This window comes from Thunnus thynnus, chromosome 2, assembly GCF_963924715.1.
Source record: "Thunnus thynnus chromosome 2, fThuThy2.1, whole genome shotgun sequence".
Classification (NCBI taxonomy): domain Eukaryota; kingdom Metazoa; phylum Chordata; class Actinopteri; order Scombriformes; family Scombridae; genus Thunnus; species Thunnus thynnus.
In genome coordinates this window covers 27,123,065-27,255,824 of record NC_089518.1, presented here as the reverse complement: position 1 = coordinate 27,255,824, position 132,760 = coordinate 27,123,065, and the positions used below count along the sequence as shown (strand labels likewise).

General features: G+C 41.4%; 1 protein-coding gene across 2 annotated transcripts; it reads right to left on the bottom strand.

The window, feature by feature from the left end:
* Positions 1–25,139: 25,139 nt before the first annotated feature.
* On the bottom strand, positions 25,140–131,079 carry sema6a (sema domain, transmembrane domain (TM), and cytoplasmic domain, (semaphorin) 6A). Of its 2 annotated transcripts, XM_067613560.1 has the most exons (19): positions 129,924–131,079; positions 86,047–86,227; positions 85,030–85,147; positions 74,178–74,238; positions 72,701–72,763; positions 71,943–72,044; positions 65,297–65,387; positions 63,812–63,931; positions 63,201–63,289; positions 60,820–61,037; positions 56,612–56,743; positions 53,740–53,895; positions 49,806–49,979; positions 47,903–48,043; positions 47,733–47,810; positions 43,606–43,664; positions 42,700–42,720; positions 39,341–39,520; positions 25,140–29,597 (listed from the first exon to the last, which is right to left on the bottom strand). In XM_067613560.1, the coding sequence occupies exons 2-19, from the start codon at positions 86,144–86,146 to the stop codon at positions 28,435–28,437; spliced, it is 3,066 nt and encodes a 1,021-aa protein (XP_067469661.1). In that variant the 5' UTR covers positions 86,147–86,227; positions 129,924–131,079; the 3' UTR covers positions 25,140–28,434. The 2 variants fall into 2 exon arrangements, with proteins under 2 accessions (XP_067469661.1, XP_067469667.1); XM_067613566.1 differs by lacking the exon at positions 39,341–39,520.
* Between the last annotated feature and the right edge of the window lie 1,681 nt (positions 131,080–132,760).

Genomic DNA, 132,760 nt, shown 5'->3' with positions numbered 1-132,760 from the left:
AGAAAGAGACTGTAAGACTGTCATGTATGATAAATTGAGACACACTGTATGTAAATGCATTATGTTCGGTGAGATATATTGCCCACAATGTATATTAAAATATAAGATTAACAAAGGGTGACCAGCAAGGTCTGAGCTAATATGAACATTAGTGTGTGTGTGCATGTGTGTGTGTATATTGCATCAAATGGTGGTAGTGGTCTCACAGTAATTCTACATCGCTATCTAGTGTGTGTGCGTTACTATCTCCACCAGCCAGGAAGACACTTAACATCTGGAGAGGGACCCGGGTACGGTGTGATAAAAGCCTCTGAGGGGAGAGAGCAAGAGCGAGTGAACACAGGGTGTGTATGTGTGTCTGCAAATTGCAAAGTGAGGGTTTTGTGTGTGTGGTACATGCATGTGGGGGCAGGGTGAATTTGTACTGAGATTCAGATATAGATACAGAGGCACACAGGAGGAGGGTAAACGGAGAGGACGTGAAAAAAGAAAGGCATCTTGCTACAGTATGAGTGGTTTGCTGGAACCGAACCTGTAACCTCCAGCGCTGTCAGCACATTAAATGGATGAGGGCCAGCAGGCATGTAAATGGATGGACAAGATGAAAGGCAGGGATGGAGTGGGGGGTAATGAAAGAAAAAGAAGAAGAAGAAGGAGAGGAGAAGGTGAGCAGGAGACAGCCAAGAACAGCTGGGAAAAATGGGAGGGATGAAGAGAGAGAGGATGACCCCTAGGGAGCCTCATCTCCCACATCAATTACGGAAGAAGTGTGTGTGTGTGAGGAAGAGAGAGGGAAAAAGCAAGAAAACACTCTTACAGCTGGAAAGCAACTCAACAAATGCACAGGTCATCTCCATCTAACCCCTTTTGTAGAAACATAAATACACAGTAATGAAAGGCTTAAAATTACAGCACAAAGTCACAGTGGATGAAATTTACTATTGTTCGGTAGCAATTTTATGCAGCGGTGGAAGAAGTGCTCATATTAGGAGTAATACCACAATGTACAAATACCTATTTTAAAAAATTCTACTTATGTAAAAGTACAAAAGAATTATTAGCAAAATGTTCGAAAAGTATCAAAGGTAAAGATACTCAGGGGCTCTGGTAGTAGTGGTATGTACTGTACTTCAGTACAATTTTGAAGTACTTGTACTTTAGTTAACTACTTCCATTTTATGACACTCTATAATTCTATAACTCCACTATATATATAACTCTTTTACTCCACTGCATGTATTTAACAACTGTAGTTACTACTTACTTTTAAAAATAAGATTTTACATTAAAAAACTATGACGCACTTATAAAATACAAAATACTCAACATTATGTAAAATAAAATTGTGCAAACTCAATCAGATAACATTAAAATATATATTTTTATATAGTATAATACTGATAGTGTATAATGAGTACTATATTGAGTTACTTCGCAGACTTTTTTGCTGATAATATTTATGTACTTTTTACTTCTGTAACATTTTGAATGCAGTACTTGTGCGTGTAATGGAGCCTTTTTACAGTGTTGTTTTGTTACTTTTACTAAAGTAAAGGACGTGAATTCCTCCTCCACCACTGATTCCTGATGCATTAACATGTAAGCAGCATTTAAATGTTATACCTGTTTGAGGTGGATATAACTTTAAATGGCCCAACAATATATGAATTAGTTAATTTAATTTTAATGTAGAGCAATGTATCATATTTTTTCTTCTAAAATCTTAATTTGCAAAGTAATTTTGTCACCACAGCTGTCAAATAAATGTAGTGTAAATAAAGGGCCACATTTTTCCTCTGGGTAATAGTGTAGTAGAGGTATAAATTATTATAAACTGAAATACTCAGGTAAGCACCTTAGAATTTTACATAAAAAGAGTTTCTACCACTGACCCTATTTTATAAAAGATTTTCAAATTCAGAGTTGCCAAGCTGTTTGTCAAGAAAGTAAAATTATAGACTACAGTTCAAATGCAGTCGGCTGAAATCCATTAAATGGCATGACGCCAAATAACGGTTTTCATTCGGGGTCCGGCTTTTTGCATAAATATCAAGCATTGATGTCATCACTCATGTGGCTCCACTTACTCAGCCCTGACCTGTCATTGGCAACAGGGCTGTTAGCACGGCAATGAACAAGCCTTAATGGTAGACCCATTCAGAAGTAATGTTTAAAGCCCGCAATCACTGCCTGAAATAAAAAGCTTTTTAAATGTGTGTGGGATGGGGGAAGTGTGGGGCAAAATGGGTACGGATGTGTGCGTGTGTGTGTGTCCAAGTAACATGCTTTTGTCCTTGTGTTTATGTGCGTTTCCATTCATTGCACCTTTGCTGATGAACTGTCAGCAGCTCCTCAGCTCCGCCCCGCCCTTGCAGCTTTCACAACGCATACTCTTTGCAGAGGTCAATGCGAAATGCCAAGTGTGACGGATGCTCCCTTCACAAGATGTACGACCCTTGACCCCTCATGTAACAAGGCCAGGTCAGGATGGAACCCAAATAACATTAAAAGTCCATCCACTGTGGGTGTAAATGCTTCTCATTATAGAACAATTGGTTTTTTTGGTCCGATAATCGCAAATGGGGATCAGTACATAGATTTGAGCAATTCATCAAGTCTTCTCCTCTCATGCATATTAAGGAAGAATCAGATGGAGGCTATCACTCCATTCATATTCATGTGGTAAGATTGAGAAATACTGGGGAGGCGGTCATTTGAATTTCAATGACATGTCAGCCGTTTTTAAATTTGAGAATTAAAATTCCAGATGAAACCTTTTCTTATAACCTCATTTGACAATTCATCCACTTCCCAGAGAATACGTTTCCAGCTGTCCACTGAAACCATCAGTGACCTGTCAGAAACACAGCCTGATCCCTCACCTTTTAACCGCTAACTTTGGAATCATTCATCAGTTTGAGGATGATTAGTCTGTATGTGTGTGTGTGTGTGTATGTATGTGTGTGTGTGTGTGTGTGTGTGTGCGTGTGTGTGTGTATGAGAGATAGAGAGAGAGAGAGAGAGAGGGGGCAGAGATGGTCCAATCTGGTGTACAGTATGAATTTCCATCTGGAGTGACAGGAAATCAATGTGGAAGTGCAGCCGTTTGTGCTCCAAACCTGGATGCAGCTGAAGTATAATCACCTCACATCTGACCTTCAGGGCTTCGGAGAACATACACACACACACATGCACACACGCACACACACACACATACACATACAATACTACATATGCACAGGCTGACAAACAGCAGCTGGCACATGTACACACAGAAATACACACATACGCACAGATTATTGAGCTGCTCTCTCGGCCGTTCTTTCTCTCCCACAGCGACATACTATATAAAGCGTTGGTTTAAGTCTCCTTTGGGGGCATTGCATCGACTTGTAAATTAATTCCTTGGAGACCTAACCATAGCATACACGCACAATCCTAGTGGAGGAATGGAATAAAAAATGATAATAACTGACCAGCCCATTACCTACAGATACTCCCTCATGCCCTGCCTCTCACATATTTCTTATATATTCATTATAAACAGCCAGTTTTTTAAATAATATTTAAAGCGGATATAATCAATACTTTTACTTACATGTATGTATGTATGAATATGTCACTCATAGTGATGAACTAACAGAGAATTATCACCCAAATCTGCAGTTCTCAGCTCTATTGAGCACTTCAGTGTCTTTCAGCTCATTGTTTTGGTTTTAAGGCCCACAACGCTACTGTTAACTGTCTAACAGCATTTTGGCCACTGTACACTACCTGCCTAGCACATAAAAAATAAACAAACAAAGTTGGCACCTAGCTAGTGAACTTAGTGGGACATTTAGTAGCTAAACTGCCAGACATTTCCCCCAGAAGTTGATAGAGACCAAACTAGAGCTAAAAGGAGAATGAATGTTGGACTTAAATTCATCAGGTGGATAGAAACACAATTCCAAATTAATGCTAATGTTGCTTTGTATCTGCTGAAGTTCTCCATATCAACTTACAAGGTGATGTCAGTGTTGTGTTCACAGCTTCTTTCTTCTGCCCCCTAGTCAGCAAAAGATAATTTATTGCAAGTTTAAATTAAAGGTGTAATTTTACATGTTGATGATACGTTATGAATGCATATTTTGCGACGTAAAGATCATCAAAAATATCTACTGTTGCCATATTTACCAGTTTTTGTGTGTGTTTTCTTATTTGTACTTTACTTTGGTATTTCAGGTACCTGAATGCAGCATAATGTTAATTTATCTGTCCGACTCATCGTCACTGAACAACACAATCAGTCAGAAAAGCAGAATGTACCAAAGTTAATTTGTCTCTAATAAGACAAGTCATCCCCAGTCAACTGGTTTAAATTTCAAATTTGTCCCCAAATGTTTGAAAAATCTGAACACGCAGTAGAAACACACACTAACCCTGCAGGGCTGACTGATCTCAAACCCTTCAGAGAAGAGATGGCCAGACCAGCAGCTGAGACCTCACTGATTATAGTCCAAAGAGGTAGCAGGGGATCATGTGTGTGTGTGCCTGTGTGTGTGTGCATAGGGGTTACTGATATCCAGCAGCTGTGTCCCATAGCTCTAAGGTTTAAGTGACAGGTTGGTGGCTGAGCTGATAGACAGGAGGAGGAGAGAGATGGAGAGATGTGATAGCAGGGTGGAGGGGTGTGGAGAAGAGAAAAAATGTTAGATGATGCAACACTGATGGGGGAAGATGAGGAGGTAGGAAGAAGAAAACAATGGATACAGATCCCATTTGAAAGTGAAGGACAAGAAAAAGGAGGATAATAAGACAGATACTGACTCTAAATATGTTGGTTGTCTCAGTAGATGCATGTTGATATGTTACTGCATATCTATATGCATTTAAGTTTGGACAATGTGGGTTTTAGAAAGCCAATACCAATATTTCTGAAATATAGTTGATAATTTGTGCAGGTATTTTGTGCCACTCTTCAAGGTCTTTCATTTTCACTTTGTTAACTTGAATTTGATGTTTCTCAAAGAATTTTATTTTTGACAGGATACATTTAATAAAGAAATACCAAAAAGAAAAAGAATAAAGAAGGTGGAAGTGAAAAAGACACATTTTAACCCACGTTACGATAATAAAATGTGTTTTTTTTTGTGGTGGAATTCACCTCTCACCTCTTTTATTCCATGGTAAGAGCAACTTTATTCTTTCTTTGTAGATTTTACTGATGTTTTACAAAATGTAGCTTCAATCAGGACATAATTAGCCACTGGCTTAGAGACTGCAGTGCATGACACTGAATGGAAAATAGACAGTATTTAATAAAATAGGAAGAAATTGATATGTACTACATTGGAATATATGCTGTTCAAAGTGCATCTCTACAGGTTCATTTACAGGTTAATTCAAATCAGAATTATGCTTTCTCTGCTCGTCTTCTATGCATGCATTCCTTTGACAGTAAGTCAGTGCTAGTGTGTGTGTGTGTGTGTGTGTGTGTGTGTCCTGCTGGTTTGTATAGATACAGTATGTGTGTGTTGGCTCAGCTGCACCCAGGCAGACCAGATGGCCCGTGCTTTACCTTCTCCTCGTCACACATCATGTGATTATAGCTCCAGGTAATCCACGCAATTATTATCAACACGGAGTTGTGTGGTCTGAATTAAATATAGAGGCGCAGCATCATGGCAACAACAGCAGGGTGTGTGTGCCCCGCCAAGGACCACACAACGTCAGCCTGGGTAGGGATAAAGGTTAACCTGTGCATGTGATGGAAAATAGCATTAGTTTTATTTTTAGAGCATGCTCAAAGTCTCAAAATGGAAATACATCATATCTCCTCAGACAATCCAGGTGTTCACAGAGACAAATAAATAAATGAAAAGCGTTTACTGCGGGAGATGAGCTTGCCATCTGTTTTGTCTGTAAAACAGACAATTATAACAGCATAAAATTATCAAACCTTTAATAAATAAATATATAAAATCAAAATCCAATAAATCATGTTATTAATGTTGACAATCGCCCACATATGTTGTTTCATCTTTATTTTAATATTTTCAGCTTTTCATCTGTAAAGTTTTCACACATAAATCATTAATAAGGGGTACATTTTTGCTGAAAAAAAAATTATGCTAATCTGTTGAGATAAAGAGGACTACAGCAGGACTACTGAACAGCATGGAACTTTATGGGGTTTATTTTGCATGAGTGTTTCTGAACTCGCTGTTGCCTCACTATTTGACCAATTCACAGAAAAAAAAAGTCTCTCTAGATGGCCCGGTCCTTGTCTGGTCCAGTGTTTGGCTTCGCTCTTTGCCGAGGGCTGTGACAGCTCTGACTGAGGCAACAGCAATTAGCCAGTCTCTCCACAAAGCCTCAGCTGCTAAAGATAAATTAACTGGACGGACATTACGACAAGAAATCAATTTGTTCAGATAGAGGGCATCTCGAAACTGGGCTCAGCCATTTCTCGGTTTTTATGCCACTAAAAGAAATGTGGTGGGAACATGGGCTCTGATTGTGTGATTGACAGTCAGACACAATATTAGCCAATTTCACTTGAGATCCCTTCTTCTTGAGTGGTTGCTTAAAAGCCAATCGTATGCTGGACAACAACAGAAGAAGGGCACCATACTAAACTAACTTGAAACTCAACAAAAGAGGTGAAGCTGTGAGATATGTTTGTCTACTTTTCCATAGCTACTTGTATGATTTGTCAGACAACACATGGTAGAGAATGACAGCTCTCATGGGAAAAGGGGAAATAAATGAAACATTAACCACATTTTAACCCATGACCTTTAATGTTACTGGTGCATACATCAACTTGCCAACAGGACATCCCATTGGTGTTTTCCTTAAATTAAAATTAGCATGATGTAGCTTCTCTTTTACGTAATAACACAGCATTAACTGTTCTTGAAGGCATGGACCTATGCAGTCGTTTCTCCACTAGCTCTGCTTAATGCATGCAAATTTATGCTCTATATGTTTATTTTTACAATATTAGTTCTACTTTTTGTGAATAATATTGGACAATGATAACGTATGACCATGAGTCACTCATCATGATTGGGAAATGGTCAACTCACCACTTTGTAAACTCTCCTCCTGCCGACTCTGCTACCTGGCCAGTCAAGATTTTCAAATGTAAACATTGGAGTAAACATCAAGGAAAAGGCAAAGGCGATAAACACCAGCTATGATCCCGACCACATAGACAAGCAAGACCATCGCTGCATCCAGCTCTGCATCTATCTCAACATCGAAGGAAACACTAAGGTAAATGTGGAAGGATTAAATACCAGCTGTGCTCCCGGCCACATGGATCTTCTCTGCCAAGCATCCTACTAGCCCATGTACAGGTGTTGGATAATAAACTGCATGACCTTTGTGCCCGGATTTGTTTCTAATGGGATATCAGGAACTGTAATGTCCTTTGTTTTACCGAAACTTGGCTAAATCCTGGAATACTGGACAGCGCTATTAAACCAGGTGACTCTTTTTCAGTATACTGATCTGACAGAACAGAGGGCTCTGTGTTCTATGATGAATAATGATTGATGTGATAGTGGGAATATTAAAATGCAGTCCTGTTACTGCTCACCTGATCTGCAGTTATTGTCAAATCAAATGCAAACAGCACTTTCAACCAAGGGAATTTACATCGGTCATTATCACAGCAGTTTACATCCGACCACAGGCAAGTACAGAGACGACCCTGTCAGATCTCTGCAAAGACTTTAACTGCTCACAGACTGGTAATCCTGAAGTTGCACTCATTGTTGCTGGATACTTCAGTCAGGCTAACCTTGAGAAGGTTATGCCTGACTTTCATCAACATATTGACTATGCCACAAGGAGAACAAACAATCTGGATCACTGCTACACACCATTCAAAAACTACAGAGCAGAATCGCTACCCATGTTCAGGAAGAGTGACCACGCGGTCAAAGTATGTCAACAAACTATGACGCATGCCACCAGTGACGCAAGAGGTCAGGAAGTGGTCAGGCCAATCAGAGCCCACCCTGTAGTCTGCACTACATTACGCAGTCTGGAGCACGTCCCAGGAAACCACCACTGTTGTCACCGATGACATCAATGGATTCACTGAGTCTGTGGTGGATTTAATTTGTGAAACAACAGAAGCAACTGTACCCAAAACTACAGTTGAATCTTTCCACAACCAGAAACCATGGATCAATTATAAAGCAGCAACCTACAATGTAAGAAGAACAGTAAAGGAGGCAAAAAGGGACTATGTGAAACTACAATTCCACTAGGGCAATCCGAGAAGCATGTGGCAAGGTCTGAGAACTATGACAGATTACAAGCCCACCCCCTGTGCCCCACCTAAAGTGCTGATGTGTCTCTAGAGAGTGAACAACTTTTATGCTTGCTTTGACATTTTTTTAATAACTAAAAGCAGGAATTATAGCCTGTAGCCTAACTGATTTGATCAGAATATTTTCACGGATTCAGAGAGTAAAAAAACAAAACAAACTATTGAACTATTAACTCATGTAGACTAGTCTAATTGATAATTTAATGAAAGGGCTCTCTCATTTGAATTTAGAGTCTTCTACATTTTATTCCGCTGACAGCAGCAGCTTGTTGCACATATCTCCGTTCTGTTATTAATTATTCATGACAATTTGGCAGCACTCCAAAAGACACAATACATTCAGTGCTGCATTTTTCAATATTACTGTGTCACCAAGTTAGGTCTCCCCAGCATTTTTGACAGACAGCTCTCATTTTTAGTTCGTTCATATTATCTATTACTATCATCTTAACGGGACAAACAGGACAGAATTCGAGATTCGGAACAACTGCTCATAATTCGGGACTATCCCGAATTTTTTGGGATGTCTGGTCACCCTAGTGGTGATATATCCTGCGAAAAGGATATTTACACCAGGCGTGTGTGTGTGTGTGTGTGAGAAGTGACCTTGACCAACCAACGGGCAGTAAGTCACAGCTGTTTGCTGATGGATTGTACACAGCTCTTCATCCCAGCTGATATGAGAGCAGAGGACATGGAGCCAGTTCAGACACAAACATTGACCAGTGACAGACACCACACACACACCCACACACACAGTCGTGTTTTCATCACTTTAAAGGACATTACATTGACTTACATTCATTTCCCGAAGACTTCCCCTAACTATAACTTAACCCTAACCTGCCTTCAAATGATTTACATTATGGGGTCTTGCTTTTTGTCCCCAAACGGGAGGTGAGTCCTCATATGTGACTATGCAAACAGATTCATGTCCCCACAACATGAGTAAAACTTCATACACATGCAACCAGTCAGCAATCACCATATGATGCCAAACAATTCTGATAGTAAATGTATAAGACCTCAATAATCAGTCAACATGATGCTAATGATTCTGCAGCTGATAACCACCATCAATAGATGATAACAAATACTGTATATATGATCATGTGAAATGTGATATTCATAAACATGAATGGCATACCTAAAAAGACCTTTGTCAAAAATCTAATCAAGAGTGTTGATGACAATAAGCGACTCCAAGAAGGCCTCATACTTCATATCTGCTAAAGTTTGGTTGAACACACGATGCTTAATGCAGATTCAGTGTTCAGTCAAGAGCCCTGATCCAACACTGCTGTTTAAAGTTTTTGTTAAATCAGACCTGACATATGGATCAAAATTGGAAACAAAAAAATGAAAAGAGCAATAATTTAAGGAAAATATACAAAAACACTGATATAAATGATCAATGTAAATACTTCTTTTCAAAGAAGTATTAGCAACTAGCGGACAGAGTACAACCCCTGATTCTTTGGCCCTTTGCAAATGGGTTAATAATTACTGTTCTAGTGCTTCTTTGAGTCAACCTTTAACCATTTTATATGAAGCACTTAGCACTGCATCTTTGCGTAAAGGTGTGATAATAATAAGGTAATTATCATTATTTATTGAACGATGAAAACACAGTAATTTATTGTTAAATGGGTCCCTTATAATAATGTCTGTAGCTGCTATCAACTGCTAGCCATCTTCATCTCATATTTCTTAGTGCTTAGTGCTTCTGCAGGATTTTCTAAAAACTATTCCTCTGGGGAGCAGAGAGAGACTGCTTTCAGTGGCCACATCTGTGGTTCAGTAAGATATCGTTTTTTTCATATCAGAACTGCAGTTTAGGAGGACAGCCACCACTACACACAGCTACGTGTGCATGCACACACTGAACACCACAGAGAGGCTGTAAAGTATGAAGATATGGGAGGTGGCTCACTGGCACAGGGGAAATGCTTACACAGGCCTGTGGTTCAAGAAAACTATATACAGTATATATACAGTTTATATCTGTCTGTGGAATACATTTAAGCTACTCATGTGCTGAAAAATCACTTTTTAGGATAAACTATATGTGTCATCTTCATCCATAACTTATATGGAGATAATCTTGTATTCCAACACATTATGTTTTATATATAAATATGTATAATAAATTTGAACAGTGACATGTTACTTCTATCCGCGTACTTGCTGTTAATGGCAGCAAACTGTAATGGAGTGGAAGATATTGTGCATATGTGCATCATATCTACAGTACATCACAATATTGCTGTGCTCTTTTATAGCTATCCCTCTATACCTACAATATTCTCACCTGCTAGTATCATATCTATCTACTTGAGGTCACCCATTTTTTTGCATCTTCTCACCTCAGGAGTCTTCGAGCAAAATAACATCCGATGACCTTTCCGGTCAACTCCGTACATTATAGTGAATTTATTCTTGTGGGCGTGTTTCTGCACAACCTAGGTCCTCAGTCCGAGGCTGACTCTACTCGACTGTGTCAGAGCCAAAGATGTTACACAAGCAGCCGTTCTTCCCACGTACTGTAATATTTTTCTCACTCCTGCTGCTCTTTTAATATACTGAGCTGGTGAACCGCTTGTCTCTTCCATTAGTTCTAGTTCTATTCAAATGTGTTCTGCTAAGGACACATTTGCACTAATGTGAATTAACAAAGAGATCAACTGGCTAGTTAATGACAGTGCATACATCCACAGAACCATGCCAAATCAGACCAGTGATGACATGTATAGCCGCATGTCATCATTCAACCGCTGGCTGTCGAGGTGGTGTCCAGCAAACGACATGGACTTCATGGACAATTAGCAGATTTTCTGAGGAAGACCTGGTCTGATTAGGACAGACGGCATACATCCCACTTTGAATGGAGCTTCTATCATATCTAGAAATATGGCTGACTTTATTAGTAGATCAAAACCATGACAACCCAGAGTTGAGACCAGGAGGCAGCGCTGCATTCCTACATGCTTCTCTGTGCTTCCATTAAAGCAGTTACCCACTCAAAACCACATAGAAACTGTGTCTGCTCCCCGACCACTTAAATCAATTAAATCTAAAGTAAACAGAAGAGGAGTAATTCATAAAAAATTGAAAAAATTAAAACCACCACTGCAATAGTACAAGAAAATCGGAAAATTAAATGTGGACTCTTAAACATCGTATCTCTGTCATCTAAAACTGTATTATTAAATGATCTAATCTCAGATTATCTAATTGATTTATTTTGTCTTACTGAAACCTGGATGTGTCATGAAGAATATGTTGGAAAGCCTAAATGAACCCAGTCATATTAATACTCACATTCCTCAAGACATTTTGAAGTCAAGCCTAATAATCAACCCTAGATCTAAACTTAATTATAACTCATTCGAAAGCCTTGTTCTTAGTCTTTCACACTCAACCTGGAAAACTTTATGGCCAGTTCTATTTGTTATAGTGTACCGTCCTCCTGGCCCGTACTCTGAATTTTTTTCTGAATTAATTTTTTTTTAATTTATTTTTATTTTTTATCAACCTTAGTCCTTAGTACATATAAAGTAATTATAGTAAGTGACCTTAATATTCATGTGGACATCAATAATAATAGCCTTAGCACTGCGTTTATCTCATTATTACACTCAATTGGCTTCTCTCAGAGTGTAAGTAAACCTACTCACTGTCATAAACACACCCTCAACCTTGTTCTGATATATGGCATCGAAATTAAACATTTAATAGTTTTTCCACAAAATCCTATTTTGTCAGGGCGTTACTTAATAACTGAAAACCTTTTACTGAACTACACGCCATTAGACAAAAATGTTTTCCCTAGAAGTTTATCTGATAGTGCTGTAGCTAAATTTAAGGAAGTGATTCCATCAGCATTTGATTCAATGCCATGTCTCAATACAACAGAGGACCCACATGCTAACTTGAGTCCCTCCCATACTGATCATCTTGTCGATAGTGCCGCAAGCTCATTACGAATGACACTCGATTCCATCCCCCCTTTAAAAAAGAAGATAATAAAACATAGCTCCATGGTATAACTCCCAAAACCCGCTCATTAAAGCAAACATTGTGAAAATTTGAAAGGATATGGTGTTCCACCAAACTGGAGGAATCTCGCTTAGTCTAGCAAGATAGTCTTAAAACATATAGGAAGGCCCTCTGCAAGGCCAGACCCGCCTATTACTCATCATTAATAGAGGAGAATAAAAACAGCCCCAGGTTCCTTTTCAGCACTTTGGCCAGGCTGACAGAGTCATAAATCTATTGATCCATGTATTCCTATAGCTCTCAGTAGTAACGACTTCATGAGCTTATTTAATGATAAAATTCTAACTATTAGAAACAAAATTCATCACCTCCTGCCCTGGATAGACACTGATTTATCCCCAAACATAGGAACCTTAGAAACAGCTCTAACACCTGATATATGTTTAGACTGTTTTTCTCCAATTGACCTTCTTGAACTAACTTCAACAATTTCTTCATCTAATCCATCTTAGACCCCATCCCAACTAGGCTACTTAAAGAAGTTTTACCCTTAGTTAGCACTTCTTTACTAGATATAATCAATCTGTCTTGTAACAGACTATGTGCCACAGTCCTTTAAAGTAACTGTTTTTAAACTTCTTAAAAAGCCTACTCTTGATTCAGGCGTTTAGCCAACTATAGACCTATATCTAACCTTCCCTTTTTTCTGTAAAATCCTTGAGAAAACAGTCACTAATCAATTTTGTGATGTTCTACATAACAATAGCTTATTTGAGGATTTTCAGTCAGGATTTAGAGCGCATCATAGCACAGAGACAGCACTGGTGAAAGTTACAAATGACAAACAATGATATAGCTACTCTGGATGGCATTACTCTGGCCTCCAGCATCATTATAAGGAATCTGGGAGTTATCTTTGATCAAAATATCTCCTCCACCTCCACATAAAACAAATTTCAATGACTGCCTTTTCTCATCTATGTAATATTGCAAAAATCAAGTAAATCCTGTCTCAAAAAGATGCAGAAAAACTAGTCCATGCATTTGTTACTTCTAGGCTGGATTATTGCAATTCCTTATTATCAGGCTGCCCTAACGAGTCTCTAAAGACTCTCCAGTTGGTCCAGAATGCAGCTGCACGTGTACTGACAAAAACTGGGAAAAGAGATCATATTTCTCCAATTTTAGCTTTGCTGCAATGGCTCCCTGTAAAATCCAGAATAGAATTTAAAATTCTTCTCCTCACCTACAAAGCCCTCAATGGTCAGGCACCATCCTATCAGAGCTCATAGTACCTTATTACCCCACTAGAACAGTGCGTTCCCAGCCTTACATGTGGCTCCTAGATTCTCCAAAGGTAGAATGGGAGGCAGAGCCGTCGGCTATCAGGCTCATCTCCTGTGGAAACACCTTCTCTTCATCTCATCTCATCTTGCCTTGGACCAGCCCCTAGTTATTCTGCTACAGGCCTAGACAGCTGGGGGACTTCCTATGATACACTGAGCTCCTCTCTCCCCCTCCCCCTCTCCATCTGTACACATTCATGTACCATTAATGCATGTTACTAACTTGGCTTCTTCCCCAGAGTTTTTGTCCTTTCTCATCTCACAGGTTCCTATGGATCATGGTCGTGGACCGCCTGGTTATGGACCATGAGCTTGGATCACCTTTCTAAGCTATGGATCATGGTTCTGCTTGAGGTTTCTTCCTGTTAAAGGGGTTTTTTTCCTTGCCGCTGTTGCCAAGTGCTTGCTCATGGGGGAATATTGGGTCTCCCTTAAATAAAGAGTACAGTCTAGACCTGCTATATGTGAAAAGTGCCCTGAGACGACTTTTGTTGAGATTTGTTGCCATATAAATAAAATTGAATTTAATTTAACCAAAAAAATATGATTATTATTGTAAGGATGCTTTACTTTGCACCGAGTCTGACCTCTGGCTATATTACAGATCTTATGTAGAGTGTTTTAAATTTTCCTCCTCCCCATGCTGGAGACCTTTAGATAATCTTGCTACAGTATCTATCCGTCTCAGTGTCAAGGCTGTCCTTTTCTGGTTTCCATCTCAGACAGAAAAGTGAAAGGCTTATACAGATATAGAGACACAGAGAAATGAATTTCACACCAAGCCTTCCACATTTTTCATCTGATTTTTTGGATGTCTGAATCAGACAATCTCCTCAGGTCAGACAGTATTGTCTTCAAACTTGTTACACTTCTGAAACTGTATTAAGATTACTGCACTCTCATGATACTCAGTGATACCAGCATGATGAAATAGTTTGAATTAGCCTCCACCATTCAGTGTGTCAGGTATAACTGGTAAATGGTAATACATGCCCACAAATCCCTCTGTGATCTCAGTTAGATGTTCTTGTTCTCAGGGTACGGCAGCAAAAAAGGAGAGGTGGGATCACACTCATAGGCAACATGTTTCCTTACTTTTGTGTCTGACAAGCCCAGACAATCCTCTCAGACAACAGTTATCAGCCACCATCAGGCGCCATGTCTTTCCCGTTATGGTCCTGGGTGAATGACTTGCATGTAAGATGGATGGATGATGGATATCTTCATCTTTCTGTAAGATGTTTTCTTTTTTAAATGTGGGTGCAGTGCACCCACAGGTAGTTTTTCATCAATAGAAGTGGAATTAATTTCGGTAAAAATCTCTGTGTGTCTTCTGTGGATATTTCCATCTCTATAACTTTCTGTAATCCAGTGATCAACAGCATAAAAGCTTTATTTTGATTTTTAACCATGATAGCAGCACAGTTTAGTTAGTTTTTTGTGAAATTTGGTACAGATATCTCTTTGGCACACAGAGGATGACTCCTAATGACATTGGTCATCTCCTAACTTTTCATCTATACAGTATAGCTTCCCCTAGCAGGTCAAAATTTTCACATATCCACTAAAATATCTGTACATCTACGAGACAGATTGGCACAAATTTTGATACAGATCAATTTGAGTGACTTGATTTCTCTAGTGTCACCATGACATTAACATTTGTGTTTTTTAGTGAAATGTTTCCACCACTTTTTGATGGATTCCCATGAAATTTGATACAGACATTCATATTCTCCATAAAGTGCATTGTAATAACTTTGGTGAATACCTGACTTTACATATAGTATCACTATCAGGTTGATGCAAAGGGTTAACTGGAATCCAGCCATGGAAACCTACAGGTTGTTGTTGTTATATGAGTAAAAATGGGAGGGTCCACCACTTTGCTAGATGTGTGAGAAGATAACCTTTTTCAACTTGCTTCATGTTGTATTCACACAAAACAATTTCTACCAGTATCAGAATTGTGCAGGAGAAAACATAACCAATCACAGTTCTTCACGTCCCCATGTATCTCCATAAAGTGTATGATTATTTGTACACCTTTTGGGGGGAAGATGTATATGTCCATTTACATTTTCTGTCCTTAACTAGTCTTATCCGAGGAAAATTAATGTTTTGCAGAAACAACTTCATCAGCCGAATATTGTGAGTTGTCTAAACTCTCATATCTTTTACTGCATTTCCATTTGATCCATTAGTTAACTTCTCCTCTCCTGAATGACCGGCACTTAGGGAGAGGAGTAAAAGTAAACATTCATGAATCTCCATGAATTTCTATGACATGATTATTAATTTTCCATGCTTGTGTTAATCTGAAGACTTCTTTCTAAAACTCTTAGGCACAAAAGGGAGGGCAACAGAAGGGCAAGGGCTGCATGGAATAAATATACAATGAAAGATTATATAAAATAAAAATAAATGATGTGACTAAAATAAACCCAGTTGAAGCATAAGAAAGCAGATGCACTCTGAGTGTTCCTGAGTGAAGTACAATGTTAGAGTACATTTCCACAGGGTGGAAAAGCATAACAAGATGACAAACTCTGTTCCTTCAGTCAGAGTAGATGGATGAAACCCCGTCAGCAAATTAACAAGTATGTGGCAGCTTTCACACGTGCATGTTTTCACTCCTGTCCCCTGTCACGGTGGCCTGAGAGGGTGAGAGGGAGGTGAGACTTTTAACATACTACTCTTTTGACCTCCTGCTCTCACGTTTTTGATGACTGCAGGGACACAGACACAAATTCTGGGTCAAGGACCATAGTGGAGTTCTAATAATAAATGTCCTCATGTGAGATTAAATATGTATGTGAGTGAATCAACACAAATACCAATAATACATCAGTTAAAGATATAAGCTGCACTTATATGGCCTGCACTTACATCTTGTGTTTTCCTTAAACCTGCAATAACTGATTTTTTTGTCCGCTTGTGGGCAACAGAAACAAGTTGTGAACACAACATTCATTTATCATCACCTTTTAAGCTGATATGGCAAACTTTTTAGAAAACAGTTGCTAATTTACACGCCCAGCAGTTACAGAGCAACATCATCATTCATTTGGAGTTGTGTTTCTGTCCACCTTGAAGAATGAAAGTCCAATATTCACTGTCTTGTAGCTCTGTTTTTGGTCTCTATCAACTCCTGAGGGAAACATCTGGCACTTTAACTGCTAAATGCTCCACTATGTTCACCGGTAGTCGCTAACTGTGTCTGTTTGCAGTTTGGTGCTGAGCAGATAGTGTACAGTGGCTTTTCAGAGCTTTTTCACTAAAAGGCTGCCTGTTGAGGCCAAAAATGACACTATGAAAGCAGTGAGAGTGAACCAAAACGTAAAGTTGGAGCCAGACAGCTAAACAATGAGCTGAAACTCAGCAGTGTCGGCTGATAATTCTCTCTAGGTTCATACAAGCAACATATGTAACATTACACATTGTTATTTGATGTGTTGTTAGTATAGAAAAATATTGATTATAACCCCTTTAAAAATGGCTGTTGGTTTGGTCTGATGTGATGAGCACACAGCCAATCACATAACTATTCCCACCCTGTTTGATTGACAGAAAAATCATTTGTATGGAAATGCAGCATTATGAAATTATTAGTTAATTAAGCTTCATCTGTTCAGAAAGTCTTAATGAGATCAAGATCTCTTTTACAAGAGAGACCTGCAAACAAGTTACATAATAAACAATATTAGAACAGGATAATTTGGTCACACAAAGCAGTCATCACTTTTATTATTAAAATTTCACTAAAGGTCTCTTAGAGGGATATGTGCCTATAACTTCAGTTTATTTTGTTGTTCATTCCAGTAGTAAGGTGCACAATAATATTAATTATTCATTTTAATTTTAATTATTATTGTGTTATTTAATATTAAACATGTTGAGTGTCCATAAGGAATACCCAAATTCACTAATAGTAGTAGTAGTATTCTGATTACTTTTAGCCTCTGTAATATTACTTTTCCATATTCAATGTTAACAATATCAATGGAAAAAGCCAGAAGTTATGAATTTCAGGAGATGTGTCTTAGGTTTGCAAATAAACACAAATCTTATTTTGTGCCACATTTTATTGAGACATTGAAATCCTGCCTACTGCTCTTTAAATGGCTTCCTGACTTCAAATTGATAGTTTTATAACTGTCGTTTCCACAAAATCAGTTCTGTATTCACTTTCAGTCCTTTTAGCTTACAGCACAGAATGTTTATAGCTTCGGGAGAGAGCTGTTTATACTCAAAAACACTGATTACTCCTTCCTGTGCAAAATTAACAACATATGCAAAGTCCTTAATCAAGTGACATTTCTCTTTTATATCTTTGACACCCCGGTTGTGACTCAGGGCTCCTCACAGGATGACACCATTGATGGGAGCTGTACTCCCATAAATTCTGACTTTTTGGCTCTTCCTAAATTATAACCACATTTGATTGCTAATCACTGCACCAACACTGCTGGAGGAAGTCTACATCACACTAAAGCCTGTTGTAAATACAACTCACACTATGTGTTCCACACTATATTTATTGTACCCATATGGTGTTCTGATCGGACCAGTGGTGGCTCTGAACTGTGACTGTGAAAATAGCATGTTTACAGAAAACGTTGGGATGCCCTAAAAGAAAATAATTGGATGTAGCTGTGTTGTAGTTATTTTTACCCCTCAAAGAGGCTGACAGCATTGAGAAACCAGGTCACAGATTATTGTGGTATAAAGTTGATTGGCGTCTTCCCTCAACGTTTGGAGGGTGTTTTCTCCATGGCCACTGAAACTAAGTTTCTCCACACAAACACAGTTTCACAGGATTATCCTTGCACTCCTGGCAATATCAGCCAGTTACAGCCTTGCGCTGTGTGTGTATGTGTGAATTAATGCATGTGAGTTTGACTTTTCTGTCTTTGTCTTTTTTGGTCTATCTCTCCTTCTTTTATGGTCATTATGCTCTTAGACATCTGGTATATATGTGTGAGTGTGTGCACGACACGTTCATATGTGCATATGACTGTCAGATGAAGAGCAACCTTCCATCCCAAGTCCATGAACTCCCCTCCAACATCACCCATGGGCTTTGTTTTGATCCCCTTGCCAGTCATTCTCCTCAGCCACCTCTTAAGCCCCGTGCATACGTTACTGTGTGTGTGTGTGTGTGTGTGTGTGTGTGTGTGTGTGTGTGTGTGCATGCACAGGCATACGGGGCCACAGGGATGCATGCACAGTGCCCCTATAAGCCTTTTGTGCTCCAAATTTACACCGTCTTGCCCTTATTCCCACTGCCAATTTCTCCCCTGCTCATTTCACAGTGTATGCAGTGCAGGGCTTATAGCGGCAGAACAAGGCTTGGCTCTTTTCCCCGCTCACTCTGCCATCAGAAGTCTCAGAGGTATACTCCTCTTGCTGCTTCTTCACAGCCCAAGGCTTTTTTCAGAGTGTGAGAGACAGTTGCTCTCGCCCTCGTTCCTGTGAATCCTCGCTGAGAATCTTCTGCTGGATTCTTCTCGGTTTCTGAGAAGTTTGAGCTGAATGATGCATGCTGTAGTGCGCTGGAAATCATACAAGAATAAGCTGTTATCATCACAACGTTCTTCCTCGTGCATTGCGTCCCTTCCGTGCATCTTGCATCCTCAGTGAGCCATCATATCATGAGATGCTTTCAAGGAAATTTTAATGGATTTCTAGTTTAAGTTCATGTACAGAACGCAGGTTGCTAATGGAATAGGAATGACACGCATTTTGAATTTTGTATGAATGTGGGCATCATATTTCTCAGAAAGATGCATGCAGGTACACTTATATAATCAGAAAACTATGGCATCACAGTCACACAATGATATTAAATCTGTCTAGTTTTACTCTGTACAGCATATCTGGATAATGTCACAATTTAAATCCCACTCTCTCTTTGAATTTCACATTTGTCTTGGTACCCTGTGGCTGCCAGGCTTCATAACACAACAACAGCAGCGGCATGGAGGCCTATTTCATTGTTTCCACTTTTATGGGTCTCTCCTCTTCACAACAAGGCCACCTAAATGCCTTAAAGGTACATTTAGTACTGCTTAAATGCTTGAGATGTGTTAATTTGCTTCCTACAAGGGTATAATGTCTCCAGTGGGCTTTTATGTATTCGACAAGGCAATAATGTCTGCTCTGCTCTGTATTTTGGCCAACGTCCAGATTACTGCGAGACCTAATCAGCTTAATATGAAGTGGTGCAGATATTGTTCTGCGCACAAGACATAAGGTGCAGCTAGAAAAACTGACCATTAAACCACAAAGATGCTCAGCAAAGCAGAGATTACCACTGTGATGCTTTATGATCTGACATTTTTAAAATCTCTCTGGGTTTAACGGCAAGAGGCAACATGACAAAGGTTTGACTTTCTGTACCATTATAATACTTAACAAAAGTACAAATTCAGTAAAACTAGGCAAATTTAATCCAGTATTTTATTTATTTTCAAGTTTATTGTGAGGCGTAGTCTGTCGGGACCAGTTTACAATACAGCGGCAATAAGCTCTGCATCTCCACCGGAAGATTGTTTTTCCTCTGAGTCCAGGATTAGAGGCATTCATAAAGAAAACTACTGTACACACACACACACACACACACACACCACAACACACTGACTAGGAAATCAGACTCAGACAGTGAGACTGTAGAGTGTCAGGGCTGTAGCCAGGGTCTAAGAAATAATTTTGTTTGAGTCTAAAGGTGCCAGTGTACTCCAACAGAAGTGCTTGTCAGATGGTCTAACGGTTTCAGAACCCCCAACCCTCCACCCCGAGTACCCCCCGCCCTCTACCTTTCTAAGGTCTTGCCCCAGTATGTGGAGGTGAGAAACTTTGTACCTGAGCTCTTTTTTTAATTCTTCACACAGTGAAGTGTTGCTATCACTTTTGATGTGTACAAACGAGTGCAACACTATGAATGCCTTCCAGGAGAGACTGTATGCACCATTATCTCCTTATTTAAATAATTATCTCATCTCACACCTCTCTATGACAGCTAGTTTTTCACTTTGCCTTCAAGTATAGCCATTCAGAACAGCTATTAACAACAAACTTATTCTACGTTCCCCAAAATGCATCTTTCTCTCTCTATCTCTCTATTATTTCTGTCATTTGAATTTTCCATATATTTTTCATTATTCAGTTAATTGTCACATTATATGTTTTATATGTTTAACAAAAAGAACCTAAACTCAAACATTATATAGTATTATTTGACACAATGACCTGAATTGAGGTCTAAATACTACCATCTCTACAATGCCAGGAATAAATTGGAAGAGAAACATTGAGTAATTTATTTATTTATTGGCCTAAAAGTGGTCAAATTAAAAAAAAACAAAAAACAAAAAAAACTTGTAAAGCTTATAAAATATCCACATGACCACATGAGGACATGACCTATCTTAGCCACAGTGCGGCCCTGCACATTGCACCAGCTGAACACCAGACAGTCACACACACATTCATGTGATTGTAAAACAGACACACTGACTCCACTATGAGGCTCACATTCACTTATAACATGACACATTAACGACAAACCAACCAACACTGGAAATGGCCATTAAGGGGCTTATTGACCCCCATTAATGACTCATAGAGAGCCATATTAATTCACAGGGGACACATTACTCAGGGGTGTGTTAATGTGTGTGTGGGAACATGTGTCTGCCTCCCTGTCTGTATTTTGACTTTATTTAAATCTATGCAGGCCTTTTTTTTGACAAGGCAGATAATTATCTCTTCCGTTTGTTTATCTGTCTATCTTTCTGTGCCTTTGTGTTTCTTTCTTTTGTGTCTGTGTAGCTGTTGTAGCTGTAGCAACCATATTTTGGCAGAAGAATGCATAAAAAACCTACGATGTGTGCCATTAAGTGCAGCGGCGGATGCAGACAGTATCAGTGCTGGGATAATGATATCTGGATGGGAAGGCGAGGATTAGCACGCGGCTAAGCTTGTTGTGACCACAGATTGCGGGGCACTCGAAATGAGCACTGCCAGGCCACGGCCAGGGTGGATTAGAGTTGTGTGGGACTGATGGGGGCAGGGGCCGAATAGCTGCATGATTGACTAGATGGTTGACTTAAAGGCTAGCTGGAGGGTTTAATGGTTGACTGGCTAGTGAGTTTGTTGTCGGGATTGTTGGAAGTCTGGCAGGTTTCCCTCTGTAGCTGTTGCTGGCTGCGAAAAGAGCAACCACGCTCTTGGATTGACAGGTCATAGTGTCAGGTGACAAGCCAGTGTGATCTCTGCTGATTTACACTGAAAAGATTTACACTTAGCAGTGTGTGGCATTTCCATAGCGACTGCTAATCAAAGAGAAAGTCATACTAACTTCTAAATGACCACATGCATTAAAGTGTGAATGAATGAAGCTACAAAACCACAGAAACCTCACAGCTTGTTTTCTATTCTTTACTGGAATCTGCTGTGACACAGACTGAACATGCAGGGACAGTTAATACCAAGGAATCCCTCATTGACAGGTTTCAGTATATTGAGTTGTCAGTATATTAGATATACCCGGCTATAACTAATGCAATAAATCCTACCTTCATGAAGGTTTCAATGTTCAGTTTTTGATGAGACTTTTTTTATTAAGGTGTTGATTTACCTTTATGGTTATTCTGGTGGCTGTATTTTGTGGTGCTGTTGATTTGTATGGTATTATACTGAGATATTTTCCTTATTTTTAGTTTGTTCTTATACTTACTTCATGGGGTGAACTGAATATTATAAACAGCTCTCACCTAAAACACCTAATAAACCGGCAAATGAGTGTACATTTTGATGAAGTGATTGTATAATGGAATATTAACATGCTCATGATGGTATATACAAAGATGTATGAAATATAACTAGATAGAAATAAATCACTCTTGTCCAACCACCATCCTAACATTGAACAACACACAATGTTGGACATGTGTACATGCCCGTCAAATTATCCTCAATTATATGAACATCATGCCATGAATAGAATAAACTGTAAATAGCAACAGCAGCAACAACAGCACAACATGTTATGATACTCATACTGTCCAGTATCTACACATCAGATTGTGAACTCCAAGCATAAAAACGAAATACTGTCATCTCACAGCACATCAGTGTGCATAATTTTTTCAATGGCGGTTGCTTTTGTAAAGGTGAATATACAACTGATTGTAGTTTTATCAAAGAAAAAGTTACACAACATAACTTAAAGACAAGTGAGAAACAAATAATTATTCACTAACTAAAGTATGTTGAAGTAAGAGAACCACTCTGTTACATCAGGATTTTAATTTATGTAGGATTACTATTAACATAGATTAGTTTACATGCGTTAGATTATGTGTTTCAAAACTGCAGCCTGATATCTGTCCTGACTATGGCATATTCTTTTCATCTCTGTGTCTATCTAACCCCCTCCCACACCCACAAAGACCTAGACTTCACCTGTTTTGACCCCTTAGATGTCAACCTTTCAGATTATCAAGCCACACTCTGACTAACTCTGTGATAAGACAGGCTCACACTAGTCACCATAAGATATGATTGTGCTCCTGTCATGTTGGAATAGACTTAGTGGTGAAAATCTGAATTTTGATCTCTGAGTGGTACAACAACACACTGCTGCCTCAGTGGAGACTGCACAATGCCGCATTGTGAAGGCACCGACAGGCCTCATTAGCAGCACCACATCCTGGTTATCTGATCTCCATGCACAGTCTGACTTGTACCAATGCTTGTAACTTATGACTCACCTGAGGATCAAAGACAGGGGTGTTAAACTACCTGCCAAAGCCACCATTCTTGGCAAATTGATGCCATTGGTGCAGTTGGTGCTGATAAGTATTAGTCAGTACCGATTCTCTGCTGCTGATGAGATTTGTTTTCATGATCTGTTTTAAACCAGAGATATGAATGTAATAAGGTAATAGGTACTATAATGTGAGACATGGGAGCAGTTTTTATATTTAAATGGGTTTCTCCTTCGCATTAAGTAGTTTAATATCCCTCTCCACCAAGTTCTAATAATATTCTTTCCTCAGTTTCCATTCTCCATTTAACTGCTTACTAAGCAGGCATGTGCTATAACTTGTTTCATTGTTATGTACAGTAAATGATACACACAACCTTCTCCTCTTCCTCAAGTCAGTTAGGATAAGATTAGGTTGAATCTGTACCTTCAGAAACTGACACCAAGAAGAATCTTGGCATTACAGATTTGAAAAACACTGACATACAACAAAATTGTTAGCAAATATGTTCTTCTTTACACATTCAGCAGATACGGAGCAACATTAGGATTAATTTGGACTTGTGTCTCTGACCACCTGGTGTATGTAAGTCCAATATTCACTCTCTTTTTTGGTTCTCGTGTGGTCAAATGTTTATTTAGCCGCCACTATGTTCACAAGCTACTTGCTAGTTGCTAACTTTGTCTCTCTGCCATTCGTTGCAGGGCAGAGTGTGTACAGTTGGTTTATCAGAGCTTTTTCACAGAAAAATGCTGCATCTGGAAACAACGCTGGTGAGAGTGAAGCAAAAAAAAAAAAAAAAAAAAGTTGCAAGCCGGTAAGCCCAAAAGAATGAGCTGAAAGTAAGTAGAACTAAGGTGAACTGCGGGGTCAAGTGAAGATTATCTGTGGGTTCATCACTACAAGCAACACCTTTCACTCAACACGTAGTCACTTCATCGATTATTGTGCATTGTCATCTAAAAATATTGATCAGAGCAGCAAGCGTGAGATGTGTTTTGTCCATGTTTTTATCAGTATTTCAAAAGTCTAGCATTTTCTATCTGCCCTTGAGAAAGAGAATTTACTCCACTTCGATCATTATCGCTCCTTATATGCTGCACTTTATATCAAAACATTTACTTTTCCGCAGTTAGTTCTGAATGCAGCTGCAAAGGATTTTAAATCAAATTAAAAGACCACATCACCCATCACCTTCAGAATATATTTGAAGAGTTTATTGATTTCCTTTATGGAATTAAAATGGATTACCCTGAACCAACACTAAACTCTTAATGCCCTTTTGGACAATTATGTATTGTAGTTTGAAGGGTGATTTTAGAGTGCCTCCTGTACCAGACTGCCAAACAGAAAGCTGCCTCCAATCTAATCATTTAACTGACATAATCAATCATAAAACAAAGCAGGCCTATTCCCTCTATTTATAACCTAGTCTTACTTTTACTTAATAGATGTCTATGAAGTTAAAGAAATCATTTTCTTTTCAGTTTCCATTCTACTCTCAAGAGGAATGGTGAGGTCATAAAAGTACAATATTTTCTTTAGAGCAGATTCTCAATTGAAATAACCTTCAAACACCGGGCTTGGTCTTCCCCAAACAGTGTTGTATAAAATTCAACAACTAAAGAAGATGTTCCTAGTGAAAAGATAACCACCTCAGGCAGAGAAACAAGTGAAAAAGTCAAGGACATATCAGTCTTCATGACAAGAATTTTATTTTCTTTTTTTTTTTTTATTACATTTTGCATTAAATTAAAGAGTTTTTTTCTTTACAACATACATTAAGCTGTGAATCAGATGTTAAGGAAGTGGAGAGAGTAGGGCAAAAAACGTCACAATATCTTACAAGCTTACAAAGTTTAAAAGGTTTTCGAAGTTGAGAAGAGAGATGATTTTGCATCTAATAGCAGTGTATTATAACAAGGGTGAAAGACAAAAAGGCACACACCAAAGAACCTCACTGTCCACAGCAGCCTTCACAGTCAAACCCAATCCAGTCTTTAAAAAGTTCAAACCTCTGTCTGACATCAAAACGCTCCGTGTTACAGAATCTTAAATGCACCCACGGCTAAATTGACTCGTCTACACAGGATGTGGACATATAACCTTCTGAACCGGACAGATTTTCTCTGTATGGACATGACAATTCTCCAAGGCGAGAGCTGACACAACTGAACATTTCTATACAAGAAATGTTAAGTTGTAGATCAGCATTAATCCAAGCCTGAGAAAGTTGCTGGTTCACGCACTCTTCAATACACTGGAGGGTGTAAATAGGGCCTTGGAGCGCCCAGTAACCAGTCTACAATGCAGTGGGGTTCTGGAAGTCTGGAGTAAATACACCCTTTCTTACTTACTAATCTTGGTAAGTCATTGCTGGGATAACTATCTCAACTGACCCCAGACCATGTTTCTGAAGGGGCAACTTCCACCCAGCTCCCACTCGTCCTCGGTCATTTGCAACAGAACCCTGCAAGCGTCTATGTACACGTTAGTCAGGTCACAGATCCTACACATCCTTCTCATGTTAGCTGTGGATTGAGACATAGTTGGCTTTCCTCCATTGAGAAACAGAAAATTGCTTGATATCAAGAAAAATTTTACTTATCTACACATACAACACTAAGGGAGTGCTCTGTTGATTTAAGTGTTGGGAAGGAGGGGGGGGGTGGTGATCAATAAAAATCCTATTGAAAATTTGAAAAAAAAAAAAAAAAGAGGTCGGATTGGTATTAGTCAAATTCTCAGCCACTCTTAAAGGCCTTGAGAATGAGAGTTAGTGAAGCGAAACAAAAAATATCTATAAAACGTCCTCAAACTGTCTTTTCTCTTAGAAAAAGGGGGTTAAATAAGGTACATTTGTTAATATTGTTGTTTTAAAATGTCAACTTTCTTCACAGGAACCAGCCTGTTTATGCAACTGCCTAACAACTGAGTGTTAGGATACACATAAGAAGCCCAGGGCTGTATTAGTACACCGGGTGCTTGTGTGTATCTCATACTGTACGTTTGCTAGTGTTGTCGTTGCATTATCATTGCAGTGCACGGGAAAGATACACGTACATTGGCCTTCTCAAGTAACAAATGTTAATTGTTCAGTTAATCGGTCAATTAACCATCACTCCAAACAAACAGACAGCAAAAATAAAAGTAAAAACAAATACCAGGACTTTTAAATTGTATAAAATAGAAAATCAAAAACACTCACAACGTCTTCATCGACACTGCCAGCACAACATAAAGGGCTGCTTTAAGCGCATTAATGGCACAATCAGAAATGAACCACAAAGATGAGTGTATGTGTGTGTGTGTGTGTGTGTGTGTGTGCATATGTGTGTGTGTGTGCGTGTGTGTGTGTGAGAGAGAGAGAGGGAAAGAGTAAAAGAAGAAAGACTATCCTTCTTCTTCTCCTCCCTCTGGACTGTAAGTGTGTTATGTCTAGGGACCAGAATTACAACAATAACACCTACATTCTTTAATTGCATTTTTATCAAACCAGGGAAATATCATGATGTAAGAAAAATAAAAAATACTACAAGGAGACAAAGTTAACAGCTATTAAAGAAAACATTGTCACTACTTTAGGGTGTAAGGCACAAATTTACATGTGGAAAAAGAAGCAGGCAATACAGATGTTTTTATAGTTTTCTTTCTCGCCTGCTCATCTGTGTGACGCCGCTAGAGAAGACGATACGTTCCGGGATGGAGGCACCGCTTCGTTTGCTCGCGGCGTCACTTACAGCTTCTTTTTTGTATGTGTGTATGCAGATTCCCATACTGTTGCTGCAGCTGCATCTCTTATTTCTTTGCAACATGCAACAGTGAGCTTTGATGGCACAGGTAGGCCAGCAACCAATCAGGACAAATGTTACTGACTCACACAAAACCACAGTGCTGATTGGAGAAGGGAGGGGGGGGGGGGGTGCTCATTGTAGGAGTGAAAGGGTGAGATTCAGGAAGTCTTTTTTATGATTGGTCTAAAACAATGGAAATTCTGGTCCATGAAGGTAAAAGTCCCTGTCTGGCACAGTTTAAATAAATATCTCCTCCTCTTCACAGAGGTCACATATATCTCAAGCTGCAGGTCCCACTGAGCACACAGTAAGACCTAGTGGACCTTTAGTCATTAAGAAAGTTCTACTGGCTCCAGTTTAATGACTTTAAATAAGTTTTTTTTTTCATCACACTTGATTAATTAATATTAAAAGATCTCTCTTCTGTCCTCTCTCTCTCACTGAGCCTAGAAAGTCAGTCTTTTTTTTCAAAAGCACTTAATAAAAATAAATACAACAAGCTATTAGTATTAACAGTCATGTGTTATTCAGTAACCAGTACAGTAGAAGATTCTTCTGGCCCAGGCTTTCAGTCAAACCAAGGCAGGACTTGATTGCTGTAACACTGAGAGGCTTTTCACAGTTTCCCACAGAACTCAGGCCGCTATCTGTCCTTTCAGTCCAAGCTCAGTCTCTGGGTCCAAGTGCTTGCTCGCTCGGATTCCCCAGCCCTCAAGGTACTGTACAACAATGATTCTCCAAACCCCGGTGCTGCCTTCTTATGTGCTTTTACCAGCATGATAAAGTATCAGTTGAAGTCCCGGTGGCCAAAGACACCACAAACAAGAGAGCCACCGTCTTAGATGCTACAGGGCACCGTTGGATGAAATATTCAGGGCATCTTCTTCTGTTTCAGTAGCACGTGTTCCCATGTGTGTTTACACAGGAACTGGGAGCCAGCCAGAGCATGTGCTCGATGACGGCAACAAATGACGACAACCATTTTTATAATATTTACATATTTATATAAAAAGAAAGTGTTTCCTTTAAAAAACTGTATTGCATTTTCCACTGTACTGTACACCAAAACCAACCAAACAAAAAACACTAAAAGGAGATGCAAGTTGTACAGTATTCCCTGTTTTTTTCTCTATTTCAGAAAAAACCCTTTCACTACTGTCCGTTCACATTGGACTGACTAGATAACTAGCTGACTATGTGCAGGAGTCACTGGACTTGACTTTTGTTGAGAGTGAGACTACAGAGGGTTTGGGAGGGACATCAGGCTTGAGATGTTTGATGCCCGTTCGAGGCAGTGAATCGTAGGAGCTCATTCCAGGCTGCCGTGACAGAGATATGCCCTGTGCTGTCATTTGTATGGAGTCTACCCTCTGGGGCGCAGGGGGTGGAGTCTCCACACGGTTGAAGCTGTGATGTCTCGCCAAATGGGAGGAGTTAGATGAGTTGGTGTTGTGCTTCTTGAGGGCAGAGGATCCGGAAGCGGAGGATGCTGATCCTTTCCGGAGCCCGTAGACTGACGAGTGGACCTCCAGGCGTTTGCCCATCTGTGGGACTGCAGGAGGGATGGTGAGGGAGGCCTCTCGCTGGGGCACACGTGGCGGCAGCACCCCATCTGGGTCCACCATGTTGAGGTTGTGACAAGGGCTCTTCACTGTCTTGTACTCCAGGGTGGCCCCCTGGTCGTCCATGACACTGTGACCCATGCTCAGGTCACTGTGGTGGGGCTGCTCCACGTACTCGTGCTGGTAAGACTGCTGGTGCTGCTGGAGATGAGGCTGGAGCTGGTGCTGATGCTGTGGCAGAGGCAGGACTACCACACTGGGGATGTGGCCCGGCGAGGCCCTCAGGGGCAGGTCTGTCGAGATAACAGGGGAGCCCATAGGTGGCATGTCCTTGGTGCAAGCATTGATGAGGTTCTGGTTCCTCTCCCACTCACGGCTGCCCCGGCTAGGCTTGCGACGCGGCTGCATGGGAGTGGACTCAGGCGTTGGCAGAGCAGCGAGGTCCAGGTGGTGCTGGTCCGCTTTGATCAGCATCTTCCCATTTGGTGTGAGTCTCCCGTTGTGCATCAAAGGGGTGAGGATCGCCTCAGGGCGACCATCTTTGGCCTGCGTCTCAAACAGGCCCGTCAGCTTGGTCACACTGTTCATGGATCCCCGGCGGGAGTGGAGGTGGTGGCTGTCCTTTTCCTTGCGGCCTGTCAGGTCCATGTCTCGTCGCCGGTGGTCACAGACACAGTAGACTATGATGCCAGAGAAGATGGCCCCCATGGCAAACGCTAGGATGACAGCGATGGCCAACAGGGTCACAGGAACTAGCTGGTCGCGACCCTTCTGGTAGCTCTCACGGATCACACCTGCAGAGAGATGCAGAGATGACATTCAGACAGGCACACTACAGGAAGTAGAATTGATACTGCTGCTGCTGCTGTGTGTTGTGGGAACTTGTGAGAAAAATAGAGCTGTTGGGAAAGATGCATATTATTAGACTAGCCAAAAAAATAGAAAATAATATTGAATTACAATAATTAAAAGATATTTTCTGGGTAAAAAGATTAAAGGTTTAAATAATTTCATGAAAAACATGCAAATGAAGATGCGTTTATCCCATCATAAGGAACACCTATTCAAATCGGGCACAAATGGTAGCTTGAAGTAGCAACATTCAATATTTCCCGAAAATCCAATCTTAGACTCAAAATGTGTTTCGGAGGGGTGATTATGATTCACATTTTAAATCCCAGATAAAACCTTCAGCTGAAATGAAAAAAGATATGAACGGAGATAAAGGAGCCTGAAATACCCAAACCCTTTCTTCTCATAGATGCAAATGGGAGACTTTTCATAAAGCTTGGATCCAATCTCATGAATCACAGAGAATACATTAAAAAGCCTCTGATTAGGCGCTAAATCCAATGAGCTGTGTCATCAGTGTCTTATGAAAGCGCCACTTTCAAAGACTGGCAAAGACGGGCTGCGATACGGCCAAATAAAAGATAATTCAATAAAAGCAGCTATGAAGTATTCTAGCGGTGGGAGAGTGGGAGCAGCAGGTTGTGTGTAATAAAATGGGGTCAACAGTAATCTGCTCACACATACACACACACGAACACACACACAAACACATGCACCTCCCACACACACATGCACACAAATGATAACCTCCAGCCTGTTGATGAATGTAGACATCTAATGCAGCGCTCTGTTCCTTGGGTTAAACACACCAGTCTGCAGCAGAGAGATTTATAATGCGTTCACACATGACCTGTGGCCAACACAGATCAGTTACCACAGACAGAGGATTAGACAGGTGGGCTCTATCACGTAAAAAGCTCCCACTGTGCACCGTTGGTTTTGTGGGCGATGATAACGTGACTCAGATACACGTGTGAAATGCACTCTTTGTCTTGTATCAAAATATATATTATTCAGTGCCCAGTATATACATGTGGAAACATTTTTGAAATACTCCGTTCTGAGGAAACAAGCAAATCATGGCAATTTTTATTGTATTTTTTTTACAATTTGCTGTTTTCATGGTTTGCCTCACTTTTCTTGCAGCTCATCATAAAAGTGTTTCAATCTGCTCTGCATATTGAAACAGTTTATTTTCTTTTTTTTTTTTTTTTTTTTTTTTTGAAAGAAGATGCCACAAAATGAAGCGTTGCAATATTTCTGTAAAATCCTGAAGGGGCCGGGTAATCGTGTTTAGGCTTTTCAGCTCGGCTGTGTCACCGAGGACGTACTCAGAGAATATCTTCTGTGTCTCCTCAGTGAGACATAACACAGACACAGAGACAGCATGGTAATCTGTTCTCATGGAACTGAAATCCAGACTCTCTTAAACTAACATCCATAATCCTTACTCGCTGCAGTCATACTTCATTAGTCCAAAAACACGTCTTAAAACCTGTTTTCCTGGCCAGAATTAAGCACTGACCGATGCCTCAGTCTCAACATGGATAGAAAAACAGAGATGATACTTTTGCTCAGCTCATTCCTCATTTACTGTAAAAACAAAATGTCACTTTTCTCCTGAATAGAGTGCTGACAACTTGCAGCTTCGCCATATCTCATTTAGTGTTTAACAAGACTTTAAAGCGTCTTTTCGGCCAAAATTGTCTCTTATCAAGGATGTGCCCTGCTGTGTAGATAGTGCAAGAAGTGATGAGTGTTATCTGCAGTGAAACATTAAGGTTTGACATGTGTTATGCTGTGGACTCGTGTGACCAAATGGCCTGCCTGTCTGACAAAACATCTGCTTCCCATCTCATTCAGTAACATCTGACAACAAGAGAGATACTTTTCCTCTCTGCTATCTTTCATTTTGTTGACTTTCTTCTGTCCTCACTTAGATCTTTTTTTTCCCACTTTCTGCTACTTCTCTCCTTTAAAGAAACAATGAATCATTTTTGTGACTTTCTTCTTGTTTCAGAGGGTTTCCTTTCATACTGTTCAGCCTCCATATGCTAAGTCTTCTATTCAGTGGAAACTGGGAAGGCTGTAATTACAACCTTGTGGTCTTTGTGAGTTATCATCCTTTGGCAGAAACGGTGACGGGTGCTGTTTGAGAGCTGCTGGGTTAAACGTTTTTGGCAAACAATATAGCTTCACTTGAGGTGAGAAGCCCTGAAAATCTCCAAAAAAACATTTACGTAAGAAAATGAAAGCACAAGCATAAACAAATACTTTGGCAAATCTCTCTTTTTTCCATAATCCTTGATAAATGTAAATACATTCATCCATCTCTGTCTGCTTTGCTTACATGCTGAAAGAGCAAGTCAAAACTGTTGTGAATTTTCATGACAGTGAATTTATTGCCACTAAAGGTTAACTTTCTTCCACCAGGGATTTGGATTTCACATTGAATAACAAAGCCGGGGGCAGCAGAGCCAAACGGGTTGTCCACTTTGTTGAAGGGGGCGAACTGCGGAGCTGGATCTTTGTCTTCTATTCCGGGTGTGGGAGCCGAGGTTAAAGCGCTATTTAACCTGCACTGCATGGCTCTTCCTGTCTGCATCTTTTCTTGAAAAAAAAAAAAAAAATCTTTTCATTATTTTTCTCATTTTTTCTCCCATTCTATCCATCATTTGTCTTTTGCACTTACACGCGCTTCCGGAGGATACTTAGCCCAAGGCCTTGGGTAAAATAAGAAAGAAAGAAAGAAAAAAGAAAACTTTGAAGACCTCCATCTTTCATGTGAGAAATTGTTTCTCACCCTAAACATCAAAGAGAATGAGAGTAGCCACAGAGGACACTGGAGCTGTCTCTGTCGAATCACAGGACTTCAGGGCTTCAAATCAAGGTGGCTGCGTCGCTCATTGTTAAAGGCCTGTTTGTGATCTTGGCATACTTTTCAAAACTTTCACAACACGACCTTGAAAAGTATCAAAGAGTTGTTCAAACCCACAGATTTTCTGCTTTAGTCTCATCTTGTTGGGGCTCTGACTTTACAGTGACTTATAATCTTCTGGTTTCAACTCTCGCCTCAACTCCAGAATGCAGCGCAAGGCATCCTACAGTTCCACACTTCACTCAGCAGTTGAATTGATTTGAATTTCACACCGCCCTGGGCCTCAACATTCAGATATTGAACACATATCTCAGATACTCAGATATTTCTCACTGTCAAAACAGCCTGGGTCGGCAACACTTGCTTGTAAATCAGAAACATTGTAATCCGGTGTAGCTGGAACTTGTGAATACTCTCTCTGTGTGTCTGGCTGACACACATGCACACTCTTACACTCTTTTAATCTCTTCAGAAGCACCAACTGACTTAAGCCCACAGAGCTTGTCTTTGTGTTGGTGTTGGGAAAACTTCAAAGGCAGTTAAACATCACAGAGGGGTTACGGAGAGGGCGCTAACCTCTGACTGACGGCCGTTACTCACAGACATTATCTGAAAAAAATGATAAAAATCTTAACCGGACTCAACTACACTCACCGACATGTCACTTGTTGAAAGGCAAAACAGTGGACCTTGCCAACTAAAGAAGTAATGAAGTAGAAGGAAAGATGAAGGAGAGGAGCAGCAAATGTTCATTGACTTGTGTTTACTCTGCCTTCATTGCCGCAAGAGCCTTTAAAACTTCCTATTTGCTTTCAAGGACTTGCTTGTTGTCATCTTTTTAAAAGGACATTGCTGTTAAAATGATGACAGTAATTAATTAAGTTCTATTTAATCCCCATTTAGGGTATTATCCCATTAGGTGTTGTGTATGTTTGCGTTTAAGAGGCACTTGCATCAATGGTGTTATTCAGAATTAAAGCATTCATCAGACAATCCTGAGTCAGTGTACTGTATACTAATGAGCCAGTTAAGATATAATTAAACCCCTAATTATATCATTCTGCACCTCAGGTATTAACAGCGACGTACTAACCTATCCACCTCCGTGCATACATAGTGTAGTTTTTAGTACTCACAGGCAATCTGCTCAAATTAAACGTCCCTGGGAACATTTTTCATCAGCTCAATGATTTCTTAAATTGACGCTAGAACTGTTTGTATTAATGGGTGATCGACTTGTTAAGAGGCACTGCCCAGTGTGAATAACACTGCTAAAACAATTAATCCAGTTATTTCTGAATTTCAGAGCTGCCACGTCGACATTCTAGATACAAGGTTTTTACTTGACAGCCATTCCTAAATGTAGATTTGCTTTGAACTCTTGTGTGACTTTTCTTAAACTTATAAATTTGACCGCTCTTAATTAATACTCAATCCTGATGAGTCACTGTTCACCCATTGAAGTGTAGTGCTTTTTTATCGTGCACTGACTGTTGAAAATGTTTGACAGGCCTCTGACCTCTATGGATGACTAAAGTGCTATGTGTGATGTGAATATAGTATGTGCTGTAATTCATCCAGTTATAAATGCAGGTATTGATAATCCTTTAGAAATCTATTAGTATACAACAACAGGCCCTGCATAGTACAAATGAGAACAAAGACTTGGCTTGTGTCTAATTGACGAGTGGCTCATGGACACAACGTGAACATGACCATTTAAATTCAGTTCAAAGTAGAATAATGACAGCTGAATGTGGGTTAGACAAGCTTCAAAAGCACAAAGGGATGAGCTGCCGTGATATGAGATTCAGTCTCACATGGCCAAATGACAAAGCAAAGCTTTTGTGTGAGCCAGTAATAGCGAGAAGTCTTACTGAAAAGCATAACCAAAACACAAAAATGGAGAAGTAAGCAGCAAATGCGTGTAAAAAACAAAAGCAGTCTGAGAGAACAATAAGCTAATCAGTGGAGGAAATTATGGCTTATGGCTTGACGTCAGTCAGGGAAGTGCGTAATGCCGGGAAAACATCCAGTCCACTGTTTCTATTATGATTCACAATGAGCTGCAGATAATTCATCTGCCTCACAAAGGCCTATCAGAATCTTTGACCAGTAGAGAACACTACAACAAAGTCCTGTATTTATAATAATAGTGAAGGTGTAAGAATGACAGGAATATGAGTCGTAAGATTATTTGATTAAAACATGTTCTTCCCTTGAGTGCAGTCTTCTTGCGTTAAAGGGCCACTTCACCAACTTTTAACCTAAATCCTATCATCTTATTTCATAGGATTAAGCAGAATCCTATCCTATCTATTCTATTGTAAGGACATACGAAACTACTAACATTAAATTTATCCAGTGTCCTCTGTGCCTTGCGTGCTCACAAGCTCCTGGAAAACTCAAATGCATAATCTGGTGGTGAGCAGAGTTCATGTTAAACTAGAGCTTCTATTACCTAAAATCTAGTAGCCTCACCTCCAAAGGAAGGTAAAAATCAGACATCAACCAGGAAATCCTTCTTCTTTCTTTTTTTCTCACAAGTGGTAGAAGAATGCTGTTGCTGAAAGTATAATGTCTGATACACACTTTTATTTAACAGAAAGTTACTCCACTATTCTCTTGTTCCTGTCAGTTCTCGTTATTTCTTTCGTTGCCGTTTGCCGAGCCGATATGGGGATAAATCAAGTGTTTCAACCAGTAGTCCATACAAAACCTATATTTTTCCAGATACACTAAGATATAAGCCACAATTCTGCTTAATGGAGTCAAGGACAAACAGCCTTCATAACAATTCTGTGCATTATAAGAAAGTTTGAAACCTGAATTTGACTGTAAACCAAAAAAAAGGCATTTTTCTTCCCACTACTGGACATATTTGACAGTTTGTTGTTTCCATAACTAAAGCTAACATTCAAGATTGACATAGCATCCCCGGTAACGATGCTGAAATGTTTCTTTAACTGGCTTCCAGAAAGTGAGATGAAGTGAAACGCTCTGGCTATGAAGACTTTCTGTCATGGAAAAAAAAAAATAGCGCAGTGTCCCTGTGTGAGAGGGGTCATACTCTCCCTCTATTATACAAGTCTCACCTTGGCATACAGGTGCCAGGGAGCTGCCTACAGCTGAAAATAACCCTTGCAGAGCAGCCAGCAGACGGTTAGTTTTACTGTGACATGGAGGGAAATCATATTTGTCAATAAGCTATGGTGGTTCCCCTCTAACGGCAAAGAAATATCATCAAAATGCTGCGCAGCTTTGGAAGCATGATGTTTAAAACGATAACACATTAAATCCAACTAATCTAGTTTGTATTTATCAAGCATCCTCTTCTGTGAATTGACACTTGTGAATACTAATCCTGTGAATCATAATGAGTATGACATGACAAAACAAAAACATCTCACCAGATTCGCTTGTCGATTTTCAATATTCGTCCCAACATTGTTTCACTCTAAATACAGTTTAAGTCTGAAATGAGTTGAATTAGCTGGGTCAACATGAAATAGAGAGCGCAGACGTTGCAGGGTTAAAACCGTGGTCGAATGTGAGAACAAATGACTCAGAGGGATAGAGAGAAACGCTGTTGCTACTCTGTTCAACTACAATATTCACTGCATCTTGTGTCCTAGGTTATTCCACTTCTTCCTTTTGTGCAATGCTATCTTTCAGCCAGTTTGCCTCCCCGCTCTCTTCCCTTATAACCGTCACTGCTACATTATTGTCCTGTTCTCTTTAATAAATCTTTATCACGTGTGTTCCTTTGCTCTCTTGCCATCTCTCCTCCCTCATTTCCCATGCCTCTTCCCCCACGTCGTCTCTCTCCATCCCTCTTTCCTTCCACCTCTCCCCTTTCCTTCTCCCCTGGATAGCTGCTGTAATGAACCCATAAATTGGAGCAACACAGCAGTGGCTACAGGTCGGGTTGGGGGAGGGTGGATGTAAGGGCGAAGGAGGGCGGGGGGGGGGGTTGAGTCTGACAGAGAGAGAGAGAGAGAGAGAGAGAGATACGAAGGCAGAAAGAGGGAAGAGCGAGGGGGGGGGGGGAGCAGGGCAAGGATTCATTCCTGCAGACAAGGGAAGAGATACGACTCCAGTTGGAGAGGAGACAGTCTACAAGGGGAGAGACAGAGGAGGTGGAGGAGGTGCAGAAATGGAGGTGGAAAAGAGACAGAGAGAGACAGGAGGGGGAGGGGCATCGGGGGAGGAGGCTCCATAAATTGGTTCGGGAATTAATTTGCACTAGGTAAGGTATAGCCTTGGAACATGCCATCCCAGTCAGATGAAAGGTCCTGTGGAAGGGAGACTGATCACAATGGCAGCAGATGGTGAAAGTGGCAGGGTTGGTGGTTTTGGGGTTCGGGTGAGTGATGGGAGGCGTAGGGGGAGAGGTGTACGGTTAGATGTCAGGAGTGGAGGAAAATTATAACAGAGACAGATGAGGGCCAGACAGACAGACAAACACCGAGCTCAAATGTACTGTGAAACACAAGCAGCCACCTGGCAACTGCGATGGCCCCACTGGAACGCTAGATAATGATGCTGTTGGGTGCTAAATATCATCAGTGTGCGAATACTCATCACTTTACAGCATTTCTAATTACTCTGGTGGTGTTGGCCTAATACATATTGGCAGCACTGTAATATTCATTAGCAGATAAGATTCCACAATGCTTCAACTGCAAATGAAAAAGTTGGGGAGTAATTGTAATTTCTTTTAAATCACGAACAAGCTCGCTAACAACTTTGGACATGAGCTAATACATTTTCACTCAACTTTTTTACTTAATTTGAAATACTGATGGTGTGGTTAGATGTTTATTCCTTATTTCTCCTGTAAAGTGGGTGCATGGGTCTATCGCTGCAGTTAAAATGCAGACTGAAGGACTCATTTACTTTTCCAACATACTTAGTTTCTGACTCCATAATCATTTCTCCTATATTGGTTCCATTTTCACTTTCAGTCATGCAGTTTGCTAAGTTTTCACAGTACAGTTGACACCTGAAGCCAGTAATACTGAGGGCGACAGGAAGGAAGAGGAGGCAGGATGGGTGGAGCGGGAAATGAATACTGTTGACTGTGGTGCTCAATTTGCCATGCTGTAAAAGCATTAAGCTGCATGGAGGCAAAACTGTGCTTAATACCATCAAAGCAATCAAGGCAGGAAAAAGGCAAATATATAAATAGCAAAAAAGAAAATGTAGTCTCAGACCAAGCCATGCAAAATATCAAGAACTGCTCACAAGAAATTGACACAAGAAACTCAAACAAATCTCATCAGAGTTGACTTTTAGAAGAAAAGGAAAAAGAAAAGACTGTAGAGCTGAAATTGAAATAGAACTGATAAATACTGAAACAAGCTGCAAAGGTGTCAGATAAAATCATAATAATAATAATAATAATGATAATACAGAAAAAAACAGCAGGAAGCATGTTTTGAAATGTGAAGCCTTGTTGCAGTTACCTGAGCATGCTCTGTTGAATGCCCACACCCCCACCAATTTAAAAAAAGGAAAAAAGTTCCTGGAACATTTTTTGATTGCCAGACGGCTTTTAGCTTAAAGTCTGTAACTCTCAAAGTACAGCGTTCCTCACTATTTCTTGTGAGGTTCGAGTAATGTTACACCTGCTCAGGTAAAAGCAAGAGGAGCGACAGCATGTTGTGATGCTGGCTGTAGGCATGCTGTCTGAAGTTTCTGCCACCATTGTGCTTGGATCAATCTACGGGTGCTTTACTGCTTCCAGCTGACATTCTGCGGTCTCTGCCTCTGTTTATTCCAAAGACGATGGATATTTGAACGTTTAATGTGGCAGACTGAACTGTCATGAAGCCTTATTTTAGTGTTTTTAATTATGAGAGATGCACTGAAGTGTATTCATATTTAAAGTTCAATGAAAAAAAATCTCACCTTTGTCTCAGTTCATTAGCTGCTCTTTCTCTCTCTGTCTCTTTCTTTATATACTGTATGTCTATAGAGGGTGTCTACGAGGCCACGCTCATGATGAATCACCGTTATTAATAATCAATATCTCCTCAAGGCCATGGTGACTCTAATAGCATGAACTATATAATGTAGCAGGGATATGTTGCATGTTGTTTTAATGGGATATGTAATAGGTCTATCTGTTTTATTAAGGGACAAAACATGGATGTGCAGCACAGCGGTGACCCTTTTTTTTCCCCCCTCCCAATGTGTGTCGTCCCCTTCTCATCTCCTTTCCTTCTCTGCTTTTCTCTACTCATTTATCCAGCGAGCCGTCCTTGAGGCAGTACAGCATTAGGCAGGTTGTTAACACAGGATAAAAGGGCGTTCAATGTCATGTCACTGTGTCGCAAAGCATGACAGAGCTGGGGCCCGGGCCATCTTCTCGAGGAAATAAATACATCGCCATCTTCCTTCTCAGAGCGTAATGGTCTGGATATTACATCTCCTGTGGGACATTAGAGTCCACGGATAATAAATCCAACCCACAGAGCGTGCGCGTGAGCGTTTTTGTGAGTGTACATGCTTCTTAATGAGCACAAAATGTGCGTGAGCATGTGTCTGCATATGTATGTACTGTATCGTATAGGTGTGTTTGTCTTTCTGCGGGGGTTTTACGTGCACAGTGTGAGGCAATTTGTCCCCTAGAGAGAAAGCGATCCACTATCTCTACACCTCGTCAGCTGGAAGCAGCCAGGCAGCCGTAAATCTCAATTACGCAAACCCCTCCCCTCCCCTTCCTCTCTTCCCTCCCCACCTCCCTTGCCACAGGTGACAATGGACCAAATTGACTGCTCACTGTTGCGTTCCAAGGCTTACCATTGGCTTCGGGCTGAGTCTGAGAGGGCACGGCCATGTAGGGGTCCTCCCCTTTGTCAGAGCTCATGGGGGGGTCCTTCCGCTCCACCATGCGGCCCCGCCCCAGGGGGCCCTCGGCAGCCTCAGGTAGGGCCGAGGTGGGGAGTGAGAGGGTGTGGTGATGGTGGTGATGATGGTGGCCTGCCGGACACAACACAGGTTAACCGATGCCCGGGCAGAGAGGGAGAGGCTTCAGTGCATGTGCAGCAGGGGTGCGTGCACACACACACACACACACACATACACATCTTTTCCTTCTTTGAAGCAGACACATACACACACAAGGACAGCTGCTGGGTTGTGTGAGGCAACATAGTGTTTCTCCCTAGTGACCCTGGGCGTCTCATTAGCAAATGTGTATGTCTCAGTGTGTGTGTGTTTCTCAGCATAGACATGTCCTTTCTTTTATTTTCTATGTCATTCTCTGCCTCTCTGTGTCTTTCTCACTCTCTTCCCTCCTGTTCTGACTGACATGTTAAAGCTCCGTCGGGCCTGTCAGAACAGAGCAGAGTACAATCGTATTTCTCCACAACCACCATAGGGTGCCTAGCTTTGATATGAAGGACAAGAGACAAACTTTCCTTCCATCGTTCCCGTTGAGTAAGTTTTCCTCAACTGTAACTCTGTCCGTGCATTTTCAAGCTTTCCGTTACATTAAATCTAGCTTTTGAATCAATTTTGTAGCAATGTTAATTTTGTGATGATGCACACTGTTAAAACTTCAGTCTCCTCTGCGTATCCCTCTCCCTGCTTCCCATCTTATTTCTATTCTTTCTTTCTCCTCATTTTAAATCAAATATCTCCCTAAATGTTTCACAGCACAGTCTTTATTTAGCAAGGCCCTCAGCAACATGGCTAGATCAATCATCAGAAATATGTCATTAAGAGTTAATGAATTTTCTCTGATCTGACTCCACCCTGTAATTAAATTCCTTAATGGCTAAATTAACTACTGGCCAACAGTTGAAGAGGGTATCATAACACAGCCAGGACGATACACACATGATGAGAGGCTATAACAAGAATAGAACACACTGGACATCTCTCTGTGGAAATGAATGCGCTATAAGTGCTCTAACACCTGAAAGTCTGACATCTGACAATTGTAACAAAGTACTCTTTCATGCAGATGATGGATTATACCTATCTCTTCCCTATTTATCAATGCACAACTCTCCGACGATCTGTGTGTTTTCCAGCATCCGCCTGTCTCAGTTTTACCGTCTTCTTTTATAAGCAGAATTTGTGCTAAGTACTAAGCTTTTGTCTGACTGTTTATTTTTGAACCATGCTAATCACGTTACCATCCCACATGCTTCCACTTAAGCCACCCTACACAATTTTGCACAAGCTATATATTATATTTTATATAATGTATTTAAGCCACACGTTTAAGGATGAAATCTTCCCTATATGAAGAGTGACAACACTTTTATCAACAGCCTCTGTGGAGCTCAGCCCCCAATTCCCATTTTACACGCTCTTTCCACAGAGGAGGTGACAGCCGTGTGTGTGTGTGTGTGTGTGTATTTGCAGAAGTGCCATTTCAATATGTGTTTATGTTTGTGTTTGAAGAAGGGGGAGGCATTTCAGGGGGCTGACGTTGATGCTGCTGGTAGACTACGCACACCAGACACCCGCACACAACACCACCCAGAGCCTCCTCCTCCTCCTCCTCCGTGTGGCGTGGCAATCATTAAAATGATTTATTTAACTATTGGCCCAAGGCTGAGAGATTAGTGTGACAGGCCTATTTTATAATTCATTCCCCTACCGCCAGGGGAAGTACAATTCAGGCAGATGACACACATAGAGAGAGAGCTCGGAGCCTCAGAGCTGCTCCACGGATCGGGGGGTGTGGTGGGGGGCTCTAAACTGCCGACGGATGCACATCCCTCTCTTTCTACAGATTAAAAGAGAGGAGAGGATGTCTAGTCTGGAGTAGAGGAGAGGAGAATGGAGAGGGGGCATTTATTTATCTTCAAATCCATATCAACCACTGACAGATAGACTGAGGGGCTGGGGCAATGGCTGAGACTTTGTTTGAGGGTGTAAACTGGGTGTTGTCTGAGTGTGTATGTGTGTGTGTGTGTGTGTGTGTGTGTGTGTTTGTGTGTGCCTGGAAACACACAGCCAAGCCTGTGGGAGCATATTTAGCACTATAGGGGTGCACACCAACACACAGAGGCTTTTTCCGTGACCCTGGATTTCCAAAAGGAGGGAGAATCACAGTGGGGGTACAGCCACAGGGGGGTGAGAGAGAGACAGAGAACTGGGCTTTTTGGAACTACTTCAAAATATCTATTCTTGTCATTCTGTATGGATCTGACTGTTTTGATCTGGCAGCTGCAAGGTATGTGCGTCTATCTGTGTGTGAGAGAGAGAGAGATTCACTGAAAACCAAACTAATACACTCCCCGATTAGATAAAAATAAGGGGGTTGTGAGTGTAGGTGTGGGTGTTATGGATAAGAGTGACTTTGCTGCAGGCTAATCACATCTGTTTATCATTCTTTAAAAAGACTTGAGTGAGGAAAATGGTACAAATCAGCCAGCACTGAAGAGTGATTGTGACATTGTGTTGTGTGATTAGGAGAGCGAGAAGAAGCCAGCACTAAAACGTTCGAATGCATGTACAGTATGTCTGTGCATGTTTACATTAGCCTTTTTCAAAGTCTGTGCCAAATTCACACGCTTGATCGCAGTTGGCAGAGACATATCTGATCTTTTCCTGACTCTAAACAGGCCAGTTTAATTTCTCTCTCTCCCTCTGTCGACACATGTCCTGTTTAATGCGCATGGTGAGGCATTTCTTCACCATCAAGGCCTTAAACCACCAACAACCATATCCATCCAATTAGCAAAGCAAAGGTCAGGACTAATCGATGCAATCGCACAGGGATAAAGAGGAGGGAGACAGGGGGACACGAAGGGAGAGAAGGTCTAATAGAACTAATAGAATCAGAATCAGCGTTAAAGATTTTTAATTCTACATTTCTGATTTCTAATTCTACGTCCTTGTTACTAAACACCACAGGGGCTGGATAAGGAGGATTACTATGAGAAGTGCTTTAATGTTTCATTACCTTCATAACTGGAAGGAATGTCTATCAGAAAGAAGGAGTGAAATGAATCCAGTTAAATCCTTGAGTCATTAATAACCCGTCTTTACACATGTAGGAGGAGTTTTCATTTGCTTGAGAGGGAATGATTGATTGACTAGATGAAGAGGTGTGGCTGAAGTTAAATAGTCAGGGGAGATGAAATGCAGCCCTCCTCTCTTTTATTTGATTGTCTCTACAGTAGACGTAGGATACTTACCATTGAGTGCCACGAAGGTATCTGAAAGAAGAAGAGAAGAAATGAAAGGGAAATGTGTTATTGCTTGCTGTAAAGAGGGCCTGTGTTTTAACATGATCAAAAGCCATGACTTTTAAAGTAATTCAGAATCGACCACCTGCTCAATATTCTCCTAAATTCTAATCAGAGGTGATCTATATGGCTTCTACGGCTAATGAAGGTCCAATGCTACGGCTTCCCTTGACTAAACAAACTGATGAAATTGAAGGAAAAATGCCCTGGCTTCATTTACTCTGAGCAAACAGATGAAATTAAAATGAAATGGACTACGATGAGAGATGTTAATATCAGATTGTTTTGAAGTCTCTCTTGCAAACCGAGCAGCTCAGTCAAAAATTGACAAATCTAAACATTTATTCTGGACAGAAATGATGAATATACAGTCTGCACACCGTATGTGCTGCTGTGTTGAAGAGAGAAAGAGACCTTTCAAGACTTTTGAGGCTGACTGTCTGAGTGGAGAGCCTTGTGTCTTGTTTTGTGTGACTGCTCACAAGTAAAATCCCTTCCCTGTGTGTCACATGAATGTTTGTGTTGTGTTATCGTAGCGATTTGCAAGAAGGAACCCAGTCTTTGCCCAACAGGACACAACACTCTATTGACCAGAGGACCAGAGAAACAGCGGGGGAAGGACAGAAGAGGATGAGAGTCAAAAGGGACAGATGGATGGAAGAGGCTGAAAGAGAGGATCGTGAGGGCGGAACAGACGGGGGGGGAGAAAAAGGTGACAGCAGCGAAGAAGGAAACGGAGGCCGAGAGAAGAGGGAGACGAGTTAACAGAGAAGAGAGGAATGGTGGTGGGGGTGGGGGGGTGGGGGTGGGTTTAGAAGAGAGAAGGAAAGATAAGAGTGAAGAGGGCCTGCTTACTTTGGCAGTCTCCCAGGCCATCTGTGTTACCATGCTCCACGTCCTGCTCAAAGGCTGATCTGCGGGGAACAGAGACATCATGGTCAGCAGTGGAAAACAGGCCAGGCCATGCAGGCTCGCCACACCTAACAAAGTCACAAAGCTATAGGACAGCTACTACAAAAATACCCCCAAGCACAGCATATCCAATGCTAGCACACAGTGTAGGCCGCAGGGAGCTCTATTCTGGAATAAAATCAAAGAACACCTAGCAAGTACCCTGGAGGCCCAAAATCAGTGGTTATGAAGAATGCTGGCAGGCTTGTAAATCCATAGCTGGCACGGGACTCATTGCTAGAAGTGTGGATAGAAATAGATTTATGTTTTATTTGTGATAAAAATGTTATGTTAGGTTGTATAGCTTTAATAAAGTACATTTTAAGGAAGCAAAAAACACAACACTGTTTTCATGAGATCTTCAATTTGTTCTCTCTTGTTTCTCAGTATTCGACATAATTGAGATTCAGTAGAGATATGAGGCTGTAGTCCCAATCACATGGGCCAAGACCAGGGCAGTGAGGGGTAACCATGCTTGAGGGCCATCATATGACACAGAGGGAGAGGGGGGAAAGAGGGTGAGAGAGAGAGAGAGTTTCGAAGATGTTATTTTCTGATGCAATCTGCACCGAGACCTGTTTTCTTCCTGAAAGACCACCAAGCAGGCAGTAAGGAGATCTGTGAAACAGAGCGGACCAACTGTCAACCAGGATCACAGTCATGCATGACAGCTTTTCACAGTCCTCCTCAGCCTCTCCTTTCTCCTCCTCCTTCTTTCCCTCCTGCCTGTCCACCCGCCTCTCATCTTCCTCACCCTCCACTGGTCACAATTATAGCATGAAGAAGGATTTTCCAAAACCACATCACCCCCCTATCCCCTGATCAGAGTCATCACTTGACAAGGACAAGTACAGGAGATTTTGGGAGGAAAATACAATTGGATTTTGGCTGTTCTGCTCTCAAACACAGTAGAGTCAAACACTACCTCATGTATATTTATTTATATGCTGGAAATGATTGAAAATTTTCATGAATCCATTTACTACTCATCTTTCCCACCAGTTTGATAGAACCTTAATTGGGATGTAGATGGTAAATTTGACCCTCTCGATAACGTATTTCCCCTGAAAAGCAAACACAATAACAGCCATGCAAACAGCAACAACAAAAGCAGCATCCTCTTTTCATATCTGGGGGTACATTTAATCTGCTTATCTGATTTGCTTATCAGACACAGTCATAATCACAAAACAGAGCAGCAGAGTTGCACAATTAAACCTGTCTAAGCACAAATGCCATGCATCTTAGTATCTACCGGATTTCCCTGCTGTCGTCATCACCCTGGTCCACCCTGCTGTTATTTGGCTTTTTTTGACATGACCAAAACATTGGCAACCTTTAGGTCACGGTTTCCAGTATAGGTTGATAATAACATTATCGACTGTGATGACACTGTGTCGAAATGAAGTTTACAAGGTTACACGTTTAAATCCCACTGGTCTCAAGATAGTTTAACAATGAATAGTCCCACTACAGATGCAGTGTATTTGGTACATGTGACAGTAAATGATCCATAGTGTGAACCCTCAGCTAAAGGGTTCAGGTCCCAAAGTGGCTACATTATAGCAACAGAAGTTCAATGTGTTAGAATGTGACACTACAGACGGTTCAGCTCAGGGTTAAGATCCCTCTGCAACCGCATTATGCATATTTAAATCACATTCAAACTGCACTGTACATAAGTGGAGGCAGCCAGGGGCCACATTTTTATATTATCTTGCATCAGATGTGATTATTATGTGAGATGTGTGGTTGCACAGAGGGGACTTGGTTGCTGAAATGCAGGTCAGGCATAATATCATAAATTATTCATATCAGAAGTGAATGGGCAACCGGGACTTAATATACTGTACATACAGTGTAAAGTAAGTATGCATAATGTTTCCTGAAAGTCTGCCTTTCGTTTTGATCCAAGGCTTTGATTTACAAAGGAATACCTGCAGTAAACTCACACTTCAATAATCAGGGGCTCACTAGGTGATTATGCTGTATATTTGTCTATGTGTAATCTTAAGAGAAGAGTCAGGATCAGTGGCTGTGACAATGGCTCAATAATTGACAAATAATTGTTAATCTGCTGATTTGTAAACAGACTCACAGTCATGTATCTAGTTTACATAATAACAACTATACGGACTCATATGGGATCATATGCATGAACAGGGGGGTGACTGTGGACCATATTGCAGGAGACCAGAGTCCAAGCTGTTTATAGGCAGTAGGTATAAGAGGCATAACTCCACATGGGAAAGCTGGCACACTAGCGCCGAGGCCAGATGGAAGAAGAAAGGGGAGGGGGGGGGGGCATGCAAGAGAGAAAGAGTATGGCAGGGGAAAGATAGAAAAAGAAAGATGGATAAAAATAGATGCACAAACAGGGATGGGCATACGCAGGTAAGAAGATAGCTATGCGGTTAGGTAGACAAACACAGACTGACAGACTAGGAAACAGGAGAAGAGATAGTGCTGCAACAGGGTTTTCATTTTAATGAGGGAAAGAAAAAATAAGAGAGGGAGACTGATGTTAAGGAAAAGAAGTCTGCTCTCGTCAGGGACCTGTTTGTATGAGGAAAGATTTTTTTATTTAACACAAAAATTCCTCTGACTCTCTCCTCCTTCTGTCCTGCCTGGCAAATGCTTTGAATAGCTCACCGCAGAGCCACAGATCCTACCGGGACTAATCCCCCACTCTCCCTCACTTAGAAATATTGTACAGTAAAGGAGCAAGTTCGTCCGCCCTCTTAATACCTCTGTGTCGGCTCCTGCTCCAAAGTGGAAACTCAATCAGAACAGTCCACCGGCTCAGCTTTGCAGAATAACAAAAGGATGGGTAGCGTTTGTGTGTTTTTTTTTGCAAATTTTGTGCGTACATGAGGGTATGTGTGTGTGTATGTGTGCCCTTGGTGTATTGGCATGACAGGCCAAACATTTTGCAGCAAGGGGATCAAATTCATTCAATGTCAAATAGCCATTGGAGTGCTGGTCCTTTTGTTATGACTTCATCTGTAAAATGTTTTTTCCCACCACAAAACTCCATATGCTGTTCGTTCAGAAAGCATAATCTGGTTCTGTGTCATAGCTACAGCCACAAATTATAGTTACCGCGACCATCGAGCGTTCCCCAGCCCACGTACCCAACCCCAAGCCCGGGGCAAACAACACTTTCCTTCCATTCATCCTTCCAATAGCCCTTTCAGCTGGAGGAAATTGCACTTACACACCATAAAATTAGAAAGATCACAGAAACGACAAATCGAGAGAGAAATGCCACCAGGCATGACGAAGAAGGTAAGATACTGTATTATAAAACTTGCTTGGAACACAGGCTTTTTATGTTAGCATTCGTTATTAATGCAGGCTTCATGCGGGACAAAGAGACTTGAGCGATGATTTTAGAGGTGACAAACTGTAAAACTAATGTCAAAGTTTCTGAGGTTATGTCAAAAAATGTGGAGAGTGGAAGGAGATGCTTCTGTAAGTACTCTTTCCAACTGTAAATTTCCATTTCATAGTTATTTTCAATGACGTCCAATATGGTTCTCATCAAAGAAGCATCATGTCTCCTAATTAAGTCAATGATACAAAATGTTTATATGATGGCCATCTGTTTTATTATTTCAGATTTGTTTCTGAAGAATTCCTGTTAGTGTGGTATGTTGGATGATTCAAAATTCTACAGAACCCATGAACCAGCACAAAGAGACACAAGGCAGAGCTGTAACAAATTTAAAATGCTATTTTCGGAACAAGACATTGCACCATAGTTGCCAAATTCATTCAGAATTCACCCAGAAGCTGCTGAATGTTTTCATCAGGTTTCTATAAAGTGTAATCTTTAGCTTCAGCTCACAGTTAAAGGAGCGTGAATCAGATCTTAAAGCTTAGTGGTTGATTGTTTCTTATGGAAATACTCTTTAGGAGTCGTAGCTGACATCCCATCCAAGCTTTGGAAATGCACCAAATGTCAGCCTACTAACTTTCTCTATGCCAGGAATTAACATGTTAACATGACCATGATTGTGTTTACTTACTTGGTGTTGCCAACCACCTGTCTGCAGGCTCCTTCTGACACCCAACCACAGTACGGGTCTCTGGAGGCTATACAGGATCTGGATGAAACACAAAAACATCATCAGTCCTGCAGCATATTGTATGCTGGAATAGTTTTTGCCTTTCATCACTTTGTAAGCATCAAACTTACTTCTTGCATCTTCCATGCCTTTCACAGCGAGACAACGGCACTTTAACCACACAGGAGGTAAACGCAACCCACAGAGCGTGACTCTTGCTGTCTATCTGCATGCCGATGATGCGCTTGTCATCCACACCATCTATACTGCATCTAAAGGAACAAGGACAAGAAAAAGAAGCCGTCAGTTGAGGATAAGTAGGGATTATTCTTAGTCTTCAACTTAACCGTCTGGGTATTTAGAGACAAAGTCTAGTGAAAAGTTTGTTAAAGAGAGACACAAGAAGTCGCAAAATGAAATTTGACTTTTCTTCTAAAGAGATAAAAAAAAAGAGGAAGATTAAGATGCGGCAGAGAGACAAACTGTGAGGTCAGGGAGAGCAGAGATAATGCTGGAATCAAGAACATGGGGTCAGGAGCAGAGTCGGAGATAAAGAGAGATAAAGATAGGGGTGATACAGATACAACAGATAAACAGACAGATGGGCAGTGTGAGCAGTCAGCAATAACACCGCACTAAACTGTAAAACCCACTAACACTGACAAAACCCTCTCCTCCCCCCACTCCACCATTCTTCCATTCCTCCATCCCTGCTAGTCTTCTTTGTCTACTCGGCCCCATAGGAGCACACTCTAATCCCTTTGGGCGTGTCAAGCATCTTTCTATCCCTTCTCTCCATCCTTTCCTCGCTCCATCCCGCCATCCAGCTCCTGGGATTTAATCTCCCCTTCGCAGTGCTCTGGTGCCGCATTAACATTCTCAATTAGGGCTTAGAGTCCATATACACTGGGTAATGCACGACAATCGGGCCTGCGCTGATCCAGCCAGCCAGCCAGCCAACCAGCCAGGCAGGGAAGCAGGCGGGCAAAGTCACTTACTGTACGCTAGTAAAGCCAGATGGCCAGCAGCTGACGAATGCTCGGCCCCAGCCATAGCGAGACAGGGAGAAACAAAGAGGGAGATACAGAGAGGAGAGAGGCAAAAAAAGGCAAAGGCCTGCCCTTCATCCCCTCCATACGGTTCGTCACATGGCCACAGCATGTTGGATAACAAACAGTGGTAACCTTGAAAGCCCTCCTATCAAGTCCTCGCTCTCCTTCCCTTCTTCTGCTCAGCTGTCTAATACAATAAGAAATTCTCCACTCTGCTTATTTCCTTCTCTTCTTCTCTCTGGTCTTCACCTCTGTTTGTGCTGCCATTCGTTCCCCCTCATCCATTACCCCTTAAATAAATATTTGCTTTGGCAGGGTCACACTGTGGCTGATTTTTCCTTATTCACTTCTACTCCAAATACACAACAATGCTTAACTCCCTCACCCCACCGTACCCAACGTGAGGACACACACATACACACACTCACACACTCACATCCATACATGCACCAACAGCCGCGTAATGTATTAGCAAGAAATCCCAGGCTGGCCCTGAAGACAAACACAGACCTCAATGTGAGTGAGTGTGTGTGTGTGTGTATGTGTGTTTCCTTTAATCAGCCAAGGTTTTGGAGGAGCTGGGCTCCACTGCGGTTGGGAACCACAGCGCTACGTTATCCAGAGCCTTAGGGTCTATGTCTTTAATTTAGTAGCAGGCGGTTGGGCAAAGTGTAACCTGATAAAACTCTTTTAAATGATAGAGTAGCCATCTGGCTGGCTCACTGTATAGCTGGGGTCGGGGGAACTGACTGGTACTGATGGAGCTGGTGGGTTGGTGGGTTGGCTGAGTTGGGAAATGGTTGGATGGTTGGAAACATGAAAACACACACACACACGCACACTCTCTCTCTCTGTCACACAACTGACCCTCCTTCGTTTTTAGCAACAGTATCCATGTGTTTCCCTATTCCAAACATTCAGACTCAGTGTCTCACCATCTCTCACCCACATACAGTTCACATATGTACCCAAAGCAACCTACTTTTCAGGGTTGTAGACGTTAAGCTCCTCCAGAAAGAGGCTATCATTGAGGAAGCCATTGTTCATCTTGGCGAGGAACTTGAGGATGATGCCTTTCTCCGATCCCAGGAAGACCACTGTGTGGTTCTTATTGGGACCCGCCTCATTGTCCACCATGATGCGCGTCAGACGATACCTGGAATAGGGAATACCAAGCACAATCAATTAACCAATCAATAAGTCAATTAATTAACCAGTTTGCCCACCAACACAGCAACAAGTTTACCCATTAACAGCAACAGATGGTGATGAGCAATACCAGCAGTGATTGAATTTTCACCTCTATCCCAGTTCAGTACTCTTTATACTGAACCACATTCAAAGAGTTGAGAGGTTATTTTTATATGTACTGACAGATACTACCAACTAGAAAATAAAGGATGAATACAATATCCAAAAAAATAATTATATAATCAATTAATCAATTGATGTACCTTCCAACACACACGTCAGAAGTCTAAAAGAGAATAAGGAACAGCAGGGGAGATTACAGAGCCTGAATCTCATTAATTAATTGATTGTTATTTCATTAGAAACTCAATCAGATTGCCATAAGGCATGTCAGGTGGTTCCTAAAAGAAAAACATTACAAAAAAGTTGCTAAAGCAGCAGACAACAGTTGCGAGCTCTACTTTCTTGTCTAATTGACAGCTGCTGATCTCACAGTTTGGCTCAGCACCAGGTGGATGTGCATAAAACTCAATTTTCAATTCATGATTAGAAATAAAACACACCAAACAGATTCAAGTTAGCAAATTAGACAGCTGCCAGTCAATGCGTTTGGGATCTGTGATTGTTGATGTTACAAGGAAAACTCAGACAGATCAAATAACAGGTTTTAATAAATACCTCTTGAGGCTATTTCCTTTTACCATCTGATTTCATAGCATCGCAGATTCTGGTATCTATCTCTCAATTTGTTCCAGGGCCAAGAAACTCTAAGTTATCAAAAAGGTACATATCTGCACATCAAGGTGTATTATGCAAATGCTTGTTTTCATGATTTTTTAATTGAAGGAGATGGGAATTAAAGATTAAATATGAGAGCTTATCTGGAAATCAAGAAAGTGCACTTTTACCCTCATTATTGGTTTACCAAGTGTTCTCTATGTAAAAGAAGATGAAAATGTACACATTAGTTTAAAAAATGTTTTTAAAAAAAAAAAAAAAGAGAGAAAGAATTCATTTTGGGTGTGATGAATATAAATTTTGCCTTACTAGAGAGTACAGTTTACACCATGAATCCATTACAAAACAAGGCCAAATCCTCTTATCCCATTCTCTCGTTATCTCTTAAAATGCTCTGTGCAATGGTTATAACCAATCAACAATAACAGCAATCTCAAGGTCCAATGTGATTTTGATCTATTCAAGCATAACAGGAGCTCCAAGGACTGTGTCAATGGGATTTGATTTCAGCAAAATAATACGATCTCAAGGACTAAGACATTCACTGTCTTTCCTATTCAGGATAATAAAAATCTCAAGAGGGGGTTCTTCAGAGTGCCTACCCCCCTCCATTCGATTCATTGTACCCAGCCAGCTGAGATCCCTGCCACAGCACAAGTCTCAAGACAGAAAAGCTTTTCCAAATTTGCAGCAAAAGCTCCAGCTGGATATTGGGGTGTCCTCTCCAGGGTGTAACAGGGATCAAACCCTATTACTGATTTGGTTTCCAGTTGACTTCATCTCAAGAATAGTTTTCCACATACAGATTGTGACAGGTATCATAATGCCTCTCCTTCCTCCAAATATGCCTTCATGATGCTTTTTGAGCTTACGTAATGCTTTTAACTACTGCCTCTGACTTGTACGTAAGGCTCTGCTTGCTGTGGTGTCATTTCAAATAAAATAATCTGATTTCCTGATTATGTAAAGACAGAAATGCTGTGTTATTCATGAACAGAGAGGGTTGTAGAGATAACCTTGATGAAAGCTGTTTCTGAGCATATTCTGACTAAGCCAGCATAGTATGTAGGTCAGACCTCAGCAAAGTACCAGCAATATGTGATACGATGCAAATCATTTGTAAAACCTATGAAGAATTTTTAATGTAACTCATCTTTTAAGTGATGTTACCACCACTGAGGCTTGTCAAAGGCCTGGCATGTAGTTTTAACCTTAAGTCTTGAGTAGCTGCAATTCAGAATCAGGTCCAAATGAAAAACTAGACAAGATTTTTTTACTTTTTACCAAATGCTCTGTCAGCTAGTCTTGCCTTGCTGATGAGATGGTGGTGTGCTGTCGTATTCCCATACAGGCTGGCGGGAAATGTCTGCGTAGGGCGTAGAGTTGGTTTTAACTTTGGTAGGGACTTTTTTTTTTATTTTTATAAAATGCCCAAAATAAACAGTAGTGTATGTGCACATGCTCTCTATCTCTCTTTTCTCTTTCACACACATATACTGATATAACTTGCCTGAAACAGGCAATATTTAAAATTGACATATGATAGATTTTCCACAATAATTGCTACAAGAAAATAATGTACCTGCAGGTAATGTAATCTTTCAGTTTGCTGATTGATATCTTTGAATCATCTCAGAAAATTCTACTTGTTATTTTTCATTCAACTCCTGAACTTATGGCTAGATCTCATCAGAGCTCACCTGAAGGGCTGCAGCTCACCCATCTGTGTCTCTGCAACATCAGAGCTCACCGTGTTGTAATGATTCATATGCAATAATAACGCATCCACTCTTTGAACAGGGAGGGATGGGGTTATATAAATATTTCTCCTGATAATGTCAAAGAATATTAATCATTGATTACAGAACATTCTTTTAGCTAAGCCTGGCTGTTACTTACACTCCAGTTCTTCTTTAAAAAGGACCTGAAGTCTTAAATTGCTTTTGGGAGCAATTTTCACCTACAGTAATAGTTTTTTAATGACATGTCTGAGCAAGAATCATAAATCAGCTATCAACACCTAACACCTGACATTTAACTATGATGTTAGTTTTGTCCAGTGAAGATGTTTTCAATTTTGTTATGTTTAAAACATTTAAGCTATGAGTAACTATTAACTGCTTCAAATTCACTATTGTCCAGCACAGACTCTACTACTACCAGGTGTCTGCTGGGCTGCAGCTAGTCAGCAATGCGTAATACAGCTTGGAGTAAAGGGTTGCCAGATAATCAAGTCAAGTATCCCCCTCTTCCACTCTTTATCATAATAACCTACTTTTTTGCAGAAAACACACAAACCTGGCAACTCTGCAGAGATCTTACTGGTAACATAATGTGGAGTTAAAATGGCAAGATTGTTTGAAATTGGTAAAAATATTGGTAGGGAGAATTCAGCAACACCTTGACATTAGTAGGGACATGTCCCTACAGTCCATACCCAAACTACAGTACACCCATGAGTGCAGCTAAAAGTCAGAGAGACCTTTATGATCAAACAGCATCAACCACAGTGCACTGGCTTTTGGGAAATGGGCTCAACTCCAGAAACTCTGGAGAAAAGCTAACCACAGCACAAAAAAACCCCTCAACTTTTTACTCCAGTGTCCTCTCATAGAAATATCTTCAAAGGGATTTAAACAAGCAATTTGCAACGGAGAACACAGTTGAAATCCGCCTCTTAATAATGGCTTTTAAGTGTAAATATGAACTTCTCACACAACTAACACTAAAAATATCAAAGCAAATTCAAATTGAGTACTCTGTCTTCATCACATTACTACGTGGTCACTCTGGGAGAATGATAGTATAGTGCAGATCACTGTTTCCTCTACTACAGCGAAAATAGGTCACCGGCTGGTTTGTGGTGGAGTACTACTGTGTTTTAATGAGCCTGACTCTCAGAGCAGCACTTCACGTAATTATTGTCCTGGGTTGAAGAGCCTCATAGACTTCTGATGACAACGGCCTTTGGAGTGTGTAATACTTACCGAACCATGGTCTTGAGGAACCAGGGCCTGTTAGCAATGGAGGGCACGGCCTCGTCCATCAGAGGATGCATCTTGATGAAGTTGAGTGTGTCATCGGGGAACTCATTGGACACCTTGTACCTCTCCATGGATGGAGTGCCGGCACAGTTGCCAGGCCTGTGAATGGAGTGGAGGAGGAGGAAGTTGGATGGTGGGAGAGGGAAAGGAGAGGAAAAATGGTGAGTGGATGAAGGAAAAATTAGATGGAACAAAAAGTACAAAAGAAATACTGCCACATTGACTATAGGGGGAATGAGCATTTTTCATTTTCATGGCCAGAACTCCAAAAGAAGGCAGAAAGTTCTACTTCCCTAAAATCAATGAGAGTGTAGACTTAAATTACTAAACTCTCATTCCAGGGGGCTTTGACCAGAGCAGAGGTCTCAAGATGTCTTCTTTTCTTTGGACTCAGGGTAGAGCACTAAGACATTTTATCTATCTGATCCTTTTACAGGGAGTTGGTGAGCTGCTTGTAAAAGAGAAACTGCTTTTGATAGCATATCCCCTTTGCAGGCATCTCACCTCTGAGAGCTTGTAAAACCCCTTTACTGCATGGTCTTTGATACTCTGCCACACCACATAATCCTCACCAGGTCCTAGAAATATTAGCCAGCTGGACACTGAATGTCTGACACTGTCAACATGTAAAGACCAAACCCTAAACAAAACTCTAGTCATATACTAGGTCAAAGCCTAGTATATGACTAATATACTTTCATATCTATTGTTTTTCACTCTGCATGAAGTGTTTTGTCAGAGTGATTGTTATTTGGGGTGCTTTAACTCGCTGCACTCTCTCTCTCATGCCTTTATGCGCCTCTTTCCTTGTCAATGGTTGCGGTGGAAATTGTAAATGAAAGTTTTGACAGCATTTTGGGTGCAAATTCAGGAGGCTTATCTTCACCCAGTTACCGCAGTTACAGTCAAATCAAGAGAACCTGCAAAGCAGCAGCCCCACAATAAACTGATAAAACAGCTACAAGACTCGTGTTTTAACACTGTTGTTCATTAACATTTGTGATGTGAAAACGTCAGAGAAATAAAAAGCTTGTGTCCTGGTATTAGTTCAGTCATAAAATCCAAACGCACCAGGAAACACAGCCACTCTGCGTTGCGCCGCTGTCCTCCACTTCCAACATCTTGCACTGATTCATTTTGAAAGAGCAACGCCCCATGGGGAAACTCCCAATACTGGGCTGGCCGATCAATGGTGTAACTTCATCACTCACTCAAAAATACTGTATATATATATATATATATATATATATATGTGCTCTCATGAAACATGTCAATTCATCTTCCCATGAAAACCATCGTTTTTGCAATTTTTAAAAGTAGTGATCTGCAGGTACGAATACTAAGGAAATCAAATAATGAAGAAAAATCATTCAGCCTTTCTGTGCATTCATATACCCATCATGTCTACACAGGAAAAGGACACAATTTCAAAGAGCTTTTATGAAAGTGCTGAAGAAAGTGAGGTGCTTCAGCAAGAAAACTATAGTCCAAACATATTTGAATTTTTTTTAAACCACTCATGGTACACTATTTTAGCCTGAAATGAAATTCCTTTTGATAGATGAGTTCCACTTATCTGCTGCTAGTGTTAAACTGACCTCCAAATTGATGTTGTTAGAGTAGGGGGCAGCATCTGCTGAACCACTTGTCATTGGAAAAGAAGGCAGTGCTGTAACATTTCTGTTGCTGTATAGCTACATTTATGTCTGACTGGACATATGGAGACCAGAACAGAAACAGACATCTCTTAAACACAGAATCTCTAAATGAGTCAGAGAGAGTCTAGCACATGGAGGAACAGTCTGCTGCAGGGGCAGACTTAGGTGGCATTGTTACAACTCTCCGTCTGTTTGCTTGCAGATAAAAAGTCTGAAACGCACCAGAAGATGGAAATGAAATCAATCACATCAATCACAGCAAAAACAACGCTGGGTGTATCTGATCTCTGCAATGTCTGACCTTGTTGAACATAAACAAGTAATTACATGCTAATTGAGGGAAGTGGGTAAAGTCACACATATACACTCATTCACATAATGCATGCACAAAGAGTACTGTACAGGCTCTCTGTTGGTGAGGAACCGCCTCCTCACCCATATGGGAACACACACACACACACACACACACACACATGCAGGCACGCACACACACACGGGGTACTAACAATTATCGTGGCCCAGATCTTTGTAGTAAATCTGTTTTTTTTTTTCCGGAGGAGAGGAGAGCAGCTCTTAGCGCACTAATTAGCAAGCAATAGAGGGGAGATTGATCAGGCTGGTGCATTTGTGGAATTAGCCAGCCATCTGTAAAATGATCTCATGCTTCATTTGTTGATACTGAGCCCTTCTTTGATGCAGCTGTGTGTGGTGGAGAGGTGAGGTAATGGGTTAGGGGTGGAACGGTGAGGAGAGGTGGTGTGTCGTGTGTGTGACGCAACGTGATATTGTAATCCCCGACTAAAAAGAGTGGCAATGTACTGTATTGGAAAATGGTGCTGCATGAGTAAAAAATGTGGTGATATTGTTCTTCAAGTCTTATGCATGGATTAGGGGGCCATGTATATAACCTTTTCTAGATAATGAATAAATATGAGTGTGTGTGTGTGTGAGAGAGAGAGAGAGAGACAGACAGAGACAAAGAAAGAGGGAATGTGAGAAGAAAGAGAGGAAGAGAGACTGTGTGACTAAATATATTGTATGTGTGTGCGACTGTGTTAAATCCCATGTGTTTGTGAGTGTGTGTGTGTTAGCGTAAACGTGTATTTGTGTGTGTGTGTGTGTGTGTGTGTGCACTGGTTAATTAACTGCTGTTGTACCTTGGCTTGGGAACCTTCTCTTCAGGAAAAGGCGTCCAAGTGGAGTCGGGGGATTTCTGCTCTTTGAAACGCCCTGTGAACGTGTTGGCCACCTCCGCCATGTCATAGGCACACACCGCTGAGCCTGGGATGCTGCCACGACACAAACACAAAAATAATCACATAAACAACCTCTCGACTGAACATATCAAAGAAACACCTTGCCAAGTCTGGTCTATCACCAGGAGACAGAAAAATAGATTTACAATCTCCTTCCGGAGGGGTAAAATCCCTCGAGGATGACTCGTTTTAGCTGTGGCATGTTTACACTGGGTGATATAATCAAATTTGAAATGTTGTGACAATTGCCAGAAAACATCCGTGTTATAAAACAAGATGTATTTTATGGATACAACTTTGTTGTTTCCTCCATTTCTTTAAATGAGTCATTCAAACTGGCCAATTGACTGTTCCCTAAATTGCTCCCACAAAGAGTTACTGTCATAGCAATCATAGTTTAGCAACCATAACTAGGCACGTAAGGCCTGAAAAGCTCAGCAATTTTCTGTATATAAAGAGTGTGCAGGGTCATGTCTTTTATTAGCCTTCCCAAAACCAAAATTACAACATCAAAACTGTAAGAAATGGACTACATAGTGTGTTTGTTGGCTTTTAAAGTACACTGCAAAATCTACCATGTCCAACTAACTAGTAGAGTAGTAACCTGGCATTACTTCCAAGGAGTTTTTCACACTACATTATTTTGTGTGGTTACAGGTTACAACCTTAGAAAGCACCAGACAGACTCAGAAGCTGGGTCTTGATAGGCTACTACTATATCAGAGTGCAAGCACGGATTATCCACCGGGCCGATTGGGCCGGTGCCCGGGGGCCTCCAAACCCCCACCAACTGTGGCCTCATCCTGGCTTTGCTTTTTTTGTTTTTTTGAAATCTAATCAAATAAATTACTTTATTTGCAAATAAGAAAAAAAATATATTATGATTGGTTTGCTGGCTGTGTCTGTATCATGATGATGATGATAATGAGTCAGGTCAGGTCAGGTGGTGACCGTGGGAATTTAGCAGCAAGGCCGGCTGGCCAGCTGTGAAAGACGCTTCAAACATCATGGATAATAAATGGTAGAGCAGTGGAGCAGCAAAGAGAAAGACAAAAAAAGAAAAGGATATCAGAGACACTGAACTTCAGAAAAACATGTCGTCTATCTACACTTTTTTCAAAAGTCAGCTTGCAAGCAAAGAGCCTGGAGAGGACGATGCTGACAGCGAAGAGGAGGAGGACAGTAACATGGCAGCAGCCACTACTAGTTCAGCTGAGCATGAAACTGAGGCAGAGAACCAGAGCCCTGCAACTGCCAGATCCACCTGTTCAACTGCCCCACCCTCATCTCCACTTGAGCCCGAAACCGATGCGGATGGCAGAGACCCGTTGGCGGGAAGGTTACCAGTTTAGCAGGCCCACAATTTATCTATTACTTTTTACCTATTTCAACCATACTTTTACCTAACTGTTAAAATTATTCAGGCCAGGCACCAAGATAAATGGGGCAATTTTTTTCATAAAATAAAATTAATTTTAACCGCGAGGCTAAATAACAACAACATAAGGGCTTGTTTCCATATAGTGTTTTTTTTCTGGCAGAAAAGTGATGGCAGGGCTCTGGGAAGCACTGGGATGAAGCACTTGTGCGGCGAGAGGTTTTTCTCTCTCACTGCACAAGCGCTTCAGGTTCATCCCAGCGCCCAGGGCTTGTGTCCTGTCCATATACCATTTTTTGAAACGGTATATGGACAGGACACAAGCCCTAAGGCTACTGTTTCAAAATCAAATAATACATTTATTAATCAGACTACTCACATAATAAGGTCTGCCTGCTTGTTTATATCCTGTTTAAGCCTTAAAAACGGAGTAAATCTCATATTATTCACACATTTTGGACGATCCTAATTTAAGGTATTTATTCTTGTCTCCAAGGTGTTGTGTTTATACAATGAGAAGTAGTTGACAGTGGATGTTTTTGGAAAACATTAGGCTATTGTATCATTGTGTCTCTATGCCAGGATGTGTGATATGGTGGAAATCCTGTATGATACATGTTACATATATTATTATTTATTATAGGTCTATCTATGCAGAGCAGTATGAATCGATCATTGTGTGTGTGTGTGTGTGTTTGTGTGTGTGTGTGTGTGTGTGTGTGTGTGTGTGTGTGTGTGTGTGTGTGTGTGTGTGTGTTTGTGTGTGTGTGTTTGTGTGTGTGTGTGTGTATGTGTGTGATTGATGGAAGAATCTGAATCATAGAACTGTATTGGTGGAAGTGGGGCTGTATGTGCCATTGTAGGCTAATGTGTTAATTTTGTTGCTCCTGGCCCAGGAAAGTATTGTTGCAATCGTGTGGTGTAAATCCTGTATGATAGAAGATATCTACAGGTGTTGATATTGGCCTTCAGGTTGTGATCATAGGCTGGGGGGCTAGCTAACCTTAGAAGCTCTCTCCTGCTCTTTATTGGATTTGGGAAAGTTTATAGTACCCCAAGCCAAACTTATTATCTGAAATAGAGTTACACTAGCCAAAGCACAGCAGTTTGTCTTCATCCCATAAACCTTATCTTTTGTAACATTACAAGTGAAACATACAGTTTTAAAACACAAACAATAAAACAAGCTTGCTTGTCCAAATATGTAAACCAAGTAGCTAAACAGGGTTGTGTAAGAATGAAATAACATTTTTCCTTATCATACCTATAATAACAGCTCTGCACTTCAATACAAGACCATGTTTCTTAATGTTCCAGTCCTCTACATGGATCATTGGCAATTATTCTAGTTCCTGTATTACAGATTAGTGTAGGCTATATATTGCATAGTGTTATTAAATAGAGTAGCCTATCAGTTACATGTGCCTGCCAAGTCCCATGAGGAAACACATTCCCTAACCTTCTCCTCTGAGACTGGGTTTCCCCAAAAGCCTTGAGACGAAGTTCATCACAAGTACACTGTTGGGCAAAAAATATGGACAACAGATTATCTTATTATTGCTATTCATTTAAGGGGAAAAAACCCGTCTTGTGATAGCAATGGAGCCACTGGCTTCTCTCTGTCTGAGTGGAATCAATGCATAGCTGTTTGCTGAGTCACTTTTTCTATTTTTCAACCATCTGCACTCAGAAATAAAAACTAGGAATTGTTTATTCTCTATCAGACTTTCTATTAAAGTGAGACGTCTTTCTCTCTCTTATGCTGGTTGGATTTTCTGGCTGTTGCATCATGGGTTAAACTCATCATGTAGACATTGGGGAGACAGCATACACAAGGGCAGTATTATAGAGAGCAGGGTCAGAGAGCTGTTAATTCTCGCCTTAGCTGCGAAATTATAGTAATTACCCTCTGCATTGGATATATACAGAAAGTTAGACAGTCATATGTCTGTTTATACCAGGCTGCTAACAAGGCAGATAAATGGTGAGCGAGCCAACCAGTAAGCAAGTGACTTGACCAGGCAGCAACCCAGCCAGACACCCAGACAGACATTTACATGACACAATCTCTGAGTGCTGCCTGCAGTCTGAATTTGCTCCCTCTAATTTCATCCTCCGACTATGAAATGGAAAATTAATGCCAGGATCAAAACTAGCGCTTATAGAAATTTTCAGAGGCTATGCTTCATTGGGTTTTAATGTCCATTAACCATGCTCAATTGCATTGTCACAAGCAATTGTCTTATCTGCTAAAAAGCAGCCATAAAATGGAAAATTACAATATGTGCAAGCTATCAGCCAAGCGCTATGGCTTTGTGGCAATTTTCAATTTAGATAACAACTCTTCCTGCCACTGAATATGAAAGCGCTTCTGAATATGAATTGTAAGAAGAAAAATAAGATTAAGCACCTGCATGTCAAAAGGGCAGTAAAACTGTTTTGACAGAAGATGTTGACCCTGTAGCCTCTAGATTACAAGTCGCCAAGAGGAACAGCAGTGGCACACGTCTCTAGCATTAATAAAGGTCAGACTGTCATAATGTTGATGAACTGGGGGCATTTTCAAAGTATTTCAAGCTGAGAAAGATAATTGGGTTAATAAATGGAAATTGCAAAACAGTTGTTGACACCCATGAACTCAGAAGAGGTGAGAGGAAAAGAAGATGGATGACTAAATAAAATGAATGACCTCCACAAATCACCTCTATCTGTTGCTAATTCTTCAGCGTACCTGTTGTAAGGTGTGGAGAAGGTTGCCATCACTACATCCCTCCCATTGATGTGAATGACATCTGTCACGGCCTGCAGGATGTTGAAGTAGAAGTGGGAGTCACCAGGGATAGAGCAGTTCAGTCGAGACTTGAGAAATGAAGTCCACTGCTTCTCCAGGACACGAGGCGAGCCGCCCCAGTCATTCTTACAAACTCTGGCCACCCGAGGAAACACCACCTGACCAACGCACAGGTTAAGATTAAAAGAGTACTTTTGAATAGACATTTGTATAAGTACAATAGACATTTACAGTCTCTAAATGCTTTGCATGAGGACAGGATTTGGTTTAACAATTTAGCCTCATAACAGCTTATAATAACTAATGACTAAAACTGCTCACATTTTTTTTCACACCTTTTCACCTTTTGAATATGAAATAAATTATTCTAATTTGCATCTAGAAAGCATCATCTAGTTTTTTTTGTCCATTTTTAATGCATTTTTTTGTTTTGTTTTGTTTTGTTTTTTTGATGGGACTGACAAAACTTACTTGCTCACTTGGATAAAGAAGTGAAAGCAACCCATAACAGACCATAATTTTCTCATAGTGGTGTTTACCAAGCACTAAATTTTGTATCAGTTATTATTATTTTGTGCTTAGCATTTATATGTAAAATATTCAAGAAACTTTTTAATTTGGTTCCAAACGGATCTTACTATAAGCCCTTCTAGGCCTTTTAAATTACAAAAATCTGTGGGAGACGCCAGTGTCTTAAACCAACATTTCATCACTTTATAGCAAATGAAAGACAGAGAAGAGTAAATTGGTGGATTTGATATGTTGTTAAAGAGTCAGCACCTGGCAACAGAATATTCAAAGTATACAGCTTCAATAGGAGCGAGTGCTGTAATTACAACTCTTCTGTAAAATCATGTAGTCAGTATTGTAATTAGTTGTTGTCACACTATACTTAACAGCAATAAATCTAACCCTGACCTGAAATTGCAACCTAGAGTAAACAGTGTGAATGGGAGCGAACATGCATTTAAACCAGATCCCCACACACACACCCACACAACCACACACACACACACACACACACACACACCCTCACTCATGCAAACACCACAACCTTCCACTCCCTCATTTATACATACACATACATACACATACACATACAAATATGCATGCGGAAAACACACAATTCAAGCTAAGAAAAACACACATGCTCTTACACTCTCACACCGTGAGATTATAGAGCATTGAGATTACAGAAAATGTATTATACCAAACAGGTGAACCTGTCAAGTTGAAAGTGGAATTATGTCGGCTTTACATATTACAGTTCAGTCTGTCACATTTCAACTCACTGAAGATAGCTGAACACAGGCTTTATCTGTGTGTTACTTGGGCAAATACACAGATCACTCACATGAACAAATACTTTACTCGAGGCTTGTTAATTTACTTGTTTAATGAAACAGTTATCCTTTTTGTATTTCCCTGATAACGATGTTACGATCTAACATTAATACTAAAGCAAACACAAAACCAAAGACGACTGTTTATATTGTTGAGGAAGGCCAATCTACTGTATGATGATGAAGGAATATCATCCACTAAATGTTAAATTGCTCGCTGCACCATCAGCTCTTCCACAACATGCATAATTATACTGACATTGCTTTCAAAACACCCAGCAGATTGAGAGGCCTGATCTGTATTCATGCTCTTTATAACACATGCCTGTCACTTCTGGCAGGGAATCCATTCTTTCTGTGTTTCTCGTTACCTCCTCTCTGTCCTCATCCATCCTCTATCATTGTCACTCTTTTTTGTGTGTTTCTCTCATTTATTCGGAAAAATAGGTATTGAGCGATTCATTTCCATATTGTATTTTCTTCTACCTGGTGACCAATTAAACTTTCTCAGGGTCCAAAACTGAAATGAGGAGATTAATAGAAAAATGTCTGTAACTGTCCCTCTTTTGTGAAACCTGAGGAAAGCCTGTTTCGTCTTCTCTACCACTCTGTCTCATTTCTCATAGACACTTGGGTGGAATTCCTCCTGGGAAACATTGAGAAGATAGGTCAAACAGGAGCAATGTCGGACGGATGCGGACGTGCAATTCAAGCGGTATATTTAGACTTCAAAATGGGATCTCCAGACATCCACAGATTTTTCTTTTTGAATCTATTTTAGGTACCACATCCTGCTCAGTGTTTATCTGTTACTGAAAAATGTTTGGCCACTTTACAGCTCCTGAAAGCCTCCTTCCAGTTATGTGATACACCCATATCCTGTTAGTTTTCTCAGGCACTTCCTGATTCTCCCGGTAAATAGGAAGTCACCTCTGATTAGAGCTCAAACAATTGCAGAACAATAGGGCCTGTGCTTACCTTCCCCATTGTGTTGTACTCCATAGCAATTTCCCGAAAGAAGAAGTAGATGAAGTCTCCATAATTGACTGCCTGGACAAAGTAGGGCTCTACAGACAAAAAAAATAGTAATAAAATATGAGATGAAGTGACGTTTTGCTGTGACAAAACAGTTCTGACACTATATTTCACAGTAAACAGCTAGAATATATCTCACATTATGCAGAAAAGCACCGACTGTGAGCCTTGAGTGCCTCGATCTATCATCCATCATATCAGTGAAACAATTTGCATGCAAAGAAAGAGGGATCTCTCTATTGAGTTTTGACAGGCTGGACTTATGCTTGTTTCTCCCCAAGGCAGAGCAATTTCCTGGCTACATCAACTCTACCAGGGCAGGTTGGCAAAATGACTGAATCAAACAGAGCGTGTAGGATTAGCATAAGTGCTGCTCTTCATACCTAGTTTCAGCACACAAGTGCGAAGACGTATATACACACATCACAAATAAATCACAAAAACACAAACACATGGTTAAGCATGCATGTCCAAACCCGAGTTTGTTTTCTAACTTGTCAGTCAGCTTGGTGCTTTCCACCCACAGAGACTTTGTTTGTGTGTCCTGCACTCACCTTTCAGCCATTTGGAGTCGTGTTTGACAGTGCGCAGAGTCGGGCTGTCTCCTAGGCTACGATAGATGACCGCATCGATCGCTAGAAAGTCTGTTACGGTGGCCGAGTACAGCTTGCCATCTGGAGAGCGAACGCAGAGAAGGAAAGAGCAATCAGGAGGAAAGATTGAGATAGAGTAGAGGGGAGAAGAATGAAGAGAGAAAGAAAGAGCCATTAATGAAGAGAAAAAGGTGAAGAGAGTGAAGTTAAGTCAAGAGAGAAACATACAAAGCCTCTCAGAGATTCCTACATCTGTGACCAAATACACAAACAGGTTTCACATGGTCACACCTGGAAAAATGAATGAATCACACCAACAAGACTCTCTGAGGGACAACAAACAGGCTATACACACACTTAAAAGATGTTAATTGCTCACTCGCCCAAACACACATCAAACACGCAAACCAACTGAAACCCTACATCACACACACTCTTAGAGCCCCATGAAACCCACAGTCACACACACACATGCTCCACACACAAAGACACGACACAATCCACCACCAGCATGACCTCAGCCTGCCATGGCTATAACCACAGTGGAAACTCAAACTACATAATTGAAAGGATAGCAGTGAGAGGAACCCTCTTGATTACTCAGTGCTTCCAGCCCCTTCCAAGCAGCTCTGCTACACATTAACTGGTCAACCTAGGCGTTTACTCTCCTCCTTGACTTTAAACAGGCAGGGACAGCTCATCAATACAGCCATAAATCGGTTCACAGTGAATGTGAATGGGGGACTGAATGTCTTTAGCAGCCTGTGGGTAGGTTGCCTCAGAAGAATCGCACCCCGCCAACGGAAAGCTGACTCATTTGGGTTCCATCCATACTTATTTTTAATCTTATGCATTTTGAAAAAAAAAAAAGAAAACGAGACAAAGAGGTCGACAGAGAAGCACAATAAGAGAAAGAGAGGAAGATGATTCAGTTTTTTCTGTTACCACAATGTGCTATTGATGTGTTTCCAATGGGCTCTAATAAGCGTCGAATTCCTAACGCAGAGCGAATGTGGCCCGGAGTTTTGCGATTTGCTCTAGTGCATGTAACACAGATTGGCTTTCATTCTCGACATGTTGTCGGGAGTGTTGCCATTAGAATAAACCACAGAGTATTAAAAACAATTTTAAATACAACCGCAACTAATCCCCCTCACTCAAATAGACTCAACTTTCCCATCTAGCTCAGACATGTTCCAGTGTTTAATAAGTGCAGATGGGAGAAAATTTTGATTAATGTTTTTGCCTCATGGCAGTCAGTGAGTCGTAGCATCACACATACTTAATCTATTTTCACCTCACAGAAGCTTGTGAAGAGTTTCTCTCATGTAAGCGAAAGAACAGGGCTTAAAGACGGAAAATCATAGTGATGATTGTTTTAATCAAGCACTTCAGAATACTGATAAATATGTAAAACTGCACATACACAGATGCAGTTAATCTTACCAGCAAAGAGGGCGACATTGGCGTGCTTGGCGTCATACGGACAGCGTGCCATCCCATTGATCTCCTCTCCCAGAGCCTCCAGGGTGTCCATCTGGGGTCATAAATGAGGTGAAAGGTCAAAAGAGAGGGTCAAAACAACATTGTGCTGTCAAACAAAACAATGGACTTGAAATACAACCAAGAAAGGAAATGTTGCTTCCCAGTTTGAAAAGATGAAAAACAGATAGAAGGTGAGAATGAGAAATGTACTAACTGTCAAAACTGTCACAATCTGAATTCACGACTCAAAAATATTGTGTTAAAGAGGAGCAACATGGTGTGAGTCAGAGTAAAAGAGTCAAAAAAAAAGCTGTGGTGCCCAGCCCAGGAGTGTGTCCATCTAACTCTGACCTATACTGAAACCCTGTGGATGCCACTCTGGTGTCCCACTGAGAGCTTTCAAAGCAGCCCATCTGGGAGTATCTGGGAAACTGTCATGGAGAGAGATTAAAAAAAAAAAAAACAGCCATTTTCCACTTCACAGCAACATGTTTCACAGTATGGGTGGATGTGTTTTGCTTCCCCCTGCCATACTTTATCCTTCAACTGTACTGGTGTTAAAGAAGAGTTTTAACAACCCTCAAGACAGATCTTTAACCCATTTACTGCGGTGCTTTCCCCTGCCCTGATTTCCAAAGTTTGTGCTTTTGCTGTGAAGGGGAAATAAATGGGAAGAGAAAAAATGGGTGAGCCCAGGGCCCTGAGCGGCGAATGTGATAATTTTTTACTAAACCACAGTAGTTTTTAAATAGTAAGGAAAGACGTGGTATATTTCAGGAAAAAATCCGGCACCTAAACAAAGTAAAAGTGGTATTTCTCTAGCACAGAGGTAATGGTTAATGCTCAGAAACTCAGCAGTCCCATTTCAATAAGCTATTTCGAGGCCTTGCCCATCGGTCTAGTTTACAGAATTAGAGGGATGATGTTAATCAGAATTTAGACACAATTTTTTCTTGTTTTGCGCCCAGTTTGGGTGCAGTGCAATTGGCAGGGGTGCTGGCGGAGATTGTGATGTGGGTGAAAGGTCGCTATCATCCCACCATGGGTAGGCTTGTCTTCCCCAGCACGCCTTAGGACTCTCTCTTACCCTGGCTAAAGACCAGGAATACACACAAACACACTGCACTGGCCAGAGGCTGAGGTCAGGGAAGATTACTGAACATACTGTTTGCCTACGGAGTTCATAATACATAATCATTTTTCTTCTCTATCTCTATCTCGCTCGTACTCCACTTCTTCACTTCTTCTCCTTTTCTCTCGACAAAGAGAAGCAGAGCTTGCCAAGGCTGCAAAGTGCTTACGCCGCCCTTTCTGGTCTCTAAACAGGTCATTTTGTTTTCTATTCCTGTCTCGGCGGAAATGGTTATCATCTGCCCACTAAAAAGGTCACACACACACTCCGGCGCAACGCTGGAAAAGCCTGCCAGAGAAATTGTTGAGGCTGATTTGGCAGAGAAAATTACAAGTGACCTTTTACAACAAACACAGAACCACCAGCAGCAGCAGCAGCACATTTCTCGATTTCTCATTCCTTCTGTTTCTTCAGAAATTATAGGAGGATAATATATGGAGGCAAGCTGGTTTGAAGACATATATTGTTATTAGACAGGGGAGACAGTAAATATAGATTAGGCTGAGTTAATCATAAGGGACACAAGTAGCTGAAGGTCAGGTGCATCCACTGAATCAGAGCGTCTGGTCATACGGAGCGACGGGCAACTCGGTTAAGCTTGAAACGTCAGCAGCTTCTCTGTCAGATACCTAACAAGAGGCGTACAGCTACACAAACACTCCCTCCTCTTCTGACATATCACAAACACTCACATATCTCTCACGCCACGGCAGCTACCCCCGCCCCTCCATCTCCTCAGTTGATTTCACCGAGGCAGTGACCTCTGTCTACTGAGCTTGGCTGCCTGTCACTGATCTATTCCTGCCGTTTGAACAGAGGAAGACACTCCCAGTCCTGCCGCAGATATACGTACAGCTCCAGTCTCCTGTCAAGCTTTCATGAGCAGAGAAACACCAGAAGATTGCTCACTTTCATGCTGTTAGCCTTGTCCAAAACAATATCCAATATTTCTAAAAAGGGGCAATAGCAATCCATAAAACTGCCACGATGAGCCACAACATTTTTAAATATTACCATAAAGAAATCTGATGTTTAAACAGCCAGATGGATTTTTGTTACCTTGTTTACCAGGCAAACCTTATTATGCTGTCAACTCCACTAGCTGGGAAGAAAAAAGAAGCGCTTCAGCTTTGTAGAAACACAATTCAAAGTAATGGGAAGGGAACAGCGGCACTGTCACACTTCGTCAGTGTTGCCTTAACAACACATCGTTCTGTAGGGATCTACTGTAGCTTAGCAGACAAATGTACAGTAACCTTGGCTCGGGGTGTAGTGTATCTAGATGAATTAATTACTACAACAGCTCATTGGTGTTTTCCATAGGCTATATGCTAATTAATTAGACAAACACAATGTAGATCCAAAACATGCCCATCAGGAGTGTTATAATTGGTTCAGCATCAGCTTCAGTTCTCAGGGTGAGGGACATGTTCTGCTTCTGTGTCTGTTGTTTTTAAAAATACTCTTTTATGGGATTTATTTATCATTGCTGAGGGATTTGTGAAATCTTTACTGAGGACAAACTTGGGGTAAACTGAGCCAACGTCCCAGGTATTAATTGTGTACTTGGAACAGTTTCCTTGAAATGTTTCAGACTTGTTTATTTTATAGATTAAGTATAGTAAAGATCATTTTTGCTGAGACGTATCCTTATGCAAATCTACTGTAATTGGCAAAATAATCTATATAGAGATAAGGTCTGTGATTTATCTGGTTCATAATTTTGTCCTAATTGATTGGTGTAACTAGCCAGCTATATTAATCAACATAAAGGAGAACAAGACAATAAAAACTACAGTAAAAACTGCATAAACCTTTCTATCACCCATCCTGGACATTGATAAATTTACAGATTGATGACTTCCAGTTTGTAGTTGAGTCCCAACACATTTCTTTGCAGTCCATATTTCTACCTGCACAACCTTCTTTGTCTGTAAGGGTAAAGTGCACAAGTTCACACCTGGGCCAGAGGAGGTTGTGTAAACCAAACAACGACATATCTCCCTGGGAGATTAATAGTCATGGCCCATTTCTCTGTAACCTGTTTCTGAGCTCTGGGAGGATGAACCCCTTCCCTGACCACCTTTTACTCTCAAGCAGGAAACTGGAGTCTTTGCAGCTGTTGAAAGAAATATGTCATCTTAACCTACAGAGGAAAAACCTCATTTATCTGAACCTTCAACTTGTAAAATGATTGATCTTTTGGTGAAGCATTGCATCAAACAATAATTAGGTAATTATGTATTCTTACTGATGTACAATTATTAATTAATTACCTTTGAAAATATATGTTAATGAACATCGTGTCAGTCAAATAGCTTTTGGAAAATCTGTACGTGTGTATGTGTGTGGAATTTTTTTCTTATTACAAATCATATTTCAAATGTAGAAACTTGGCACAGATGAAATTTCCCAGTAAGTAGCCTCAGTTCACCAGTATCATGTCCAGGATGCATCACCTGGGACCCTCTGCTTCCAAGCCCCACTCACTGACTCCCCATTGATTCCCCCCCCTTTTGCCCCAGCAACAGGCGATGAAACTGACTCTAGTCATATATCAGCCCAACTGGATGGGGTGTTTATTATTACAACACAGCAAGGGAGTGACAGGGGGAGAAAGCAACAGAGGGAAAGATGGTGGAGTGGTGGGAGCAATGGAGGGAGAGAGGAATTAAGGCTGGCAGGAGAGCAGGAGAGAATGGGGAGGGCAGTAGGGAGGGAGGATGAATAGGAGAAGTTGGGTGCTGTGTGGTACCGAGGGAGAAGACTGTGCCATAGCTGCCATGGTGTTTTGTCTGGTTTTTTTCTGTATGCATGTGTATGGGTGTGTGTGTGTGTATGGGTGTGTATGTGTGTACCCAGGTGTTGACACCACCAACACAGAAGGTGAAGGACGGGTAGCGAGAAGAAGCTAAAGAAGAGAGAAAATTGGTAGGTTTGTAAAAACGAAAATCAGAAAGGGGCAAAAATAAAGAGGTAACCCGGCGAGAAAGGTGTTAGAACAGAAGACAGCGTGGGGTGTTGCTGGTTTGGGCGGGAGCCCTGCCTGCCCCCTCCGCCTCCCCCCTCTGTCTCCCTCCACCTCTGCTCCCCCTCCATCCCTCCTTCCCTCCCGCCCGCGTTGCTGATTAATGTGGGATGAGGCTGGCCCCGAAACAGAAGCTCTTTTCAGTGCTGTCACACTGGGGAGATGGAGAGGCAAACTGTGGCCAAGGTGGATTTAACCACAAACACACACACACACACACACACACACTTTTGACCAAGGCAGAGTGGATAAGCTCAGCATGCCATCAAAGGTCTGGTATCTGCCCAGAGAGTCTGCCAGCCTGCCAGTAGTACAGTGTTTGTGTGTGTGTGTGATTATTTTGTAAAATGTGTGTGTTGTATGTTTGCATGTTTGCACAGTTGTCAGTGTTTATATGGGTTCATACTTCTGTTTTTTTCCCCCTCTGTGCCCAGCCAAGTAAGTGCATTTGCATGTTTGTGAGCCAGCGATCAGTGGTAATTTTAACAATATTTGAAATGCTTTGACAAAAAAAGCCTTTACATTTAATCAGATTGGCCATATTGATTCAATTATTCCCTGAACTGAAATGGCTATTATATTTGACTAAAAAATTACAGTGGTGGAATTTTTTTTCAAGGGAAAGTGGAATTGCAAGAATATAAGATTGACTCACTAAAATATGCAAAGGCTAATTGGGTTGAACACATCTGAAACATGGAAAAATACTTGAATGAATACTTGAATAAAATCATTGCATTTTATTATGCTGTACCATATTGTTTATTAGAATGACCAATCATATACATAAGTAGGCCTATGCACTGATTTATATGTTTGCAAAGGTAGGTGTGCATGTGTGTGTGCATGGCCATTTTACCAAACCACAATGTATTTCTAACACTTTCCCCAGACTAGAATCAATGTCAGTGCAGTAACATCTAAAACACAAACCTTGACACCATAACTGGTGGAGTTATAAAAGCTAACCACGCCTGATAAATGCAGAGACATAAATTCCACTTTCCCTGCAGGAGGAGTCAGTGCATTGAAAGACATCCACTCGGTGTGTGCTTAGCATGCTGAACCATAAAGGCAACGAAGCGGAGATGTCTTGTTTTTCTGGTAAACAGATCTAGTGAACCAAAGCAGGAGAGTTTTCCCCACAGGCCACCAAGATAACATCTTTGTGTGCTGTGACCATCGCATCACATCCTAACAAACCAAACAACAATATCCTTCAGGACAGAACTGCCTCTGAGTCATTCTGTCTGACCTCCTGTCTTTCTTTCTTGCCTGTACGACATTGTTCATATCTGATGTCTGTTGGATGGCTCATAGTCACAATGTCTGCAATACCGCTCCTGATACTTGAATGAAATGACAATGATGCTGAAACCACTTTTCCTGCACTTCTGTTGGTTTTGAGTATATTTCAGACATAGTATAAGCCTTATAGTAAAATGTAATTAAGTACCAATTAGACTGGCTTTTTCTTTACACTATTATATTTTGCTCTCCTAACACTAGGTCAGCCAAGCTGAAGAAGTATGAAAATTGTCTTCTGAATGAGGCAAGATTACTCATTGTAATGGCAATGCTGCTCACTTTTCACACCGAGGCATTAAAAAACATCAGATTTATGTCCCAAGGGAAGAAAAAAAAATTGGGACATTTTCAGTAGCAGTTTGAAGACAGCCTGTCTGCTGTTTGTCTTTCTGCCTACCTGTATACCTTAAAATCTGTGTTTTTTTGTGTGTGGGTTTTCCAATTTGTCCATCTGCTTCCCTGCATGCCAATCTTTCTTTTCTCTCCATGTCTATCTTTTGTTGACATCTCCTTTTTTGCCCATTAAGTCAAATCAATCTAAATGTCTACCTGCTATCTCTCTTGACCCGAGGTCATTAAAATGCATTCTCACAAGGTGTTTTTGCTTAGACTGAAGGAATCTTGAAACTATTCCAGACATGCCCGTATGGATACGGCCTGGCAAGCTTCTGTTTACAGGGGAAGGCTGAGTCGGATTTCAGGACTGAGCCTTCACTTGCATTTCAGTGTGTGTGAGTATATATGTGTGTATGTAAGAAGGTAGGTAGTTAGGTTTCTCTGCTTCTAAATTGAGCATGTCAGAGTACACCTGGAGATAAAGACATCGGAGGAGGGCCTGCTGAGTTCTGAAAGTCATCCATCTATGTCCATCGCTGCATAGCTCGGCCGCCCTCAACTGCCACATGGTTGGAGTTGTATGTGAAAAATATCCCTGACTGTGTGTGTGTATGTGTGTTTGTGACAGATAAAGAAAGACAAAGCGAGGAAAAGGGAGGAGAGCTTTAAGAGACCGTATGTGCACAGTACGTGTGTGTGTGTATGACAAATGCGTTTCATTTAGGTCAAAAATATAGCACGATAGAGCTGTTTAGATATGTGTGTGAATGAGTCTGTGTGTGCGTGTGTGTGTGCTTCCCTACCTTGTAGGATCGGCATGATGGGTTGAAAGCATTTGTTCCGCAAACAAACAAGGTGTCATCGTTTTGCTGCAGGAGGACTTTGATGAAGTTGTGACACTCATCCTTCGGAGAGCGCAGGGCGGGAGAGAAACAAAAAGAGAAAGAAGAAAGAAGGTCCATGGTGACATCTGTGTATCTTTTATTACAGATACTTTTACACTGAAAGCCACACGTGGCTCTTTCTTTTCTTTTTTTTGAAGCACAGCATGTAGTGCTCTACAGATGTGCAGCAGACATTAAGAGTATAATCATGAAATGTAGCATTTCCTCATGATACGTTAAGACTTATTTACATTAGATTTTATTGTGCCATGCAATGTCTTTCTAGAAGAATAATGAAGACATTATTCACTGTACACAATTTTGTTAGAACTTACTTTAATTCCAGAGAAAATGTATTTAATACTTCCATTTGATAGGAAGATTCTCACTGATGTGCTCTATAAATTGTGATAGCTGAAGGTTATATGAACCGCAGGAAGTGTGTTATTGCACCTGCATGGTCTCCTGTTTTTCTTAATGTGTGTGTGTGAGAGAGAGAGAAAGAACCAGAGAATGTGAGCAATTAGATCTGTGACAGCTTGTCTGCATTGTATGATGTGTGATTCACTAAGTGTTTTGTGACGAATAGGGTGATATTTGTCCTATAAATGAAGTTAGGGTGTAAGCACAGTACTTTACCAAGTGTCTTAGTAGCAGAGCTCATGTGTTTTCTCTACCTTATGCTTCCCTTTCATTCTGCAGGTGTCCACGTCTGCTTGCCTGGACTTCCATGTCATTTTCTGGGGAAAAAAAAGATCGAAGTAAAGGACAGAACAAGAAAAAGAGAAGGAGAATCAGAAGGCAAACAAGATAAACATTGAGGTAGGAGGACAAAAAACAGAAGGTACAGAGCTCAATAGCCAATCTATACCGTGATCAATAATAATCATCTTGGATTCTTGGTCATTGATTCCCCTCATGAGGCACCTGCACCGAGGTGAACTTTATTCTAAATGCCGACTGGAGATCATTTTACCTCCTTGAACTTCCAATTCTCTGCCAGGGAGAAGGAAATACGACACTGACTCTGGATCAGTCCAAGGACGGATCTCACCTCAGAGCTGAGAGCTAATTTCTGTTGATTGATAGGTTGGCCATCCTTGCACAAACACACACACACACACACATTATCTTGGCCTGTAGGTCAGCGCTAGCCAATACCTGTCAGTCAGCTACAAACACACAAACGTATACGCTCTCTGTCATTGTCACACACACTTATCAGTAAATGCTAAGCTATATTTGATATCCAGCCATACACACACACACACACACACACACACACACACACACCATTCTGGTCTTGTCCTGTGTGGCCTGAGCATCAGCACTGAGCCGCTGGTTCAGGCCGCCTCGTACTCGCTGCTGTTGTACAACATGTCTGGAGCTCGGCCACTGATTAAAGACCCTCAGTCATCAATCAATCTGCGCTTCTCCCACCAGCCTTTCATCTGCAGCCTGCTCTCATTAAGACCCATTCGCTGGGCTTTGACATTGAAGTGGATGAGGTGGAGGGATGGCGGGTTGTTGTATACACAAGAATGGCCTTGTTTGAATTCTGTTTGCATGCATTATGTTAAGGGCAAGTGATGCCAGCGAGGAGTGGTTAAAATGGAATGGAGAGTGGGTTATTACAGCCGGGGGTCTATGTAAATATAAAGTGCTTTTTGAATAATCTGAAAATATACAATGGGATCTCATTCCCATCTGGATCCCACTTGTCTTTCTCGCCGTTCTGCAATTCATCTCATCTTCCTTTTCCTTCTTTTTTCCTCTCTTACTCTTTTTCTACCCACTTTCCCTCATCCTCCTCCTCTTCCTCCTCTTCCTCTCTCTTCCTTACTTTATCTACTGTCCTCTCAGCTTCCGTTACACACCCATCAGACCTTCCGCTGTCCCACTGATGAGCGTGGATGACGCAGGCAGTTTGCTAGCTGATTGATTGGATAATCTTCTTAACAGGGTCACCAAGGCGCACACGGCAGGCTCACGCCGGTGAGCGTGTGAGTAAGACTGCTGGCAGGCACACAGTATACACACACGCACCCACGTGCACACGTAACACACAGTAACACACCGGGTTATTAGGGTTACGTTGTCAATCACGGCACGCTGAGAACAACACGTCCTCAAACTGACAGACGTCTCACTCACCTTACTGAAAAAGATCTCGTCACTGTTGGCAGTCTCTGTGTCCACTGTGTATATGTGATCCCTGTGAGTGATCGAGGGAGGGGGAGAGAGAGAGAGGGAGAGAGAGAGAGGGCAGCAGAGACAGATTGAAAAAGAGAGAAAGGAGAGAGACAGAGAGAGACAGACAGAGGGGGAGAGACCAGAAGATAAGAGGTCAGACAGCAGCAGACAGTCAAAAATTCAACAAACAATAAACCCATTTCTCTTCTTCCCTCTGTTTTCCCCCTGCAGGCAGCAAACAACGTCAGAAAATGGGGCTTTGTATAAACTTTGTTCAAACTTCAAAACATGACAATAAACAAAAGGAGGCCAGAGATATTTGCTCTGTCAGACAGAAACGGTCAACAAAGGTTTAGAGCGCTGCAGCGCAGGCCCGGGGACAAAAGCCTCTTTGTCCCAGAGAAAGGTCTTGTGGGGGGTAAGGGAGGAGGGGAAGGTTGAGACAAGAGGTGCCAAGTCACTCAGAGCTGTTCAGGTCAATTAAGCCTAGTGTTTGAGCCACAGGAAATCTATACTAACACTCATTATAGCTCAGACAAGAAGACTTATGTGTGCTGGCCTGGAAATATACAGGGTTCTCCTGTATTACTCAGTCCAGCCTTATAGGCCCCAGCAGGGCATATGGAAGACATAAAACCCACAAGGGTTAACTACATCTCAGACAGACAGACCGGCTGGTTGACCAGGCATGTAGTTACACCTACTTACCGTGGAGAATTAGGGTGCAGACAAGGGGGGAGGGGGGTCACAGCGAGGGGTTGAAGGTGTAGAAGTGGTGTGAGCGGAAGAGACAGAAAGAAAGGGGGATTTACCTCATTCAAGGCGAGAACCAAAGGTGACCGTGCCAAACGATGTAACTACTTTAATTTGTTGGAGATTAGCTGTTGAACGTGTTTTTAATCAAAGTGTGTAACAGTGGTATCGTCAGACTCACGGCTTAATTACGTTCCAGCTCCCCAACCTGCGCTCAGCCAGCCAGCCTGCCTTGCTCTCTCATTAACTAAATCTAATAAAGTCTTTGGAGGAACAGGCATCTTGAAATGAATCCACTTATATCGCTTTCCTGGGGGCCACCGTCATCTCCTCGAGGATAAAACTCAGTCTACTGTACATTATCAACCATGGCGCTTAAATTGAATAATTAATCTTTGAGAGCAGCTGAAATTAAGAAAACAGAGCCGCTTCCTTGGCGGGAGAGGGCACATTTCCGGTGAGGCCATGAAAGCTCTGTCAAAAATAAAATTTCTGCTTTGCTCTCTGTCACCATTTATCCTTCTCATGCCACTACTTTAGGTTACTGAGATGCATCCTGTGCCCTTCCTCGATTCAAGTTCACTTGCTCCAGCAAATGCCAGATGCAGACTGTCACTGTGCAGTCTGCCATGACTAAAAATAGAGTATTTCAAGCCAAAACCGCAAACTCTGCTGCACAATGTTTTTCATTAAGAATCTCTGGTAGGACTACCATTGCGCTTCTCTGGCTAATAGATCTGGATTGAATTTCCAGGGTTCCTGAACTGTGTTTTCAGTGTCTCTTTCACCTTGCTGCCAGGGTAACCAAACAGAATAATGGGACTACAGTAAATGTCATTATTAAAAATGGCAACTGTAATTTGCTCAAGTGAAACAACAATCTAAACCATCAGATTTAAGATAGGTGGAGAGGGAATACGGAGAAGAAGAAGCCTTTAATGGAAAAGGAAGATGATGGGTGATAATAGTGATGGATGATATCACTATTATGTTCAGCAATGGCTGCTAAAGTTCAGTAACTTGTTCACTTATATCTTTATATTAAAATTGAAACTTATTATTAAAAAAGACAAAACTAAATCAGAAGCTAATAAATCAGGGGATTACTTGGCGGATTTAGTGTAATCCTGTGGGTTATTTTACTGCCTGCAATTTTAAAACAGCTCAAGAGTAATCTGTAATTGACTGCTCCTGCTCCATAATTTTCACCAGTAACCTTCCCAGCTATGCTCTCTATCTTGCGCCTCTCTTGTCCTGGTGCTGACAGCGTCCTCGAGGGCCAAGGTCTTCCAGCCGCAGGGTTTCGGTTCCAGCAGAGATTAGAGGGAGCCAAGCGATGAGGCGTCCCTCAAACATCCTGACTGGAGATGGAGGAGGACAATGGAGTGGCTGTGTCTGTGTCAACACCAGCTCTCCAAACACACACATGTGCAAGGAGACCCCCCTCCCTACCCCCACTCTTTTACCCCAATGCACTCACACAAACACACGCATGCCCCCTTTCCCCTCTTCACCACTGCACCTGAACTCATATTACAACATATCCTCTTCCTCTTGGTCTCTGAGTCACATCTATGTAACTTCATGGTTACAAAGAGAGGACAGAAAGCAGAGACTTCGTGGTCACAAGACTACACTGGTGGTATTGTATGATGTCGACCATTAACAACAAATCATATATACTTCACATTATTGCCAACCTTTTTCCAAAGAAAACCTGAAGTTTTAAAATTGATTTCCTACCTTCCAGGCAGCCAGTGGTTTCTATTTAATAAGCTATGAAAATCATATTGCAGGGAGCTGAAACCTGCTTAAAATACGTAATTTACCACAGCCAACATTTCATTGCCTTTATTTCCTACCAAAGTTACATTATTGTCACATGGTAGGGTCTGACATATGACTTCCTTGGACAAAAAAGCTTTCACAATATTCAATATTATTCAATAATGAAACACAGAGGACAACAGATAATAAGCAATTGGTTGGTACTGGTATTTTCTTGTTGTTTAAAGTGTCCTCGCTGAAATCTTAAAGGTTGAAGCACCAACAGGGACAGTTTATTTTCGCAGTGTGATGAAATAAACAGGAACTATTTGGTGCTGAGATTAAATCTGAAACCTATAGTGTGTTTCAGAAAATGCACGGCAATGATTTGACATAATGTAGGCATTATTTTTAAAGTAGCACACTTTAAATTAAACAGTCACTTCAGTGGCTTCACTGACAACATTTTATCTGAGCTTTTGTAAATATGTACTTGTCACAACTTTTCCAGACCTGAAAAAGACAAGCGTCCTACTGACCTTGCAGCTTAAAGCCGAGGTCAGATTTCAAGACAGCTCTTGCCTGCTGGGTGTAGCTCAGACTAAACAAGTGGCCTGAGTAAAAGCTGCTGTTCTGTTCGGGCAAAAATGTGGCAAAGCATAATCATACAACCTAATTTCCATTTACACTCTAGTCCACTGTGAATACAAATATAGGTGATCCATTGTTTATTGTTTTCTAGAATAGACGCTATTTACATTACAGATGTAGCTGCACATTTACATTTCTCTTTTAAAATTATTCATGAGAAGGAAAAACCTTGTATGAGTTAATTGGCATACCATGTGGACTGAACTAGGCATATTGGGGTTTTTTTATAATATGTAATATCTGGTGAATTCCTTCAAATAAACTTTTGTAATAACTTATAAAAGCAGGACAAGTAGACCTAAACATCTCGCCTCCTGTATAATATCTGCTGCATGTGAGTAAAAACTGTTGTTGTTTGTAAAAGCAATGTCAGTGCTAATTAATCTATTATTTTATTCTTCACAATGGGTTAAACTCCCTCTGACTTTGCCTTTACTGTCAGATTTCTTGGTGAATCTTGATTTACTTTCACAACAAGTTCCAGACTGAGTCCAAAAACATCAACTGAGTCTCTAGTCTTGAGTCCATTCACACTACAGTATAATTATGGCCAACCTCTGGACCCAAATCAACTTGGTTCACTTTTAAACTTACTGTCCAGCCAAAGTTCGTCTTGGGTGATCTGACCTTTGGTTAGATGCTTTTTAGACGTGACTTCATTTACTGAAATCCACTCTGAGGATTTCTTTGTGCTCTTTCCCATCATTTTCTCATTCTCTACTGTAAACCCTGAAGCAAACACAAAACATAAGGGTCTTTAGGGGCTGTGCTTGTCAGCGGTGAAATACGAAACACCATGAAATTCAGAGAAAAAATGAAATAACAGAAGCCTTTGACATCGGATAAGTGCAGAACATTGGCCGTCAATATGAATCATTTGGAGTGAGCTTCTCGCTTCCCGAAATTCAGCGACAAAAATGTGTGAGTAGGGTGGAAGGTATGTAAATATCCTCTCAGACACAAATACGGGGGCATTATGCAAGGATGGGTGCAGAAAGAGAGGAAGAGCTGAATGATCAAGGCAAGACAGTGGACCAACTGAGTGTGGGGAAAAGTGTTAGATTGAGTGCAATAGAGTGACATAGAGGGTCTCCGATGGACATGTAGCCATGCGTAGCCATGAGAACACAGCGTCTTTGTGCGGAAGAATGTCGTTTTCATAACAGCGCATTTCTTCTGGGGTGACTGCAGGCCAGCTTGGTCCATCTGCTGGGCCTTTGTCAAACTATCTGGCACTCCGGTAGCAGAAAAGAGAGGAACGCCATTAGCATGCACCCCACACCTTGTGCCACCACCCCTCTTTCCGCAAACTAAATGCTTGCATGTCCACCCTCCTCTCCACCTCCCACCCTTTCTCTCTCATCACCCTCCTCACCCATATTTCTCTCTCTTCATGACTGGATCATGGGTGGTAGAGGAGGGCCCATTGTGCATTGTTGTGGCTTTCACTGGTTCAAATCCTCCTCACAAAGTGGATGGGAGGGAACCGGGGAAGCCAGCAGGCACCTTTGGGCTTTGGAGGGAGTTGTTGAGGTCCTGAATGGGCTGAGGGCATCGAGAGGCCCTCAGTGATGTGGTGGCATGAAATACAACAAGCCAGAGTTCACTCACCCCCAAGCTGAGGTAGGTTGTTCTTTTCGAAGGTTGAAGTTCTCATTATGGTCTTCTACATTCTCTCCACATTTCCTTTTGTGTGTGTGTATATGAGTGTATGTGTGTATTTGAGTGTGGCGGGGTCAGTGGGATAAGGGGGCATGTTTTGAGTACGAGCACTGGCAATTAGGAAAGCATACATTCTGCATAGAAGACGTGATTTTCTTTGGATTTATTGATATAAAAAGTATTCATTAGTCTGAATATTTTTCACATCTCCATTTTTGAAGCTATACGCAGCCCAGTGAGTAAGGTAATTAGTAATTTGTGCTCCCAAATGAATAATTCCATCTCTCAAGTTAGTAATTTGTGCTTTTGAGTTACTTAATTTGTGCTCACGAATTAATAATTTGTGCCCACAAACAAACAGAAGCATTAAGCAATATTGCTATCATTTTAACATATGATAAGGGGATGGCACAAATAACACAGTGTTGTTTAATGCAGAATATTTGAAAAATATCTACATATTTGTGTCCAAACTCAATACAAAACTGTTTTAAACCTAAGAAATTCATTTAGATTAGTTCTGACAGCTGCCACTGATAGTGATAGCAGCCAAAGACAGTGTTGCTGAGCATCCAGTGTAGAATCAAAGCTGTATAAAAGACTGTCAACGGGACAAGGACAAGTGCAATATTTTGACAATATTATTATGAAGGGCTGAATTCAGTGTTTGTAGGCTCCTCAAAACCAAAATACAACCTGCTGTTAATACTTCTTCTTCTCTCTAAAAACGTATAACTTCAGCCTCTACTGTTAGAGAGCTAATTTGTGTGTATTAGTTTTTAAAAATCGATCTTGACCGCTGCAAGATATATAATGATGTAAAATGACTTTCTAAAAAGCTTCAAATCTTGAGAGAAACGAAAGTATTTTTGAAAAACTCATTCAAACTTGCTCCAACTTTTAATTCAGGTGATTACAATTACTGGAGCGGCAAGCTTTGTTTCAGAGTGTGGACGTGGCTGGATGTCGCTGGTGCTACGAGGAGAGGGAGAGGAGGCAACCGTGTAATCCCAGTCATTAGTGGGTTTTAACAGGATTTGGTGCAGCTACAATAATGGAGACTCTAGTGGCCTCCACTGCGAGACCCAAAGAGACCCGACAGGGAAGAACAGCGGCCACAGAGGCACAACTGTTCCAGAGGACTCAAGTGAGAGAAGGTAATCTGTATTTTTGAATGTGTGTCTGTGTGTGCTTGTGTGTATGTGTGTGTGTGTGTGTGTGTGACTGCTAACAGCAACCACATATTTAGGTCCCTCTGCTCTCTTTCTCTCTCACACTGTCTCTCTCCTTCACGCACACACACACACACACACACACACACACACACACACACACACATTCTCTCTGTGGTTCCCATGCTTCCCAGCCTCATAGAGGGGTGTAAACAGAGTGTGGTTGGTGTTACCATGGTAAAGGCCGACTGAGGGCCGGGAATGGCGACTATGCCCTGCATGTGGAGAGACCTGGGGCATGCTTGCCAGGCACGACTATACAGTAACACATTCACACACACAGACATGCATAATTATGTAAAGACTGGTCTCATTCTCTGCATGTCTCTTCTCCTCATGTCCTCGAACCTTATTCTAACCTCAAAGGGAAATTCCTGTTTCATACAACCTGGGCTGCATTTTCATAGTTTTAGCCATCATTCCTCTCTGTAACAATAACATTGTGCTCATTAAATTAATTGCTGAGATCTTGGAACGTGACGGCATCGCTGAAAAGAAGTAAGATGGGGAAAAAACATGATGTAAGGTAACCACACAGGTTTTTCAGCCAAACTTATTTGTGAAAGAAAAAACAAAGATTATTACGCAAACTGTCCTTGTAAGCATCCATTATAGTTAAGCAATTTCCTGGTTCAACCCTTCCAGTGTACTGACCTTCAATTTTATCGGTTTTATCTTGAACTTGTTCCCAGACCTCAACAATTACTATCCATTAATAAGGACACAACAACCAATAGAAATTATGTCCAAAGCTACAAAAACAGGACCTGGGTAGCAGAAAAACTTAATCCTAATGCCAATCCTAACCAAAAATTTAAACAACTAGAAAAAGTGTGAATGGATTAAATGTAGCTCATCTTGCAAACATATCCTCACTCTAAAGGTCTAAAACTCAAAGTGGTTCTCACAAAGATAGAAATCCATGAACACACACTTATGATTTCTACTGGCATCCTCAAGGCTGACAACGATCAGTTTGATATCCCCAAGGCAAAAAAAAAAAAAAAAAAAGGCTCAGAATAGATTTTATAGTTCGGATAAGTCTGCCTGTCTGCTGCATGGCAAATGGCTTCAATCAAACCAATTGATTGAACACACACACACACACACAGTGGAGAGAATGACATGTCTTGCTATGGTTTCAGCTGTACACACCCATATGCATAAACATTCCCTGGCACAAAGTCTCAAACACACATACACACATACACACACACACACATATATATTTTTTTTTTCCAGAGATCAGAATGATATATCTCCCATTGCGCCACGATGAATTCCCTCTGAATGCTGTACATAGTGTACCCTGACCATGAAATATGGTCCAATAGGAATCCTCCTGCGTCCATCTCTCACTGCATCAAGAACAGTTTTCTGCTTTTAGTGAACGTGACTCTTCTGCTAAACACTGACAACAGCCATGACAGCAGACACATATAAACCACTGATCTTGTACATGCAAAAGTCTTTATGTTCATTATCTGTACTTTAACATACATCATGTCTTTGTTTATCATGGATAATGTACAGCTGATCGTTACCATAAAAGTGTATGAAACAGCAGTTGCACATAAGACAACAATGGTCTTCACTATGACTTCAAAAAAAAACATCTCTTGCTATTATTCATAACTAGCACCTATCTTTATTCCCAAAACTCTGCGTGCAACTGCATCTGTATGCGGAGAGCAGTTTAAAGAGGGTCTTGTTAGCAGAAGATTTGCTACTGTATGCATCCCTTGTGTTAACAACAGATATTTGAGGGGAAGTGAGAGAAATCAACACTATCCTCAGTCCAAAGCACATCTTGTTAAAATTGAACAAACAAGAGGCTTTTCTGATAGTTTGCATATGAAAAGACAGAAGTCTGCTGTCTTATCAGGCTGTACTGTCCTCTGGATAATGCACCTGATAGAAAACGAGTCATGGAATAAGATTCAGAATATTAGGGGACTAAACTAGTCATGACCTGAATTCATAATCAGCTTTCAATATATATGAATCTGAGAAGGCTAATCATATTTTACACATATCGGGAAAAGCTATAAGACCTCGTTAACAGAGGCCACCTTCTTAAATATCTGTCCATATATAATTGCAGAAACAGACCAGCAAAAAGAGCATCTGATTCCACCAAATCAATACATTTCATTCACCGCTCAAAACCAAGGATGAATTATCAATCACTGCATCTGTTGCTGAGTTCCTCCGTTGCCAAAGACTTGACACTTTCCCTGTATGGATTAAGCCACTTTTGTCTATTTACAATGTTGTCAGTTGCTATGTTTGTATGCATCTCACAGCTTAAAAAATGTTGTGATTTTATTGCCAGCCTGAAAGCAGGAGCCAAAGGGATTTAATACACTGAGCAGCCATTCAAAAAACAGCCTGAAACAGTGTTGGGCTTTGGACCGTGTTCACAGTGGCCATCTGCAAGCTGCTGCGCACCAAGAACTGAGGCTCACTGGTCTAGAGGCATGATGGCAAAGCTGTGTGATGCTGGCCCCAGAATAAACAAGTCATTTGACTGGACAACCATCATAAAAGCAGCCATTGATGTTTCCTCGTTTTTTTCGGCAGCATTGTCCGTTGTTTCGTGGCTCGGGCTGACTCGCCGGGTCGACCGTTGGCTTGCTTTCACATTGATTTCTGAAGTGGTGATTGTCTCTGCCATTCACCTTAAACTGTTTGTCATTCAACTTTTACATGTCTTTATTGATATCCCTTTAGCGCTGATGAGTATTTGTGCGCAGGCCGTCATCTGTGTATCCATGTTATCGACTCCAGCATTCGTCTCTGTGTCAGGATCAATGGCAGTCATCCGGCTTGGTCTAATCTAAGGCAGCCATTCCAGTTATTCAGGGGTCACATACCCCCGACCATGTGGCAGAATTCCCGTCTGCTTTAAGCAAGTATGCAAGTGCGGGACAGATGCACCAGGTGACCTCACACACACGCACACGCTTGAGCGCACAAACACATGCAGGATCACAGGCTGACAGACACACATACATGTAGCAACCGCGCCCATAGGCAACACATGTTCGCCATTCTAAACGTATATCCACATGCACACATGCGTCCACACATCACACTCAAGAAATCACTTCTAAATCTATACGACAACTGGTCAGCATACTAAACTGGGCAACACACACCCTCTCTCTCTCTCTCTCACAAGCTCTAATATACACACCCCACAACCAATAAACCCTCTGTGTCTCATTTCTTTCCCCTACCCCTCAGGCCCCTGACACCCCATGTGGAGCAGGTGGGCAACAGGCAGACCAAAGTCTCTGGCACCCCACCCCACTACACACACGCACACACACACACACAGACACACAGGCTCCCCTTTTCACTCTGTTTCCTTTCTCACTCTCCACACACTTCCTCTTAATGACCACAGATATGTTAAAAAGCTCTGCCACTTAAAGCAGCAGCCTCCCTTAGCCACTTAATTTGACATGCTTGGGAGGAAAACAAAGAAAGACCCCTATTGTGGCTTTCAACAGTATCCAATCAAGCCTGCCACTCAATTAGCCATGGACGGCACAACACAAGCAGATAAGGATCCATTTTATTGAGATCTTTTCAATTCTGCCTTAACATCATACTGCACATTAAAGCCTGCATTGAAGGTAAAACCTGCCTGTCGATGCTTGTGGACATGGAACTGACTTTTCCTAGCTCAATTTGCCGTGAAGGAAAGCAACATGAACAATTCTAAAATACTGACGACAAGAGAGATGACAAAATCAATATCGACTTTCTCGGTGGCTCCAGATTGTGTAATTGAGCTATATTATCTGAAAGTTGAGTCACACAAAAATAAAGACACGCCGGTGAAAAACACATTGACAGATAGAGAGAAAGCAATAAAAGCAGGTGACAGACATGGAAGAAGAGTTTTTAAAATCGATCTGTGGGGGCAACTAGGCCGCCAACAAATAAAAAGTCAAAACTGGATTACTCCTGTATTACTGTTTATCGACAACACCGAATGTGCATTAAGGCAGTTTTTGATATGAAGCGTAAAACACATATGGGGATGGTGGCATTTAGCCAACAAATGTGGATGATTTTTTCTGAAAAATTGGAAACTCTTCTTCTTGAGATTAGAGTTTTATTCATCGGCAGAGTGCATGTGTGTGTTTGTGTGCATTTCCACATCTCCCTGGATGCCTAGAAAAAACAGGGCACAAGTCTTGAGGGACATCTTTCGAGGTAAAAGGGGTTTGGCAGACGAGACGGTGAGCCCAAAAAAAATAAAAAAAAAACAACAAAGAGGTAATGAAAGAAAACGTCCAGACAGCAAAGTGCTTTAAAGTCTGAGCGTTTTGCTCTGAATTAGTCCCTCCTGATTCCCAAAACTTTAAAGACACACACACACACAGCAGGGCTCCAAAGTTCAGTTCACCAGCCTGACTGCTGCAAATCCCGCAGCCCTCAGAGATTATCAACTTAAAATGGGATCACATGTTCACAGTTTTGAATCTTCAGGTGGCAACAGTCGATGAGAATCATTCATAGCTGAAACTTCAATCAGAGGATGATGAAGGATTCAATAATCCTGTTGGAACCACACTTGCTCATCTTAATTAATATTAATCTACAGAGACATGTTCTTTTTTATTCCACAAAAAAAGTCTCCTTGTCAATCTGTCTGTCTTTCTACAGTATTTGAGGATCTCCTGAAGCTTTTGTCATATGTCACCATTCCTCTGATAACAGTGTAAACTTACCTTGCAGCGATGTATAAAGTCCTGTTCATGATCATGATGAGCTGGATGTCCAGTTTGTGCCGTTGCGTGTTGTTCCTGCCAGGTTTGTGGCCCACAAACGCTGGATACTGCTTTGTGTCTGCAAGGAGAAGAGACCAGTAAAACAATTAACCCCTGTGGGTGTTATCCCGACGTAATAACTTCAGGAATTTGGACTTTATACATTTCACCGCTTTTGTCAGTTGTCCCACAGGTTTTGGGTCAAATGTCAACCCATGTGTCTTAGCTGGATTAGAAAACTCCACCACAATTGTTGGTTGAGCTCCTACTGTGGCCATAAATTGTAGGCTAACAATGTGCTGCACTGTACCGTGCAATCGTTCTATTGTTAGTGGCTTTGGATGAAAGCGCTTTGTTTGAATAAACAGTCTGATAGAGGAGCAGGTCTATGTGAGGCTGGCTGGCTGGCTACTGTTTCAGCTCTCCTGGCCAGGAGGTACAGCGTTACGCCCAGAGAGAGTAGGATGAGGCAGGACAGAGGGAAAAACACAGAGAGAAACAGAGGAAACAATGACCGTATCTTCATAGCCTGCCACAGTGTTTACACTATCACACACAGCATTAGGAGCCCAACAGAAAAATAGCGGATTATCCTTTGATGTAGGGTGGGCTCCGTTTCAAATGCTGCTTTAAGTCCTCATTTTACTGTGTGTAGAGGGTTGTATCCTTGGGCGCCAAATTACACTCCATGCCTTCACAATGTAGTCAGCGTAGGGGTGGGGGTTGCAGAGGAGGCAAGGGTTGAGAGGGATGTTGAGGAGTGAAAGGATAGAACAAGTGAGAGAGATAGTGAGAGGGGGATTTGCAGTGGGGTAAGAGGTGGAAGACAAAGAGAAGAAAAGAGTGTAGGGAGAGAGCGAGGGAGGACTTGTTATATGAGAGGAGGGACAGGCAGGAGAAAGAAAGAAAGAAAGAAAGAAAGAAAGAAAGAAAGAAAGAAAGAAAGAAAGAAAGAAAAAGACATAAGTATATACTCACAGTTGCCGTGTGAGATACTAATAGGTTCGCTGTCTTCGGGGAAGCCCGCCCCGGCTATTTGCAGTAGCGTGAAGTAGAGTAACAAGGCCTCTGACCTCATGGTCGCACCAACACTGCTGCTGCTGCTGCTGCTGCTGCTGCTGCTGCTGCTGCTGGTCCTCTGCTACAGATTTACCTCAGCCTGTACAAAGAGAGACAGACATGGTAAACGAGAGAGAAGAGGGAGGAGATGGAGAGGGATGAAGGGAAAGTGACGGGGAAGGCGGGAGGGAAAAAACAAAGTTTGTCAAACAAATCTGTTTTCACCTGACTGCCTCCTCAATTACTCGGTTTCTGCGTTCTTTGTTTCACACAAAGAACGCAGAAGCCGGTGGGAAGACGAGAAGTGGCAGAAAAAGAAAAGAGTTCGCCAAACAAGTTCAAGTCCACCTGAATTAGCTGTTTGTGCATTTTGCATGGCCCCGTTGCAATCTGTCAGAGATATATTTATAAATGCATTTTCGATGACTCAAGTGAGTCGCGTTGCAAGCGAAACAGAATTAAATGGATTAGGGTGGTAATATGCGTCATAGATCGATGTCAGGCAGAGAAGATCTCTGTGCCTCTCTCTCTCTCTCTCTCTCTCTCTCTCTCCTCTCCCTCTCTCTCTCTCTCTCTCTCTCTCTCTCTCTCTCTCTGTGTGTGACAGGGTCTTAGTGAAATGGGAGAGCTCTTGTTGAGATTAGCCTGCTGTAAAGTATCTGCAGTACCTGGAGATGGGGCAGGATGGCGTGGCAAGTACCTAATTTCCCACTTGTCAGTCTCCTACAAGGGTAGCAATCCCACATCCTAACTCCTACAGGCCAATGATTACTGCGGGCTAAATTGGTGCATCAGTATGGCTATTAAACACTCTTAACTCAGCAATGGTTAAAGAGCCACCTGGAGGTTTGCACTTTCTTTCCTTTCCTCCTCATCTCACTTCTCATTACACTTGAGAATCTAACTTAAATACCAACTGTTGACTCTCTATTCTCACACAATAATTGTGAGGCTGTTGCATTGCCAATTTCCAGGAGAAGAAATACCTGGATGTTTTTCCTTGATTATTTCTCTTAAAATCTTGGAAAACACTGCATCCTTAGGAGCTAATTTTCTAATGTAATGTATATGTGCCCACTGACGTGGTTTTTATAGCAGAATTGTGTTGATGTAATGTCTTCATTGCATATACCATGGCAACTGAGCTTTTCCTACTGCCGTTTGTGGCAACAAATTACACCCATAAATCATCCCAGACAATTATTGCGTCTGTAATCTAATCAAGAATAAAGCATTTAATTTGCATAAAGCACCTTCTTCTTCTTCTTCTTTTTTTTTTCGTTGAAGCTGCAGGGGTGAGATGTTGCCGGGTAGATAGTGTAAGGGATGCTTCAGGGATGAAGAATTGAATAAAATACTCAATTTCATTTGCTCCAGTCTGATAAAAGTTGTTTATCCCACGCTGTATTTTCATTCGCTATTGTATGTCCGAAGGGGGAACAAACAGGGGGGGAGGAAGGAGAGGGAGAGAGAGAGAGAGAGAGAGAGAGAGAGAGAGAGGGAGGGGGAATTACTTTCTCTTTTCTTTGTCATTCCTCTCTCTCCATCTCTCTCCCTCTTCCTCTCTCTCTCTCTCTCTCTCTCTCTCTCCATGCTCCCGTGAATCTCATTCAGGAGAGGAATGAAAACACTATTCACTGGGAGAATCACTTTAACACTGAGGAGAATACCAATACTAAAGCCTGGATACGACCTTGATCTCACAAGCCGCTCCGTTCCCCTCCCTTCTTTCTCAGTGCTTGGCCTACTCCTCTTATCCGTAGATTGTTGGGGGTTTTTTCGTACTGCTCTCTATATTTTATGAAGAGAAAAATACTGAAATGGATTTTCCCTCAACCTCACGCTCATCATACGGCGAAGGTTGACTGAGCTACACTTTAGCTGTGCATTCGTACTTTGTCCGAATTCGGAAAAAAAATTGACTGGCACTCTTTTTCTTCTCTCTATACAGTACGGTAAACCTCTATGGAGGACTGAAATGTGTTTTTCTCCTGAACCTTGACCCGGAAGTCCTTCAGTAATTGACTGATTGATGAGCAGGGAAGTGGCGTGGGGCAGCGAGGTTTGCCCTGAAGGAGCTGGAAAGACAGTGAATGACAAATGGAGGTTGTACCGAGGAAGAAAACATGTTCCAGCTCTTCTGTCTAATAAATGGGAATAATTCTATAATCATATTTTTAGACAGGACTTGATTATGTCAGAATCAAACGTGAAACTACAATAGCTCCATAAATATATATATATATATATATACGCCAATGCTTGTACTGTTATTGTTCTTAGAAATGAATCTCAGGAGATTAATCATACTCCAGACATTTATCTTGCACGTGCTGAGAATCAGCAGCTGTTGAAGGCGAGGCACATCTTCCATCTATATCAATGGGGTGTAATAGAATGCTAAAAACTGTTAGTCAAACCATTTCACACTGCCTCCTGTGATACACAAAATAAATTGAGCACAAAATGACTTAAGTGAAACCCTAAGCCTTCCAATGGCCCTTTCATTACCAGCTGCCACACATGAGTAACAGGAGGGAGCGAGACACAGTCTGTCTTTACCGAATTACACTCTTTTTGTGGAAGAGCAAATTGCTTCCTTGTGTGTATGTGTGACTCTGTGTGTGTGTGTGTGTGTGTTAAATCCTAATCTAAAATGCTACTTTTGTACACCACCGTAGATGTCTGTTCAAGCACACACAAACACACACTGAAATCAGGAATCCAGGAATCCAGGATTAAACATGTGCTCAAACTTCCAACAATAAATTACCTACTACCGAAAACCACTTGCGCAGGTAGAAGTGAAGTGTGCGGATTTCCTCTCCTGTAAAAGCTCTCCTTGAAAAACAACCAAAGAGGAGACATAAAGAGTAACAGAGGAGCCCTGTGCCTCCTCCTCAGGCTTTTAATAGATAATAACGTTTTGAGAACCTTAGCTACTATTCCCTTACACCTCCCGCACACTCTCAGTGATAAAGTAGCTGGCTGTGTGTGTGCGTGTGTGTGTGTGTGTGTGTGTGTGTGTGTGTGTAATGCAGAAAGGGGAGAGAGGGGAGAGTTAATCAAGCTGGATCCTGGCAGGAGGCCACCAGCAGGTAATAAAAACACAAGGACCCCCCAGAATCCCTCTACAGACCCCACCATCTTATGAATAACTAATACACACATATGCGTACACGCACACACACACTTACTCATTCAGTCACCTTTTATCCTTGCAAGAAGCTAATGCACACAGCTAGAAGCAGAAAATTTGGAGAAAAACGCACATAAACTCAAACTATATTAATAATACACAACATTAGGCAACTCAAAGCAGAGAAGCAATTATACACACGTACAAACACACACATATGCATACATACATCCACTTTCCCTCCCCAGACTGAGCAGCCCCATGAGGGTAACCACCCAAACTACATTGGTTTTAACAATAAACACATGATCAGGCCTAATGATGTTATTGCTGCTGTTGCATCAACATGTTAGCTATAGGTACCCGGAGCTAAAACACAAACACAATAACACACATTTATTAGAGCGACAAGGTCAACCACAGTGGGGCCTCACCTGGGAAAAGGAAGGAAATGTTACCTGACATTTAGTTTGTCAGTCTATTTAAGTGCAATTATAAGCAAAAAACACAGATTAAGACGCACATGCTTCAGAAACATCGGACACACTCTTCCAAACACACACACACATATATGCATGCACACACTTAATGTTGAGAAGGTCCAAGATATTCATCTGCTGAAGGTCCCTGCTGTGCTATCCATCAAACTGTGCGATGAAGTGAGAGACTGCCGTTTAATTACAACAGAGCAGACCTGTTGATAAAGCTTCTGCATGCGTTTGTGTTTGCTTTCTTCATGGCCATCAATCAGTCGCTGAGTCCTTGTCAAATATTTTGAATAGCTGCTATGTATATGAGTGGCTTTACATAGCACAGCTGTGAAGAATGGTTGACCTGTGTGTCGAGGACATAGATATGTCTGTTCCATCTTCACACATTGCTATGTCACGTGATCAAATTGTGCAAGAGTGAATATGATCTTTTCAGACAAGTCGTTGTCATTACTGAGAACAATAGAGGCTTGTCTGATTGGATGTGTTTTTTTTATTATCATAGTCTAGTCTGGAGGAAGTGTTCCATATCAATGATGATGAATGATATATGATTTTTACAGTGAAGTCGCTGTTTCTTATAAATGTTGTCTGACAGCTTTGATACAAGTGCAGCTTGCTTGTGTTTATATTTGGCAGCCTGGATAATGTCCACAGATTGGTGCTGAAGGGTTTACAGATGACAGGAATGCCAGAAAGAAGGGGTAGCTAACTGGCATTGTGCTGTTATGTATCTGTAATTATGTTCAGCTGCTATTTGCATCTTTGATAGGAATTTTGTAAAGGATATATTTACATAAGGCTGTAGAAAACCACAAATTCTGTGTGAGCATTCGTTTAACCAATTATGAGGAAACATATTCGTCCCTGTTATTCATAATCATCCACAGAGCTCACTGTCAACATCTACTAACTGTCAACTATTTCTTCAGTAGAAAGAAGTTGGCTTGTAGTTGGGTGCACTGATCCTTTAAACATGAATTAAAGAAGTAAATAGGATGAGAGAAAGTCATATTTTATCTGTATGTTGCTTTTCCAACTGCTTTTCATGGTTGCTGGAACTGAATAAAAGCCAAAGTGATTTTACAGGCGGATGAATGACGGCAGGGTAATTCCAGCAACTTCAGAAGTGTCGGCTGTGTGACAATCTCACGGTGTTACAGAGCAGAAACACACCTCGCACACGAGTGTGAACGCAACACCCCCAACACCAGACCTACACTTTTACAACTCAGCCATATAAATACCATATTGCTAAACCTAACAAAGTTTTAGTCCGCCATCTATATAGTAACACCTGTTCACAGACAGGCTGTGAAAGAGAAGGGAGAGAGAGACTGGAGGAAATTGGGTTTGGGGTTAGGTGTGAAAGTAGAGAAGAAGACCAAGCAGAGAAGGTTGGAAAGACAGCAAGGTGAGAATAATGCATTGATCCACCATATGGGGATATAAAATGGAATACATCCAACCTCCTAGGGCTCCCAAATGGGGTGGATAGCCTGGCAGGTGTTTACACTTGTCAACCCTGGCCTGATAAATCAGAGAGAAAAGACAGGAGGAGCTGTCTGCCTGAACCCAGGAGGCCATGATAAGAGGAGGGAACGGAGAAAGAGCAAGAGGGAGGAACCTGCCTGTCTATCTGAGAACAAGAGCCAAACTAGCATCCAATATAAACACACAAATCCAGACATGCACACTTGCATGTACGCTCCCACAAACAGTCCTTGAGCTATCAAAAAAACATACTGGTGTTTTTCTTTTCCTCCCCCATTTTTTGATCCCTCAGATGTTGCTTTCAAATGAATATCTGCATGGAGGTAATCCATCATGGTTTGATTATTAAAAGACAATGAAATGGACGTGAATGAGGCACCCTGTCGCTGTTCGCCCTTTATTGAAACAGAAGCCCAAATGCAAGAACGTCTCCCTTTTAAAGAGGTGACGGATTGATTCTGGAAGCGAGCCAAAGAAGACTCAAAAAGACGAGAGGGAACCAGAGGGAACCAGAGACAGAAGAACAGCAAGAGAACAGAGGCAAAGCGCCAACTTGGAACAACAGCAACCTCACAAAGAAATTCACTGACTGGAGATAAGCTGCTATCTTTATAACTCTAACTCTGTGATCTGAAAGCCATTAGGCCTGGACATGCCTCTGTGCGTCTTATTCATTAAAAACAATTATCTGCTGCAAAGCAATGGGTATCCTTTTTTTTTTTTTTTTTTGGAATGTATTGAGGACATTCTTTGCAGCAAATTACCATAGATTTAGAAGCAAAAAGAATTAAAAAGAAAACGTGTGACGGGAATGCAAAGAGACCGGGAGAGCAGAGGAGAGGAAAAGACAGCAAAGCAGAGAGGAGAGGAGAAGAGGGATGTTGATGGGTGTTCTCTGACATCACACCAGCCCTGCCACCCGCAGAAATCAACCGGGCAGAAAGATTAGAGGAGATAACTACCTACAACTCACTACATTGTTTTTAAAAGTAGGTCAAGAGCTTGTTAGGCTACTGGGGCTCAGACGAGCTCCCAAATTTACTCTGGAAAACCTTTTGCAGCTGAACATTGAGGACAAAGAATAGGTTACATGGAGTTAATTTAGCCTAAAAATATAATTACTTAACACACCCAATAAATGGTAAATATCATGCAACTATACCTGCAAAATACTCTTTATTCTATTCATCTTTATTTCTCTCTTTTTCACGAGTTGTTTTTCATGCCCACATGGCCATTTGTCCCTTATGTTCCCATACTACCTCTCACAGACTTAATGAAAACATTTGTTACGGTATCACCATCATTCCTCCCCCTCTCCTCTCCCTTCATCCTCATAATTCTCTTTTCACTTCTCTTTATCTCCTCAAGAATGGCGGCAAAGAAGAAAAAGGTGAGTGTGGTGCAAGCTGCTCCCTCGCTTTGTCTAAAAGAAGCATTTATGAATCAAAACAATCCCCCACTCAGTCACATTCACACACACACGCACACACACACACACACACATACAAACACAAAGCCCGACTACACACAAACGTACACTCAACTGGTGCTTAAGAGATTGACCCCAAAAAAGAACGAGGTTACGCATTTAAATATCAGAACCTTTTCCAGGCCTGTCAATCACAGCTCGCGATGTTACAAGTGGAGCAACTTAATCAATCTGGAGGCAGCTGATACAGAGCTGTGTGGGCAAAGCAAAGAAAATTGCTGCTGATAAGGACATGCTTGGTAGCACATGGCCGTCTCTGTCTCTCTTTTGATCCAATTATCTCTTTGGTCTGATGCTACTCCGCCTGCCTTTCTGATTGTTTGACATCACCCTGTTTATCCCTTTACTCTGTATCATAAGGCCATACTTTTGTCGATCCATACAGTACAGTACTTGGTCACTTTGAGTAAAGATCACCCGCCTAGTGTTGAGTCTGAGCTGAGCGATAAAAACCGGGACTCAGTGTTTCTCCTGAGGTGCGGCAGAGAAGAAATAGCAGTAAAAAAAACATCAGAATGTCACTGAGCTAAATGCCACATTAACTCCGCAGAGAGAGAGATGCTGGAATGACTGAAGCACAGCGCCCTGTGGAGCAGTGATGGGGCGTTGAAACTGTCACACGGTATAATGCACATTTTACTTGGAAACTCGCATTTTAGAAGGCCAACTGCCTTCAGGGTGCCTGGGTGTCTTCAAGCGATGCTGCACTATGTCATGCTATCCTTAATCATGATAGAGACCTGAGACTTCCAGCCTGTAAGGTTGGTGAGTCGAGTAATGCTTTAAATTAGGCTGCCTGAGGTTTAAAACATTTGAGAATATGTTTGGAGATGTGAATCTGATACAGGATGAACTAAATGCAGGGGCAGATGACACTTCAAGGAAGGGGTTAAGCACATCCTCCTCGGGCCTTCGTCCTTGGTAAACATCAGTTAAGCCATCAGCAGGGGGAAGCATAACAGAGAAATCCATTTCTGTCTGTCTGGTTAAGTATTTCCAAATCCAAAATGCATGAGCCCTAAAATGATTTTTTATGTAACTTCTAGAAGAGGAAAAAAAAAAAACTGGTTCACTAACGGGAAGAGAGGAGGCTTGATAGACTCGCAGCAATTCATGCATAAGTTCTTTGAGTCATAGCAGAAATTAGTATTTAAAAGAGTATGGGAGAAGTAGCTGAGGGACACTGTGTTCCTGAGGTAGTTTTCCTACAAATAAAAGCGGATGAGCAATCAATAAAACAATAGCTTTAATTCTGGCCCAAGAGCTGGATGGACCATTTTCCTCGACAGGCCTGAGTTGTAAATGAGAAAAGTCTCAAAGTCAATATTCAATGGCAGCTCACTAAATGGTTTTTTACTATGAATATAACCAGCTCAAGAAGATTTAGAGGAAAGAAATGGACATTTTTCCTTTCCTTGCTGGACCTTGACTAAACAGACATAAAGTTTTAATCAATAAAGCATGTATGTATGAATCCATGAAAATCATACGAATCCAACTGATATGACCTCTAGTCTGGGACAGAGGCAGAGAGGCATTAATGATAAAACAGCAGTCTTGTATAATCTTGTACTGTGGTAAAGCACTGTGGCAGAGATGTCAAGACATCTGGCAGAAAAGTTCAACTCTCAGTGCCTCCAAGAATTCACTGTGTAATGACAAGGCTATATATGTACATTCACTGTGTTTTTGTTTTTTTGGGGGGGGGGGTTTGCATTTGCTTTATCACTCAACTTATGCAGCTGTTTTTGTTGTGTTCTTTTCCTCTCCTTGCAACTAAACTGGAAAAGCAGACACAGGATATGAGGGTGGCCTACAGGGACTGAATAAGAGGTGTGATGGTTTTCTGTTGTTGTTGTTGTATCCATCTGGTGCAGTTTTCACATCTCACAGCCTCCTGCTTCTTCATAATAGGTGTTCTTCAGAGTTATACAAGGTGTGATACCATCTCTATCTGTGCCTCGCTGTGTACCTAACGAAATCCTCTCTCTTCTGCCTGTTCAGCAAGCTTTGCAGCATGTTGTGCCGCATTCCGACGATCCATCAATCGTGCATTTTTAGTAACTGCAATGCAATGAAATGCAGCATACGCATATCATCAGTTATATGTTCATGTGTGTGTGAAAAGCCATAAAAAATGCCATGCTATCTTGTAAATAACGCCGTGCGATGAAGCTTGATATAGCATGCATCTGTTTCATTCATAAACTCTGTAAATGTACCATGATTTCATTTTCTGTTTTACCATCACAGAAAATTATTTCGGCTCTCTTAATGGCATATTTCTTGTTGAGCTCCCAGTTCATTTGATGCAGGTTCCATTATGCTAAGTGATTGAGTCTGTGTCCTCGCTGATAACTGGCTAGCTGGCCTTCCGTTCTACAGAAACAGCGGCCTATCAGATCTGACTGAGCATGATGCTAATCTCTATTAAGGTAATGTGCTGGCCACGGGTCAGGGGAGAGCAGAGCACACCACTATCACACACTTTCCTGGTCTCCCTCATTATCAGTCTCTTTCTTATTCACTTAGTAGAAACCACCTTGTTCAGTAAGACTCTGTACATTTCATTTTCTCGTCCTCTTTCCTTTCCTTCTCTCAGCTCCCCTGCCCTTCCCTGCAACTAAACGTCGAATACATCTTCAGAATAGAATAAAACCTCATCCCACAGACTCTGATTCTCTCCATGTTCCTCTATGACAGGAAACATATATTTATAATGGAGGATGGAATAAACTAAATACAATTACGTTCTGTGTTAGCCTGTGATATTGTGATACTGATAACAGAGTATCTTGTTTTCTGTTAGTGCATCATATCCAATAGCATTATGAATCATCTCCGATAAACCAGGACATTCAATCCTGCCGCTGCATGAGGCCACAGTCACTGACTGACAACACATTATACCACAGTAGCTGTTGTATTGCCAATGTACAGAATGAATCTGTCTGAATGTTGTTATCTCCACAGAACATATTGTAGGAGTGATGCAGCATGCAGCATTCAGCTCCAAACTAATGAACGAGATGACAATCCTCAGGCAGGCAGATCATTGAGACGCTCTGGCAGTGTGAAAACAAAGTGTATGAAAAGGAAATGTATTACGCAATGCTCTACATTTTATTGCAAATAAATGTTGTCAGTCTGCAGCAGAGTGGTGCCTGTCATTACCATTACCATTATGTTACAAGATGAGGTAACACAATACAGGATGTTCTATAGTTATAAACTCAGAAAAAGACTGTTGAAGGCTAATTGTTGCTTGTGTTGCTTCAACCTCCAGTAAATTACACTGTAGGAGGAAAGACAGAGACAAGAGAGGAATCACAGATAGGAGATAGGAGAGAAAATGTTTTTAAAAGAAAGATACACAAGAGAAGTGATGTAAAGCATGTAATCCTTCAGGAAACCAATGTCTCTGTCTGTAAACCTGATTAGAGCCAAGCCAATTAGTGCAATTATACATCTTAGCGTGTAGCTATGCCCACGATGCTGTAGACTAGCATGTCTGTATTAGCCAGCTGTAAGACACTTCTCATGACATAGCAACAGGCAAGCACCTGCTCAGTGGCAGGCTGTAGACATGTAACAATTATAATGGACAATATTAACATTTAAATATGTTCTTATGCATTGTCTTGATCTAAAAAGTAAATCACAAGTAAAGATTTTGCATTACTCTCTCGAATAGTCAACAAATAGTAGAGTTTATGATCTTAACACGGCTGTGACGTGTGATACAATCAAGTAAAAGCCTTTCATAAAAAATAAATTCTCTATGCAAGATGCTGAATCCATTTACTACAAAGACTACTCAGTAGCACAGGCTAATTATCCATTAACAATTAGCTATGAGCCATGCAAACACAATCCCTTTAGGATTTTACGTACATGGGGCTGGTTTATTAGTTAACCTCGGTTAACTTAATAAGTATTTATGGCTGCTGTGTATATAGTACTGTGGATCCTGTACAAGCTTATTCCACAATAATTAACATCGCAACAAGAAGTTATAAATAGAACGTGATGCTTTTAATGTCAAACAAGTTATAAAGCTGAGAGCATTTGCATGACAGGCACTGAAGCATAAGATAATGAACACTGAATGCCAGGTTCATGTAATGAGCTGTATGAATACTGGTGCCACAAGAGAGGTACATTCTTTATAACAAGACCACAAAATCAATACAGAGAAGCAGCTCTGTGGCTCCACAAGTTCATTTATGCAGAAGAATAAAAGACAGCCCCAGGATAAAAGTGAATCAAGTTAAAAAATATTGTGTTCAGCATAGGGGGGGAAAAAAGACGCAAGTCTCCCGATGTTTGTCCCGTTGTAGCCTACTACTGTAAATGATGTAATGTTAATGCAAGTGCCCATAGCACTTTAAACGCTTGGCTGGTTAGGTGGCATTAGCTAAAAGTACTGTACACATGCTAATTGTAAATGTAACAATGTGTGACAACTAAAAATGTTCGCCGTTTTAGGTCATTTTGAAACTGACGCACAAGTCCTGGACTTGTCACAAAAAGACATTTTACAAGAGAAAATAAAATTTAAATAAAAAAGACAGAAATAAGACAATACAGTCCAGTATGGCATGAAGACAAAGAGATTCTGACCTTGTGTTTACAGCTGTTTGAACCAGCACTCATGTCACCGTTTCTCATATGCACAGTAATTATGCTGTAATTACAGTGTACGGTTACAATGAAAACTGGGTGTACTTCAGAGACTTGAAAATCATGTACTAACTGGTGGAAAACTGTATGAAATTACATCTGAATCACCTCCTTTCAATTGTCAAAGCTTTGGAAAATGCAGAACCTCATTGACATTTGTGTTATAATTTCTTTCAAGTGTAACATGAGAAATTTAGAGGGTTCAAGATCCTTCTCCGCATCTCACTCCAGGAGCCCTCTCCTTCCAGGGGAACGTACAGTACATTGCCGTCTCTGTCTCCCGTCACAAATTTCAGTAAAGCATATGACGGTTCTCCGATAAGTAATTTTCCATGCTGTGTCACAGCGTCTTTGTGATCACTAACTTCTTATATCAGCTGTGTCATGCAATTTTTCTAATGGAAATGTTGCATTAATTCAGTGGCCTGGGCTATACATCATGGCTATAAATTTCCCTTGTGGGAGTTGAGCTGAGCTGGACCAGGCCAGGCCAAATCAGGCTAGCAGCTTTCCAGGAACAGACAACAAATGAAAGAGCACTGGGCTCACTTTGTGTTTACTGCTTTCTTTTTTCCATGAAAAATGAAAAGATAAAACCCATAATATATATTAAACAAAATTTTTCTGGGTCCTGGAAAACACTTAATTTTTTAACTGCAATTAAGAGATTACATACTTGACTGAATAGGTTTAGGGAGTCCTTCAATCATTGAATGAACCTTTTTAACCATATAGTTAAATTCAAATTAACTGTCATGATAAAACCATCTTGTTTGTCTTTATCCATCAAGGCTGACACTTTGAATTTCCAAGTATTTCACCCAACAACAATGGAAAATATGTGTGGTCAAGACTAAACAAAAGATTCATCATAATCCATTAAGAATAGCTCAACAAAGGAAATGGGATTTGTATAAGTAGTATAATTTTCACAGTACAAATAAGCAGTGAACTGGAAGAAAAACCTGTTTACAGTTTACGATAACGCCGCATAATTGCTGAGAACTTGCAATCTGGAAGGTGGAGGACACAATTATTCTTTCTTATCTATTTTCTGTTTTTCACACCATCACTCACTAAGTGTTGTTCCTCTCAAGTGATAAAAGCTTTAACAGCCTCCCATTTCACGCTAACAAATTCTGATTACTTTTTTTGTGTGTTTTTGTTCTGGGAGGGGGGAGACTTCTTCTATTTCAGCCACTTGCCGTTAGACAGAGTTTATAAGAATACACCGCAGGCAAGGCTTCAGCTAAAAAACCTCAACTAATTCCTCTGGCTTTCATCTTAACCTTATAACCTCTAGCCTTACCCCACTCGGGAAACATCTAAAGATCTGCGTTTACGACTTCCTGTCAGTTTAAGGACAGAGGAGGGAAAAATAGAAGAGAGGGGAACCAGACTGAAGATGGAGAGAGCATCAGCCCTGACCTATTGTTCTCAGTCTGAGTGATAATGAAGGATGGTGTGAAGAGAGTGAAGAGGAGACTGCAGTGATGGGCTGTTGTGAGTATTTGTGCAATCCGACATGTGGTTATGTGCTTGCCCTTTGCAGGTGTTGTGTTACAGTCAGTCGTTCAGATGGTGGGCGTGTGCCTACCTGCAGCTCCAGAGCTTTACACAGCGGAGGCACCGAGGGAAACCTGAGCTTGTCAAGCCCACTCACCGTGATGTTAAGCTAATGCCAAGATTACTGCTTCCTTTCAATCAAAACCATGAAAAAAAAATTCCTATTTCCCCTTCTGCCTGCCTGCCTCTTTGCCTTTCTCTTTGTCTGTCTCCTTCTCTGTCTGCCTGACTGACTGCCAGACAACAAACCTACAGTACATCAGGTATAAAATGGTTTAAACCGGCTTCTCTTAATTATACGCTCCCACAGTTCATAGAGAGATCTGAGGAGGGAGTTTAAAGAGAAGTTAGGGAATGGTTGATGAAGTGTGCTAGAAAAGGGGTGGATTTGAGAGAGAGGAGAAAGAGCGAGAAGAGTCTCCTTTTTTGGTTAAGCAGACACATCGTGGCAGTTTGTACAGTGGCTGAAGAGTTATCATGTCAGTCCACTTCTGAGTTTGATGAGTCATGTGGAGGGAAGAAGCTTTTTGACTCAGACACTTCTGTATTTTTAAAGAGACAAAAGAACAGCAACGCTTTTTCAAACCTGAATGATTGACAGCTGGAAGACACTGATTTACGACCGCTGTACACCTTTATTTAGTCATTTCTACATGACTGATGATTTTGCTTGTTCTATTAAAAAATAGTAGCGGGAAAATCCGTTTAGACGATGCAGCAGTGTTAAAGGATAGGATTTTTCAAGTGTGCCTTAAAACAATAGTCAGCCAATAGTCAATATGCATGCATATTTGAGCAAAAATTTATTTAAAAGTTTATCTGAAGATAGTATGAGGCTTAAGCAGTCTGAGTTCTGCAGTTACAGTCTTTTTAGTAAGAAATTCCTTCTTTGTATCTCAGTGGATTGTTTTTCTGTTCAGCTTCAGTGGAAGGATCATAACAAAAAGAAGGAAATTGGCACTATAAAGACAGAAACTTTGAAAGATATTGACTTGTATTGACTAATTTGGACGACTGAAGTCTCATATTAGCTTCAAATAAACTTTTTAAAAATTTTGTATGAAAGGAGGACTGTAGATGTTGTCCCCATTGTGGAGGGATCTCTTATGCTGTTTTTCCATTAAATGGTACTGGCTTGACTCAACTCCTCTCGCTTTACTGTTTTGATTTTGTTTTCCATTACAGAAAGCACCCCCTCAATGTAGGGCAGGGTTTGCAGGGATGACCATTGCTGATTGGTCAAATACACACAACATAGCACACTCAACAGATGATACACAATGGAGACAGACGTTCTTAGTCTCTGTTTAATTTTCCTCCACTGCATTTCTCAATAATTCATTACATCCAATTCATGCAGCATTAAATACAACAGGACAAACCTGTATTGTTTTTTCTTCATGTGTGAATGCTGTGTTTCAAGCACGGCTGTAATTTTTTTCAGCTGAGAAGAGTGAGCAAGCGAGACAGACAGTGCAGTGGTGGTCAAGCGAGGAGAGAAAGCCGCAGTATGAGAGAAGCAGTATGAGAGAAATGACTGACCAATCAGTGGTCTGAAGTGTTTTCATGTCACCTTTTAGTATCAGCTCAATTTGCTTGGAACCTCAATGGAGGCGATACCGAAAAAGGTCGGTATGAGATACCAGATACCAGAGACCAGGTACCAGGTACTATCCACAACTTTTGCCAGATGGGAAACCAAAAAAGGCGAGTAGAGTTGAGTCGAGTTGAGTTGAGCTGTTACCATGTAGTGGAAAAAGGGGCTTTACTGGTCAGTATGAACAGCAATGATTATAATAAGAAAAACATATGTCAGTGTTCATTTGGTCACCTAACTATTGTTTTATGACGGACTTGAAAATGTGTGATCCTTTAAGGAGATGGCCAAAATTTTCTGACATTGCAAAAATTCCATCATTAGACTGAGATAGTATGAAAACAACAGATGTTACTACCCAAAAGTTTTCAATTGTTTTCTGACAGTACATACTGAGATTTGAAATCATGGATTTGTAGGCAAGCCCAGCAGCCCACACAGCCTCTAGTGCACTGTATGAATATCTTCTACTTCCAGAAGCAAACAGTGCCCAGACATACTGTACACACACCTACCTGTGTACAAAGGTTAGTGGCATTTCATACATGTCTTCTCTCACCGCGGCAATATACAATATACATGAACAAGCAACCAGCAAATACAACTTCTATTTCCTCAGTGATTTGTTGCATGACTATATATCCTGTGTACTTTGCCTTTGTGTGTATGTGTGCGCTCTACTAACCATCTCATTTCCCCATAGGAGGACTTAGTCTGGCTGTGACTGCATCCTCTGGCACACTCACACTAACATTTCATCCTGATTGTCTCTATCAAAGTAATTCATCATCATCGACTGAAAGACTGTGGCTGGAGCCTCCCCCCGACTCACCATCTCTCTCTATCTCTCTCTCTCTCTAGTTTGTCTTCCTCTTCCCATTTCTGCCCCCCATCTCTGGCTTTCCCTCTCTGTCTTTACCTCTCGCTTCCTCTCTCTGTGTTTCTCTATCTCTCTCATGTCCGTCTGGCTCCTGAGATAAACACAAGTCTGGCTCTCCTCACACAGACAAAATATCTATAAAGATGAGCGCAATCTCATGTGAACTGCACTGGTTTGGCTGTTTTGTCCAAGTGACCCTCCAGCAGAACATAATCCATCTGTCTCCCTCATTTTTCCTTACCTCACTTGTTCTTTTTCTTCTTTTTTTATTTTTTTCCCTCGCTACCCTCCACTCAACCTCACCAGGTTTCAGATTGACGAGCAGATTATATCCAGTGGAAAATGTGATTAATGAGTTCGTCTGAATAATGTAAATCAACTTAATGGAATTGAAGACACAGAACGAATAAGCGAAGAGGAGCTGGAGGGAGGAAGAGATAGAGGAGGAGAGGGAAGGGGAGAGGGTTGCTCAAGGTTCAAATATCCACTCAGCTAAAAAGCAACAACAGTAAGAGGGCCTTAGCTGATGTCACACTGGCCTTGGAGAGAAAAAAGGAGGATAGGCAGCAATGTCCTCCTTTTTATCCTTTCTTCTTGTTTCCCTCATTCTGTCTTCTTTTGATGAGTCCCTGGGGTAACCTGCCCCTCCCTTCCATCCAATCCTCCTTTCATCCATCCAGATATGATCCTATCCAAACCATCACCACCAGTAGCATCACCATCTCATGCACGCGCGACTCCACGTGCACGCAATCACAGAGAAAGCCTAGAAGACTGCACTTTACAGTCTGCTAGCTACAACAATGAAATCTGTGCTTTACTGACAGAGTTAGGGCCCCTAAAGACATAAGAGGATCAAGTTGCTCATCCGGTAACTTAAACCTTTTAACTGTTTGTGCATTTAATTCCACTGACATGCAATTTTTGGACAAAAAACAATGCAAAGGAGCTATCTTGTCAGACAATGCTAGGGCTTAATACCCTGATCAGGCTGGCTTAACAAAAATACTTCTCAAGAATTTAGAGACCCACTCATGTGGAAGGGACTTCAACAAACTTAGCAATCATAAAGTTGCCTTTCTTTTTGTTTATTTTTTTCACCATGTCAGGTTCTTTAAAGGTTTCAAAAGCTGATCTTTTTCCCTGAAACCAAACCTTTGAGGAGCCAGCTATTGTAAATGCAAACTTTGTCTTTGTGTAATTGACTTATCAGCTAAAGTGCAGCAGTACGGATCCTCTAGTCTGATTGTAGAAAAAGGATCTGCGGATTATTATCTTTACCTTAAAACTCTGTGTTAAACTAAATCTGTAAAAGAAGGATAACACAACAATAGGATAATTACCAATACTGCTAGTAGGTTTTTTTTGCACTTAATCTTACACAGCGCAAAGCAATACCCATCCTCGGTTCTTTCTCAGCTTGTATTATTTATTCATTCATTCAAAAAACAGGCTCCCTAACTGGTTGTTCAACCTGCCTGCATATGTGCAATCATGTGAAATACGGGTGCTTTGTTCTATGACATCTAAACAGATCTAGAGATGTATTTTTCTTATTCATTTAAAAACAATAAATAAGTATTATTAGACTCCATACGTGGAAAAGAAGTAGTGTCATACAATCCATAATACTAGAAACAAACAGGATTTCAGAAATACTGAAATCCAAATGCCCAGAGCTGCCACCAAAGCAACTTTCTAATTGTTATTTTTTTCTTTTTATTTATTGAATTAACTGTTCAATTATATTTTCTGTAATTTTGATCTTCCCAAATGTTGATTCAAAGCCTACACCAAACTCCACAATATAGTTCTTGGGGAGTAATACAAAACTATATACTATATTTTGAAATTTTAGTCTTTAGTCTAAAAAATACCAGAACCAGCCAAAACTCACCATGTGTAATGTCTGTGTATCCGTAAAATGTCACTACAGGTCATTAAAACCCCCCCAAATTTCCAAACACAATAATAAGGACATGACTTTGGTTTCCTATCATTCTGCTGTAACCCTGTTTTACAAGCATCCCTCCAGTGCACCTTTATAAAAGATAAAAACTTCAATAATAATAGACAGAATTTGTTAGTACCTGTAAAACAAATTTATATACTGTGCGTCTAATCATTTACTATCTTTGTTTCTTTCTCAGATCAAGTTGTTAATTAGTAGTCACTTCAGTTCAGCAGTTTCTGAAGGAACCAAGTCGGCGCAGCATTCCAGAAGACTTCATTCTTCATTTTCATTTTTCTTCTGCAAAGATAAGCCATCTGTGAAATGATGCTGTAGAGATTTGTTCTCTTGTGGCATATTAATGTGATGAATTAGAATCATGCACTGACAGGTTAGGAGACAATTACTCGGGATGCTTATGAGGTAATTTAGTGTAGGTTTTCAGGCAGATGAGGCAGCCTTAGACCCTGAATGTCTAAATATTTGGGATGGGCGGGGTATATTACTTTATGATTGGTGAGTAGATAGGAGAGCTGGTTTTCTGTCGAATGTAAGTGGAGACGCTCAGCAGCCAGCCCCTGTCTTGAATTAGCACGTAAAGCTTGTTCAAAGCGTTGTTTCTCTAGGGGGTAGAGCTACAAGCAGGTAAAAAGGAGCAGTCTGTATCTTTATATCATATTGAATCTAAGCCATTTTTTTGTAGAATCAATCCATGACATACAGGTATGACTGCATTTGACATATTGTCTGAAGCATAGACATGTGCTTTGCCCTTTGACACCATTTCTATCTGTCAAAAAACTGACTGAAACTGACAACGGAGGTGCTGACAAAAGTACTTGTGTGAATTAGAATGGCCCTTCTACTGTTGCCCCTTGGTGTGTGTTGACTGGCTGATGTTATTGGTTTTTGTTGGTAGACAAGACAACACCGACAGGCATCAGCAGCCAATCCCCTCGTGCCATAGCAGCATAGCATGTCTAAAAAAGACACACGGCTGACTTACAGGAGGAGGGTTGTATGAGGGGAGAGGTCAAAGGTGACAGGTTTCAAAAACAACAGCTGTCACGGAAGTAGAGGAGATTTTAGATTAAATTAACATAAACACTGTGTTTAACAGTAGTAAAATGTTCTTTTACACTTCTAGGCATTCAATAGTTCACTCTAAGGTAAGATTATACTGAGAGTTTAATATTAAATGAGTCAAATAAATGTCAAACATTGTATCTGTTTAAACCTTGTATTTGCATAGAACCATGTTAAAAACAGTGTGATGCAGACAGGATTCACAGATTTGAATGGTGTATTTACATGTGACTATAAGTGTCTGACCAGATCACTAAAATGCATGCGCTGAATCATATTAATCCAAATGGACAGGATCATCTAAAGCCCGTACAAGATATAATCTCTTTTTTTAAAAAACAGGATATGCTAGTACAGTTCATTTCATTATCTCTGTGATATTACAGTATCTCCAGTAGCAATTAAGCACAGTACAATATACTGTACTACTACGGTATCCAGCCAACCACATCTGTTTTACATTTTTCAGATGGGTCGGGATAAAATTGCCCTCCTAACCAGAGCCTGAATACAGTCTGAGGGAAATGACATAAAAATTGCAGCCACTGGGCTACTACCCAAAGACCTTTATTTGCAACATTTAATACTATTTTTAAGAAACCCCTGGTGGCTGCGCTCACAAACATGCACATATTGCACTTTAAGCTACACAAGTTAAATCCCCAGATTACAAAACAGCTCTGATTTTAGTTCTTTTTCTTGTTGCTTTTTATTCAAGTGTAACAAAGAGACTAAAAGTGTCATCTGAAGCCTTGGGACTATGTATGCTCCTTTAAAAGCAATACTACATTATCCTTTAACATCACCAGATTTATGTTTTCTTTTTATCAACACTATATAAACCAACAAATCACAAATTTATCAACCCCCCCCCTCTATTCACAGATAAGCATCTTACCCTCATATGCATGGCTTTCCAAGCATATAATATGTATTTGCATCTAGAGCTGGTACTATAGTGCTGAAGAGATGCAACAACAACACAAGCTAATCCGAGCAATGTGCCTCGGAGGGTTTTAGCTCAGGGGAGGGACTTAGAAGAGAGCGAGGGAGAGATGTGAGGGACTTAAAGCAGTCATTGTCCCTCCAGGAGCAGATTAACTATTTTAAAAGCAAAGGTGACGTCTATTGCTGGCTCGCCATGCAAGCCGGCCGACGCTCTCAAACTCCAGCAAACTCTGAGTGAGATGCTGTTTCTCTTTCTAATAGTTTGTTGCCTCCATCTCTTTTTTTTTTTCTTACTCTACAGGGCACTCTTCCCCAAGCAAATATGTCATTTGCTCAGTTTCTGTCTTTATCTTTCTCAGTTCTCTTGCTTCCTCCCTCATGTGCCCATTCTTTATTTTCTTCTAATCAAGTAAGAGACCGACAGAAGCTCACTGAGAGCAGTTCCTGCAACAATCACCACCGCCTGCGCAGGGAGCGGTGCCAAGGCCATAATGAAACACTGGGAGCACAGGGAGGACTGCCGATTAAAAGTTATTATGCCGCTGCAATGGCACCAATAAGTGAATGGGAGTCATGGGGGCTGTGGGGGCTCCATCCATAGAGAGCGGCATAAACGGGCAACGAGAGAGGAGAGTATACACCAGGGATACACAGGAGTGAGGGGGATGACACTACCGGAGAAAAGAGGGTGGAGAAACTAGGGCATGAGGGAGAAGAGAGTTGGGTGTAAATATGGAGGCTCCTTGTTAATGTGTGGGGGGTGAAGAGGGGTGAGGAGAGAAGGCACCACAAATAATCTACACAAGGGAGAAGTGGGATAAGTGCTAGACTAAAGAGGGAATGGGAGAGAGAGTGGTGGGTGAGGAAAGAGAGGGCACCACACATGCGATACACTCATGTTTACTCAAAGGAAAACAAAGACAGGGATGGCATGGAAATGCAAATAAATCCCCCCCCTTGCCACCAAAGTGTTTTTATTAACTCTAAGAAACAGCATTGATGGAGGAAGCGAGGGAAAAGTAACAAAAAAACACACACACAAACTCCAATCATCGCATGTCTCTTGCCTTTTCTTTGTGAATATATAAGAATGTGTAAACAACATTGTGGCATGTGCGCTATAATAATTCGCTGTGGAGTCATGCTTTCCTCTCTCCCCTCACAGAGCAAACTGGTCCTCTTGTGTGATCTGCATAATGCATGAGCTCTCTGTATAGATTGTCGAGGGAAAAATTGGGCACGGCAGTAACAATCGGAAAGCAAGCAAACTTTATGTATATGTGCATAATATGTATTCCTAATGAATGATTACATAAGCCCTCCGGTGCTTGTAGGAGTCTCTTCTTCCTTCACAGTATGAAGACATCCTACCTTAAGTGTTCACTGACAAGAAACATCCTGTTGATACACTCCAGCAATCCGGCACATAGGAATACCCTGGGAGCATGGCCGCACACACACACACACACACACACACACACACACACACTGAATGAACAAGCTGCACATGAACGCACAAGGCCTTTATGTCCCTGTATCTGTCATTCTTTCTCTCTCTCTCTCTTGCTTTTTCTTTCTCTCACAGTTACTCAAACACACACATTCACACACACACACACACACACACACACACACATACTATACCCATACCCACACAATCCAGCTCCGTCATAATTAGGCCATCATGATGAGGGCAACACAGAGTTAACAGACAGCCATTCATACAACAGAGCCGTGGAGTCTCCTCAACTCTCTATCTGGCACTAGCCCCAGTGTGTGTGCGTGTGTGTGTGTGTGTGTGTGTGGCTGCCAGGCAGGGTGGGCCCCAGTGGAGAGGCCTACATGGCATGACCTCAGCGAGAGACTTCCCTCCTCCAGGCCCTGGCATACACACACACACACACACACACACTCACAGTGTTCCCAGCGTTCCTGGCAGCACCAGTCTAACCAGGCTGCTCCTCCACATCTCTCAGTTACTGTTCATGCTGAGTTCCCCTTAATCTTTTCTGCTGCCATTTCTTGTATCCATATTTACCCCACAGGGAGCCATAAGAAACAAACAGTACACACACACATTGTCCGGGCAGATCAGTCGAAGACAGAGGACATTTTAAGTTTCAGGATGCCTTTGCTGTTCGCTACCAGGACTGGTTGGACAAAATCTTCTTCTTCTCTTCAACGCCTACAAACGGTTCAGTGTTTCAAGACCAGAAACACAAGCTGTGCCACTTTCAAGCATTGTTCAAATCATTCATACCGTATCTTGCTGCTTCGACAGCAAGAGCAAGAGCACCAGACTTTTAAGGATGCCAATGTTGGTTAGTCAGATACATGGTCAGTTGTGCGGTGAGCTCAAACCACTCTTGGTTGAGTTAAGAAAAGAGAAGCAAGTCTTTTTATCTTCCAATACAAACATTTTTCTTTCATCTATGTTTGGTTTGTCATGACTACATGTATTCTGTGTATTATCTCGGCAATATTTTCCTTTACATATACTATGAATCATTTCTTTCAGTGTGCTGAAGGCACAATCACAGATTTGCATATGCAGGAGACATACAGTACCGTTCTGTACATTGCTGATGCATAATTCATCTGCAATATATTATCTGAGGAAGCTAAATATTAGAAGTTTGAATCTTGCAAATTAAATTTGAATGAGGTGATTTCATATGCGATGACGAGGAAACACTCTCTGGATAAATATCCGTTTTAAGAGGCTACAGATCATAGTTTAAGGACAACGTTCTCATGTATATTTGATGAAAGAACGCTTTTGTCATGAAGACAGATTAAGAGGAGGAGTCCCTGTTCCGAAAAAATATGTACCAGATTTCAGATTTCAAACTCTCCGCACGACATCAACATTAAATTAGACCTGCATCAAGGTTTAATAAGGTGACTTTGCATGCTTAGAAGTGAAAACACCACCCCCTCCCCGAGAATATACAATTAAGAGAAGTTTGTGCTCAAACGAGAAGTTGGGTTGTCACGCTAACAAAAAGAATGAATTATAGATAACCTGCATCACCTCATCCAACCTCTATTTCTATTCCTCTCTCTCTCTCTCTATCTCTCTTTGTCTGTCAAAATGCGATGAGCTAAGAAACTCAAGAAGCGTCTTTGGGTGTGAAACTGTATCCCTCTCTGGGGGTTTCAGCCATTTTGTTGAATTTGCATCTTAACAACCTTTCTGAGTAATTGAAAAAGTGGTGTCAGAGCCCAGAGTCTTGATCTCTGATATGGTAATTACCTTCCATTTATGCCAGAGACTTTCAGGGAGTCCTGAGATTCAGAGGCAGCAGCTGTCTTTGAGCAAAAAGCGTAATGACCTGCATATGTCTCCCTCTTCTTGGGAGCTATCAAAATGCATTTGGCTGGGCATTTTCATCTGTGGTTGACATCTCTGATTATAAGATCCAGTAAAGTTGTCTAATCTTCTAACAGCAGCAGGGGGAAGCAGGATGGGGGTATGGGCGGAAGGAGAGGGGCAGACCTTTCATGTGGTTTTACCCCACTCTAAAATGGGTTCCAGAAGCGAGCGTGCTGCGTACACACAGCGCTTAAATCTGAGCTTTTGATGACATGCTACTGGTTTGGTGTGGTGTGTGTGCTGGAAGTATGTACAATATATGAGGATTGTTCATCAACGAAACCCCCCACCACACACACACACACACACACACACACACACACCCTGAGTCAGAAGTAATCCTTTGTTTTTCAAAACCAGTCAAACTAGGAGGTAAGCTGAGCAAAAGTATAAGCCGAGAATAGAATAAGAACTTTAATGAAAAAAAAAAGTGACTGAAGCGCACAAAAGCATTTATACTAACTAAATATTTAGCCATACAATATGTCATGCTACAAGCAATTAACTGCAACAAAGCCTTTGAGATAAAGCTCCTTCTAAAGATGCCATCTAAGACTTCCGCAAAAAGTCTTTACTGTCCAACATGAATAAGAGTTTGATCTTCGCAAACATATCTAAATACATGACAGCTGACACACATCAGCTGCCTGTAGGACTGTTGTCGAAACCAAATGGCTTTTATCATTCGATTCAGCACCATCTTTCATCTATATCCATGAACGCCAATGCTGCAAAACGTCAAAACAAATAGCTCAGAGGGACTTCTTCAAGAAAAAGAGGCCTGACAGATGAATATGTTTGTCTTGGGTAATGTAAACATCTTAGTTCAGAAACAGTGTGGGTGTTAATCTTCTGTATGTTGGGAAGTGCGCATGCAGAGATGCAATCATCCTACGCGTTCAGTAGACATCTCCTACATTCCTCATTATATTGTGTGATCTTCACAAAAGGAGCAACAGTGTAATATCAGGTCAGCAGGCACGGAAAAAAAAAACCCAACATTTCTTGCAACATCTGTCATCTGTGAATATACTTGATTGTGTGCATGCTTGACCTGCGACGCAGCATATGAGGCAACACTTTCTCTCATCACCACAATCACTTGATTAGCTAAAGTCATTTGTCAATTATACAGCTCCCTTTGAGAGCTGGGCCCACCACTAATCATGGTCCAATGTGGAGGGAGAGAAATGGCGGAAGCGAGGAGAGAATCAGAACGCGTTAAATGATCCATGACAGAGTTGTAGCTCCCCATTCTCTGATTTATCCTCTTTATGCCTTTAAGATAAACTATTAGTATAAGCTTCATCAGCTGCTTTTAACTGAATAAAATGCCCTGAATCTAGATTGAATATCAGTGAGGGTGAACAGGCTAAAAGGCTCATAAAAACTGCTGTGAGAGAAATTATGAAATGAAGCTTTTACTTTAAGAAAAAAAAAGAAGAAAAAGAACATCCTTCTTATTGAGAGTAATGGTTCCCTCCTTCCTCCAGCCTTTATGTCCTGTGCAATGTCACCGGCTCCACTATCAGACCAGTGGCGCTAATTACATACAGGACATTATCCCTCGGTATACATGTAAGTCTTCCTCTAAGTCCCAATCAATACAGAGTTTGTTAAAGAGCCACTAATGTCCATGGCTCCATGCTTTGCAGACACTAACGACCTCGCTCTGGATCCAGCTACGACAGCTGAAGACACCCAGCACACATTGCAATCAATACTTTCTCATACTGGCTCTGTCTTTCTGTCTCACCATCTGTCTTACTGTCTTTCTATCTCTCATACCTATCTTTCTGTCTCCCTTCACCTTTGTCGTCAAAGTTTCTTATCTCTTCCCCTTGTGTTAACAAAGATGCAATCTCTCTCTGTATCTTTTACCTCAAACACCCTCTATATCTCCTATCTTTCTATCTGTACCTCCGATCCATTCCTTTCCTATGTCAATTATTCACTCTGTCCATCTCAATCTCTTTCTCTCTGTCTCCCTCTTTCTTTCTCCTCTTCCACCCATTTTTCCCCCCCTCCCTTCCCTCTCTCTCTCGGCCTAGCCAACAGCTTCATTGTCCTTGGGTCGGGGTGAACAATGTCAGCCCACATGGGGCCCCAGTGCAGTCCCAGCCGAGAAGGCAGGGAGCACCAGAGAACACCCATAACTCAATGTTTCAACTGGGCTGTGGGATAAAGGGAAGCCTCACACATGGCTGACTATGTGGGTCAGCCTTGGATCATTTGTAGAGGAGGAGGCCAGCAACTGGCACCAGAGTCCCCCACTGAGTGAGTCTATATATGTGTGTGTGTGTGTGTGTGAATGAGTGAGTGAGTGAGTGAATGAGTGTGTCGTGTCCCCCTGCAACCCAGCAGCGAGGCCCCCCTCCAGTTCATCCCAGCCAACTATTCTATGGGAAACCTGCTCATCTCTCCGTCCCCGCTGTTGCTTCCCTCCACCCCCATCCTCTAGGCGACCGCACCCCGATGCCTTTGTGAGCACCAGGGACAAAACAGGGGGCTCTCTGGGGCCACCAATTAGTCCTCCCCCATGGGGTGACATGGCCGATGAATAGAGGGACCCCCAAACCGTCCACGCATATAATCTCAGCCTGCCCTTTGGTAGGCTGCACTGTCACAGCCACACAGATTCAACCTTGTTTTCAGCAAGGTCTCCTTCGTGATTTAAAGGCACAGCCCGCTGGTCCAAAAAAGCGAGCATCCGGATGCCAGTGAGTCACTTTGTCAGGAGAATAGGATGGAACTTGTTCTGCTCAATGTGTGTTCATCCTGGAAGGCACACAAGGATGGCTTTGGGAGGAGAAGGGGGAAACGTGGGGGGGGGGGGGTTAAGAGAAGGTGAATTTTTCCCATCAATCACCAAGTGACATAAGCAAGAATAGCAACTTGGAATCCATTACCAAAACAAACAAAGACATAGCAGGAGAGTCTGCAGCAGGAACCTCAGACAGGGGGACAGGCTATGTAAACTAAAGTGGTGATTGAGTGGGCACAGGGGGAACTTTTGAATGAGCAGCCCCGATTGCTGGTGAACCAAAACACATGTCACAGTGACGAGATGTCTCAATAGTTGCATTATCACTTGAGCAAGACCCTCCCCCACTGCTTATTGGCACTGGATTAGCTTTTGAGGGTTTTTGAATGCTATCTGATGATATTCATTTCAATATGAGCATTAACAAAAAGGGCAAATTTCTCCGTGCCTGTACGTTGGGTAAACCTTTTCATTAGTCAAAACTAACCAAAGTCGTTACATCTCAACTCAGACTCAAGAGGATTTCTTGTGAATTACTTAGCCTTCAACTTTCATCTATTCTAACATTCAAACATCCCTTAAGTCTCCTCGTCTCTTAGAAAAACAGTTACATTGTATTGACTTTTTATAGAGATTAGGCATGCAAGCTGCACACAGTCTGGCACTAACCCTCACTAAGAACACTAATACACAAATACACATACTCCAGGATTAAACGTGTCGTTTTCTCCTCTCACCTCTTCTGGACCAACCGTTGGCAGAGAGCTTAGAGAACATAACGCAAGAGAAAAGAGAAACAGAGAGAGAGTGAGTCAGACTGAGAGAGACAGAGAGAGGAAGATGAATGTGGGATATTTGTGGACATGACTTTTCTCCAGAAATCCTTTCTCCTGCTGCTAACCCTCCTCTCCAATGTCACTGAACTGTGTCCAGAGAAGCCGACAAGCCAGAACAGGTGAAGCTTGCACAGTAACCTCACAACTTCTTCAAAATTATAGCAGAGTCAGGCGTCATAGTGGCATCTATAGATCATGTTATCGGATTCTGTGCCAAATCTTTCCTAAAACGTATGACATAATCAGTATTTTCCATAGAAACGGCTCCAAATCCCAAGCAGTGCAGAGGTTTATCCAATACAGAGAATGTGCGTAGTCACTCTTCAGTTAAATGATCCACTCCAAAAAGTCATTATATTAAAAAAAAAAAAAAGCAGCTGAATACTCCCCTCTGAGCAGCAGCAATACAGAAAAACAGAAACAGAAAAATATCTACCCTCAAAGAGAGGCACATAGGTTCTTTGTTCATCATCATCAGCAGTAGTGCTCAGCCAGGCTATTTAATGCTTGGCTGGAGAGTCAGGAACCATTTTATCTTTGTTTCAGTTCACATACCTGAGGAATATTTTTCTATTCCCAAACACTGCAAAGGCAAGGGTCTAGAGGTCCATAATTTATGAACTACAATTCATAGCCTCTGTCTACCAACCAGTAAGCAGGAAATTCTTTCAAAAGGTTCAGACTGTTGTGATGTGAAGCTGATTGTGTCACTTAAAGCGTTTTCAAACGTTTTCTTTTCACACTGATATTTCCTTACAGTATAGCTAGTATGCCATCTGAAGGTGAAAGCTGCTGCTTTGTGGGTTCTCACTAAGAGGAGGTGGGGGTGCGGGAGGGCTGCGAGGCAATAGATCAATGACTCTGTGTTCCCACTGAGAGATATAGGAAGTACAGGGCAAGCAGCAGCCAGTGCCTTAAAATAGCTCCACCAATTGCAGCTCAGCTTTAACCCAAATAATGGGGAGTCTGGCCAAGGTCTGTGGAGGTCTCTACATTTTTGATTAGCTCGTGACCTCCGGGTAGAGCGGAGACAGAAGAGAGATTTCATACTGAGGAGATAGAAAAATGGGACAGGGTTGACAATCTGTCTCGTTCTGTCTCTTTCTGTCTCTGTCTGCGGCCTTGCCAGTCTTATTTGGTGTTTTGGGTTTGAGTGAAAGATCACGGTGTAAGGTGGTGATGCAGCCCACGCACAACAAGTCTGTGTGTGGGGGGTGTGATTCTTTGTCATCATCCATCATCACATCTGTCAGATTAGACCTACCTTGTAATGGCTTCAGAGGGATGTCAGACAGTCAAACTGGCACTGACACACACACAAGCACTCACACACACACACACAGTATTGCTGTCCACTTAACACTTTGTGTTCTTTAGAAAAAGAAACAACTCGACATCGAATATGAAAGCTTAGACAAACAAGGTATTATCAAAGCCTCCTCTTCCGAAGGGACAAATCCTGGTGGAGCTGAGCCTGAGTACACATTAAGATAAGATTAAATGATCTCAGTGGGTACATTATTAACAGAAAAAAACGCAATGACTCATTAATCACAAAAAAATGTGAGAAAAAAATGTTTGTTCAGGTTACCAGGTTGGTTGGTTTTTCTAAATATGTGACAGCACACAGTCATTTTGAAACCAATCATCCCAAGTCGGCAAAATTTACTGAAACCTTTCAAAAATGTTCCCCAGCAGAGAAACAACATTTTTATAACCATTATCTTAACGTAGCTTAATGAGAAAAGACAAGAGTCAGCTTTTCCCTGACCCAGAAAACAAAACAGCAAATCAGCATGCAATAAATAGAAAAACCATAAATGGAACAGTAAATAAAAATGAAGGAAATAATTAGAATGATGATGATTCTGGACAAGTTGGCTCATTAGTAGAAGGGACTTCAGAAGAATCCATCTCATTGTGCGGTGCATTCACCAATAAGATTTCCTTTGGACTAAATAGATAAACAGATTCAAGCGGAGAACTGCCTCTGCCATAATGAAGCATCCTCTCTTTTCGTCCGTCTCCTTTCTGTTTTTTGCCCCCCCGCTGTTCTGTCCGTTTTTTTATTCTCTCCCTTCCTCCTCTTCTTCGTCTCTGTTCCTTTCTGCACTGACCCTCCTCCCGCCCTCCTCCTCCTCCTCCTCCTCCTCCCTCCGCCTTCGCTCTCCTTTCTCAGGGTCAGTTCAGCTACAGTAACTAAACAGCAGTGCACCCTGTCACATTCCATCCAGTCCCCCTCAATGAGTGACTACAACTTTCACTAAAACAAACGGGCTTTGAAGGAACCCGCTCCAACAGCTATTACCATATGAACAACTCACTTCCTTTCGCACAATGAACTACCTTGACAGACCTTTGCTGGCCTCGGGCTGTCCTTCGTGGAACTCTGTTATTAATGGGATATAAAGAAAGGTCTGTGTGCAGGTTGTCTGCCCTGCTTCGCCTCTGCTCCGGCCCGGGTCCGCTTGGCCCCGCTTTCCCAGCGCTGCAATATTTACATCATAGGGGGTCGACGGAGAAGCGAAGACGCTCACTCACGCACACCTAAGTACACACGAGCTCGCAGCAGGGTGGGCATAAGCACAGAGAAAATACATGAAACAAAAACTTTGATGTGCACACACTCGCACACGTGTTCGCGCCAAAACATGCACACACTTTCAACTACAAGAGCACCATACTGTGCACTTGAGAGGCCAACCTCCACCAAAGGCAGATCTACTGTGTTTTCTCTTCTCTTTTCTCCTCATTTACCTCCTACTCACAGAAACACTCCAAATCTCGCAGCATGTCAACAGCTGCAATCTTTAAGAAGAAGGAAGGGAACAAGTGCTTTTCTGAGAAACATCCACTAATGCGCAGGAATTGTTGAGGTTTTTGACAACAGGTTTGTATAGAGTAAATAGAAAAAGAGCTAGGTAATTAGTTTGAGCTACCATAGAGGCAAAGAGCAACAGCAACAGACAAAAAACAACAAATCACACAATCAACAGAAACTGAATGAAACTGTTGTTTCAGGCTGCAGTGTCATCTCTCTCTCTCTCTCTGGGGACTGAACTGCAAACACAGCAGTGACTGTTTATTATCAAAGATGTCACCTTATTTTGCTGTCTTGTCTCACCCAGTCAAAATATCTGTTTGTGCACAAAACCAAATGATAAATGTAAATAATATATCCTGTGGAGACAAATCTAGATATTCACAGCCTTCAGGCAGGTAGATCAGCTTTTCTCAGCACCTGATACTTTTCTCTGCGTCTCTATACCTTAAAGGCTGAGAGAACAGAATCATCTGCCACATTCAAAAGAACTGCCGTATCGACTGAAACAGAGATGGGGGGGGAAATATCGTATGATTCGGTCGGGTACCCGACATGAGTTTGTTTGTCTTATCTATACATTTGATCTGTTTGGGGGAGGAAGTTTTGTTGAATGGCTCTTTGTGATCGACCACTATAGCTTACATCCTCAGCCTGCAGGGTGGGTGGGCGGAAATGCAGTCAGATGGGTTAAGATTGAACGCTCAACGACACTCAGAGGAATCATGTTCTTTTCTGTTTGAAGATGAAAAATCAGATCTTTAGTATGTTTTAAAAGCAGGAAACACAGAATACACCCCATAAACAGATCTACCTACACTCACTCTGACATGTCTTTTCATCACATCACAAAGAAGAACAAACTTTATATTCACCATACTGCCAAAATCCATAATAGAGTAAATAGTCCCTCTGTTAGAAACCGTGACTCAGTGTTCTTAGTTTGGCCGCACTTTTATGTTGAAATTCATGAACATATTGTAATTGAAAGGAATTGGAAACAACAGATGGTGTAACAAAGTGTTATATTATGTAGCAATATTGTATCGTACCTTGTTTTAGTACTCCCAGTTGAGTTGCGGGGAATGATAGTGCCAGAAACCATCAGCCAGAACAATTTACTGTTTGTGTTAAATCTGCAAGGTTTACCAATCTCATTGTGACAACGGCATTAGATTGATTAAATTTTAGATACCACCATTGCACTAGGGACGGGCTCTATGGATAAAACTGTCTATCTCACTCGTCAACACATTATTTTATATGATGATATGGGTATGTATTGTAATATTAAAATTATGCAATTCAATTTAGAAACTGTTTATACAATACATATTCACTGTCTTTTTGGTTGAGCCAGTAAAGTAAAGTTTTTCATCACAATAATGGAAAAAATCCTGTGCCAACATTGCTAACAATGGTCAGAGATGTTAGAGAGAAAATTACTTCTGTATAAATGGTATAACAGTATATTTCACATTATATTTGAACATTATCTCCCACCTGTACATTGGATTAGTGGTATAGGGTCTATAATAGGGCTGCAACTAATGGTTATTTTCATTACAGATTAATCCGCAGATTCTTTTCTCAATTAATTAGCTAATCATTTTGTATATGAAATGTCAGAAATTAATAAAAATGGCCCCTATAATTATCTAGAGCTCAAGGTGATGTATTTAAAGTGCTTGTTTTATCAGACCAACAGTCCACAATCCAAAGATACTCAGTTTACTATCATATATGACAAAGAAAAGCATCACATCCTTGTAATTGAGAAGATGGAACCAACAAATGTTGTGTATTTCTGCTTGATAATAACAGTATATTATATAAGACTGAAATGGTTAATCGATATATAATATGAAACCATTAATTAAGTTTCAGTTTCATTTCCAATTAATCCACTAATAGTTTCAGCTCTAGTTCATACAACCTGGCTGATCTCTTTTCATCATTAAATTGTGGTCTCAAGCAGGCATCTGACACTAACAAAACAAAGAAAACTTGAGTCAGAGAATCAGGCTTCTCACGGATCAGATCATCATCTGAGCAGAAAGTCATCCGACTCCCAGCACATGTCCGACCCACCGATACCTGATACACAGAACCCAGCCCAAAACCCTGATAGTAGATACCAGAGAGGAGCACATACGTAACCCAGTCTATAGCATTGCATGTCTTCACCCTGAGGTAATGTGTGCTTCCGTGTAGCTGTGGATGTATGCGTGACATTGAGAGGCTATAACTATGATATATATTTACTAGTGCATACATACCTACACATTTGTGTGCCTTTGCATGTGAGTGTGTGTGCATTCTTGAGCACATCATCTAGAATTTCCAGCTAACCATTACAGGGGCCATAAAAGCTTGTCCAAAGCTTGTTATCGCTCACATGTATTTGTTCATCAAACTCCACCATAAAAAAACCCCAGACATGGGTAAAGTTTCATCATCTGCCAGGTAATAAAATACACTATTTGTCCTTTCATACAAATAGCTGCGATGCAGGTGCGCTCCTCTATCTGTCCGTATGAGCGATAGCTATCAGTTAAAAGGGTAACCAAAGCCTCTTCACTTGTCGGGTGCCCCCCTTTTCTCTGCATTCAGCTCCTCATTACATCCCACTGTGAATAATATCTCCTTTTAGCTCTGTTTACTTGAAGCATATGGCAGGCCTACTGTAGTCAGCAAGCTGTTCCTATGACTTACCTTCCTTCTATGGTTTTGTTACTGCACTCTTATGACCGCATCAAATGAGGACGATATCTAAGCTCATTTGAACCATGAGTGGAACTCATGATAGCGGCTGTTTAGTCTAAAAGAGGAAGGCAGAGGTTGTTCTTTAGGAGCGAAGAAAGACATGCAGGGCAAAAACAGTATTAATGTTTCTATTGATTACAATCTCGCCATCCGCTCCTACACCCACCTTAAATGTAACACAATGCATCCCAGGGAATGAATAACCATCGCTAATGGCTATAAAAAGCTCCTGAGAATCGGCTAACGTTCTAGCCACTAAAATCGATATCTCCCCCAACCACAATCTTTATTTAATCTCAATATAGTGGCACAAGGAATTAAGGATGAAAAGCGGATGAGAAATTGCTCCGTGAGGACAGAATGGGAGACTTTGCTCATTTCGGATTATCCTAAATTGACTGAAGTGCTGCCACTACATCCTAGTACCTGTCAAAAGTTTGCACACTACAAGACTGATTCATCCATGCTGAGGCGCTTTGGATAAAAATAGTGCTACTCTCAGTTCTGTTGTGTCAGACTGACTCCAATCATTCGCAGAGGCTTCCAAATAACAATCAATTCATTAAAAGCATCTCCCCTGTGCTCACCCCTTCTATTTAGTTGATGCTGTAGTCACAGCCCAGGCAGTATTTACTATAGTAATTAGCCCAGTGTTACAAGCATGGAAATCACCGTGATGAAGGAATAACTATCTGACTGCCTCCAGGGTGGGACAAGCAATGAGCACACTCAAATAGAAAGTCACGCCTTATTATGCAAGTGGTGGAGGTAAGAAATACAGCCTCCCCAGGTAATTGAGGCCATATAGGCTGCTTCTTACAGACAATCACCCTGAACAAGACTGAGATGCTGGTTTGAAGTGGAAATGAAAATATCTGAAACCCCGCAGTGGCCTGCCCTCCAAAATCAGCATACCTCATGGTGCAGGAAAAAAAAAAACTATTCAAATATTAAAAAGTAGGGAACCATGAGTGGGTTACACTTATAGGTAAGTGAGTCGCTTCTATGAAATTTAAATAAAGTGCTTGAAAGTGGTACTAAAATGGCTAAAAAAAAAAAGCTTTTCTCATTTTGTCTTGAGCCCACAAGCGAAACTGCACCATATATACTGTTTGATGATATAGTCAATATGTTCTACTTGAAGCATGTAAGACCAAGGCAGCCATAAATAAATATAAGACAGAATGCCAGTTATGTACTAGATTCTATGGATTGTATTTCAAACCTGTCACCTAATTGCTCAGCTGTGTCAGGTTTATTGGTTTTGGTCTTGCTTTATTGAGTTCACATGTTTATGTTTATGTGGGCATGTAAGGGCCTGCAGGTGTGCATAAAAAGTGCATGGACCTCTGTGCGCGCGTGTGTGTGTGCGTGTGTGTGTATGCATCATTGGCAATGTACACAAATCATTCCATTTGTTGCCACATCCTCATTCTTCACAGTGTTGTAATGACATGAAATATCTTTGTCTGAGCAGCCTGTGCTATCTGTGACTGTTCATTTACCAAAGTCTGGGTCACCCACACTTAGACAGCTTGACTAACACAAGAGCACACACACACATATATACGTACACACTTGCAAAGACGCACACTAAGTCCTTCACCTGTTAATGTGTGAAACAAATGACTGCTGCAGCGGCGCCAGTGAGAACACAACAGCATGTCCCATCTTATCGACTGGCTGCATGAAAACCTGTTTGTTCTAGATAGAGTCTGCAACAATCAACCGGTCTGCTTGAGGGAATTCGGCTGGCCCTGGATGACTGTGCCTCACAGGACTGAACAGAGACGCAAATCCAGCGCAGCACAAGGGAAGGATGAGGATCAAAGTCAGGTACAGACTGGATGAAAACAATAGGACTACACCACAGGATCGACTTAACACTCCACACTCTCAATCTTATCTAGGTCAGAGCTGCACCATCTCCAAAGACTCATCCCACCTCCTCTCTTTGTTGTCATGTGTGGTGATGTAACGTACTGTAATTTTGCTGTGTAAACTCAACATGGAGACCAGGTAGTAGAGCCATGTGTTTGCTTTCTAAAAACACTCAGACAAAAGCAACACTACTCTTTCTAATAACTGAAGAGGATGTAAAAAGAAAGATTGTTTTTTTTTAATGACACCTCCAAATGTGATTAACTGTTATATAAACATAAACAGATGAAAAGCCCTACAATCTTCTGATATTGATTTAAATTAAACACAAAAGACAGAGTATCAGATAAAATTAATCGTGCAAAGTTGTAAAAGAGCCATTCCTGGTTTGTGAGAAGCAGCAAGGCCATGTAAATGATTTACGGATAGTAAGTCTAGATAGCCTCACCTGCTGTCATGTGTTCCTATCTAGTTACCAGGCTAGCTAGCATTACTAGATCTCATGCACCCAGTGTTAGCTCACATTTACTCTGACACAAACACGGAAAAGGAAAAAGAAAGATAAGGAGGAGGAGATATACTGAAGAAGGGGTGACTGATGAGTTGGCCATCATCTGTTTTTTTACCTAACCAGTCAAGCAGCTGAGAGCAGCAGCTTAAAGCCTTTATACAAACAGGGTTCAATACCGAGTAAAAAAACGTGCTCTATTAATCTCATCCAAAAACAGGAATAATTCTCTGCTGTGATGTCTGAGCAGTTTTGACTCATCAAACTCTCTTCAGAAGAGCCGGGCGCATAGCCATACCTCCTCCCTCAGACTCCGAACCCAATTAAATAATCAAGGGTTCAATTGCTGTATAATACCACAATCAATAAACAGAAGATTTGTTGGTTATTTGGATGAAATTAAACCGATCCCACAAGACACAAATACAGATAACGTATCAGTGAAACAGATGAGACAGTCCCACATTAGTTGAGGATGGGAGCAGATCAAAAGACACAGCATTTCAGTATGCAGCTGCTATGCTGTCCAATCAAACCAAACTACTCAGAGACCAAAATAGGCCTCATTGCAGAATTTTCAGTCTCTACACACACCCAATTATACAAGGGTGTATACATACACAAACAAGACGCTAGCTAAAATACATGCACATACCCTCACACACCTGCACAAACCCAGAAGCAATCACCTCCTGAATAATCCAGTCAGCACACAAATCAAAACCTTAACAGGTTTAGAAAAGCAAAGAGGCTTTTTAACAAATAATAAACAAATAAAAAGCCCCCCCAGTAGACTGTGATGAATGAATCAAGCCAAGCATGCTGTGAACATTATCAGAGTGGGGGATGAATGAATACATTATCATGCAATGCACAACTTCTCTTTTCCTGCCTCACAGCTTGTCTGTCTTCTTGCCTATCAACCTGCTTGCCTGATTACCTGCCCACATACAGAGCAACTTTTGTCCAGATTAAAGAGGGACGGATGGGGGCGAGGTGAAATATTATTTCTTTTCACAAGAATTCATTTTGAAAGGGAGATGTGTCGCATTTCTCTCGCTCTGTGTGCCTCAAAGTCTCACTGCCTGCCTCTCTTGCCAACTGTCCAGCTTCTTTCTATTACTCTCTCTGACAGGCTGTCTTCCTCTTTACCTGTCTGCTTAAATATCCCAGATTCTTCACTAACTCTGTACATTCCTCCTTGCCCCCTAAACCCTAATTATCTGCTTGTACTGGATATCTCCATCACTGTCTGTCTAACAGCCATTTTATCAGCCTGGTGCTCTCCCAAAATGTTCCTTCCTCAACTTGGTCTCATACACAAGTAATCTGCAATAGCAAACACATAAAGCCACCTGAATTCCGTTTTTTATCAGTATAGAAACATTTATTTTGAGCACATCGACTAACTGTTCACTGCAAAAGGTTCATGTTACATGAAGCATTATTAGGCTTCTTTTGGTCATCTTTAGGGGACTTTGAGGACTTAGTTATGGCTAAGGAAAATTTGTTACAAAGACATGAAGCATGACACAGAATGATTTGTCTTTTTCATTGAGTAGCCAAAAATATTATCTTTTCCAAAGCTTAAAGCAGCTGTAATTGATATCTCTACATTAACAATGGATTACATGACTACTTGCATATGAACAAGCTCACACGTAACTATTAATTCACCGATAATTATCACCTGACTCTGCAGATCCACTCGACTGTGTTCTGTGCCTGCTGGATGTGTAAATAGGAAACTGTTTGCTAAAAAATTCACTTTATCAACTTAAAATGTGATAATATGTCAGTGTTGCATTAACAACTTGTTTCCGCTGCCCCCAAGTGGCCAAAAAATCAGTTAATGTCAGTTTAACGTGTTTTATTCGCCAAAACCTAAAAACACGTGGAATACAGCACAAGAACCTTGGTCTCTGGTGTGAAAATCCTGTGTTTTATGTGTTCAGCTATTCACATGGCCTCCTTCAGGCAGCATTTATGTTTTCCCCAAAGCATATTTTGACAAAACAAATTAGTGGTATATAAAAGTATTTTGTAGGAGATGGAATCGCCTGTCTACCTGCCTGCTAGTAGTCTGCTTTCCTCCCAGTGTCAGCTCAGGCTGCTGTCACACCATACGTTTAATCAGTCCTGCAGCCCGGGCTGCTGAGCAGTCTCCTTGTGCTGACTGAATTGTGTGCACGTATGTGTGTGTGTGTGTGTGTGTGTGTGTGTGTGTGTGTGTGTGTGTGTGTGACGTGAGTGGGCCTTTGTGAGGCCTCCACTCAGCAGAGTGATGATAAGTACTCCCAGCCCAGTGCTCCGCATGAGCTGATGGACAGACAGGCCAAGAACACTGGGGGCCTTGTGGTTGGGCGTGTGTGTGTGTGTGTGTGTGTGTGTGTGTCTGTGTGTCTGTGTGTCTGTGTGTGTGTGAGTATATCTGTGTGTGGTGCTTGCAAGCCTGTGTGTGTTTCTTTTTTCACTGGCCACGCCACCAGACCATGCCACATGGCTGCAATTTGTTCATTAGCTATGTAATAAATGTACACACACACACAGAGGTAATATTGTTCCGAGTTCTGCCTGATTGGATTCTGAAATAGAGGACCCTCGGGGGAATCACTTGTAGTCTGCCAGCCACTGTGACCAGGAGAGGACTGGTTTCTTAACAAGGTTTGAAGGGAACTCCAAAGAACACATGTAGTCAGTATTTTTATATTTGCTTTAAGGGAGACTGTGTACATAAACTAAAATAATGTTGGTTGTGTAAGGTTTCGGATATTAGCGAGTAATATCCACAGCTTGAATGTAATTGTTTTGATTGCCTTCATATGGCTAAATGTAAAAGCATTTCCTTATTAGGTCTTGTGTTTATATGTCAGAATAACTACATGTCATTGTAAAGATTTACCAGTCGCCTGGAAATAATTTATATTCACCCAGGGCCAATTACAAGTAATCTATCATCATCATCACTATGTTAGATGAGCTAGGGATGGTTGTTACAAATTACCTGCTGTCTAGGATATCAGTCGTTGCTTGTTTGAGGTGGGCAGGTCTTGCCAGTTTTAGGGCCAACTCGTATGTTTGCATCACAGGGTAGAAATCGATACTAGATTATGTGAAACGATATCCCTGCTGACAGATAATTTGAACAGAAATGTTGCTATGGAGGAAATCCAGAAACATGGATAATAAACTGAATCTGTCTAGCCTCGTTTGGCCCGCGCGTGGAAACTAACAGTGGGGCTTTGGAAGAAGAAGCAGCTTGTTCCACATTCAGCGAGGCTTATAGCCTCTGGGAGAGTATGACTGCTGCTCTGCCATGAGCATACAGATCACCTTACACACTGGCTTTCTTCTACTTTGATGGCTGATGCACACACACACACACACATGCATGCCTGCTTTCACAGGATACTCAGGGGCATTAAAATGCCGGATTTGCACTCGCAGAAACACACACACACACCTTTACCCCATCCCCCACCTGGATTAATTCACCTGCTGCACCTGAGAATGCGACCGCTATGATGTCACCTGCAATCCCATCACTTCAAAGGCACAAAAGCACCTCGGTGCCATCATCACAAAGAGCAAACGCACCCTCTCACTTCCTCCTTCCTTTTGTCCTTCTGTCCCCTGATGGTAATTCCCCAGTAGAAAGTCCACACATGGTGAAGGGAGAATTACAGTGTACTCTACAATCAGGTATTCTTGGGTTTCTGCCCATTGGCACTGCAACAATGGCAAGCTTTCTTCATTCCTCTTCCCTCTTAGTGACATGAAAGAAATTGCCCTGGTGCACTTACATGTGTATTTGTGTGCATTTATGAGTGAGTTGATGTGTAATTGTGTACACGCATTTGAGTGAAGGGTGGTTCTGTGTTCTGAGAATCCCATGATTACAGTGCTGCTGGTTGGCTCCACTCCAAAAGCTCCCATTGGAAATGCTCACAAGCAGGGTATGATGTGATGAGACAAGGCGATAATACAACCACCACGGTAGTGCATGGTTAGCCATTAAAACACCCAAATGAGATTATGAGGTCATATGGGAGGTACAAAGCCTACAGCCAAAACAAGAGCAGCTTCCCTGAAAGTAACAATGCATGTTCAGTATTTCTTCTGCACAGCGGAGAGGAAATCTAAATGTGGAGGAGAAAGAAAATAGGATTGGAAAAGGAAGAACAAGAGACAGACAGATAAGTACAGAGAAATGAGGGTTGATAGCGAGAGGTACTCCTTGCCTTGGAAATTTCCATAGAGGCCGATTTCTGTTGTAATCCATCACTGAATAACACATGAATTCAGCATGATTTACCATCAAAACATCCAACTGAGCATGAAACAGGAGGCCCTGGCCCATCTTCCATCTCAGCTCACTGAAAGCGTTTTCCATTGTAAAGCAAGGTGAAATAACAGACGCTCAATGTACTGTAACACACTGGTGATGCACCAGTCCCATGAGCACACTATTCACAAGATGATGCCTACTGTGAAAATATTCTTCTGCTCTCTTTAGGAAACAAAGAGCGGAGAGACAGAGAGATTATATATATATAAGTGTGTGTGTGAGAGAGAGAGAGACTGAAAAGATGAACGCTCAGAAGGAGATAGAGGGTTCACTGCTGAGATAAAAATGGAATCCATTTTGGTTCTTGAAGCATACTCGTCCACGGTGTGAGGACCTGCTCAGTGTGTTAGCCTGCCATTGCTCTTTCAATCACTTCCCCTCTTTCCTATTCTGCTCTATTTCAATTGTTCCGCCTTCCCCTCACTCTGGTGTTTATACCATTTCCTCCTTTTCTCTATAGTAACACCTCTTTCCTTTAATTTCCTTTCCTTCCCTCCTCTCTCCTCCTCTTCCCCTCACTTCTCCTCTCTCTAGGCAGCCAGGCACCCCAACACTGTCTCAGGTCCTGAAACTATGGCAACGGAATGAGAGAGCAAGCGCTCTCTATGATTAATAGATGAGAGATGCAGTGCCAATCGCTGGGGCCTGGGGAGGAGGGACAGATGCACTCGAACAACGCCACACAAACATGCCGAGAGAGTACACACAGTGAGTACACACTTAAACCCCCCCCCCCACCATTAGCCACCCTCGGTGCTTTGTGGTGGTAGTAGAACACACAGAAAATGTGAAAGGGTCTGACATACACAACACACACACAGAAAGACACATAGACACAGTACGTTAAAGGCCGCTCCCGCAGAGTTAGAAGCAAATGAAGAGGTGGCAGAGTTTTCCTGATGCTTAACATCCACATGACATGCACCTCCTTATTGGCTGCCAACAAGCAAACTAACCACAGAAAGAACCACAGAGCAAGACGGACCTAATGAGTCCTAATACACTGCTGTCTCCACGACTCACAGCTGGCTGCTCTCACCTGTAAAAGCACAGTGGCAGAACTGGAACTAGGACATCATATTTTTACGCTGTGTATCACAGTTTACATCATCTGATCTGTAGTACAAGACTTGGCTCTTTTCAAGGCCGGTCATTCATCCCTCTCCTAGGCAATCGCACAAAGCCCTGATGCTTTTGGATTATCTCTGCAAATGCATTTCCTTTCCATTCCATTTCAGTAATGACAGGCAACCAAACTCAGCTGTGACAAAGGTATTACCGCATGTTAATGCAACATGTACTAAGTATTTAAAATAAAAAAATTTCCATGAAGAGAAACCTGATGTTTTAAGCTGATTGCAAATGTTCCTGTGGATGCGTTTTCATTTGGCAACCATTTGGCAAAGTTTGGCTCCTCAACAATCTTCTCCTAGATGGGCTGGCTATCACGTTCTAATTCACTTAATTTCTAACAACAAAGTCTTGCCAAGGAGCAACAGCCAAAACACCAACAGACACTCAGCCAATTCTGCCACTGGCAAGCGGCGCCCAGCCCAAAATAAGCCTTTTGCTTGGTCCTTCATGCCTCTGGCTTTCTTGGCATGCACAACACGCTCAATCAATTATGCTAATGTAACGAGTACGAAGAGTGGTTAATACATGGACGGTTAATCCAATGGATAAACTGTAGAGTCATTTATAGGGAGCTGGAAGGGTTAAGGTTAAGTGGAAGAAAGCAGCGAGTTAGAACAACATAATGAAAGTTGGAAACTGGAAAGTTATGCATGCATGTGTATGTGTGTGTGAGAGAGAGACAAGGAACAACATGCTGAAGCAAGTGATTAGCGAGTGATTACATTTTCAATGAGCCATGCTATATGTGGATAGAGCACACTGGACCATCCTGCACAGTGAGATATATTAGGTCCCTATAGTATACTGGATATCATTTATCACCTTCTATAAACAGTGGACAATGTGTTCAATTTAACTATGAAGGATGAGGTGTGTTGAGCAAATAAAGTGCTGGCTCTCCACAAGATCAAATATGCAAACAAAACTGATACCGGAAAACTTAGACATGGGTCTGCCATCTCATCTTATCCTGTATGATATCATTCGGTATGTTTTCTTGGATCAAATAAAATATTTATCAAATAATGAGTTCAACCTCTGAGGGTCAGGGAAATCATAACCACAAAAAAGATGAGCGAGATGGAGCAGCAAAAGGTTAAGCAAAAAAATGTTTATACAGAGGGGAGGGCGTTGTGTAATTTGTTATAGCAGGTTAGAATATCTTCCTTTTTCTTTTTATACCTCTTGAGTCACAACAGACTCCCACTCAATCTGAATCTACTGAAAAGAAACTCGAGTGCGACTAAATCAGCAAATGTGCCATGTAACACCTGTGATGGACAGTTCCATTAAAATACACAAGCTTCTCTGATTATGCTGACCTGTATTTCTACAACAAAATGCGCTAAAACATACACACAATCTCATGATTATCCTCTTTTTTTTTCTGTTTCCCTATTATAGCGGGTTTGTCATTCAGCGTTAAGGCGGCATAATTGAAGCAGAGGCAATTTAGAAAGATGTGGAATCTGGAAAATGGGTTAAGCATCAATAAATCACATCCAGATGAGTGAGAGGGGTTTGATGCTTTCTCGCACTCTAATTCTTTCAAAAAAAAAAAAAAAATCAGCCCACACACTGAGGACGATCATCAATAAAACATGGCTTTTATAAAATATGCATAAATACACACACTATTGAATGCTTGGTATTGACACTAACTGAATGAGGACCATTGGTTAATGGCAGCTGACCGGTCTTGTTTATAATAGAAGGCCAATTCATTTGAACAGGAGTAAAGCCATTTATCAATTATTCAGACCTACTGTATTCAGGCAGCATCTGTATCTGTCCTCAACTGGCGAAGCTAAATACCAACTCTCGCCCTCTCTTTTTCTTTCTCTCTCTTACTCTCTCTCTCTCACACACACACACACATGTACACACATACAGTGTGACAAATTCACATCAGTCACACACAATGCCATCCCCATTGCCATTGTTAGGGGATCGGAGGATCAAACGCTCCACGGAGCATTGCTCCAAATACAAGCAAGAACTCTGGTCGCCCTGCTATATTCTGCCGCTCCGGGAAGAGAAAAGGCAGGCTGCTGTCACAAAGGTAATCATGCTGTAATTCATGTCTCAGCAACACAACATGTCAGTGTATAAAGTGTTAATAGCAGGATTAGCACTCTGGGTTTGTGGTGTTGTTGCTTTTATGAAACAGTGTGGTGGGATTTAAAGCCTGTACAACATCTCAAAAAATGCCTCCAGGACATTTGAATGCCTTGAGGCGAATGTTGTAGGAGGAGTGGTGGTAAAAATGTTAAAGCATTCTGTTATTTCACATTCAAGATCTATGTGTTATACCTCCAGCACAGTATGCATACCGAGTGCAAAAAACATAGGGTCACAGATTAAAAAAAAAACATACAATAGGCATGAGTACAGAATATTTCCAGTGATTTCAGGAAAAAACTGATGAAACACAACACCCTTTCATTTCAGAGTTGGCATAAAATCCCTTTTTTTTTTTTTTTGTAAAGGCTTATATCATGTTTCCAAAACACCATGTGCTGCTGCTGAAAATCAGCTGACAAGAGGCACAGTTTGCTATGGCCATTCAATACTCCTTGGATTCACCCATTTGTATCATCACCCTTGCATGCTTCATAATCTATAACCCACATTTAGAGTTGTCAAATCCTTTTTTCAGCTTTTATCAGTGCGTATGGAAGAGGGGGAGGTCTTTCATAGTGGGAGAGGAGGGGAGAGAAGAGGAGAGGAGAGGAGAGAGGAGAGAGGAGAGGAGAGAGGAGAGGAGAGGAGAGGAGAGGAGAGGAGAGGAGAGGAGAGGAGAGGAGAGGAGAGGAGAGGAAAACCATTGGGAGTGACTGGGTGTTGGCAGTCAGGCTGCTGGATGTGGTTTGTGAGGCCTCTATCTCCTCTCCCAGCTTGTTAAAGAAACAATGTGCAGCAGCACTTCATTTAATGGCAAATCCACTTCTGAGACCAGGGTAATTTTGTCTCCTGGTCAGAATTACAAATATTTGATTGATCTTTTGGGCCAAAGCAATAGTGACCACTACGCCCCCTGGTAGAATGAAATCCCTGAACATACCCTCGCAAGTATATATTTGTGAAAAGGAGAGACAGAGAGAAAGTCACAGCTATCTGAGTAACTCACCTACAGTAAGAACAATAAAAAAGAATAATGTGCACATGTAAAATATCCAATAAATCCACATCAAATCCCCATGATTTAGATTAGACTTTTATAGAAAGAACTGAATAGAAGGAAAGGTTGTAAACACAGCCTGCCTGCGTCATTAATCTACATGTAAATTACTACTCTAATTCTGAATTTTCAGTCACATTTTTAAAAAATTGCTAATGAAAATCCCATCATGCTCTGTAATAATGGAGCAAGCGCTTGAGTGTTGGTGCGTTTTCATAACAAATCAGTCATGAATATGTTATTAGGCTCATAAAATTACTGCAATTTCTCATTTTTATTTTAGATCTACAGCTGGTAGTTTTGTGGCTGCAGTTTTTAATCATCTACTGAGAGTAAACGAGCTTTAAAAAACATCGTTGGACGGAGGAGTCAATGGACAACAGTCGGTCCGACTCCTGTAAGTTCCCACACAGCACATTTTCATATAGCCTATGCCACCTTGGATGATAGTCTACTGATAATGTTTTGCTCGAATTTATGCGATATACGCGATATGCAATAGGCCAAGATCCTCTGAGACTGACACTTATTTATTCCATATGGGTAGTAAACAGCGTAAGAGGGATTACGCACGGAACTGAGGTCTGTTTATATCGGCAGAAAATATTTTTCTTGTGGGAAAGCATCGCAGTCATCATTTGAATTCAGAATAGGCACTTTGTGATTTTCAATAACTTTCAAATTGCTTTATAAATACACGTAATCACCCGAAGTTGATAAAGTAACCCTGTGAGGCTTGTGCACTTGTCGCCCGGCAGCCTGCTCTTACACAGAAAACAAGCCTCCGGGGCTGGAGAAAGACTGTTACAGGCTAGAGGCGCACTTAAAGTTTCACATAAACAAATAAATCTTACCTTCAGCTCATGAATGGATATGCCTCGGAGTGGTTGTACGGCTCTGTCTATTAGTAATCCATGAGATATGGCTCTCAAAGCAGTTCAGACGGTGCCCGTTTCAAAACAACAATACGAGCGCTACTTTTCTCTTGCGCTTCTTTTTGTTACATGCCGCGCTCGAATCACACCTCTTCAAATCGGAATATCCATCGGAAATCCACACTAGAGAGGAAAAAAACGACGTTTTGGCTTTTAAACTCCCCTCAGGTAAACTGAACGGACGGAACCAACCGGGTGTCCCAGAACTAGCTACGGAGCTGAATGCAGTCCCTTCCACAAAAGCCGACGGTCATCCTATTTGGAGATGAAGCTTCTTACCAGACTGGAGCAGAGCGCAGCGAGCCCAGCTGTCACCCACCCGCTACACACACACAGACTCTCTCTCACACATACATAGGGAGGAGCTACGTCTCCAGAACGGGAGCTATTGTGTCAATGGGTGCCAGTTATGGACAACTGTATTTCTATTTTTACGCAGCGGCATTTCATAAGAATGCGCGTTGGAGAAGGAGAAAGCCTGGACGCTAATAATAGTTTCGACACTGGAAAAAAAAGAAAAAATGTCAAGAGGTGGAATTGAAATTCAGTTTAACTGGCATTATGTAGCCATGCAGGTCGGTCGGCTGGCTCTGTGTCATGCAAACTGTCACTGGTAATTTTGAAGACACAATAAAGATGCAGGTCCTCCTTTGTGCCACCCGCAGGACTACTTTGTGCGTTGTTTTTCTCCTCACTGCCGAGGCAAATCGGGATGTGATCAGGTTCAAAGCTTCTCTTGTCTGTTGTCTCCAGTCTCAGGGCCGCCTTTCCTTCCCTGGTGGTCCCCCCCCCCGGTCTCCAGTCTAGCATGCGTGCACGCACACAGAAACACATGCTTTTGGGTTTTGCAAATGGGCCCTCATATATTTAGCTCCGATCTCATCAGAGGGGGCCATCAGGTAAAGTCTGAAAAGTACAGCAAAGTTAAAAAAAAAAAAAAAAAAAAAGTTGTTGCTTAAATCCATGGTACATTTAGGCTACAATCTGATGTCAGTGGTTCCACACACCCACCCTCTCTCTGCCACATACACACACACACACCTTAGCCTTAAACCAAACCAAAATCAACACCAATTTGTCAGATAGAAAACTGCAAGCCTGCCACAAAACACAAACATAAGTACTTAAACGCTCTCAGATACACAAACATACACTGGCAGACATTACATTACAGTGCACACACCTGTGTAGACATCTAGATCATATATAGATATACAGTATATCAGCTCCAGAGAGACAAAGCTCATGTGTGTGAGACGTTGGGATTATCATTATACAATAACAGGCCACCTGTGAAAGCAGTAGTGTGTGTGTGTGTGTGTGCGTGTGTGTGACTGTGTGTCTGTGTGTAATGTATTTGTGTAATTGCGCTCTTGAGTAGCAGCCTGTCAGGCACCATTGCTGTCTTGTTACTGTAACAGCTCAATACAGTGCTACCTACACAGGCCCAGTGCCAAACACTATACTGTTGTTCCTAATGTGCTCGTGCCTGCCAATCCTCTCTTCATCTGTTATCATTTAATTTGCTTTAAAAACAAAACTCGCTTACCATCATGCAATCAAACCATCATGCGGGGCCGTGCACGAGATGGAAAAAGCATAGTCAGTTTGTTATTTTTTTAACATTCACTCAGGCAGATCTGGATTCTGTTTATGTAGTTTGTTCAAAAATATCTTATTATAAACAGACTGGGGTTCAAATGTGGTTGAGGCATATGCAAATCCAAGCACTTATTTGGCAATTAATTGCCTGAAGTGCATTCATGTATCACGTCTTACAATTTAACGTTTGGCAGGCTTGTTCGAGTTCAGTAACATCCTAAGAGAGAGTGCAGGTTTATACTGTATGTGCTGTTCACACAGGTGAATCATTATAGATACTGTACACAACACCGGTTGAGGAAAACATTTTGTGCTAACATCAATAGTCATGCAAATGCTACAAGCCTCTAACCACAACAAACTACATATAACCTTTCTGTATTTCACACAGCCTCTCCATCTTTATATTCTTTAATCTGTCTCTTTATCTCTCTTGCTCTCTAAAACTCACTCACACACACTTTGAAGTGGAAGTGTTGCAAAGTGTGGGAGGCGGGCAGGATATAATTCCAGCTCAATAATGTCAAGATACACACCAGTTAGTTTGAACTCTGGAAATATGCTCGTGTCAGAGCTTATCTCACTTATCTTGCTAAAGTCGTCCCAGGTGCATTAGGACTCTGTGTGTGGAGAAGAAGTGGTTGAAATGGAGCAACCATCACATCCCGGACTGGGACAGACAGAGAGCATGCACCAGTGACTTTTCATGGACTCAGCTCAGGCTTTTATATTCTCCTGACTAGATTACAGCAGCTCTTACAGTATAGCAGCATGTCCTCTCCAACCCCTGCTACTTGATCTAAAACATTACCTTTCCAGTGTCACAGTCATCCCCTGCTTATTTAACTGGCTTCTTGCCTTAAAGATTTTAAAGGAACTGCACTCGCCTTCCTCTAGACAGTTTTGTAGCAATAAAATCTTTATAACAACATGCAGCAATTTCCTTTGCCTGTAACATTTCACCTCTTGTCTCCTCTTTTCCCCTGTCAATGAAAAACTGCCACACCACAGCTGTAGTGGAAGAATTACTCAGAGCTTTTACGTAAGTGAATCTACCAATGAATTCATGTGAAAATATTCCATTGCAAAATTAAGTAGAAATACAGAAGTATTATCATCAAAAGTGAAAGTACTAGTGCTACACAAAAACAGCC

What these genes read in the sequence shown, in the direction of transcription:
- sema6a (XM_067613560.1), bottom strand. Translation starts at nt 86,146, where the DNA reads ATGAGGTCAGAGGCCTTGTTACTCTACTTCACGCTACTGCAAATAGCC. An exon ending in TTCTCCACACCTTACAACAG is followed by an intron (nt 56,744 to 60,819) that starts GTACGCTGAAGA and finishes GTGTCGTGGCAG; the next exon opens with CATCCCAGGCTCAGCGGTGT. An exon ending in CAGGTGGTTGGCAACACCAA is followed by an intron (nt 43,665 to 47,732) that starts GTAAGTAAACAC and finishes TGTTCCCCGCAG; the next exon opens with ATCAGCCTTTGAGCAGGACG.